Genomic DNA, 144,179 nt, shown 5'->3' on the forward strand with positions numbered 1-144,179 from the left:
TCCTGTGAATAGATCACTATGTATTGTTCCTTTTTTTCTAAATTTCAACGGAATGAAGAATATTTTTTCATATTTTATCATACTGTTTTTAATATATAAATTAAATACATAAATCAGTTATATTTATATTATATATGTTACAGGGACGTGCAGTCAGGGGAGGCAGGGGAGTCAGTGCCTCCCCTGTCATAATGATTAAAATAAAAGAAGATATTTATAGCACAGATTCTGTGATAAATATCTTCTTTTATTATTCTAATCATTTCCCCCCTGTGTGTGTGGCTGCGTGTGAGGGTGGGAGGCAGTGGTAGAGGTGCCTCCTGCTGCTAACACTAAAAGTTCGGGCAGCAGGGGGCGGGCAGGGGGCAGGGCGAAGCAATGGTCTGTGAAAGCCCATTGAAAAAGCATGGGGAAGCAGCACCTATACTGGTGCCTCAATGACAGGAACGTGCATTCAGCCACAACGAATGCACGCCCCTGTCAGTCCCCCAGATGTGATTGGCCGAGTGGATCCAGTGCTGGATCCGCTGTCCAATCACCCACAGGCGACGCTGGAGGTGGAAGTGGCGGCTCCTGTGTGCCTTAGTGCGGTGGCCGGGTAGGAATTCCCCCCCCCCCCTCGTTCCTCCTCCGGCGCGGTGCCTGTGTGCCTGAGTACGGTGGCCGGATAGGCCTGTGTGCCTGAGTACAGTGGCCGGGTAGGAATCCCCCTTCCCCTCGATCCTCCTCCGGCGCGGCGCCTGTGTGCCTGAGTACGGTGGACGGATAGGAATCCCCCCCCCTCGTTCCTCCTCTGGTGCGACGCTTGTGTGCCTGAGTACAGTGGCCAGGTAGGAATCCCCCTTCCCCTCGTTCCTCCTCCGGCGCGGCGCCTGTGTGCCTGAGTGCGGTGGCCGGGTAGGAATCCCCCCCTCATTTCTCCTCCGGCGCAGTGCCTGTGCGCCTGAGTGCGGTGGCCAGGTAGGAATTCCCCCCCCCCCCTTCGTTCCTCCTCCGGCGCCAGCTCCGTCCTCCCAGCCAGCAGCATCACTCTCCCCTGTCTGTGCTCCTCCCTCCTCCCGCTCCCAGCCATCTCTCTCTCTCTCTCTCTCTCTCTCTCTCTCTCTCTCTCTCTCTCTCTCTCTCTCTCTCTCTCTCTCCCCCCCTCCTGTGGATTACTTTGTTTGTAAGTATAATTTTCATTTTCACACGTACCCCTATTGGATTCTACATGGACAAGTGGACGTGATCGGCGTGGGATGTAGGTAAGTAATCTTTATCTAATTTTTACAGGTACCCCTATTGGATTCTACATGCACAAGTGGACGTGATAGGCGTGGGATGTTGGAAAGTATGTGTAAGTGTGTTTTAATACATTTTTACTTTCAAGGTGTGTGCGTTGTGTTTTTATTTGGGTATTTTTTGTTGTTGTAGAACTACAGGTACCAGCGGGCCTGCTATTTCCCCGCATGCTGGTACTTGAGGTTCTCCAAGTACCAGCAAGCGGGGGAGGCTTGCTGGGCCTTGTAGTTCCACAACAAAAAATAATATTCTTTTTTTTACACGCTTATGTCTATCAGCCCGTCACCCATCGTCCAGGGGTGCTGGGGACAGCCTCGGGCTTCACCCCTGGCCCTTGGGTGCCTGGAGGGTGGGACCCCTTGATTTAAGGGGTCCCCACTCCTCCAGGGAACCCCGGCCAGGGGTGAGTAGTTGGGAGGTAATGCCGCGGCCGCAAGGACCTATATAAATGTGTCCCCCGGCTGTGGCATTATGTCCCTGGCTAGTGGAGCCCGATGCTGGTTTTAAAAATACGGGGGACCCCTACATCTTTTGTCCGCCGTAATTTTGGAACCAGGACCGGACTAAGAGCCCGGTGCTGGTTGTCTAAATACGGGGAACCCCTGTCCAATTTTTTCCCCAGTATTTAAACAACCAGGATCGGCTCAAAGAGCCCGAGGCTGGTTATACTTAGGAGGGGGGACCTCACACTTTTTTTTTTTTACGTTTTAACCCATTCAGCCCCTTCTCCATTAAGTTAATGGAAGCCCTGGACAACAAAATTGCATTCCTGTCCTCCTCCCACTCCCTTCCCAGTCCCAAACACTAATTTTTATTTATTTTTTCTATACAAATGTACAATATATCACAAGTATGATGAGCAGGCAGGCAGCGGGCATTGGCAGCATCGGACTAATATGCAAATTAGTGGCAGAGGGCTGGGTCAGTTGATGGTGGGCGAGTTTGTAAGCCATTGGCAGTGGCAGCGGGCAGTGGCTCAGAGGCAGTAGCGGGCATTGTCTCGGTGGCGGTATGTGTCATCGTCAGGATTCGGCGGACATTATGGCTGTAGTGCCTCACCAGCCACTGACCTCACCACATGCCACTGATATGTTAAGTGCAAATGGTTCAGAATTTGCAGCCAACTAAACCTTCCACTGAATGGTGTGCCAGGTGCCTAGCAAACGCTGTTTTCATGCAGGGAAAATACTGCAGCCAGCTTTAATTTGACATTGTAATTTAGAGTTCAGGCTAGGCTACACCCCGCTTGCAACTCAAATCAGATTGTGTATTTTATACATACGTGTCTACTTTTTGGACTTGCCACTCTGAGAGGTAGAGTAGGGAAAATGTGGTTAGTCATGATGATGCAAATCACTACATTAAGCCCTACACAGGTGCAGCGGATAGGATATAGGGTAACTTAAATCCGGGAATCTGAAATGCAACAGTCTACTAAACATTCCAGGAGAGTAGACAAGTATGATTTTAAATTTTCTGCCCTGCAACACAAAATATTTTTTTCCAGGTGTAAATTTTACTCCCAGGTGATCTTATCCCTAAATCAGCCCTCTTCTTAAAGTTTATTATCTGTATCAAGATTGGGGGCCAGATGCATCATCGTTTGGAAAGTGATAAAATGGAGAGTGAAAACGTAGCAGCCAATCAGGTCCTAACTGCCATTTCACAGGCTGTGTTTAAAAAATGGTAGTTAGGAGCTGATTGGCTGGTACTTTTCACTCTCCATTTTATCACTTTCCAAGCGATGATGCATCTGTCCCATTGTCAAGTAAATACTTTGTAATGCTGTCATCTGGGAATCTATATTACTATAAATGGATATTATTTTAGTATTGCCAGTTATGTTCAGCACTTGTATATTTTGAAAAAGCTAGTGTTTCTAGGCTCTAGATAAAGTCTATATATAAGGTCAGTGTCTGACTGGAGCATGAAGGGTCCACCGGGGGTATGCAGTGGTAGGGGCCCATGAAAAGGTGTGGCCAGCCTCCAAAGGAGGTGTGGCCAGCCACCACAGAGGTTTGGCTAACCATTATAGAGTACCTGGTCTGGACTCCTTGATAATTTATATAGTAATTAATGCTAGTGCATGCATGATAATGTGCCAGATTAATGACAGCAATGTACTGTAGAGAATACATCATAATCCTGTACAGTATAAGGTAACATATTGTCAAAGTCAGAAAAATATCTCTATGCACACTACCATATTTGCACCTCACACAGGTCCGTGCTGCGCATGCGTACGCTCTCCCGTACGTGCGCATACTCACAGTCGCGGGCACCCGCAGGCGCACGGTATGCGTATTTACGGTAGAGTTTATGTGGTTGTAGCGTGCGACTCAATCGTTACATATTTTCAGTAATAATGTATTTTGTAGATCATGGTCCCTTTGATAGATTCTGAAAGTTTGGTTAATATAGAATGTTCATGAACAGAGAAATCCCTCTTTGTTTGATACAAAGGGTCAGACAGGAGTAATACAGTGGTGTTTAGTATCCATCGGAAGAATATTTAATTAGAAATATTCCGGTGTTGGTTTGAAACAGATCAATCGCTCGTGCGAATAGTTATGGACATAAGAAGTTTATGAACATTTACTTTATTTGCACTTTATTACCCATGCGGCGGGAAACCCAGTTTCCCTCCCACCTGAGCAGTTGGAAATAGTCACAGCCCACCTGTATGAATCAACCTATGACCTTTTGTTATAATGCGAAGCCGAATTCCTGTGTCCAATGAACAATGAGATTGTAGGGACCATTGAAATGTATTGTGTGTGGGGCATAAATAGGCAGGCCGACCATATCCAACTTCACTCTCTTCAACGGTTCTCATTGCTGATAATCGGGAGCTGGATATCGAGGCGCATGCGATCGTTTCCCCTTGTGCGTAAGTTTTCTCCGTAATCATATTGTCTTACTGTGAGCCATCTCTCTCTCTCTCTCTGTCTCTCTATCTCTCTCGTATTTTCCTTTAATTATATTGTATTGTATTTCCTGTCTAGTTTATCTGGTTAGTTGGTTTATGTTATATTGTAGTGTATCATTTGTACTGTGATTCCTTTTGCAAGTATAATAGTTATAATACATATAATAGGTTTTGGACCCTAAGCCCAGGTATCTGTGTATTTCTTAAAGGGTTAAGTATTCTCTGAGCGTCGGTGACGCTCAAGCAGCTTTGTAGTTAATCAGGTTACATCAGGTTGCACTTACACTCTGTCTCCACACTAAGGTATACTGTGTATCTCATCGTTAAAGGTATAGATATAAAGGTTAAACGTTGTAAGCGTCTGCACCGCTGGTGATCTCCTCGTGGTCCCGAGCGTACGTTACGCTATAGCGAATCATCACGTTAGTCGGCAGCCAATAGCGTCCCTGCCTGTGATCACTGGGCCGTAAGCGAACGTGACGCTTGAGCGTCTCGACTACGGTTGAGCGATCGCTACACAACTTGCGTACCCTTACGGTACTTCTTACGTAGATAGCGTACAGTGTTCTTAGACCTCTTAAAGTGTTTTATATACGATAAATACTCAGCTTTATCAATATGTATAATATATAACTCAAGTGCACAGTCTAGAACCTGATCCCTAGAGGAGGAGGGCCCCCCAGGCAGTGGGGCCTACCGGTGGTTTCCCCTGTACCCCTGTGGGCCAGTCCGAGCCTGTATAAGGGGAATTGCAATGTGTACACCTGGATACCAGAGGGTTCAGGGTTTATAATTTTACATGCCTGCTTTAATAAAACATTAATAGTAATATTAAACTCCTGATGTATATTTTCCTACACAATCACTTTCATCTGGTGGATGTGAGTGCACAAAGAATTGTGCTAATTTGTCCTTTTGTAGTAACTATCGCTCCCAGGCCGAGATCCCATCCGGCCAGGGCTGCCATCAGAAATTGTGGGGCCTGGGACTGACAAAATAGACAGGGCCCCTCCCTCCCCAAAAAATGATTCTGTCGCACTGCTCCACCCCTATGTAATGTCATACATTGGGATGTTACATATAGGTGGAATGTTGCGTTCCTACAGGAACGGTTTACAGGGAGTTGATGCGCAGATAAAGCTTGTTTTAAGAAGTCCTCCCTGCGCATCAGCTCACTGTTGTTTCACAGACTGGTGCATCTCTACAGGTATTGGCGGTAGGATCAAGGGGTGGGCCCCCCTTTCTGCAAGGGCCCGGGACCCAGTCCCCACAGTCCCCCCCTGATGGCTGCCCTTTATCCGGCGGTCAGTTGACTGCCTCCCGCTCCCAATCATGTCTACAGTTTATGCACTAATTTGGGGGGTTGTACTGCCTTGTATTTCTCTGTCCTAACAGGACGGAACACAAAGCGAATTGTTGTGAATGATTGGCCTGACCTCCAGAATCTATTCAAATATTAGGTATCGGCATGGTGTTTGCTTAGGTAGTTTTCCCAGTGCCATAGGTGACATTTATTCATAGGGCGGCATTTCCACAATAGTAGGCAAATCATAAACTATTCTAGCCGCACCTGGCCACAGTGACAGCACTATTCTGTGACTCTTGTTAACTACATGAATTCCACTAGGGAACATAACCTTATGCATAGTGCATCTGACTTCAGCCCCCAGGATGCCCATGACAGTGTCATCCTGTAGAAGGCTCTCTGTAAATCACTGTAGCCTAGCCATTTGCTCCAGGCTTCTGGCTCCATCACAGAGCCTGCATGATGTTGCAGTGCGCACAAGAGGCCTGATTCAGAGTTGTCTGCAAGCCCAATGGTTTACATACAAATCCAGTGGTCTGGGGTCTGCGGATGTACAGAGCAGGTCCTACGTGATCGCTTCCAGTTCCCCCTTAGCTGCAGCATGATTAACATGATAAGGTGTTTGGGGGGGTAGAGCAAAGGTGGCGACCCGGACCAGTCTGAGTACTGAATGAGGGCTGCGACCATTGCAATGTGACTTCGGACACAACACTTGTATCGTAGATGCTGGGGAGGTAGAACAAAGGCGGTGACCAGAACCGTTCTACAAAACGGGGGTATGTCAAAAACATGAGAATTTCTCTGCATTCATGCCACCAGGTATCACACACATTTTCTACACAAACTGCTTTTTTCATGGGTTGAGTCAGTGGCGGATCTAGACTTAACTTTTAGGGGGGGGGCAGTTTAAGAATGATGACTCCTCCCCCTAATCATAGCCCCTCCCACTTAGTAATGCCCTTCCCGTTCGCTTCTAAAATTTCCTATTGTTGCCATTTCTAATAAAATGTTGCCAGTTAGTGGAGAGAACCCTGCGCACTGGTGATACAGACTGGCGAATCGCCATTCCTTCCATCAGGGGTGGTAGAGGCTAAGACAGTAGGGCAATTTAAACATGCATGGGATAGACATAAGGATCTCCTTACAAAGAAATAAGGATCAAATAAGGTTAGAGATAAAAATAATGTAAAAAAAAAGGGGCAGACTAGATGGGCCAAGTGGTTCTTATCTGCCGACAAATTCTATGTTTCTATAGCACACAGAATGAGCCTAAATTCACATTATAGCACACTGGATGAGCCGAAATTCACATTATAGCACACTGTATTAGCCGAAATTCACATAATAGCACACTGAATGAGCTGAAATTCATAATTGTAGCACACTGAATGAGCCGAAATTCACATTATAGCAAACTGAGCCTAAATTCACATTATAGCACACTGTATGAGCCAAAATTCACATTATAGCACACTGTATGAGCTGAAATTCACATTATAGCACACTGTATGAGCTGAAATTCACATTGTAGCACACTGAATGAGCCGAAATTCACATTATAGCACACTGTATAAGCCGAAATTCACATTATAGCACACTGTATGAGCCGAAATTCACATTATAGCAAACTGAATGAGCCTAAATTCACATTATAGCACACTGTATGAGCCGAAATTCACATTATAGCACACTGTATGAGCTGAAATTCACATTATAGCACACTGTATGAGCTGAAATTCACATTGTAGCACACTGAATGAGCTGAAATTCACATTGTAGCACACTGAATGAGCCGAAATTCACATTATAGCACACTGTATAAGCCGAAATTCACATTATAGCACACTGTATGAGCCGAAATTCACATTATAGCAAACTGAATGAGCCTAAATTCACATTATAGCACACTGTATGAGCCGAAATTCACATTATAGCACACTGTATGAGCTGAAATTCACATTATAGCACACTGTATGAGCTGAAATTCACATTGTAGCACACTGAATGAGCCGAAATTCACATTATAGCACACTGTATAAGCCGAAATTCACATTATAGCACACTGTATGAGCCGAAATTCACATTATAGCACACTGAATGAGCCGAAATTCACATTGTAGCACACTGTATGAGCCAAAATTCACATTGTAGCACAATGAATGAGCCGAAATTCACATTATAGCACACCGAATGAGCCGACATTCACATTGTAGCACACTGAATGAGCCGAAATTCACATTATAGCACACTGAATGAGCCGAAATTCACATTATAGCACACTGAATGAGCCGAAATTCACATTATAGCACACTGAATGAGCCGAAATTCAAATTACAGTACACTGAATGAGCCAAAATAATGCAGGCACTGGGGGCAAGGGGGAATCCTACCCCATATTAACTTACACTGGGGCAGCGAGGAAAAAAAACACAGGGGGGAGACGTGGCACACACTTTAGCTAGGAGGGGGGACATATCATACACTTTAGTTAGGAGAAGAGGGGGGAGAAATGGCACACAGACACTTTAGCTAGGAGGGGAGGGGGGAGACATGCAACACAGACGCTTTAGTTAGGAGGGGAGACATGGCACACACACTTTAGCTAGCAAGCTAGGAGGAGAAGGGGGGGTGGATGACACACACACACACACACACACTTTAGCTTGGAGGGGAGGAGACATGGCATACACTGACACCTACTCATATTTTGTCCGCAGCAGCATGAGGAGTCGGGATGGAGGCCGGGTCCCGCCGCGGTGTTGGGAACGGGGTGGAGAGCGGTGCAGCGCGGCGGGGGAAGGAGAGAGAGAGAGAGAGAAAATCCTGACGCGCGTACAGGGAGGAGGGGGCGTGGTCAAAACGGACGGCAGAGGCAGCAGTGTATACAATCACTGTAGCCTGTCCCCGCCGGCCTCTGTTCTGACCATGCCCCCTCCTCCCTGTACGCGCGTCAGGACGCTCTCTCGCTGCACCGCTCTCCACCCCGTTCCCAACACCGCGGCGGGACCCGGCCTCTATCCCGGTGCCGGTATGTGTAGGGGGGGCGTTTGCCCTAATCGCCCCCTGCTAAATCCACCACTGGGTTGAGTTCTGTTAGCTCATAAGCTTAATGAGACAGAATCTCCCCCAAGCATGCCATGGGGGGGGGGGGGGGGGGGTCAAGAGAAAATGTGGCCACAACATTTTGTTGTACACATTAGGGTTTAATTCACGGGGTTTGATCTGTGGTGCCTGAGGTATATAACAACCACACCAGTTAAATATAAATAATCATGCATGCTCTCTACGTGTGTGTGTGTGTGTGTGTGTGTGTGTGTGTGTGTGTGTGTATATATATATATATATATATATATATATATAATTTACAGCTTCTTATATAGCGCCGCATATTCTGTTGCGCTTTACAATTGGAATCAACAGTGATAAGACAAATTGGGTAATAACAGATATAGAGGTAGGATGGTCCTGCTCGAAAGCTTACAATCTATTCTGATTCTATAGGGAAATAGGGAGGATACACAAGGATAGGCTCTAGCATATATATTGTAGAGATGAGCGGGTTCGGTTCCTCGGAATCCGAACCCGCCCGAACTTCAGGTTTTTTTACACGGGGCCGAGCGACTCGGATCTTCCCGCCTTGCTCGGTTAACCCGAGCGCGCCCGAACGTCATCATCCCGCTGTCGGATTCTCGCGAGGCTCGTATTCTATCGCGAGACTCGGATTCTATATAAGGAGCCGCGCGTCGCCGCCATTTTCACACGTGCATTGAGATTGATAGGGAGAGGACGTGGCTGGCGTCCTCTCCGTTTAGACTAGAGTACTAGAGAGAGACACAAATTTTGGGGAGCATATTATTAGGAGGAGTACTACTTGCTGCTGATAGTGTGACCAGTGACCACCAGTTTAATTAATCCGTTCTCTGCCTGAAAAAAAACGATACACAGTGTGACAGTCACATACCATATCTGTGCTCAGCCCAGTGTGCTGCATCATATGTAATACTGCATATCATTATCTGACTGTGCTGAGTGCTCACTGCTCACACAGCTTAATTGTGGGGGAGACTGGGGAGCAGTTATAGCAGGAGTACATATTTTAAGTACAGTGCACACTTTTGCTGCCAGAGTGCCACTGCCAGTGTGACTGACCAGTGACCACTGACCACCAGTATTGTGATTATCTGCTGACCACCAGTATAATTGTGATTGTCTGCCTGAAAAAGTTAAACACTCGTCGTGTGGTGTTTTTATAAACGCATTCTGCAGACAGTGTCCAGCAGGTCCGTCATTACATAATATATACCTGTCCGGCTGCAGTACTAGTGTGATATATATATATATTTTAATTTTATCTCATTATCATCCAGTCTATATTAGCAGCAGACACAGTACGGTAGTCCACGGCTGTAGCTACCTCTGTGTCGGCAGTCGCTCGTCCATCCATAATTGTATACCACCTACCCGTGGGTTTTTTTTTTTTTCTATCTTCTTGATACTAGTAGCTTACTTTAGGAGTCTGCAGTGCTGACAGACAGTGTCCAGCAGGTCCGTCATTACATAATATATACCTGTCCGGCTGCAGTACTAGTGTGATATATATATATTTTAATTTTATCTCATTATCATCCAGTCTATATTAGCAGCAGACACAGTACGGTAGTCCACGGCTGTAGCTACCTCTGTGTCGGCAGTCGCTCGTCCATCCATAATTGTATACCACCTACCCGTGGTTTTTTTATTTTTCTATCTTCTTGATACTAGTAGCTTACTTTAGGAGTCTGCAGTGCTGACAGACAGTGTCCAGCAGGTCCGTCATTACATAATATATACCTGTCCGGCTGCAGTACTAGTGTGATATATATATATATATATTAATTTTATCTCATTATCATCCAGTCTATATTAGCAGCAGACACAGTACGGTAGTCCACGGCTGTAGCTACCTCTGTGTCGGCAGTCGCTCGTCATCCATTATTATTATTTATTTATTTATTAGCAGTTTCTTATATAGCGCAGCATATTCCGTTGCGCTTTACAATTAGAACAACAATTATAGAACAAAACTGGGCAAAGACAGACAGACAGACAGAGGTAGGAAGGCCCTGCTCGCAAGCTTACAATCTATAGGGAAATAGGCATTGATACACAAGGATAGATGCTACCTGTCACATAATGGTTCCCCAGGTTGCTAGGTTCTTATATGATATGATCACCCAGCAATGTTGGAAGACAAAATGTGAGTTTATGTGGACTGTACAGAGGGGATGTAACTTGATAGGGAAGCTGTGAAGGTTATGTGTGTGGGTCTGAAATTTGGTAGGCTTGTCTGAAGAGATGAGTTTTCAGAGAACGTTTAAAGGTTTGGAGACTAGAGGAGAGTCTTATTGTGCGTGGGAGTGCATTCCACAGAGTGGGTGAAGCCCGGGTAAAGTCCTGTAATTTTGAGTGGGAACAGGTAATGCATGTGGATGAGAGACGCAGATCTTGTGCAGAGCGGAGAGGTCTGGTAGGGAGATATTTTGAGATGAGTGAGGAGATGTATGATGGTGCAGTTTGGTTAATAGCCTTGTATGTAAGTAAAAGTATTTTATATTTGACACGGTAGAATACCGGTAACCAATGGAGGGACTGACAGAGCGGATCAGCAGATGAAGAACGTCTGGCGAGGAAGATTAGCCTCGCAGCTGCATTTAAAATGGATTGAAGTGGTGATAGCCTATGTTTGGGAAGACCAGTAAGGAGACTATTACAATAATCAATGCGGGAGATGATGAGTGCATGGATTAGAGTTTTTGCAGTGTCTTGTGTAAGATAAGGGCGTATTTTGGATATGTTTTTAAGGTGCATGTAACATGATTTAGAGACAGATTGAATGTGTGGAACAAAGGACAGTTCAGAGTCAAGGGTGACACCCAGGCAACGAGCTTGTGGGGTGGGGTGGATAGTTGCATTGTCAACAGTTATAGAGATATCAGGTTGGTAACTACTCTTAGCTGGTGGGAAAATAATTAATTCGGTTTTGGAAATGTTGAGTGTGAGGTGGCGAGATGACATCCAAGATGAAATGGCAGACAGGCATCCAGTGACACGAGCCAATACTGGTGGTGACAAATCTGGGGAGGATAGGTAGATTTGAGTATCATCACTAGTATCCATCCATCTCCATTGTTTACCTGAGGTGCCTTTTAGTTGTGCCTATTAAAATATGCGTCATGTGCTGTTTGGGGAGTATTTTTTTGAAGGGCCATCCTGCGTGACACTGCAGTGCCACTCCTAGATGGGCCAGGTGTTTGTGTCGGCCACTAGGGTCGCTTAGCTTACTCACACAGCTACCTCATTGCGCCTCTTTTTTTCTTTGCGTCATGTGCTGTTTGGGGAGTGTTTTTTGGAAGGGCCATCCTGCGTGACACTGCAGTGCCACTCCTAGATGGGCCAGGTGTTTGTGTCGGCCACTAGGGTCGCTTATCTTACTCACACAGCTACCTCATTGCGCCTCTTTTTTTCTTTGCGTCATGTGCTGTTTGGGGAGTGTTTTTTAGAAGGGCCATCCTGCGTGACACTGCAGTGCCACTCCTAGATGGGCCAGGTGTTTGTGTCGGCCACTAGGGTCGCTTAGCTTAGTCATCCAGCGACCTCGGTGCAAATTTTAGGACTAAAAATAATATTGTGAGGTGTGAGGTGTTCAGAATAGACTGAAAATGAGTGGAAATTATGGTTTTTGAGGTTAATAATACTTTGGGATCAAAATGACCCCCAAATTCTATGATTTAAGCTGTTTTTTAGTGTTTTTTGAAAAAAACACCCGAATCCAAAACACACCCGAATCCGACAAAAAAAATTCGGTGAGGTTTTGCCAAAACGCGGTTGAACCCAAAAAACGGCCGTGGAACCGAACCCAAAACCAAAACACAAAACCCGAAAAATTTCAAGTGCACATCTCTATTGTATGGTTTGGGTTCAGCAGTTAGGAGATTGCCGGCCACCATATGGGATCCCGGCTGTTAGATGGCCGGGGGAGGGGGGTGAGCGCAAGAAGCCCCTTGGGGCTCACTGTGCTCGCCACGCAGCGGACTCAATGGCTCGTTGCGGTCGCCACAGGTTCTTTTCCCACTCTATGGGTGTTGTGGACACCCAGGAGTGGGAATAGTCCCTTTTGGTCGGCATGGGATCAGTATTCAGGATCCCGGCGTTGATATTCTGACTGGTGGTTTCCCGACCGCCGGTCACATAAACTGCGTCCCAATCATCCTATCTATCTATCTATCTATCTATCTATCTATCTATCTATCTATCTAGAGCGCACATTCTCTATATAGCTTTTAAAAGAAGAATAAAGTTTGCTTGCTAATAAAAGTTACAAGTGATCTTCTACGGCAGGTAGCCGTGGTGGTGCTTGTGGTACTGTACTTGGTGAATGTCTGTGGATTCCTTATAGGACAGTAACAAGACCAGAAGCAGAATGCAGCCTCAGCCCGTGGTACAGTGAGTAATACTGTAAATGAGTGACATGCAGATCAGGAGCCTGTAGCTGGAGAGTGGGAGGGACAGGCAGGGAACTCAGCCTAATCTCTGATCCTGCCTCAGGATCCTCACCTTAGTACACTACAGCGCTACAGCCCAGCAGCAGCACTCAGCCCGTGCACACGTCTTACCAGGAACCAGGACAGAGACTGGGGAGCCACAGGTTGTTCCCTTGAGAAGGATACATCCAGCGAGGACAGATATATACATTTACAGGCGTGACACTTGCATTCGGTGCACAATAGTACTCTGTACTGTGCTGACAGCATAGATCTCTCTCTGGTCTGGAGCTGCTCCTGGATATAAGACACCTGACACATTGCAGAATGGGAATCTCTCAGCGGGGAAATACACTGTAACAACCATACCAGGGAAGTGAGCTCCTGTGTGCTATGTGCTGGCTGTGTGTGTACCCTCACATCCCACATGCTGTGGACTGGCTGGCCCATGGGGGAAGAAGGAGCCAGTGAGTGACTGTCTCTGTAACTCCGTCGGAAGAAGGTGTGACGGTGTGTCAGCCAGTCTCTGCCTGCACTCACCCCGGGAACTCTGCGCGGAGGGACCTGCCTGCTGCCAGGCTCTGCCACCGGCTGCCCAGGAGAATGTCACCTGCAGGCTACACTATGTTGCTCATCTTAGGTATGTCTGGCCGCATCTTATATGGTATGGAGGCTTGATGAAATGTCCTTGTTGAGATCACTGAACAGCGGCATCCCTTTTCAATGGTGTGTGACATTTATTGTGGTAGGGATTGCTGCTGCTGCTGCCTGCAAATATTGCAAGTAAAAAAATAAAATTGCATTCATTACACAGGTGGCAGCAAGCCAGAGATCAGTAAGAAATTACATCTACTGTAGATACAATTTACTTTGTAACTTTTAAAAAAAATGAGATCTATTTATTTATTTTGGAAGGTACAACAGTGCCCATTGTATCCCTTTGTATTGTCAAATTACCATAATTGTCTGAGAAGAGCAACAGATGTTTTTCAATACTATATGAATAACAGAGGTGAGCCTTGGTGTAGAGCAGTGGTTCTTAAACTGTGTGGCCGTGGCACCCTGGGGTGCCTTAGGACACTTGCAGGGGTGCCTTGGACTGGTGGTCCAGGACCAATTCAAATTATGTATGGTCAATGTTATGTAATAGGCAAAACCAATGCTGTTACGTGACAGTCATAAAATATGTGGAGAAACAAGCAAATCTTGTCCCTCACCACACACCCGAACCTAAGGATGACATATAAACACAATTTACTTCATTTCATATTTCTTTCTAAATTTCTCAGTAAGAAACTTTTGGCCTATGGGTGTTGTAAAAACAATTCTGATACTCTAGTGTGCCATGATTTTAGTATGAGAACCACTGGTCTAGGGGATTTGTGAGCAGAGGGCTTTATCCCAGGGGATGCAGTCAATATACCGGCTGTCAGTATCCCGGCGTACAGGGGACCGACGCCGGAATTATCCCAGTCATACTGGTCCATGTGCTGGATAGAACATGAGAAATATAGGACTCAGACAACTAGTTGAATTTAATGATGGATTAAACTAGATGAGTAACGTTTATACTATGATAATCCTCTGAGCAATGTTATAATCATTGAGCAGTGATGTAATCAGTTATATATATATATATATATATATATATATATATATATATATATACATACACCACCTTTGTACAACATGCCCCTCATTTTGTGCAAGTTGTAGGCACTCTTACGTCTCCAGCTGGTGTTAAACTGTAAGTCCCGGCATGCCCTGCCAGCCTTTACCCACAAGTTGCTTACCTTTGTTCTACAGTATTCCGTAACGTATGAAATGCAGACATTTTTACATCAATTCAAGATGACAGCATGTTCTGGGACTTATAGTTCCACACCAGATGGAGAGCAACAAATAGTTTTCTTGTGCTGTGTAGTAAGGAATGCATTCATTGGATGCAAGCACTTTTTACATGTTCAGCATATTTGGGTAGATGGTAATCAGAACTCAACAGGTGAAAGCCTAGAATGAATTGACCGCAATTGTAGGACTTAGTGCTGGTGCCTACTGTTACCCCCAACTATGGGGTACATTTACTAACGCTTCTAAAAATAAAAAGTGGTGATGTTGCCCCTAGCAACTAACAGATTTTGGAGTAGATATATTAAGCCTGGAGAAGTGATAAAGCAGTGATAAGTGGAAGGTGATGATGCACCAGCCAATCTGCTCCTGCCAATTTACATATTGGAGCTGATTGGCTGGTGCGTTATCACCTTGCACTTATCACTGCTTTATCACTTCTCCATTCTTAATACATCTGCCCCTCTGTCTATTATTTTCTAGGAGACAATAGAGAATTGATAGACAGAATCTGATTGGTTGCTATGGGCAACAGCATCACTTTTAATTTTTTTAAGCTTTAGTAAATTTACCCCTGTTTGTCTAGAGCTAATTTAGCCTTTGTAATACCCTTTGATAAGTACAAAACCCTGTGGTGAAGTGCAACAGAATATGCTGGTGCTATATAAGCAAATGTTATTATAATAATAATGGCAGATGACGGGTGAATTCATACATAGAGAGCAGACACTGTAGGCTGAACAGGAGTGTATAATATCCCTTTCACACCTAAATCCTGAGTCCGATCTGGGTAAAGAGAACACAGTTACAAGTCGTGTCACAGCTGCTCAAACCCCCGTTGCACCCAGGTTATTCCCGGGTCGTCACCTTCACACTGCACCCGTGTCTGCCCTGCATGTCACTCCCTTAAGGCAGGCCTCTGCATACACAGCCAATCGTCAGCTTTTAAACATAACCCTGGGCAAATAACTAGGCTTGTTGCCTTTCACATTGCATCTCGTCCGGGTTAGTCCCGGTAATAACCCTGGTCTCAAGGGTTGAATTCCAGGGGCACCGAACCCAGCTTGACTTTTTTTACAGCAAGCCAGGCAATATCCTGTGGGAGAGACTCAGTGTAAAAGGGGTATTATACCGATTTCACGTCGCGTAAAGCGGGTCACACCCGGGACTTGTGCACGGGTCCTTTCCAGGTGCGACACGCTTGAGACCCTCAGACTGGCGGCACCATATTGCCAGGTTGGTGACGTGTGCGGAGGCGGTGCCTTAAGGTCAGATCATCTCCAAGCGCTGCCTCTCCCCCTGTAGTGTGGACATATCCCAGGTCACATCGACCCGGCAACCCCTTCGTGCTGCACTTCGACCTGGGAATAATCCTGTTTTATTTCTGGGTTGAAATACTGGTTCAGTCGACCTGGGAAATTGTAACATACCCCTTTCACACCGCACCTCGACCCGTGGCGACCCGGCAATATACCGGGTTATTATGGCAGTGTGAAAGGAGTATCAGATAAGGGCACTGGGTGTCACCTTTTCCCTACTTGCTGTAAAACTGTTTGATCCTTGGGGGTAATTCCAAGTTGATCGCAGCAGGATTTTTTTTAGCAGTTGGGCAAAACCATGTGCACTGCAGGGGAGGCAGATTTAACATGTGCAGAGAGAGTTAGATTTGGGTGGGGTGTGTTCAATCTGCAATCTAATTTGCAGTGTAAAAATAAAGCAGCCAGTATTTACCCTGCACAGAGATAAAATAACCCACTCAAATCTAACTCTATCTGCACATGTTATACCTGCCTCCCCTGCAGTGCACATGGTTTTGCCCAACTGCTAAAAACAATCCTGCTGCGATTAACTTGGAATTACGCCCCTTGTCCTCATGTAATCAGGACAGGTCTAACCCTGCTATAGCAATTCTAAATGGCTTCCACATTCTGCCCCTCTCTAGTACACCTACTGTATATTATCTAACGTCCATTGCATAAATTGCAATTCCTCATATTTAACCATTGCTAACCCCTTCCTGCATTACCTCATCCTTTCTTTTCTGAAGACTGCTGCCTTTACATTTGCCAAGATGGCTTTCTCAGATAACTCAGTGTTGTCTTAGCCTCTGGACTAGCATTTCTGTGACACAGGGAACTGCAGGTATATATTGGGGTAGATTTGTTAACTGCGGAAACCGCTGGAATGGGTCCCGGCAGCTTCTGGTTGCTAACTTTAGGAGGATAGCTCACAGCCTATGGAGGTGACAGCTGGATCTGTCTGCCGAAATAGGCAGATAAATGCGTCTGCAGTTTGCGGCTAATTGAACCCACAACAAATTGGTGGTGTTGTAGTATCAATGACTCCCAGTCATGCCAAGCAGTGATAGGGAATGCTGAGCTTTGTTTTCAAATAACCATCTACGGCTGTCTGAATTCCTATGGCTGTGTGTTTATTGCTAATATTATATAAAAATAATTTTTAATTAGCTTAACTTTTATTTACATTTACCTATTATCATGATATACTGTATATGTGTGTGTGTGTGTGTGTGTGTGTGTGTGTGTGTGTGTGTGTATATATACACACATATACACACATACACACACACACACACACACACACACACACACACACACACACACACACACACACACATAGCTAATATCCATAAGCATTTACTACAATACATCTCTGTATTGATGACTACTCTAAAGGCAGTACTATCTTAGTACTACAGAAGTGGTACCCCGATCACTAGGTTTGCAGCAATGTAGCAATGTACTGTATTACTGAGTATGCATGTATGCTATAAATAGCAATGCCTACTCCACTTTGGACTTAAAACCAACTCCTATTACTCCTCCCAAACTACTGTATTCCAATTAGCCCTCCCAATAACTCCACCCTACCTGTTCTGTACATATATTTCTATTCTCAGTGCTCTCCTAAATGTTCCTGAACAGTAGCTGCTTTATGCCTCCACTAACGTCTAAACTTGGCTTGATAATAACCAGTGCCATTTTGAACAGATTTGGCTTTTGGACACAAGGATAATATTCTAATAGCCGAGTATAGCCAGTGACCAGGCGATTACAGTAATAGTGGTAGGAATGGATGAGGTCTTCCTTTAATAACAGCTAGTTCCATATTACTTGTCAATAATTGCTGGTGTAATAGCTTGTAATAACAGCTTACTTCACTAACTGTCCTATCGTGCTCCTTCTTTAAATGGATAATGAAACTCCACCTGAAAATCCAATAATTTGTTTTTAAATGATTATAAAGTGAGTGATGTTTTTTGTACTTCCCAGATGAGTAAAGATAAACATATCATGTGTATATGGTCATAGAACACACCTCACACCCTACATCTGTGTGGCCTCATAGTCCCAACCACTCAGAATGTTAGTGCACTGTATGAAGGAGACCCCTTTTCCTGGGCTTTTCCATTCCACTGTTTCTCTTTGCAGGGAATTATTACAACTGTAATTCCTTGGTCCCTTCTTCGTGTGACTCAGAGAAAGGATGACACGAGAGGTGTGGCAGGTTTTCTCTTGTTTGTTTTATAATTTGGCGATATTAAAACCAGCAATCATTCAGGACTTAAGGACAGACGAAAATTAACTTCTTACCTTTTGCAGCTACCAAAGACACCACTGAACTTGGGGCAAAGAAGGGGTAATAAACTATTTAAAACAATACAGTATATGGAGTGCTCACCTCATTGAGTTTTCAGTTGTTCTGCATTCTCATGATAAGGATAGCAAGGCTTGGGCAGACAGCATCTGTAGCACTCATTATGTATGTGCCAAGTTTTTGTGTGAAACTTTTGGTTGCAAGGCTTGACACATCAGGTCACATAAAATACATATGTTGAATATTGCATACGTGTGATGTTTGAGCTGGTATGAATCCAAGGTCGGATTGAGGGTGACTAGGCAAATACACTCATAGGGGTAAATTTACTAAGATGGGAGTTCTATTTAAGATGGGATGTTGCATAGCAACCAATCAGATTCTACTTCTCATTTATCTAGCACCTTCTAGAAGATAATACCTGGAATCTGATTGGTTGCTATTGGCAACATCCCATCTGAAATAGAACTGCCATGTTAGTAAATTTCCCCCCTAGTCCCCATTCTGTATTTATGTTCTTATTCACACACCTGTAAACTTCAGTAGCCATTGTTGCAATGTGTTTGGAGCAATCAATGCAAATCACCACCTCAAGCTAATAGATTTCAATATAATACAAAGATCATTACAGTGACCACCATACAATACGGAGAACATCTCATTGACTGCCATATAATACAGAGAGTTCCCTTAATGCAATACAGAGTGTGTCCCAGTGACTGTCATATGGAACAGAATGCATTCCAGTGACTGCCATATAATAGAGAACATCACAATTACTTCCATACAATACAGAGAGCATCCCAGTCACCATCATACAATAGAGAGAGCACCCCAGTGATCACGATATATAATACTGGAATCATCAACACTGACACAACCGAACAATGCAGAGAACTTCCCAGTGGATACTGTACCTTACAGTGAGTATATTAATGCCTGGAATACAATGTAGAGAGCATCCAAATTACCATATAGAATATCTGTATCATGTATTAGATGAAGATAAGCAAACATATTTAGCAATCAATAGATATCACAAGTCACTGATCCCTATATCAAAAGACCATCTAATGCTCCACCTAGGTTTAAACACTTATGAAATGGACTGCCAGAAATACAAAACAATTTCCCAGCCCGCTGCTATCACCAAAACTTCTAATAGATGCTGACTATATGAACATGTAATCTAAAAGGTGTTGACTGGGAGCATAAATCCTGAAAACATGTTCAAATAAATAAATAAACAAACCCAAAACTCTATAAATAATAGTCACTATTGCAACTAAAATATTGTGTGTGCATCTACCCTTACAGACTGTCCGGTGCACCAGCTGAAACCTTCACACTTGTTTCCATGCATTATATGTTACCATGAAGCAACATCCCCTGATGATGGTGGCAACATCTTATATAAGTTTCTTCATAGGCGTGCAATCTGTCTGCAGCATGTCTACACCATCCTGGTATACTAATGGAAAGGTCTCTGGGTGAAGCAGTGTAGGGAACACTTTATGTGGTGAGCAGTAGCGTCCATTGCTGGATATATCAGCAGTACAGTATATTAACCTGGCCAAACTGATGTTATGACAGATATTCCACACTAGAGTAATGAGCAATGAATGTATTCATGTAGATTAGACTCTCATGGTTTTCTTGCTATATGGTGCTTGGTTGATGAATTATGTGCCGTTGCCTGTGCAAGTTTATTTTCTTGAGTATAGAAAATCCCAGTGGGATATTGACTTATGATAACAATTCTACATATATGGTGGCAAAAACAGTAAATTTTAATGGGACTGTCATATTCTTAAAGCAGCTTGATGTGTGACTGCCTGCCACCTATATTTTGTATTACAGCTGTATAGTTTACAGTACATTTGTATATAAACTTTCCAGATAAATCAAACGGGGCCAGTATGAAAGGTTGCAAATGGGTTTTGTGTTGGGCAAATATACTCCCCAGCACCATGGTGTGGCTAAGTATAACAGCATGGGCCTATTGTGAGAAGTATAGAAGCTGTGACCAGTGCTGGGTGGGTGTGGCCAGTGCCATGTGGGAGTGTCCACCCCTACACTATCAGCACCGAGGTCACCCTAATGGTGTGTACACATGGTGAGATTTTTTTCTTTCAATTTTGACTATATAGTCAAAATCTCAAGAAAAGTTAGTGCAAATCGCAAGGTGTTATACCACTTTCGATCCCGATTGGATCCCGATGCGCGATCCCGCCAGGTCGGTATCGCAAGAAAAGATAGACTGTGCAGTCAAGTCAATCCTTGCTAGATCGGTGTACTATCTAGTTCATCTCACATGTCAATGACATCTCACATAAGCCAAAATCGTAAGCACACATAGGCCCTTATTCCGAGTTGTTCGCTCTGTAATTTTCTTCGCATCGCAGCGATTTTCCACTAATTGCGCATGCGCAATGTTCGCAGTGCGACTGTGCCAAGTAAATTTGCTAAGAAGTTTGGTAATTTACTCACGGCATTACGAGGTTTTTTCTTCGTTCTGGTGATCGTAATGTGATTGACAGGAAGTGGGTGTTTCTGGGCGGAAACTGGCCGTTTTATGGGAGTGTGTGAAAAAACGCTGCCGTTTCTGGGAAAAACGCGGGAGTGGCTGGAGAATTGGGGGAGTGTCTGGGCGAACGCTGGGTGTGTTTGTGACGTCAAACCAGGAACGAAACTGACTGAACTGATCGCAGTGGCAGAGTAAGTCCCGAGCTACTCAGAAACTGCTAAGAAATTTCTATTCGCAATTATGAAAATCTTTCGTTCGCAATTTTGCTAAGATAAGATTCACTCCCAGTAGGCGGCGGCTTAGCATGTGCAATGCTGCTAAAAGCAGCTTGCGAGCGAACAACTCGGAATGAGGGCCATGGTCCATATCTCAAGAAAAGTTATAGGTCCTACACACTGGGCGATAATACTCAAAGATATGAACGATCTCGTTCATTAATGAACGAGATACCGTTCATATCTTAGAGTGTGGAGGCACCAGCGATGAACGATGCGCGTCCCTGCGCTCGTTCATCGCTGGTGCCCCGTCGCCTGTGCATGCAGGCCAATATGGACGATCTCGTCCATATTTGCCTGCACTTCTGTAGAGCCGGGTGACGGGGGGAGTGATGAAACTTCACTCCCCCCGTCACTGCTTCCCCGCCGCCGGGTCGCCAATCGGCCATATCCGCCGTTGGGCAGTTCGGCGGCGGATCGCTCAAAGTGTAGGGCCCTTTAGTCAAAATCGGTGGTGCTGGTCTCCGGGGTTCAGGGGAAATCGCAAAGTTCAGGGGAAATTGCAAAGTGAAAATCTGGCATAGCAAGGATCTCACCGTGTGTACACACCATAAGGGGGAGATGAATCAATCCTTTGAGAGTGATAAAATGGAGATTGTGCTAGATAAATGACAGAAGCTGAATGATTGGTTGCTTTCTCTATGTGCTGGTCCTATTTTTAAATAGAGGTCTGAAGCTTTAGCTCCATCCACCCCATTGTTTATCTGGCCCTGTACAGATTGGAACAGTATACTTTATACATCAAAGTAACTTCTATCCATTACCATCCCAACACCCCAGAATCAATTTACAAGTAATAGTATTATTGCCAATTTAAATTAGTAGGGTTCTGTCCACTTCTTAACGCTATACGAGATTGTTTGTGGTCCCAGTGGCTCCTCCCACAGCTCCTCTGCGCACTGTGAGAGCGTTACGCGTTATTAGTAGACGTCCACGATCCTGAAGAGTGCCAGGAGCATCTGTGCTGCTCCTTATTGCTGTTTCAGAATAGGGTAGAAGGTTGGGGATGCTATCGGCACCTTTTCTACTTCCCTGTCTCATTTCACTAATTTTGGTCTCCAAAAAGAAGTCTCGTTTCTGCACTGCTTTTCAGAATTTGGAGCATCGCTCACCTCTACCCTTGCTAATTTCATCGGGTATGATATACGTGACCAACAGTTGGGAGGCCGGTGGTCACATGATAGACCGCAGCATCCCGACTTTTAGAATGCTGACAGGGGATGTGGTAACTAATTTACCCCTGCCCTGCCCCCTACACTAACCCTAACCCGCATGGGGTGGCGGCTAGAGCTAAAGACACAGGGGGTGGCAGCTACGGCTAATCCCAGGGGATGGTGGCTAGGGTTAAGGACACGGGGTGGCGGCTATGGTTAACCCCCCCTCTGGTGCCTAACCCAAACCTAGCAGGATGCAGTCAATTTACCGACAATCAAAATCCAGACGGTCGAAATCCCGACAGCAATTAACCGAAGGAAAAAAAATCCTGACATTTAAAATACCGACAAGGTCAAAATACCGACATGTAAAATGACGACAGGTCGAAATGCCAACATGAGTTTTTCATGATTTTTTCATTGAAACCGGCTTGTTCATACTTTACCATCCCAGTGGACCTGGAGGGGGAATATAATAGTGTGCCGAGTGCATGGAGGGACCGTGCCCGAAACATGGCGAGCGCAGCGAACCATGCGAGGGGACGCGGTACACTTATATGGTGTCCATGTCGACCTATGTAGACGTACACACCAATTTTTTTAAATAGAAAATCTCATGTCTGTATTTTGACCTGTCGGTATTTTGACCTTGTCGATATTTTAAATGTCGGTATTTTGTCCATGTTGGGATTTTGACATTGTCAGGATTTTGACCGTCGGTCAATTACTGCCGGGATTTCGACCGCCGGGATTTTGATTGTAGGCATTTCATACCGATCCTAACCTAGCAACCCTTGCCCTAACCCTTACCCCAATACTTACCCTCGGAATGCCGTCGCTCTGGGTTCCGGCTACAGGATTTTGGCGATGGCCAGCTGACTGCCAGCATCCACGGAGCTGGGTTGGTGACCGCATCCCCCTTCATCTTGGTCTGTGCAGTTTAGCATAAATCCAGTTGCATTTATGCAAATCAAGATGAACAATGGGGTAAATTTACTAAGCTCCCGATTTTGACCGAGATGCCGTTTTTTCATCAAAGTGTCATCTCGGTAATTTACTAAGCAATAATCACGGCAGTGATGAGGGCATTCGTAATATTTTGAAGTCCTAGGAAAAAAATCACGAATGAATACACCATCGGTCAAAACGCGGCTGTTTAAGTATGAATCTCGGTCATTTACTAAGAAGTGCAAAGCAAAAAAAAAACAAACACTGCCGTGAAAAATTACAACTCGTAAAAAAGTGCTAAAAAAAACCAGACCTTTTTTTTTTATTCGTGATTGGATAGGCATGCACGGATCCATGAGATCCGTGCATGTATATCAGTGGGAAGGGGTGGGAAAGTGCTTATTTTTCCAAAAAAAATTGCGTGGGGTCCCCCCTCCTAAGCATAACCAGCCTCGGGCTCTTTGAGCCGATCCTGGTTGCAGAAATATGGTGAAAAAATTGACAGGGGTTCCCCCATATTTAAGCAACCAGCATCGGGCTCTGCGCCTGGTCCTGGTTCCAAAAATACGGGGGACAAAAAGAGTAGGGGTCCCCCGTATTTTTAAAACCAGCACCGGGCTCCACTAGCTGGACAGATAATGCCACAGCCGGGGGTCACTTTTATATAGTGCCCTGCGGCCGTGGCATCAAAAATCCAACTAGTCACCCTTGGCCGGGGTACCCTGGGGGAGTGGGGACCCCTTCAATCAAGGGGTCCCCCCCCCCAGCCACCCAAGGGCCAGGGGTGAAGCCCGAGGCTGTCCCCCCCCCATCCAATGGGCTGCGGATGGGGGGGCTGATAGCCTTTGTTGTAAAAGAAAAGATATTGTTTTTAGTAGCAGTACTACAAGTCCCAGCAAGCCTCCCCCGCATGCTGGTACTTGGAGAACCACAAGTACCAGCATGCGGCGGAAAAACAGGCCCGCTGGTACCTGTAGTACTACTACTAAAAAAATACCCAAAAAAACACAAGACACACACACCGTGAAAGTATAATTTTATTACATACATACACACATACATACATACTTACCTTATGTTCCCACGCAGGTCGGTCCTCTTCTCCAGTAGAATCCAAGGGGTACCTGTTGAAGAAATTATACTCACGAGATCCAGGGGTCCAGGGTCCTCGGGGAATCCAGGTGTAATCCACGTACTTGAAAAAAATAACAAAACGGACACCCGAGCCACGCACTAAAAGGGGACCCATGTTTGCACATGGATCCCCTTTTCCCGACTGCCAGAAACCCACTCTGACTGATGTCTAAGTGGGTTTCTTCAGCCAATCAGGGAGTGCCACGTTGTAGCACTCTCCTGATCGGCTGTGTGCTCCTGTACTGAGTGACAGGCGGCACACGGCAGTGTTACAATGTAGCGCCTATGCGCTCCATTGTAACCAATGCTGGGAACTTTCTGCCCTGCGGTTGACCTAAAGTGACGTCACCGCTGAGCAGAAAGTTCCCAGCATTGGTTACAATGGAGCGCATAGGCGCAACATTGTAACACTGCCGTGTGCCGCCTGTCACTCAGTACAGGAGCACACAGCCGATCAGGAGAGTGCTACAACGTGGCACTCCCTGATTGGCTGAAGAAACCCACTTAGACATCAGTCAGAGTGGGTTTCTGGCAGTCGGGAAAAGGGGATCCATGTGCAAACATGGGTCCCCTTTTAGTGCGTGGCTCGGGTGTCCGTTTTGTTATTTTTTTCAAGTACGTGGATTACACCTGGATTCCCCGAGGACCCTGGACCCCTGGATCTCGTGAGTATAATTTCTTCAACAGGTACCCCTTGGATTCTACTGGAGAAGAGGACCGACCTGCGTGGGGACATAAGGTAAGTATGTGTGTATGTATGTAATAAAATTATACTTTCACGGTGTGTGTGTGTCTTGTGTTTTTTTGGGTATTTTTTTAGTAGTAGTACTACAGGTACCAGCGGGCCCGTTTTTCCGCCGCATGCTGGTACTTGTGGTTCTCCAAGTACCAGCATGCGGGGGAGGCTTGCTGGGACTTGTAGTACTGCTACTAAAAACAATATCTTTTCTTTTACAACAAAGGCTATCAGCCCCCCCATCCGCAGCCCATTGGATGGGGGGGACAGCCTCGGGCTTCACCCCTGGCCCTTGGGTGGCTGGGGGGGGGGACCCCTTGATTGAAGGGGTCCCCACTCCCCCAGGGTACCCCGGCCAGGGGTAACTAGTTGGATTTTTGATGCCACGGCCGCAGGGCACTATATAAAAGTGACCCCCGGCTGTGGCATTATCTGTCCAGCTAGTGGAGCCCGGTGCTGGTTTTAAAAATACGGGGGACCCCTACTCTTTTTGTCCCCCGTATTTTTGGAACCAGGACCAGGCGCAGAGCCCGATGCTGGTTGCTTAAATATGGGGGAACCCCTGTCAATTTTTTCACCATATTTCTGCAACCAGGATCGGCTCAAAGAGCCCGAGGCTGGTTATGCTTAGGAGGGGGGACCCCACGCAATTTTTTTTAAAATATTTGACAGTGTTTAATTTAAAAAAAAACAAAAAAAATGAACCCCAGCACGGATCACACAGATCCGGCCGAGATTCATTGTAAAAAAGTCGGCAGTGTTTTGCTAATCACTGCCGTAAAAATAGAAAAAAAACCACGAATGACATCGACATCGGAACAAAAGAAAAACCCGAATACGACAGCTTAGTAAATTAGTCGTAATCAATTCAAAAAGTTGCAGTTTTACACTTTCGATGTCATTCGTGATTGAACTTTGACCTGAAACGGGAAAATACGAATCTTAGTAAATTTACCCCAATGTGTCCAAAGCTGGTTTTGCATGGTACTTTCTACATTGCCTCCTGTATTCACATAAGAGGCAAATCTAATCAATTGTATAGAACATGTGATTTATAGCAATTAGTACATATTTCATTTGTAATCCTTTGTTTTAATTGATAATCTCTTGTGTGGGATTCATCTTTCCAGCATTTCACTTACTAATGTGCAGAGCTGCATAAAACGTATTTACCACATTTAACCCAGAAGGTAAAAAGCAGCTTACAGAGGTCTAGGCACAAGCCCTGGTCATTTTAAACTGATCTGGACTGGGAAAAAAAAAAATTAGCTTTTTCATTCCTCTCTATCTGTTAAAGACGCCTCATGATACTTGATAGATAGGGTCTTAGAAGGGGCTGTAGTTAATATCCCGGCGGTCGGAATCTCGCCGGTCAGAATCCCGACTGCCGAAAATGCCATCAGCTGCGCCAGGACTATTCCCACTCCTGGGTGACACCCATAAAATGGGAATAAAACCTGTGGTGAGCCACCGAACCTGCAGTGTGGCAAGCACAGCAAGCCCGCAAGGGGCTTTCTAGCACTCGCCCGGATTACGGCATTCTGGCAGCCGGGATACCGGCCGCCGGGATTCCATACCCTACCCCTTAGAAGTCTATACTGGCAAGTCCAGGGTTATGGTATGTTTGGAGGGGTTATCAATGGTAGTAACTCTACTGATGAATATTTAGACATTCATGATTTTACAGCTTCTGGAGGCTTACATGTTGCGGCATGGACATACAATTGTGTCCTTATACTCGATACATCATATGGCACAAAACACCCAGTGCAACTGAGCCATACCGAGCGGTATAGCGTAGCAGCTTTGGCCCTCATTCCGAGTTGATCGCTCGCTAGCTACTTTTTGCAGCCATGAAAACTCATAGTCGCCGCCCACAGGGGTGTGTATTTTTGCTAAAAATGTTTTTGCAGTTTCTGAGTAGCTCTGGACTTACTCAGCCCTTGCGATCACTTCAGTCTTTTTGGTCCCAGAATTGCCGTCAGACACCCGCCCTGCAAACGCCTGGACACGCCTGCGTTTTTACAAACACACCCAGAAAACGGTCAGTTGACACCTACAAACGCCCTCTTCCTGCCAATCTCCTTGTGTTCAGGCTGTGCAAATGGATTTTTCGTTAAATCCATCGCCCAGCTACGTACGACGCGCGTGTGTATTGCGGTGCATGCGCAGTAGTAACCTGATCGCTGCGCTGCAAAAACCGGCAGCTAGCGATCAAGTCGGAATGAGCCCCTCTTTCTTTACATTTTGGAACTTATTCCCATTGCAGACGCAGCAAAACACTGTCCAAAGTGTACTAGAGACTCCGGGCTGAGACTTTAATCGCACTCATTCGCATACAGATGTACAAATGTACATCAGTTTAATCAGTGCCGGCATGGTGAGCTGTTTTGTCACTTCCAGTTCTTTTAGTTGTGCAAATAAGAGGCACATTTTGAGCAATTAAGTCGCTCAGCGCAGCTAAGTCGCCCAAGACATGGAACGTAGAGAGTGGCTGTTTGGCGTTCCACAGGGTAGGGATCACAAGCGTAACATTTCCCTCACGTGCGTGTTAAATCTGTAGCAGCACTTATAGGGTTATAAACAAGATGACTGTTTAAAGTTTATGGGAGAATCTTTTTGTTTTTGTTAAAAGTATGCATAAAGTATGTGACGTACTCATGCAGAAGGCAGGGTTTTATGAGACAGGTGCAGTAAAATCTGAAAGAGCCTGTAATGTGTAGAGATAATATGTAAGCACGGAACAACTCCTCCCAAGGTATAGCAAACTAATGATATTGGCATGTATATTAAATTCAAGTGACTGAAAACTGTAAAAGAAGAATTACATTATATAGATAACTAATAGATTTTAAGACACTGTATACATGGGCGTTAAACAACAACGCCTGGTAATAACAAAGACAAATCTCTTTCCTTTCTCCTCAATTCTAACAGTGTTCAGTGTGTGTCCTTATTGTCCCCCTCCAGCGTGGTGTACTGAGTACTGCGCTATCGCAGAACACAACATTGGAATTAAGGCAAAGTGCACTCTTGTCAGAGAGTGTGTGTACAGCGCCATTTATTGATTTTTTTTGCCATTAGCTGTAAAGTGAATTTAACACACTATAAGAACATCCGTTTTCAGCGTCTATTTATACGTGGCCTTACACTACTAAAATATCACAGCTTTTGTGGTATATATACACCGTTGTAACATTTTTTATAGGCCCCTTACAATGCAGCAATTGCCTTCAGCCATACACACAGTGCAAGCAGCTGGTTTATGAGATGAGTCAATATTTACAACAGTGCCATCTAGGGGGCAAATTCATCATCACTTAGGGGGTCATTCAGATCTGATCGCTGCTATGAGTTTTTTTGCCCAGCGGGCGATCAGGTCATAACAGCGCATGTGTATGCACCGCACTGCGTACGCGCGTCGGACAACAACAACGGGGATCGCCGGTCAGCGACGCGATGGTGCAATAAATCCGATTGCACGGGCATTTGCAAGGTGATTGACAGGAAGAGGCCATTTGTGGGTGACAACTGAGCATTTACAAGAAGTGTCGGGAAAAATGCAGGTGTGTCCAAGCGTTTTCAGTGAGGGTGTGTGACGTCAGCTCCGGCCCTGATCAGCCTGTTCTCATCGCACTGGAGGAGTAAGTCCTGGTCTGCACACACACTGCACAAAAATAATTTTAGCAGCTTGGCGTACACATGGGATCGCACACTTGCACGGCGAAAATACACTCCCCCTGTAGGTGGCGACTATCTGAACGCAGTACAGCAAAAAATCACAGCCCAGCGATCATATCTGAATTAGGTCCTTAATTTCTACAAAAGTATGTGATTTTTGTAAAAATTAAGCTTTGGGCCATTCATCATGAAGGTGACAAAGGAGATATCAAAGATATCTCCTGCTTACTTGTCTCTCCTCATTCATCAAGCTCCAAAAATACAGTATTTTCTGATCTTGACTACGGTAGCCTTCTCCATCTTCAGATGGCGTTTGCTCTCACCCCCCCCCCCTTCCCGCTACTTACCTATGAGAAGCAGTCCCAGCTTATGAAGAGGGGATCCTTCTGTATCCATCCGACCCCCTGTCCAGCTCCTTCCGCCTGTCATCAGGGCTTTGTGCACCTGCATGAACTAGCGCACGAAAGTAGCAGTGAAAAGAATTTGTGGAGACAGCTGATTTTCGGGTCAGCTGTCTCCGCGCCGGAGCAATTATGAATTCCTCCAGCGCTCGTGGCGAGTTAGAATGTTAATAATTAACATGATGAATATGCCCCTAATAAATATGCAAGCCCTTGTTATACCGTTTCCAGCTCAAACTCTTTAAAGTAATGTAGACTCTTGAAGCATTCAGCTGAACGGGTTGGGTATGCATGACCGACGGTGGTATCCCAGCAGTGGAATGCCGGCAGGGGCGAGCGCAACAAGACCCTTGCGGGCTCGCTGCGCTCGCCATGCTGCAGACTCGTGGCGACCTGTGGTCGCCACAGGTTCTATTCCCACTCTATGAGAGTCGTGGACACCCACGAGTGGGAATAGTCCCTGCTAGACTGTCGGGATTCTCAGGGGGCGGGATGTAGGGGGAGGTGTTGTGACCGCCGGTCACATAACTACATCCCAGCAGTACATGATAAGTGGTAATAATGTTGGAGCATGACTGACGTAGTGGTTACCATTGCTACCTCACAGAATTGAGGTCATGAGTTCAGTTCTTGATCGAGGTGCTAACCCCACACAGATGCGCCATGACAGAAATTGTACCCATGCTAACCACCTCACCGTGTATGCTTTCCAGGTGATAGGGAATATAGATTTCAAGATCCACAGGCCCAAGAACTTATATGAATGACTTAAATATTCTCTGTAAAGCACTGCGTAATATATATAGATATATAGATATATATACACACATGAACACACACTCATTCGCTATTAGCTGTTGGCTCACTCTAGCATGCCGTGCTGGATGAGAAATCTCACCTATCACTCCACATTCCTATGATAGCAGCACAGTTTCTCCTTGCTGCACGTGGCTGGGAGGCGGTAGCGGAGACAATGATTAGTGACAACTCCCCTCTTTGGGAATGGGAGCAGGAGGAGGTGTATCTGGGCTGAGTCACAGGTGGCCGTGGTCTGTCTGTTATTTCATATCCAGGCTCCACACCTTACAGCACATTCATCATATGGAGGTGTCCTTAGAGGTGTTATACAAAGTCAGCTCTTTAGGAGTGAGCGTAGCAGGTGACGAAAAGTCAGCCTGGCCAGCCATAGAAGTGGTCTAGTGTCAGTTTAATGTCAGGACACTGTGTTTACCAAGGAACCGTGGTTGAATTTGACCTTTATGCTGGTGTGTTTGCTAAGTGTTGTGCATCAGTTTTCTTCCAGTCTGCGGCGTTTAGGTTTCTACCACAGACCGTGCACTCAGCATGTGGCTATTTTAGGGGCGGCAGAAGATCTGACACTATGAACCAACCTCTGTGATTTACGTCAGGGAGCCAATCATAAATGAGTTACTGTTTAATCCGATAAAAAAAAAAAAAAATCATAGCTGGCAACACTTTTAAATATTTCCAGGGGAACTTTGAGTTGATGCATCTAAACTGTCCTGGTGGACTTCGGAGCACTACAATGTTCATTTTGTCTTGTTTAGATTGGATGGCACAGTGGTTAGCATTGCCATGTACTACTAGTATGCCACTTTGCAGAGAATGCCTCTGATTGGTAATCTTACAGTTATTTATTACCTACTGTTTATTTCTCCCCCCCCCCCCCCCCCCTGGAGAGTTCCTGGATGGGAGATACAGGTGGATGGCCACTATATAGGAAGTGGATATATTGAATAGGAAGTGGATGGGATGGTGGAGTCTCCTGGACATTCCAGAAGTGTAAGCACCTATGGTACAGTCGGGGTCGGACTGCCCCACAGGGGTACAGGGGGGACCCCCAGTGGGACCCACTGCCTGGGGGCCTTCCACAACCTGTAGGGATCAGGTTTTAGACTGTGCACTAATTATACATTATACATATGTTATTTTATACTGGCCTGGACTATGGTGTATTTTCTAATTTCTACAGTGCATTGCTGTTATTAATCTGGTACATTATCATACATGTGCTAGCAGTAATTACTGTGTATATCTATCAAGGGGCCCAGACCATGAACTCACTAATGGTTAGCCAAGCCTCTGTGGTGAGTGACCACACCCCCTCTGGAGACTGACCACTCCCCTAAATACGGACCCCCTACAACTGCATTCCCCCGGTGGGCCCTTCATGCCCCAGGCCGACACTAGGTACAGTGGATTTAAATTGGTTTAGCAATGGAACCCATTGTATATAATGTAGTCAGCCTATTCACACCTCTACTTGTATTGCAGTTTTCCACGTGTCTTACTACATACAATGCATGTAATGTAACTTAAACACAGTGGGCACAGTGGCGTGATGTCCACTGAGCTAGTTACCAGCCAACAAATGTTTGAGATGCAGTATCACTTGACTTTGACATTGTGTTTTATCATGCTTATATCATGCCAATGGATACATACAGTACATAAAGACATTGGCCCTCATTCCGAGTTGTTCGCTCGCAAGCTGCTTTTAGCAGCATTGCACACGCTAAGCCGCCGCCTACTGGGAGTGAATCTTAGCATAGTAAAATTGCGAACGAAAGATTAGCAGAATTGCGAATAGACACTTCTTAGCAGTTTCTGAGTAGCTCCACACTTACTCTGCCACTGCGATCAGTTCAGTCAGTTTCGTTCCTGGTTTGACGTCACAAACACTCCCAGCGTTCGCCCAGACACTCCCCCGTTTCTTCAGACACTCCCGCGTTTTTCCCAGAAACGGCAGCATTTTTTCACACACACCCATAAAACGGCCAGTTTCCTCCCAGAAACACCCACTTCCTGTCAATCACATTACGATCACCAGAACGAAGAAAAAACGTCGTAATGCCGTGAGTAAAATTCCTAACTGCATAGCAAATTTACTTGGCGCAGTCGCAGTGCGAACATTGCGCATGCGCAATTAGCGGAAATTCGCTGCGATGCGAAGAAAATTACCGAGCGAACAACTCGGAATGACCACCATAGTGTAACTATGGGTCACAGATCTCTTTTGCATGTCCCATATATGTACAAAGTGAACACAAGTAGTCTTAAAACATATCAGTCTACTGTTAGGTATAGGAAAGTGAACAGCAGAACCAGTTGAATGGGAAGCCATTCCTACATTATCCTTCCTTGATTTGCTCTCCCAGTCTCTGTCATGACATCATCTAACTGGTGTTAAAAGAATGCATGTGTTATGTAAGTGGTTGATTTTTGCTTGTGTACATCAGACGTTTTCTTTTAGACAGCAGTTCTGATCTCACGGATGATTGTGTTGATCTGCATGTGAGAATTGCCAAATAATTGCTACCTTCGATGGGGATCTGAATTGAGTCTCTGGAATGTAATCTATCAGGCTGGTTGGGCAGACATGTTTTTATATATGCAAATGATTAGCCAGTTTCGTTGTCACTCACCTTCCAAATGTCTGCACAGGAATGCAATGGGAATATCTTCTTGTCTGGAACTTCCCAGTTCTTGTTGCAGGTGATCAGGGCTGGGTAGTGTCCAGAGTAAAAGAGATGGGGGTAGAGGATTATAGGCTGTGCCCAGTGGCACATGTGCTTCGCTTGGTTGGCATATCCAATAATGACAAAAAGGGGACGTATTTGTTGTTGACACTGTGCACTACATATTTTTCCTTTATTTGAGAATTGTGTCGTATTAGGTGACAGTGACAGGAGTATGCCGAGGCCACTTCATGGCACAGAACAGCTTGTTATACTAACGCTATCACCCACAAGTGACTGTCATATTGGGGTTCAACTATGAGATAAGATTTAAGAGAGGTCATGAAGGAAGCGAGTGGTTGGAGCTTACAGGACAGGAGGGAAAATGTATATAAAAAAGCGAGAAGCCTAATGGATAGAGGGGAGGCTAAAGGGGAATCTTTTTTTGTCTTTTGGATTAACAGTTATAATACATGCTCCCATAAATTGTCGCTAACATGGGTTTAATACTATGGAAACTTTGGTTTGTAAACTGCGATTAGGAAAGAGTTTGACAGGGATCTTCTCTGTCATGTGATTCTGGCAAGCTGGCATTCAGGGGCAGATGTAATAAGCCTGGAGAAGTGATAAAGCAGTGATAAGTGCAAGGTGATAACGCACCAGCCAATCAGCTCCAATAAGTAAATTGACAGGAGATGATTGGCTGCTGTGTTATCACCGTCCTTTTATCACTGCTTTATCACTTCTTCAGCCTTAATACATCTGCCCCTCAACAGTGCTGCACAGGTTAATGTCAAATTTGCATAAATTAAATTAGGAGGGAGATTCATCAAATCTTGAAGAGATTGCAACCAATGAGCTTCTAAAGGTGTGTACACACGGTGAGATCCTTGCCATGCCCGATTTTGACAATGCGATTTCCCTTGAACTCCCCCAGAGCCCAGATAGCACAGATAGGACAGATTTTGACTATCTGTGCTTGAGATTTTGTCTATGTACGATTTTGACGAAGTGCCAATTTTGACTATACTTTGTACTAGATAGTACACTAGATGGTCGAGATTGACTTGCCTGCGCAGTCTATCTAGCCTTGCGATACCAGCCCCACGGGAGCGCGCATCGGGATCGAATCTGTATCGTAAGCTGGCTAATACCTTGAGATGTGTACCAACTTTCCTTAAGATTCTGGGGGTCATTCCGAGTTGATCGTAGCTGTGTTAAATTTAGCACAGCTCCAATCATGTTCCCAGACATGCGGGGGGACGCCCAGCACAGGACTAGTCCGCCCCGCATGTCAGTCCACCCCCCCCCCCCCGCACAAGTAGAAAAGCATCGCACAGCGGCGATGCTTTTGTAGTTGTGGAGTAACTCCCGGCCAGCGCAGCTCCTGCGGCTGGCCGGGAGTTGAACGGCGCTGCCTCTGGCCGCAGCGGCTGCATATGACATCACGCCCCCACCCCCGCACGGTCCGGCCACGCCTGCGTTGGCCGGACCGCGCCCCCATAATGGCGGACAAACGCCGCCGTGCCGCTCCCTCCCGCCCAGCGACCGCCTCTGCCTGTCAATCATGCAGAGATGATTGCTAGGGAACGACGGCCTGATTGACTGCGGCGCCGGTGCATGCGTAGTTCCGACCCGATCGCTGCGCTGCGATAAACCGCAGCGAGCAATCGGGTCGGAATGACCCCCTTTGATTATATAGTCAAAATCCTACAGATTTATCTCACTGTGTGTACACACATTTACTGTCATTTTTCTAGCACAGCAGGTAAAATGACATTTATAGGATGGTTATTGGTGGGTATTTTATGTCCCTCTACTTTATCTCTCTCCAAGATTTGATACACCTCCCCCTGTCAAACCAATGACACATATGTATTGATTAAAATTCCCCTGTGAATGATACTCCATATGAATAATGGGTAAATATTTCCACATTACTGTATAAATAACATGCGTGTGTAATGCAATCTATTCAAGGATGGGGAGGTTCTTATTCACTAAACCAATGTGAGTGATAACTCTCTGAAAACTAAAGTGTTAAAAGTAGCCTTACTTTTAGCAGTCAACTAATGACTTATTATTAACCTATAAAGCTGCTCACTCACCGGACGCTAATTGGAAAAGGTTGTTCCTTCCCAGGAAAAGAGTAAAATAATGACACCTAAATATTAGCTGACACTTCTCATAAACTGAATGTTACCTAGCCACAGCGCAGAGCTTGCACTCGAAACACAACTGGCAGGAAGACACGTCGCTTAGTAACTTGGCACAAGCCAGGCGCAACCACTTCAAAGGTGGAGACAGAAGCCCCAAGTGACTTCTCCAGCAGTTACATATAGCCCAAGCAAACCAGGACCTTTCTCCTCTTCTTGTTTGGCTTGGCTAGTCGTGGCTGTGTAATTAGCTGAAGGAGACGGTGGAAGAAAAATGATCACTGCATGGAGCAAGTTTTACCTGAATAAAAAAAATCAACACATTAAGCCTCATGTTCACTTTGAAGGATACATTTGGCAAAACTATTAAATGGTTTACTAGACTAACTCTCCGTCTTCTGTGTATTTATATAGTCTGTGAAGGAAAGTTTGTGAGGAGAAAAAAATGATTAGACTGCAGAGTTTGTACAGTAAATGTCCCTCAGTGTGATCTCTGCCATTATGTTACAGCGCCCGGTTTGCTGCTGCTTTTCCAGTAGGCAATAGATGTATAATTGTCAGGGGTTCTCAAAGAGCCTCTAAGATAAATTAACATCTTCCTGTATAATGTGAAAACAAGAGAAGAGCGTCAAAATCCATACAGTAGCAAATACAATATCCATATTTATCCATGGCTTCTTCTTTTACTTGAGTCATCTACTTCTTTCTCAATAATAGTTTTCTTCTTGTTATGTCTGAAATTATTTTTGTAGAGCCTGCAATGTAATTTCTAGATGTATTTAGCATAAATATTACTATACTTGTAACTTGGTTGCAGTCAACAGGGTTATAGGGTTAAATCAGGGTTAAAAATGGATGTAAGTTGCTCGCTGGGAATTTTCCTCACCTTAAGGGGAAACATTCAAATAAATTTCTTGGAGAGAGATCAAACTGCTGCCGTTTAGTGTCTGTGTGTCTTGTATCAAGACTTACGTTTATATTGTCCTTAGCTGACTTCCCCCCTAAGACAGCAGTGCTTATAATATTATAAGGGGACTTCTACACATTTGCCTGCATAAACGTGAATAGATAGTTTTTTGTTTACATTTATGGATACATTACATTTTAGTGACATGATTATTGACCTAATGTAGGCCATACATCTACCAGGCAATTCCCCAATGCCAATCGGCGGACTCCAATGATCTGCTATTTTATAGGGGTATCACCAAAATCCTACATGATAACAATCCAATCATTTTTGTGTCAAATTCAGACAATCGAGGATTTCCAACATGTTGGATTTTACCAATGACCCGACCCAGTCACTGGCAAAACGAAGAATTGGTGCAATTGGTGGTAGTTATATGTGCCACATAAGCTTGTAGCACTATGAACAATTTCCAAAGATAAAATCAAACCTTTACCAGGATTATGGTATATATTACAGTTAGTTCTGTCCATTAAACAAAATTGACCAATCATTGTACAGCATATGTACTTGACCATGGGTCTGTCAATTATTTGTCAAACCCAAGAATTATACAGAAGCTGTTTCTTCCTGAGGATATTTGATACTTGGGTCACAACAGTTTTTAGCCTTCATCTCTTTTCGTGTCTGCATAATGCCAGTTTTAGTGTGAGTGGCGATAGTACAAATGGTAGCCAATGGGATCAGTGGAATGTTCGCGGCAATGCAGACTAATGGGGGGAGGAGGTTAGATCAGCCCGATGCATGTGATGTGTCATTATGGAATGGCAAATGTTATCCATCTACATCGCAAGTATTGTCTTGAACCACACTGAGGAGCGTGGGAAAGCTTGCAGCGCTGGCAGTACTGTAACTGGTTGATATGTGCGCAGTCAGGCGCCGTGGTGATTACTTGCGGCACATCGACAGCAAGTTTGAGTAATTTCAGTAATGGTGATCTTGTCGGCACCAGGATAGGGCTGCATGTAACTGGGGAATTGTCTTCATGTGAGAAGATACATGGTGGGAATCAGGAGTTGGGTAGTGATAGGAGCAAGGTCACCCAACAGCAGAGAACAGTGATGTGAAATTGCTATCACTCTAGTCCCAGAAGATTGTTGTGTCAAGCAAACCTCTGCATATATAACACAAAATTCAGACATCAAACTTGTTAATGTCAGACAGCTGTATGGTGCCATTTCTTTACGTAATGCCTAATATTGTCTTCACTGTTTTAATAAGGAAGATCTGATGGGGAGAGCATTTTGTCAATTGTATGCAACTACAGTATCTACCATTTGGGATATAAGGTCAAAGTTGACAGTATTTTAGCACAATTTACAATGTCTTTTTATTTCTACCAGATTTGGTCTCCAATCCTCTTGAACTCCTTTTTTCCCCCAAAAATGACTGTTTAGCTCAGAATTTATAATGGAGCTTTCACCCATTCCCCTCCCATTTACATATCTGACCTTATCTCCCTTTACACTCCCACATGCCCTCTTCGCTCTAGAAATGCATACCGCCTCTCCTGCCAACTGATCACTTCCTCCCATTCTTGCCTCCAAGATTTTGAGGCTCCCTACCTCAGAAATTCTCTGCTTCTCCCTATCAGACTTTCCACCTCTCTATAAAACTTCAACCAGGCTTTCAAGACCCGCTTCTTCATCAATCCAGCCATCTCTCATCCTAACCCTCTGTTCCATACTCACTGTCTACCCCATTTGTGTCACACATGTCTGTCTGCCACTTCGCTTCAGAATGTAAGCTTTCACGAGCAGGGCCCTTTCCCATCATGTGCTTATCCTTCTCTTACTTAGACTATCGTCTACTCCATACAACCTACAACGGCACCTAACCCTCAGTTTCTGACACCCTGATACTTATCTTAGTGTCATGTCCCTTGATACAGCAATGTTTAAATACCATGTACTTGGCCTACATTGTCTTGTACAGTTAAGGCCCATTTAGATGGGCCGATGTGGGAGAGATGTGTGCTGAGCGAACCGCTCAGCACACATCTCTCCCCCCGCTCAGCTCAGCGCGATCTGTGCTGAGTGTGCGGGGGTGACGGGGGGGGGGGGGGGGGCGCTCACTGGGTGCAGTGAGCGACCCGCTAGATTGGCCTGCATGCAGGCCAATCTAGCACCAGCGATAGCGATGCGCGGGGCTGCGCATCGCTATCACTGTAGGGGGTACATACGGAGCGATAATGCTTAAATGCTAAGCAATCTAGTCAGATTGCTTAGAATATCGCTCTGTGAGTACCCCCCTTAAGTCATTGTCTTCTTGTTTTGCTCATATGTTTATGTGCTTTGTTAGGCGCTGCGGATCCCTTGTGGTGCCATATGAATAATGGATATTATTATTATTATTATTAATAATAATAATAATAATAATAATAGTAATATTAATAGCATCAGAAGTTTCTATCAGTCCTGGGCTCATGCCACTGAACATTGACCTCCAGTTTACACTTTGGAGAGAGTTTCCTTTATCTGGCATGACAATAAAATATTCATTCATAAATTACAATGAAAAAGCAGTTTTACATTTATCACTGCGATAAGTGTCATTTTAATAAATTGGCGCCTGTGTTTTTTTTATAACAAATCAAGATGGCAGGTGCTAAGTGGCAGACCTAATACTATAATAGATCAAGTATTTCTTCTAGTGGGATTAGCTAATAATCAGAATTGCACTCACTCTATTGTCTGATGAAGAGGCTCTCCTTGAATTGAGGAGACTGTTGCTCAATTGGTCTAGTCTCTCCCTGCTGTGTAGGGGGAGCAGCCGTTATACTGTAGCTCCTAGCTCAGGCCTGGCCAACCTGTGGCTCTCCAGATGTTGTGAAACTACACATCCCAGCATGCCCTGCCACAGTTTTAGCATTCCTTAATAGCCCTAGCTCATGATACATGGATTTAATAATGTACAGTGTATCAAACTCTAATGTTCTAACATCACTTGATCTTTTTGGATATTTGATTTTACTTCTGAGCATCAATCCTTATAGCGAGAGTTCTGGAAACAATTGTCTGGCAGCACTGAGAGGCCAGAGAGAATCCCGTTTATAATGCTTGTGTTTCTTCTATAAAAAAGTGAGGGCAGCTTTAATCTAATCCCTCTATAAACAGCAGTTGATCTATTTGGGATTGCCTCTCTATCCCATGCAGCGCCTCCCAGCTTGAATTGTTTTTTTTCTAATTATCTATCGCTGGTATTACTGACAGTTACCATCTAAACACTGTATATTACATTGAAGCACATTACTACTTCTCGCTCACATTATATTATACTGTAGCATTCTCTCTCTCTCTCTCTCTCTCTCTCTCTCTCTATATATATATATATATATATATATATATATATATTCCCCTTTCACATCAGATAGCATAGAGTTGTGCTTATTGTATTAAGTGTTTCTTGGTGAGTGTATTTAGCCATTCCAAATGATGGGAGGTGTATTTATGTATGGTGCAGACATGGTAGACATAGGACATGTCAAATGAGTTATGATCTGAGTTCCCATTTAATATCCTATTGGGAGGTTGGAATGTCTTGTGAATTGGTGGCCATTGTGGAGTACAAAGTGGGCCAACAGGACACACATGACAATCTAAATTGCACCCAGCATACAGAGCAATGGCCCATGTTGTGTGCATTTTGAGTTTGGCAATGGGAAAGGACCGGCAGTGCTCCCTGCCTGTGACACCAATGCAGCTAATGTTTCCTTGTGACTCATAGGAAATCTCTGTTTGCTTTAGTAACAATTGTGAATGTGTGGCGGCAGCAGCAGCATAGAGTACACCTTATTTCTCTATCCCTGATAAAGTGCACGCAGTGTGGCAGCAGCAGCAGCATAGAGTACACCTTATTTCTCTAACCCTGATAGAGTGCACGCAGTGTGGCGGCAGCAGCAGCACAGAGTACACGTTATTTCTCTAACCCTGATAGAGTGCACGCAGTGTGGCGGCAGCAGCAGCACAGAGTACACGTTATTTCTCTATCCCTGATAAAGTGCACGCAGTGTGGCAGCAGCAGCAGCACAGAGTACACGTTATTTCTCTATCCCTGATAGAGTGCACGCAGTGTGGCAGCAGCAGCAGCACAGAGTACACGTTATTTCTCTATCCCTGATAGAGTGCACGCAGTGTGGCGGCAGCAGCAGCACAGAGTACACCTTATTTCTCTAACCCTGATAGAGTGCACGCAGTGTGGCGGCAGCAGCAGCACAGAGTACACGTTATTTCTCTATCCCTGATAGAGTGCACGCAGTGTGGCGGCAGCAGCAGCACAGAGTACACGTTATTTCTCTAACCCTGATAGAGTGCACGCAGTGTGGTGGCAGCAGCAGCATAGAGTACACGTTATTTCTCTAACCCTGATAGAGTGCACGCAGTGTGGCGGCAGCAGCACAGAGTACACGTTATTTCTCTAACCCTGATAGAGTGCACGCAGTGTGGCGGCAGCAGCAGCACAGAGTACACGTTATTTCTCTAACCCTGATAGAGTGCACGCAGTGTGGTGGCAGCAGCAGCATAGAGTACACCTTATTTCTCTATCCCTGATAGAGTGCACGCAGTGTGGCAGCAGCAGCAGCATAGAGTACACCTTATTTCTCTAACCCTGATAGAGTGCACGCAGTGTGGCGGCAGCAGCAGCACAGAGTACACGTTATTTCTCTAACCCTGATAGAGTGCACGCAGTGTGGCGGCAGCAGCAGCATAGAGTACACGTTATTTCTCTAACCCTGATAGAGTGCACGCAGTGTGGCAGCAGCAGCAGCACAGAGTACACGTTATTTCTCTATCCCTGATAGAGTGCACGCAGTGTGGCGGCAGCAGCAGCACAGAGTACACGTTATTTCTCTAACCCTGATAGAGTGCACGCAGTGTGGCGGCAGCAGCAGCACAGAGTACACGTTATTTCTCTAACCCTGATAGAGTGCACGCAGTGTGGCGGCAGCAGCAGCATAGAGTACACGTTATTTCTCTATCCCTGATAAAGTGCACGCAGTGTGGCGGCAGCAGCAGCACAGAGTACACGTTATTTCTCTAACCCTGATAGAGTGCACGCAGTGTGGCAGCAGCAGCAGCACAGAGTACACGTTATTTCTCTATCCCTGATAGAGTGCACGCAGTGTGGCGGCAGCAGCAGCACAGAGTACACGTTATTTCTCTAACCCTGATAGAGTGCACGCAGTGTGGCGGCAGCAGCAGCACAGAGTACACGTTATTTCTCTAACCCTGATAGAGTGCACGCAGTGTGGCGGCAGCAGCAGCACAGAGTACACGTTATTTCTCTATCCCTGATAAAGTGCACGCAGTGTGGCAGCAGCAGCAGCACAGAGTACACGTTATTTCTCTATCCCTGATAGAGTGCACGCAGTGTGGCAGCAGCAGCAGCACAGAGTACACGTTATTTCTCTATCCCTGATAGAGTGCACGCAGTGTGGCGGCAGCAGCAGCACAGAGTACACCTTATTTCTCTAACCCTGATAGAGTGCACGCAGTGTGGCGGCAGCAGCAGCACAGAGTACACGTTATTTCTCTATCCCTGATAGAGTGCACGCAGTGTGGCGGCAGCAGCAGCACAGAGTACACGTTATTTCTCTAACCCTGATAGAGTGCACGCAGTGTGGTGGCAGCAGCAGCATAGAGTACACGTTATTTCTCTAACCCTGATAGAGTGCACGCAGTGTGGCGGCAGCAGCACAGAGTACACGTTATTTCTCTAACCCTGATAGAGTGCACGCAGTGTGGCGGCAGCAGCAGCACAGAGTACACGTTATTTCTCTAACCCTGATAGAGTGCACGCAGTGTGGTGGCAGCAGCAGCATAGAGTACACCTTATTTCTCTATCCCTGATAGAGTGCACGCAGTGTGGCAGCAGCAGCAGCATAGAGTACACCTTATTTCTCTAACCCTGATAGAGTGCACGCAGTGTGGCGGCAGCAGCAGCACAGAGTACACGTTATTTCTCTAACCCTGATAGAGTGCACGCAGTGTGGCGGCAGCAGCAGCATAGAGTACACGTTATTTCTCTAACCCTGATAGAGTGCACGCAGTGTGGCAGCAGCAGCAGCACAGAGTACACGTTATTTCTCTATCCCTGATAGAGTGCACGCAGTGTGGCGGCAGCAGCAGCACAGAGTACACGTTATTTCTCTAACCCTGATAGAGTGCACGCAGTGTGGCGGCAGCAGCAGCACAGAGTACACGTTATTTCTCTAACCCTGATAGAGTGCACGCAGTGTGGCGGCAGCAGCAGCATAGAGTACACGTTATTTCTCTATCCCTGATAAAGTGCACGCAGTGTGGCGGCAGCAGCAGCACAGAGTACACGTTATTTCTCTAACCCTGATAGAGTGCACGCAGTGTGGCAGCAGCAGCAGCACAGAGTACACGTTATTTCTCTATCCCTGATAGAGTGCACGCAGTGTGGCGGCAGCAGCAGCACAGAGTACACGTTATTTCTCTAACCCTGATAGAGTGCACGCAGTGTGGCGGCAGCAGCAGCACAGAGTACACGTTATTTCTCTAACCCTGATAGAGTGCACGCAGTGTGGCGGCAGCAGCAGCACAGAGTACACGTTATTTCTCTAACCCTGATAGAGTGCACGCAGTGTGGCAGCAGCAGCAGCACAGAGTACACGTTATTTCTCTAACCCTGATAGAGTGCACGCAGTGTGGCGGCAGCAGCAGCACAGAGTACACGTTATTTCTCTAACCCTGATAGAGTGCACGCAGTGTGGCGGCAGCAGCAGCACAGAGTACACGTTATTTCTCTATCCCTGATAGAGTGCACGCAGTGTGGCGGCAGCAGCAGCACAGAGTACACGTTATTTCTCTAACCCTGATAGAGTGCACGCAGTGTGGCGGCAGCAGCAGCACAGAGTACACGTTATTTCTCTAACCCTGATAGAGTGCACGCAGTGTGGCGGCAGCAGCAGCACAGAGTACACCTTATTTCTCTATCCCTGATAGAGTGCACGCAGTGTGGCGGCAGCAGCAGCACAGAGTACACGTTATTTCTCTAACCCTGATAGAGTGCACGCAGTAATTAATGTTTTGACAGTTCATTTGAAGAATTCTTGTCTGTGTATTATATAGATATTTTGATGCTAATACATGGTTTTGTTTTATGTTATAGGGTTATTATTTGCTGCTTGCCATGCATTGGAAAATACAACAACAGCGCTGAGTGGTAAGTAACTTTTGGAATATATAGTGTCATTCATAGTTTATTAGTGCAAACATAGGGCCTGTATTCAGAGATGGATGCAGTTCACGTCACTTTGGACTCACGTTTTCTGGGGGTGCCTTGGAAGACCCAGACCCTGACCTAGGCAGTCCCAGAAAATTTCTCTGTTTTCCGGAACTGAGGCCCACTCCGCCCCTGCCTCCAAATGGACTGATTGGCAGGCTGCGGCTCAGGGGGCACTGCGTGCAACGATGCTGGACCCATTGTGCACATGCGCAGGCGCCCCACCCTCGGAGATGTACGTAACCCATTGGGTTTGTGTCCATCTCTGAATCAGGCCCATAGTGAGCTTCAGGTAAGGCGCACCTTGTATATTCCAACACACTTAAGCACCGTACACATGGGAGAGATGTGTACTGAGCAATCAAGCACAGACCACTCAGTACACATCTCTCCACCCGCTCAGCACTGGAAGCGATGCGAGGGGGAGGGGGGGCATCTCACTAGATTTGGAATACATGCATGCCAAATCTAGAGCCGGCGATAGCAACGTGCGAGACCGCGCATTGCTATCGCCGGCACCCTACACACGGAGAGATCCGTGCTTAATTTCTAAGCAGTCTTGCTTAGAATTTAAGCACGGATCTCTCCGTGTGTACTCCCCTTTAAGGGAAAGCTATTGGTATTTCAAAGCATGAACCTTGTGTATATTACAGTCCTTTAGACAAGAGGCTTGGGGCCAAATACTTTAGCCTGTAAGATTTTGGCAAAATCACCAAAAGCTAGGCACTTTCCACAAGTCACAGGACATTACATTTGGCCCTTAATGTGTTTTCTAATGAAACTTGAAATGAAAGAACGTTGTGTGGTGTGTTATGATGTTTCAGTGGGCTATCTGTTCCCATAATGCTTGTTATCTGCATTTACACAGTAATACAACTAACAATCTGTACTACTTTGTGGTTCAGCTTGCTGAGTACTGACATTGGAGACAACCATTACTTGTACTATCAGTTCAGTGATCTGAATTAGACAGTTTATTATCACTCAATGGTGGGGTTTCTTGATTTCCAGCTGTAAAAAGTGTTTGTACATTGCAGGACACAAGAGGTCTTTGTGCATAGCACTGCCCTCTTCAGGTTACCTGCAGATCTGCTGTACAGGAACCATCGCATCATATACATTATCCAACCTCAAAGCTCGGAGTGTTCACATGTCTTTCACCCAGCACCCATGCAGCAGGAGGTGTCTATATGAAATAGACACCTCCTGCATTTTATTTGCGATAAGAGTGCTTCTTCAGATCACCGATGATTGCAGTTTTGGCCAGGCTACGTAAGCTGACCGGTTTCTGGCAGCCTGCGAGGCCAGAAAGTAAGCATACAGCCACGCAGACCTGGTCTCATCCCTCCCGCAAAATTGGGGCAACACACTCTCATTTCCGTGAATGCTGGCCCCACTTCGACTCCCAAACACTGCAGCTTCTCAATCAAGCTGCGGCTGGAAGACGCTGCAAGCGGACTCGTAGATGGAGGGCTGCACACGTGCAGAACACAACCTGCGCATGTGCACTCCTCCCACCATCGGGAATATGCGCTAACCATCGGGTTAGCGTACATCTCTGAATCAGGCCCATAGTTACAAGGTGTGCAGGTGTAATGGTGCCATTACTTTCCTCCCCCTTGTTACAGATGTAACGTACAGCTCCTCTTTAGGCTGTGGACCACATGTGCGATGATAGAGATATATTTTATTTTATTTTGTACTACTACAGCTGCAGAACTCTGTCCCCGACTGCTGGGATAACACCTGTCTACTATTATGTTATTAAAGAAGAGTTTTGAATAGAGACTGCAGAATTTTGTCACATGTATTGTATCTAGAACACTAGGAATGTATATACTGCATACTTTACACAAACGCCATAAATTCACTGTGAATGTGTTGCAGTAGAGGTCAGAACAGAGTTATGGTGGCTTTTCATGAACTATCATGATGCTCGTACTTCATAGCAGGATATGAGGTCGGTTTGGCCTCTGCTGCCCAACTTGAGTAGATGCAACTATTCTGTGCTCAGGCCAATTGACTGTATATATCTTCCAGCTTCATAGCAGCAGCTTAGGGCCGGATTCAATTAGGCTCGAGAAAAAGGGCTTGTACTGTAGCCTTGGATTTTTAGGTTCGGAGCTATTTAATTACAAGCCCTTTTCCTCACACAGTAAAACCATGGCTAACGGGCATTAACCCGTAGATTCTGGGATAAGTGCCTGGAGTTATCGGTCAATGTGTTTGCGGCTTCTGTGGACAGGGCAGAAACCCTACTTACTACGAATTTCATTTTGAGACCTAGGAGGAGGTGAACAGAAAACTGCGCTTAGTGTAGCCTGTGGGCTTAATGCAGGCTTCTGGGGGCTGCAATTGAACAGCCCTGGCCACTGCTTTGAGGCTAATTGAAGCTTCAAGGTTAATTGAATCCAAATCATTATGGGCCTAATTCAGACCTGATCACTCCTCTGTGAATTTGCAGAGGTTTGCGATCGATAAGTCGCCGCCCAGACTGAGTGAAATTCCGCCCTGTGCAAGTCTGCGTACGCCGTGCGCAAATCTCTGTGTACGCCAGTTAGCTACAAATCCGTTCGCAACTTACTCACCATCTAATGTTTTTTTCCAGTCTGTGCAGTCTGTGCGTAGCCCAGGACCTACTCCTACAGTGTGAAAGAAACAGGCTGATCGGGCCGGAGCTGACATTGCAGACCCTCCCTAAAAACGCTTGGGAACACCTGCGTTTTTCCTGACACTCCCAGAAAATGGACAGTTACCACCCCTAAACGTCCACTTCCCGTCAATCAACTTGCGTTCGCCTAGCGATAAAAAAAGACGTTGATTTCTTTTGCAGTTTGGCCTCGCACATGCACATTACGATCCGCATACGCAGTTGATCGATAATACACCGCCTTGCGAATTCACACAACAGCGATCAGGTCTGAATTAGGCCCAATGTGTGGAACCAATCAACTTCTAGCTATCATCTATTTAGTGCCTTATTTAAAATGATAGCTAAAAGCTTATTGGTTGCTATGGGCAACTTATCATCTGTCCTCTTTAAAGGTTTGATAAATCTTCTGCGTAATAGTCTGTTTTGCTGTTTGCAACTAAATCTTCTGCCCTTTCCCTAATAACTAAACAGCTTTAGTGCAGTGTTCATCCCCGAGAGGGTTAACGGTGTTGCTGCCACCTGTGAATTTACAGAGCAAATACTGACAGCTCACTTGAGAGGCGCGTTCTCATGTGAGCTCCTTTACCTGTGTGTAACTAAGCAGGTCTCCAGCCCTTCCCCAGGCACAAGATTATGAGGTGTTTTCTCTCTGCTGTATTTTGCCCTTCCCCACGTAGTAGCCATGCTGTTCCTTAAACGGGGTACACACTAAACGACATGCAAACTATACCATATCGCTCACAATTTCTATGGAACTCCCAGACAAGCGCTTTTACAAACAAACAATAAAGTACGAGTCATCCGATACTACCAAATTGTTGGGTTTCAGCCTAATTTAAATTAGTTGTTCATTGTTGGTAGCGTACACACTGCACTATATGGTCCTAGTCGTTAACAACATTTTCTAAATTGAGCTACATGTACAGATGACAGAGGATGTTGCTAGCGACCCACGGGAGCGTGCATTGCTAGCGATATTGGTGGTCATTCCGAGTTGTTCACTAGCTGCATTCGTTCGCTGTGCAGCGATGATGCAAAAAAAGGGCCTTCTGCACATGCGTATGCGGCGCAATGCGCACACGTGATGTACTATTACAAAGAACGATGTCGTTTCACACAGGGTCTAGCGAAGCTTTTCAGTCGCACTGCTGGCCGCAGAGTGATTGACAGAAAGAGGGCGTTTCTGGGTGTCAACTGACCATTTTCAGGGAGTGTTCGAAAAAACGCAGGCGTGCCAGGAAAAACGCAGGCGTGGCTGGGCGAACGCAGGGCATGTTTGTGACGTCAAAACAGGAACTGGACAGTATGAAGTGATCGCAAGCGCTGAAACTCTGAAACTGCACAAAAATACTTTGTAGCCGCTCTGCGATCCTTTCGCTCGCACTTCTGCTAAGCTAAAATACACTCCCAGTGGGCGGCGGCAAAGCGTTTGCACGGCTGCTAAAAACTGCTAGCTAGCGAACTCGGAATGACCACCATAGTGCGTACACACTGGACGATAACATAAATTTTTTGTAAGGAATGGACGTGATCAGTAAATTTGTTTAAAATGTCGTCTAGTGTGTACCCGTCTTTGCAGTCTAAGCAGCTGATCCTTCCATGTACATGGTGAGCATCTCTCCTTCTCTCTGCGAGAATTTAAATAAATAGATTCATTGAACAAAGAGGGCTTAAAGTGCTTATTTTTCATACTCTCCATGTAACAGACAAAAGGCCTAATTCAGACCTGATCGCTAGGGTGCGTTTTTTGCATCCCTTCGATCAGGTAGTCGCCGCCTACAGGAGGAGGGGGTAAACGCTGTGCAGGGGTACGATCGCATGTGCAGAGAGCTGCACAAACAGAAGATTGTGCAGTCTCTGCACAGCTCAGGACTTACTCTTCCAGTGCGATGATCCGGCCAGGAGCTGACGTCAGGAACCCTCCCTTTAAACGTTTTTTCCGGATACTCCCTGGAAACGGTCAGGTGACACCCAGAAACGACCTCTTCCTGTCAATCTTCTTGCGATCGCCGGTGTGATCCCTTTCTTTGTGATCGCCGGTGCAGTCGCTTTCTTTCTTCTCGTCGCTGTCCGGCGTTACCCATCGCTGGGGGGGGGGGTCTCGCTACTTCACATTGCGGTGCATACGCATGCACAGTTCAGACCCGATCACTGCTGAGCAAAAACGCACAGCAGCGATCGGGTCTGAATTACCCCAAAAGTTTTAGACCTAATTTGTGTCCAACTCTAGCATGTGTGGGCAAATAAAGCCAGACCATTGTGTCATTCAAATGGTGATCATGACTGGCCTAATATGCAATCTAACAAATACAGGCATTACGCCCGGTATACAATCTAATTGTGCCAGATTATATTGAAAAAAAGACAATAGCTTCTCAATGTACTAACATACAAGAGCGGGCAAATTGGATATGGATCCATTCACAAGGACCCTTTCATGGCCACCTTTAAGGCTAGGGGCATACATAGCGGCCAAGCAGGTCCCGTTCTTGGCCGGGAGGGGGGTTTTGTGTGCACACGAATCATGTTCTGCGAGATGCCTCGGAACAGGATCCGGCCAGTGACACACAGGATTTCGCAGCACTTTGTGAACACATACATTGAAATGTATGTGTTCACATTGAAATCCCGCCATCCTGGCATCCGGCTCAACCGCAGCATGCTGCTTGGATCCGGTGGCGCGGGACTGCCGCCCATGTGCAGTCTCTATGTGCAATTTTTCATTTTATAAGGTGCGTTGAATTGGGATCAAACCACCAATTTGTTGCCAGTCTTCTATTACGTCACATCTCCAGTCTTACAATGGGAAGAGAACAGCCTGTATCCAATCAGACCATTAAAATGATCACAGCAGCAGAGTATTTCAGGAGATGAGTGATTGGTTTGTTGGAGGACTAGGGCAATGTCACAGTGTAAGGAGGGGAGTTTGAACAAAAGCACAGAGCAGTGATTTGAGTCTTTTATCAAACTGGTGAGGAAGATTGTGGTGTCTGAACGGAGGCGGCCATTTTGTTGGCTGAGCCAATACATAGCCTATCGATTCACAAGGAACTAGTGATGACATTGAGACATGAAGTGCAGCTTCAAGGAAGTATATCTTTATTAATCTACAGAAAAACACTTATGACATGTTTACTTGATTTTTGCCCTTTTAATCATTTACAAGTTAAGGAATTTCTACCTTAGTCTGTGGGCATTGGAGCAGTTTCTTAGTAGTGAATTAGCTTTTTCATTCTAATTATAGTTTCCTCTGTAATATGAATGTGCCTGTTTCTTTTGTTCTTCTTGCAGTCTTTCTTATCCCTGATAATCCTCTGGCTAAACTGATTGGGATAGCAACGTGCAATACTTTCAGGGAAAATTATGTCTGAGGATTTAAGAGACACTGGAGTGGGTAGTGGGTTGTAGATGACGGGGATTTCCAGTGCTCTGTATAAAACTGTTGGCATAAAGTATGTGGGGGATTTATATACATATATTCTTCTATCAAACTATCTGGTAGCAGAATTGCTCGTTCTCCAGCCTGTGGCCCGAGCTCCATTCTTTTCCCTAATAGTTTATCATTTACTCTGCTGCATTATAGTCATCCTATATCCTGTTTTCACAAACCACAGCCTAGTAATTATGTGTTCACCTTCTGCTGATGGTAGCCCTGGAAGGTGACTCTGTGCTGGTCACACATACAATTACCGGTACTTATGTCACCCAATTTGGTAGTTTTTGTCCATAATGGCTTTGATGTCGATGCATATCCGTTAATACAGTAAGATCAAATCATATCTTTTGTGCAGAATGGAAAATATATTTGGGTGATGATCCTACTATGCTACCATGCCCCAGCTACTGCAATCCTATATCTAGGGCAGTATGGATGGTTAGCATTACTGCCTCACGGCACTGAGGTCATGGGTTCGATTCCCACCATGGCCCTAACTGTGTGGAGTTTGTATATTCTCCCCAGTGCTTGCATGGGTTTCCTTCGGATGCTCCGGTTTCCTCCCACAATCCAAAAATATACTGGTAGTTTAATTGGCTCCCAACAACAATTAACCCTAGTGTTAATGTGTACATGTGGTAGGGAATATAGAATGTAAGCTCCACTAAGGCAGAGTCTGATGTGAATGGCCAAATATTCTCTGTAAAGCGCTGCGGAATATGTGTGCGCTTTATAAAAAAAAATAAAAAAATAAAAATATAAAAAAAATATATATATATATACACTGCTCAAAAAAATAAAGGGAACACTTAAACAACACAATGTAACTCCAAGTCAATCACACTTCTATGAAATCAAACTGTCCACTTAGGAAGCAACACTGATTGACAATCAATTTCACATGCTGTTGTGCAAATGGAATAGACAACAGGTGGAAATTATAGGCAATTAGCAAGACACCCCCAATAAAGGAGTTGTTCTGCAGGTGGTGACCACAGACCACTTCTCAGCTCCTATGCTTTCTGGCTGATGTTTTGGTCACTTTTGAAAGCTGGCGGTGCTTTCATTCTAGTGGTAGCATGAGACTGAGTCTACAACCCACACAAGTGGCTCAGGTAGTGCAGCTCATCCAGGATGGCACATCAATGCAAGCTGTGGCAAGAAGTTTTGCTGTGTCTGTCAGCGTAGTGTCCAGAGCATGGAGGTGCTACTAGGAGACAGGCCAGTACATCAGGAGACGTGGAGGAGGCCGTAGGAGGGCAACAACCCAGCAGCAGGACCGCTACCTCCGCCTTTGTGCAAGGAGGAACAGGAGGAGCACTGCCAGAGCCCTGCAAAATGACCTTCAGCAAGCCACAAATGTGCATGTGTCTACTCAAACGATCAGGAACAGACTCCATGAGGGTGGTATGAGGGCCCGACGTCCACAGGTGGGGGTTGTGCTTACAGCCCAACACCATGCAGGACGTTTGGCATTTGCCAGAGAACACCAAGATTGGCAAATTCGCCACTGGCGCCCTGTGCTCTTCACAGATGAAAGCAGGTTCTCACTGAGCACATGTGACAGATGTGATAGAGTCTGGAGACGCCAAGGAGAATGTTCTGCTGCCTGCAACATCCTCCAGCATGACCGGTTTGGCAGTGGGTCAGTAATGGTGTGGGGTGGCATTTCTTTGGGGGGTCGCACAGCCCTCCATGTGCTGCTCACCAGAGGTAGCCTGACTGCCATTAGGTACCGAGATGAGATCCTCAGACCCCTTGTGAGACCATATGCTGGTGCGGTTGGCCCTGGGTTCCTCCTAATGCAAGACAATGCTAGACCTCATGTGGCTGGAGTGTGTCAGCAGTTCCTGTAAGATGAAGGCATTGATGCTATGGACTGGCCCGCCCATTCCCCAGACCTGAATCCAATTGAGCACATGCGGGACATCATGTCTCGCTCCATCCACCAACGCCACGTTGCCCCACAGACTGTCCAGGAGTTGGCGGATGCTTTAGTCCAGGTCTGGGAGGTGATCCCTCAGGAGACCATCCGCCACCTCATCAGGAGCATGCCCAGGCATTGTAGGGAGGTCATACAGGCACGTGGAGGCCACACACACTACTGAGCCTCATTTTGACTTGTTATAAGGACATTACATCAAAGTTGGATCAGCCTGTAGTGTGTTTTTCCACTTTAATTTTGAGTGTGACTCCAAATCCAGACCTCCATGGGTTAATAAATTTGATTTCCATTGATAATTTTTGTGTGATTTTGTTGTCAGCACATTCAACTATGTAAAGAACAAAGTATTTAATAAGAATATTTCATTCATTCAGATCTAGGATGTGCTATTTTAGTGTTCCCTTTATTTTTTTGAGCAGTGTATATATATATATATATAGTAATAATAATGCTGGTTGCAGATCGTCTTGTGTGCTCAACAACAGGCAGAAAATCTAATGAGTAAGGAAAGTCTTCAGCCAGACTTTTCTTTTATTCTTTTTATGTCCTTTACTTACCCTTACTGATACTTTTACATATATCGTTCTGCAAGTTTTCATTGTATAAAGAAATGTCAGGTTTGCCAACATTTAAATAGAATTTGCATGGAAACGGGACAGGAACATTATATACACATTATGTACACAGCACGCTGCACAGACATAGGACATTTTGCCCACAACACGTCCTATTAAAAGAATTGCATTGTATTGTAAACACTTCCCTTCAAAACTGATAATTTATAGAGAATAGGGAGCGGGAGCTGCATACAGGATACAGGACAAGTGAAATGTTATGTATTACATCAGTCTCACAGTGATATTGAATGAGAAATCTTTGGAATGGCCCTGGAAGTAAGGCGCGGGTGGTAAATATGTAGTGGTCTTTTCATTATTGATTTCTTTTATTGTAACAGATGTTGGTCTGCAGGACTGGCTTGCAAAGGGCTTATCTAACCATGACTTTTGATACATTAGAAGCTATTGCCTCATGAACACTAAACTTAGATCATTTTGCTCTCCATTGCATCATTACATACAGTATGTACTTTGACTTTATTTGGCATAGATATGGTATACTATGCAGGTGTATGTATTAGAGATGAGCGGGTTCGGTTCCTCGGAATCCGAACCCCCCCAAACTTCAGTCTTTTTACACGGGTCCGAGGCAGGTTCGAACCTTCCCGCCTTGCTCGGCTAACCCGAGCGCGCCCGAACGTCATCATCCCGCTGTCGGATTCTCGCGAGGCTCGAATTCTATCGCGAGACTCGGATTCTATATAAGGAGCCGCGCGTCGCCGCCATTTTCACACGTGCATTGAGATTGATAGGGAGAGGACGTGGCTGGTGTCCTCTCCGTTTATAGTTACTGTTAGTAGTTAGTTGATCTGATTGCTGCTTAGCTTATTGTGGGGAGGATTGGGGAGAGCTGTTAGGAGGAGTACAGTCAGTGCAGAGTTTTGCTAGTTTTTTTTAATCCGTTCTCTGCCTGAAAAAAAACGCTCCATACCATATCTGTGCTCAGCCTCAGTGTGCTGCATGATATATCTATGTATATCTGACTGTGCTGAGTGCTCACTGCTCACACAGCTGAATTGTGGGGGAGACTGGGGTGCAGTTATAGCAGGAGTACAGTGCACACTTATGCTGCCAGTGTGACTGACCAGTGACCACCAGTATATTGTCTGCCTGAAAAAGTTAAACACTCCTGTGGTGTTTTTTTTTTTTTATTCTATAAACGCATTCTGCTGACAGTGTCCAGCAGGTCCGTCATTCATTATATTATATAAATATTTACCTGCAGTAGTGTTATATTTTTTTTGTTCATCTCTATCATCTCTATATTAGCAGACGCAGTACAGTAGTCCACGGCTGTGGCTACCTCTGTGTCGTCAGTGCTCGGTTATAATTGTATACCTACCTGTGGTGGGGGTTTTTTTTCTATCTTCTTCATACTAGTAGTTTAGGAGTCTGCTGACCGTGTCCAGCAGGTCCGTCATTATATTATATATACCTGCAGTAGTGATATATATATATTTTTTATATCATTATCATCTCTATACTAGCAGACGCAGTACGGTAGTCCACGGCTGTAGCTACCTCTGTGTTGTCAGTGCTCGTCCATAATTGTATACCTACCTGTGGTGGTTTTTTTTTTCTATCTTCTTCATACTAGTAGTTTAGGAGTCTGCTGACAGTGTCCAGCAGGTCCGTCATTATATTATATATACCTGCAGTAGTGATATATACAGGTTGAGTATCCCTTATCCAAATATTCCGAAATACGGAATATTCCGAAATACGGACTTTTTTGAGTGAGAGTGAGATAGTGAACCTTTGTTTTTTGATTGCTCAATGTACACAAACTTTGTTTAATACACAAAGTTATTAAAAATATTGTATTAAATGACCTTCAGGCTGTGTGTATAAGGTGTATATGAAACATAAATGAATTGTGTGAATGTAGACACACTTTGTTTAATGCACAAAGTTATAAAAAATATTGGCTAAAATGACCTTCAGGCTGTGTATATAAGGTGTATATGAAACATAAATGCATTCTGTGCTTAGATTTAGGTCCCATCACCATGATATCTCATTATGGTATGCAATTATTCCAAAATACGGAAAAATCCGATATCCAAAATACCTCTGGTCCCAAGCATTTTGGATAAGGGATACTCAACCTGTATATATTTTTTATATCATTATCATCTCTATACTAGCAGACGCAGTACGGTAGTCCACGGCTGTAGCTACCTCTGTGTCGTCAGTCACTCGTCATCCATAAGTATACTAGTATCCATCCATCTCCATTGTTTACCTGAGGTGCCTTTTAGTTGTGCCTATTAAAATATGGAGAACAAAAATGTTGAGGTTCCAAAAATAGGGAAAGATCAAGATCCACTTCCACCTCGTGCTGAAGCTGCTGCCACTAGTCATGGCCGAGACGATGAAATTCCATCAACGTCGTCTGCCAAGGCCGATGCCCAATGTCATAGTACAGAGCATGTAAAATCCAAAACACAAAATATCAGTAAAAAAAGGACTCAAAAATCTAAAATAAAATCGTCGGAGGAGAAGCGTAAACTTGCCAATATGCCATTTACCACACGGAGTGGCAAGGAACGGCTGAGGCCCTGGCCTATGTTCATGGCTAGTGGTTCAGCTTCACATGAGGATGGAAGCACTCAGCCTCTCGCTAGAAAAATGAAAAGACTTAAGCTGGCAAAAGCACAGCAAAGAACTGTGCGTTCTTCGAAATCACAAATCCACAAGGAGAGTCCAATTGTGTCGGTTGCGATGCCTGACCTTCCCAACACTGGACGTGAAGAGCATGCGCCTTCCACCATTTGCACGCCCCCAGCAAGTGCTGGAAGGAGCACCCGCAGTCCAGTTCCTGATAGTCAGATTGAGGATGTCAGTGTTGAAGTACACCAGGATGAGGAGGATATGGGTGTTGCTGGCGCTGGGGAGGAAATTGACAAGGAGGATTCTGATGGTGAGGTGGTTTGTTTAAGTCAGGCACCCGGGGAGACACCTGTTGTCCGTGGGAGGAATATGGCCATTGACATGCCTGGTGAAAATACCAAAAAAATCAGCTCTTCGGTGTGGAAGTATTTCAACAGAAATGCGGACAACATTTGTCAAGCCGTGTGTTGCCTTTGTCAAGCTGTAATAAGTAGGGGTAAGGACGTTAACCACCTCGGAACATCCTCCCTTATACGTCACCTGCAGCGCATTCATCATAAGTCAGTGACAAGTTCAAAAACTTTGGGCGACAGCGGAAGCAGTCCACTGACCAGTAAATCCCTTCCTCTTGTAGCCAAGCTCACGCAAACCACCCCACCAACTCCCTCAGTGTCAATTTCCTCCTTCCCCAGGAATGCCAATAGTCCTGCAGGCCATGTCACTGGCAATTCTGATGAGTCCTCTCCTGCCTGGAATTCCTCCGATGCATCCTTGCGTGTAACGCCTACTGCTGCTGGCGCTGCTGTTGTTGCTGCTGGGAGTCGATGGTCATCCCAGAGGGGAAGTCGTAAGACCACTTTTACTACTTCCACCAAGCAATTGACTGTCCAACAGTCCTTTGCGAGGAAGATGAAATATCACAGCAGTCATCCTGCTGCAAAGCGGATAACTGAGGCCTTGGCATCCTGGGCGGTGAGAAACGTGGTTCCGGTATCCATCATTACTGCAGAGCCAACTATAGACTTGTTTGAGGTACTGTGTCCCCGGTACCAAATACCATCTATGTTCCATTTCTCTAGGCAGGCGATACCGAAAATGTACACAGACCTCAGAAAAAGACTCACCAGTGTCCTAAAAAATGCAGTTGTACCCAATGTCCACTTAACCACGGACATGTGGACAAGTGGAGCAGGGCAGACTCAGGACTATATGACTGTGACAGCCCACTGGGTAGATGTATTGACTCCCGCCGCAAGAACAGCAGCGGCGGCACCAGTAGCAGCATCTCGCAAACGCCAACTCTTTCCTAGGCAGGCTACGCTTTGTATCACCGCTTTCCAGAATACGCACACAGCTAAAAACCTCTTACGGCAACTGAGGAAGATCATCGCAGAATGGCTTACCCCAATTGGACTCTCCTGTGGATTTGTGGCATCGGACAACGCCAGCAATATTGTGTGTGCATTAAATATGGGCAAATTCCAGCACGTCCCATGTTTTGCACATACCTTGAATTTGGTGGTGCAGAATTCTTTAAAAAACGAGAGGGGCGTGCAAGAGATGCTGTCGGTGGCCAGAAGAATTGCGGGACACTTTCGGCGTACAGGCACCACGTACAGAAGACTGGAGCAACACCAAAAACGCCTGAACCTGCCCTGCCATCATCTGAAGCAAGAAGTGGTAACGAGGTGGAATTCAACCCTCTATATGCTTCAGAGGTTGGAGGAGCAGCAAAAGGCCATTCAAGCCTATACAACTGACCACGATATAGGAGGTGGAATGCACCTGTCTCAAGCGCAGTGGAGAATGATTTCAACGTTGTGCAAGGTTCTGCAACCTTTTGAACTTGCCACACGTGAAGTCAGTTCAGACACTGCCAGCCTGAGTCAGGTCATTCCCCTCATCAGGCTTTTGCAGAAGAAGCTGGAGACATTGAAGGAGGAGCTAACACTGAGCGATTCCGCTAGGCATGTGGGACTTGTGGATGGAGCCCTTAATTCGCTTAACAAGGATTCACGGGTGGTCAATCTGTTGAAATCAGAGCACTACATTTTGGCCACCGTGCTCGATCCTAGATTTAAAACCTACGTTGTATCTCTCTTTCCGGCAGACACAAGTCTGCAGGGGTCAAAGAACTGCTGGTGAGAAAATTGTCAAGTCAAGCGGAACGCGACCTGTCAACATCTCCTCCTTCACATTCTCCCGCAACTGGGGGTGCGAGGAAAAGGCTCAGAATTCCGAGCCCACCCGCTGGCGGTGATGCAGGGCAGTCTGGAGCGACTGCTGATGCTGACATCTGGTCCGGACTGAAGGACCTGACAACCATTACGGACATGTCGTCTACTGTCACTGCATATGATTCTCTCCCCATTGAAAGAATGGTGGAGGATTATATGAGTGACCGCATCCAAGTAGGCACGTCAGACAGTCCGTACGTATACTGGCAGGAAAAAGAAGCAATTTGGAGGCCCTTGCACAAACTGGCTTTATTCTACCTAAGTTGCCCTCCCACAAGTGTGTACTCCGAAAGAGTGTTTAGTGCCGCCGCTCACCTTGTCAGCAATCGGCGTACGAGGTTACTTCCAGAAAATGTGGAGAAGATGATGTTCATTAAAATGAATTATAATCAATTCCTCCATGGAGACATTCACCAGCAGCAATTGCCTCCACAAAGTACACAGGGAGCTGTGATGGTGGATTCCAGTGGGGACGAATTGATAATCTGTGAGGAGGGGGATGTACACGGTGATGAATCTGTAGAGCCAGTTTGTGCAAGGAGAGATTAATTGCTTCTTTTTTGGTGGGGGTCCAAACCAACCCGTCATTTCAGTCACAGTCGTGTGGCAGACCCTGTCACTGAAATGATGGGTTGGTTAAAGTGTGCATGTCCTGTTTATACAACATAAGGGTGGGTGGGAGGGCCCAAGGACAATTCCATCTTGCACCTCTTTTTTCTTTCATTTTTCTTTGCGTCATGTGCTGTTTGGGGAGTGTTTTTTGGAAGGGCCATCCTGCGTGACACTGCAGTGCCACTCCTAGATGGGCCAGGTGTTTGTGTCGGCCACTAGGGTCGCTTAGCTTACTCACACAGCTACCTCATTGCACCTCTTTTTTTCTTTGCGTCATGTGCTGTTTGGGGAGTGTTTTTTGGAAGGGCCATCCTGCGTGACACTGCAGTGCCACTCCTAGATGGACCAGGTGTTTGTGTCGGCCACTAGGGTCGCTGAGCTTAGTCACACAGCTACCTCATTGCGCCTCTTTTTTTCTTTGCGTCATGTGCTGTTTGGGGAGTGTTTTTTGGAAGGGCCATCCTGCGTGACACTGCAGTGCCACTCTTAGATGGGCCAGGTGTTTGTGTCGGCCACTTGGGTCGCTGAGCTTAGTCATCCAGCGACCTCGGTGCAAATTTTAGGACTAAAAATAATATTGTGAGGTGTGAGGTGTTCAGAATAGACTGAAAATGAGTGGAAATTATGGTTATTGAGGTTAATAATACTTTGGGATCAAAATGACCCCCAAATTCTATGATTTAAGCTGTTTTTTAGGGTTTTTTGAAAAAAACACCCGAATCCAAAACACACCCGAATCCGACAAAAAAAATTCGGTGAGGTTTTGCCAAAACGCGTTCGAACCCAAAACACGGCCACGGAACCGAACCCAAAACCCGAAAAATTTCCGGTGCACATCTCTAGTATGTATGGGTTACTGGGAAGGAGATGTATCAATCCTTGGAGAGAAATAAAATGGAGAAGTTGCCCATAGTAACCATTCAGCTTGTAACTGCCATTTCAACCTGGAGAAGTGATAGAGCAGTGATAAGTGTAAGGTGATAACGCACCAACCAATCAGCTCCTAACTGTCATTTTTCAAACCGTAATGACTGGCTGGTGTGGTATCACCTTGCCCTTATCACTGCTTTATCAAGACTTTGGGCCTAATTCATATCTGATCGCAGCAGCAAATTTGTTAGCTAATGGGTAAAACCATGTGCACTGCAGGGGGGGCAGATATAACGTACAGAGAGAGTTAAGGTGTGTACATACAGTGAGATAAATCTGTAAGATTTTGTCTATACAGTATAGTCAAAGGGGCCTATGTATCAAAAATGTGATACGTTTTGACAATTTTTTCGTCACTTATCGTGTGTTTTTCGTGACTTTTTTTATTTTTTTCTTCGAAGTATGTATCATTTTTTTTTATCGAAAATGTGACTGTGATAAAAGCCCAAAAATGCAATAATTATCGCTCTACGTTTCGGTTGTTTTATATTGTTTTTTACTGCATTTCGAAAAAATGAAATTAAATGCACATGCTCTATTTCAGAGCTGGACATACACAGCGAGTTCCTTGGTGGCGTTCAGCACATACCTGACCTACGGCAGTAAGGAATAGCTAGTTTACTATGGGACACTTATTAGAAAACTGAAAGGGGAGGGAACTTTTACAAAGGTTATTATAATGACTGTTATAAACATGTTACTAAAATGAAATTCAACTGGCCTTTAGTAGTGTGTGCTGTTTACTTCCAACAGAACTATTGTCTCACAAACAAAACATCTATATATATATATATATATATATATACACACACACACACACACACACACACACACACACACACACACATATATATATATATATATATATATATATATATATATAGTTATATATATAGTTATATATATATATATAGTATGAGAGAATTTTTATGTGTGTATATATATATATATATATATAGTATGAGAGAATTTTTATATGTATATAATATACATCTCAAACAAACAACATTTAGAAAATATTAGCACATTTTTAGACTAGTTCAATATATAAGTATAATTTAGATAAAGAGAGATATTTTTAGCATATTCTTTTAGTATAAAAAGTAAATTTAGAGGTGGAACTACAAAAACAATCATGGCCTATTGCTAAACTAACCAGTAAAAGCTGGTGAAAAAAAGATATGAAAAGTTTCAGACAATTTTCACGATAATACAATGATACATAAGGTTCCCATTCATTTTCAATAGAGTTTGGAAAAGTTCGAAAATAAAATGCGAAAAGTAGATTTTGCAAAAAAACCTGATAAATAAAATCGAAAAACTTACATACATACAGACGATACTTAAAACATGCGAAAAGTATCAAAAATCAAAATGTATCTAATTTTTTAATGAAAAAAACTGTTAGATAGGCCCTAAAATCTTATGAAAAGTTAGTGCATATCTAGACAGCTTGCGATACAGACAGGGCCGGTTCCGGGGCTTCTTGCGCCCCGGGCGGCATTAGGGGGTGTGGCTTCATACAGGGGGCGTGGTCAGTTACGCCCCCTGTACTGTAGTAGGCTGTGCGGTGCGCGATGACGTCATCGCGCACCGCACAGCAAAGGTCCTCTCCATGAAGGAAAACTAGACGCTAAGCGTCTAGTTCCCTTCGTGGAGAGGACCTTCGCTGTGCGGTGCGCGATGACGTCAACGCGCACAGCACATCATTACAGTTAAGGTCCTCTCCAGGAAGGGAAGCTAGACGCGTAGCGTCTAGTTTCCCTTCACAGGGCAGCGGCTGCGGGGGGCACCACAGCAGCAGCGGATCTTGCCATGGTAAAGCACCCTCCGGATGGCGCCAGCGCCCCGGGCAAAAGTCCTGCTTGCCCGTGGCAAGATCCGCTACTGGATACAGATTCCATCCTGATGAGCACTCCTGCGGGGTCGGTATCGTAAGGCTAGATAGACTGTGCAGGCAAGTCAATATTGACTATCCAGTGTACTATCTAGTACAGGGGTGGGCAATTATTTCAGCTGGGGGGCCGCTTAACACTTCCAGCGAATATTCGAGGGCCATACACAAAATACACAAAACAAAATCCCCTTTTTACACATTACAGCAGACAGCGCCCCCCTTTTTACACATTACGGCAGACAGCGTCCCCTTTTTACACATTATGGCAGACAGCGTCCCCCTTTTTACACATTATGGCAGACAGCGTCCCCTTTTTACACATTACGGCAGACAGCGTCCCTTTTTTACACATTACGGCAGACAGCGTCCCCCTTTTTACACATTACGGCAGACAGCGTGCCCTTTTTTACACGTTACGGCAGACAGCGTGCCCTTTTTTACACATTACGGCAGACAGCGTGCCCTTTTTTACACATTACGGCAGACAGCGTGCCCTTTTTTACACATTACGGCAGACAGCGTGCCCTTTTTACACATTACAGCAGACAGCGCCCCCGTTTTTACACATTACGGCAAACAGGAAAGAAAGAAAGAGAAAGAAAGAAAGAAAGAGAATTATACTTACTCTCTCCGCTGGCTCAGGCTCCTCGGTGCAGCTTCTGCAGAGATCCCGGGCAAGGAGGGAAGGGAAGGAGGGAGCCGCAGCAGCGCTGTGTAATTGGTGGAGGCGCTGCTGCTGCTGTCCCTCTGCTTCACCATAGGCTGTTCTCCGCCGCTGCGAATGCTGGGATGCGCTTCCCAGCATTCACAGCGGCGGAGGGTAGCCTATGGTAAAGCAGAGGGACAGCAGCAGCAGCGCCTCTACCAATTACACAGTGCTGCTGCGGCTCACTCCTCCCCCTCCCTCCTCCTTCTCCCCCGTGCGCTCTTCTCCTCAGTCACTGACCGCCGCCAGGGCTGGCAACAGAAATATTGGGTCCCGATACACTGATATCTCTGGGGGCCCCCCTTGTCATACCCCCCCTTAGCCTTGACCCCCAACCTTAGCGGTAAGCACACCCCACCATCACACACAGCAGCCGTCCTACACAACCCCCGTCTTCCAAACTCACAGCAGTGGCCAACATTACCTCCCCCTCCAGTACAGAGCAGTGGCTGGAGTCAGAATCACAATACACCCCCCTTCCTCTCCCCCACAGCACACAACAGGCAGCATCCAGCACCCCAATCCATCATCCCTCCAGTACATAACAGTGGCCAAAGAGATACCCCCTTTCAGTATAGCTGCAGCCAGAGAGACCCCCCCCACCCACTGCATTTGACAGCCCCCTCTCCCACTCCACATACAACAGCCAGCATCCGACATTCCCTCCCCCACTCCACACACAGCAGCCGGCATCCAACACCCCCTCCACACACTGACCTGAGGCTGAGCTCTCAGCTGGGGGAAGTGAGGGGCGACCACGGGCCTGCAGATACTACTAAATGCTTTCAATTACACAGCGGGCGGTTCGCGGCTGGCGCAATGCCGTGACCTATACAATTATTTAAATCTATGCCATGCTGCTGGACTTTGGGGCTTGGGGCCTGGCCGCCGCTCCTGCTCACTGCCTGTTCCCCCGTGCCGCCCAGCGCATAACAGAGGAAATCCCAGTCAGCTGACCCTGTGACGTGACCGGGAATTCCTCAGCGGCCCCGCGTCTGGGAGCAGGGTAGCGCAATGACAAGCGGCTCAGCCTGTCGGGCCGCATGTCATTGCACTCTGATGGGGCACAGCGGGCCAGGCAGGATCGGTCCGCGGGCGATGGGCCTGTTGTCGTGCGATTGAGATGAATTGCTGAGACGGATTGCATGAAAAGTGTCTCATGCATGTCCTTTCCGTGCGATCGCAATGCGAGGCGTGCTCCCCTGTGTCTCCCATCGCAATCGCAGATCACACGTGCTGCACGTTATATTTATCTCAATCACACAGAAATAGGTTTAATAACGTTTGATTGCATGAGATAAATCACATGGAAAATATACACTCAAGTAGCACATCGCAATTGCAGGGCTCCCGGGAAGTTCCCAGCCAGATTGCAGGAAAAATAGATCCAACTCATTGCTGAGATAAAACTCCCTAGTGGATGGGGGCCTTTAGAAAATAGCAGGAAAAATGTCTCTGTTGGATTTTCCTCTGAATGTTTCAGTGGCCTTTCTGCTCTATCAGTGATCACATGGAAATACAATCAGGATGAACACAGAATGGCTGTGTGTGTAATACCCCTTTCACACCGCACAAATAACCCGGTATCGACCCGGCATATTGCTGGGTCGACACGGGTTGGCGTGCGGTGTGAAAGCGGTATAGCGAATCCCGGGTTGAATACCAGGTCAATGGCAGAGTAAACGGGCTCCCGGGTCGATGCGACCCCGGGACCCGTTCACTACACCAGGGAGATGCGGCGCGGAGATGATCTCATCTCCCAGCTCCGCCTCCACCCCCGCTGCCGGCTCTACCCCCCACCGCTATGGCAACCCGCCCGGCATATTGCTGGGTCAGGGAAGCCAGCGGCAGCGTCCAGTGCCGGATGCCACCCGGGAAGGACCAGTTTCCAGTTCCCGGGTGGGATCCGGCATTGGCGGTGTGAAAGGGGTATAACCAATCACTTTCTACACGTCAGCTTCTTGGCTCAGTTTGCTGAACTTGCTATGGTTGTACAGAAAATAAAAGTGATACTGTGCAATATTCAGCAGAGGCACATTGTCATAGGCAAATGATGTACTCTCTCTGTACTATCTAGAAGGTAACAGTAGATGAGTTACTATATCACATACTGTGCACATATGTACACTCAGCTTAGATCATATTGCTCTCCATTGAAGTAATGTAGCAGCTCAGAGACACGGTGTGCTATTCATATGATTAATGACCCTGGTCCTTATTGATGTGGCCGCATGCAGAAAACTGTGATGTCATTGTCTTACATCAAAGTAAAGAAGTCTGTCTTAAGTAAGAACAAAGTGAACGAATGGGGCATATAGTGTAAATATTATACCTGGGTGTATAATAACAAGCAGTACAAACAAAAGCTCGCTTAAATATTGCTGTACAGACTAAGGCAAAAACGACAACTTATTATTATAAAATGTATTAAACAAATAATCTAGTGTAGACACCCGCAATTTAATGTTTTCAGAGTTGTATCTCTGACCAAGAGTGATTGGTTTGTGGTGTGAAGCGGTGCTCTGCCTGTTACTAGGAAATACAGAATTGTTATCATGGGTTCTTACTATTATTAGATCGGCCTAGAAATGGCTCCTCCCACTATTTGCTGCTGCTGATTATACATGTTGAAGTCTCACTTTAACCAGAGCTATTTCACACAAAGAAGGTAATTAACAAAGGCACAACACATCTGGCTGGTAAATTTCATGATGATCTCATTAAACAGCCCTTATGGAGCACTTAGTTTGACATAGAAAACTGTGGGAATGATTCGGAACAGCGTGCAAACAAATCAGATACTCAATACTGAGTGATCGCTCGCAGTCCTCCCTTAACTGCAGCATGATCAACATGCTGCAGCATTTGAGGGGGGGGGGGTGTAGAGCGGGGCAGCAGCAAGACCATTCTACCGAACTGAACTTTGTAGTTGTACGGTGTTGCTTTCTTCCGGATGTGCATTTCTGTACAAATCTGAATCAGGCGCTGTGTAAGTGTTTGCGTCTAAATATAGAAAACATAATGGAATATAAACTCTAATGGAAGGACCTGGGCTGGGGGATAGGTGTCCCTTACTGCCATTGACTAGGTCCAAGATACACACAAAGAACAACAAGCCATGGAGGTGACATATATTGGAAGGTGCCATGCAGAAAATAAGACAAAAGCAGGTGCACACTTCAAGCACTAAGAATGCTAATAATCAGAACAATTATAATACTCTACAATTTTAACATAGAGCAATAATAAGGTTTCTTAGTACATGATTGGTCAAAAATTTAAGTCCACCTACCACAGCAAGGTGAACCTTTTATCAGGTGGGTCCCTAACATCCCTAATACTGACATATTATATACATTTATCTAGGACTTGCCTTTCATAGTGTTATTCTAATGTGCCGACTGCTATGCAATGACCATGCACTAATTAAAATCTCCTAAGAGTAGGAGAGTGGCGTGCTAGTCCAGACAGAAGGAGTCTCACCTTCAAGTTTACAATATATACACAAATACAGAGGGAAGAAAGGGAGGGTGGGCTGGATGGCACACCCCAATTTCAAACATAATAAGAGGTGCTACTATGCTGAGACTTATAGTGCCGCGCACGGAAAAAAAGACAAAAGCAGGTATACACTTCAAGCACTAAGAATGGAAGGTGTGCTGGATGGAATGTCGCAGTGGATGACCCACCCTCAAGTGGGCTTATAATCATCATCGAAAGCTCATCTAAGACTTGATTTTAGCCAGTAAAGAGAAACTGTCCAAAGTAATACACAATGTGCAGGTGTAGGCACAAGTTCATCAATACACTGTATTATCCAAAAGTGTATATATCTGACACACAATAGTTGTGTGTCCTCCTCAGGCTTTGTTCGTTTGCCGGTAAACAAATAAATAAAATAATAAATAATGCACAGTCCAAGTCACTCACAGTCCAAGTGTACAGCACTTAGGGTAATTTCTGTAGACGTTATACAGGACTGTGAGTGAATTGTCTCTGGATAGCAATAAAGGGAAGTGAGCCGCACAGCTTTGAAGCCCAGGGAGGATGTCTTGTACAGTGTCAACAGAAGGTGCTTCAATGAGCTTTGGCACCACTCTTTATCTTCCCTTTCCTGATTCAGTAGCAGTGACTCAAAGTTGCTGTCAGTAGGACATATTGTGGCCTGTCCAGAGTATTTTATTTATTTATTTATTACCAGTAATTTATAGCGCTCACATATTCTGCAGTGCTTTACAGAGAATATTTGGCCATTCATCATCACTCCATTCACCATTTGGCCATTCACCATCACTGTCCCAGTGGCGCTTATAATCTATATTAACTACCACATGTACACCACACTCATTCGTGCTAGGGTTAATTTTTGCTGGGGGCCAATTAACCTACCAGTATATTTTTGGATTTCGGAAACCACGCAAGCACATGGAGTATATACAAACTCCACAGAAAGTGGTGGGATGGTGGGATTCGAACCCATGGCCTCAGTCCTGTAAGGCAGCTGTGCTAAGCGTTACACCATCTGTGCTGCCCTCTTACTACTGTTCCTTACCAATTTCTCTAGTACATATATATTTATTGTCAATTGCAGGAAGAACCTCTTGAGATTTCCAGGTCTGTCGGAACATATATACCACGTATATAGGCTATGCTGGAATGCAGGGAAAATGGTTCCCATGATCTAAACTGTATACCTGCTCCAATTCAAACAAAAGAGGCAATTGCTGGCATATGTGCCTACTGTACACGTTACCATACATGCTATATTCCATAGTGCATTATAGTGTGTCTGGGCATTCATTCTGAGTCACATGCAATGTGGCTGTAGTTTCGGGCAGAACTAGAAGCCAGATTTATTATGCTAATGCAACAATCAATTCAACTAATGCGGAGGATCGTGCATCTGCAAGCAGAAATCTGTGCGATTTTATGCCACAACAGTGTCATCATTAGTATCTGTTCTTGCCCCAGCCTCATGCTGAAGCCGCATATACATGGTGTGACATAACTACCGATGTGGACTATATAGTCCATATCTGTAGAAAACATTGTGCCTATTCCACCGTGTGTATACAGCTTGTGATGCCGATGCGCACTCCCGCAGGGTCGGTATCGCAAGAAAAAAATAGATTGCAGGCAGGTCAATTTTGACTAGAAAGATGTACAGTCTGGTACATAGTATAGTCAAAATTGGCCATAGTCAAAATCTCACCGTGTGTATATTCAATATCAGTGGTTCTGGGCTCCAGGGAGTTCAAGGGAAATCGCATAGTGCAAATCGGCCACATAGGCAGAATCGCACCATGTGTAGGCCCCTTTAGTGCAAGAGATCCACCAGAGATCCACCAGAAACAGGCTTCCTTCGCCATGAACATGGCCCAGGATCACACAGAGCTTTACATACACGCCCAGTTACCACCCAGAAACGCCCACTTTCATGGAAAGAGAGTTCCGGTCCAGTTCCAGCCGACTCAGAATTGCATGCACCGTGTGCCAAAACTCGCCGTTTACGTCGGTGCACAGAGATCCATCTGACAGAATCAGGTCCCCCAGCCTACATATAGGATTATAGTACATGACAGTAGGTGAGCAGCGCTGTAACAAGAATAAAAGTGGAACGATACAATTAATTATTATGGAAAAGCGGTAACTAGAGATAATATTGGAGAGAGATCAAGTACTAATCAGTCAGCTCTAACTGTCACTTTACAGGCTGTGTTTGAAAAATATCAATCCAGTTGATACTTTATCTCTCTCCAAGGTTCAGGGTCATATTAACCCATGACCAGGCTTTCGGGTATTTTGGGCCCCCTCTGGCATTTCAGTCTTTTACCCCACTACGGCTGACGTCTGGAAAGCAGAGCTTAGTATTACACGGACACCGAAACCCATTAAAAATAAAGTCTGCTGAGCTATTTTCTGACAGCACAATCTTTCCTTCTTTTCTTTTCGCTTTTTCGCTTTTAAAATAGTGCTAGTGTGCTATTGGTCCACTGCCTCCCCCCGACTATGAGTGTGCCTTGCTACGATGCAGAGTACAGAGGGGGTCATTCCGAGCTGTTCGCTCGCTAGCAGTATTTAGCAGCTGTGCAAACGCATAGTCGCCGCCCACGGGGGAGTGTATTTTCGCTTTGCAGGAGTGCGAATGCCTGTGCAGCAGAGCGGCTGCAAACACATTTTGTGCAAAACAAGACCAGCCCTGTAGTTACTTATCCTGTGCAATGATTGCTGCAACGAGTGACACGGTAATGACGTCAGATACCCGCCCAGCAAACGCCCGGTCACGCCTGCGTTTTTTCCAAACACTCCCAGTTGACACCCAGAAACGCCCTCTTCCTGTCAATCTCCTTGCGATCGGCTGTGCGACTGAAAGCTTCGCTAGAACCTGTGCAAAACCACAATGCTCTTTGTACCCGTATGTCGGGCGTACGCATTGCGGTGCATACGCATGCGCAGATTAGCCGTTTTTTCCTTGATCGCTACGCAGCAAACAACGGCAGCTAGCTATCAACTCGGAATGACCCCCAAAGTGCCTATAACAGAGGTTCTCAAACGCAGTCCTCAAGGCACCCCAACGATCCAGGTTTTAAGTATAACCATGCTTGGCCACAGGTGACTTAATTAGCACCTCAGTCAATTTGATTTATCCATCTGTGCTGAGCCATTTATATACCTAAAACCTGGACCGTTGGGGTGCCTTGAGGGCCGCCTTTGAGAACATCTGGCCTATAACCTTTGGAGCCCTAGGCTGTAGGTAAAAGAATTAATGGGCCCCTAGTCAGCCTGATGGATAATACTGCCCTGCCAAGGTTTCATACATTTCCACCATCTGTGTGTAACCCCAATTAGCAGGAACTGACATACCCAGCAAATCACAAAGGGTGCTATATGTCTTAGGCAAAGCACACCTGACACAAGTACAGAAGCACACAGCACACGTGTGCCCGCCCCTCCCACCGTGTGACCCCGTATAACCTGCTCTCAACTTGAAAACTGTTATTATTTATTTACTATGCATATCCTGTACTTTTGCGATTTACAGCATTAATGGCAATTTATTCCTACTATAATAAATCATTGGTTCCCTTGCCATTATGTATCTAATCCCAAAGTAGCAGCATCCCCCGGTGTCATTAGCAGTTTACAAAGGGACACAATGATAAACAGAGTGTTTATTTTATATTGCTCATCTCTTCCAGCACATCTGACCTCTATGAGACCACACGGTGCCCCAGCTTCTGTTGGCGGTTCTCTCATCCACACCCGCCTGACCTCTCAGCTTCTGCTCATACCTTTTATGTGTGTGTTATTTGACATACAGTATGCTGGGATATTGCTGCCAAGGCTCTGGCAGGGAAAATATTACGCTAGTGTGATCATCTAGGTCTGCAGCCAGGGGCATTAGCAATCTAGTGGAATAAATAATGTATTCTATCATTTTTCACTGTGCCGTATAATCACAGGTGACATGCCCTCACACATACATACTACTATCACAGACTTCATTCATAAAGCCCGTCAGTAGCTGTAACCTGAAACTCCCAACCGTCCTATGTTTCCGATTACATGGCGCCTGCTTAAAAAGTTTTTTTTCCTTCTTACATTCTTCCGCTTTAATAAATATGCACCTACAAAAAAATAAAAACTGCATAAACCTCTTTCTTCGTGCCGCAGCTTCCCTAGAGAGGGTGGGGGGGGTGCTATAAATGCGAAATTTCCTGCCCTTTCTCAGTCCCTGCATTAAGGTGAAACAAGGGAGGCGTGTATTCTTGTTTGTAGCTGAATTCTTTTCCAGAGGGTTCAAAGAGCGTTTCATGAACAGCGCAGCTTGTTTGCTCAGCGTGATGTTGTAAATTAGGTTGTGTCTTTTGGAAGATTCCTCTGCAAATATGTCTGCTGGCAGGGCAATAAATAGGTCTTTTTGAGGTTTGGGGGCATTCTGTGCTGCAGAGTAACCTCTGAAAGGGCAGTCCTGGAACTTAAAGGCTTTAATGATAAACAAGCAGCACTTTTTTTGTGGACGTTGATTTTTGATCCTAAAGATATTGTATGGAATAGATACGATGGAACCGTTACAGGATATCATCTCCCATCCCCCCAGTAAGCAATCAGAACATTTCCAGTGTTGTAAAAATTAGGACTGTTCTGTTAAAACCAGGAGGTGTCTGAAGTGTATGGATATCGCTGTGGCAGTGCAAAGGGTTAAGTCCATTCTTGTATATTGATCAAGGCGGTTATTGAGTAAAGAGGGAAGACTTCAAAGAGACAGACATCTATGATAAAGTTCAAAGCAGTTGTAAACAGGTGGTCACAGAGAGTTCAGGGTTGGCGCATTGTTGGAATATGAAGGTGAGGAGAGAAGAGGTAGGGAGACAATACACTTGGTAGGTGGCCTAGTCAGCAGGCCAGGACCTCCTTGTTACAACACACGGCAAAGAGGAAGAGATAAAAGTGCAATTACTTGGCTAAAAGGAACAATACATCTAACCATGTCCTATTTATTTATTTATTTATTTATTGCTTTCCAAAGTAGGCACACATTTTGATATAAAAGTTAACTGACATTGTTAAATCCTGCTAAATAGAAACATGTACTCAAACACAGGTGTAGGCTAATAGGCCCTGCACATTTAAAGATCAGCCACCGAGCTGCCCGACGGCGGATACGGGTGACCCGGCGGCAGGGGGCAGTGACGGGGGGAGTGAAGTTACTTCACTCCCCCCGTCACACGGCTCCATAGAACTGCAGGCAATTATGGACGAGATCGTCCATATCGGCCTGCATGCACAGCCGACAGGGCACCAGCGATGAACGAGCGCGGAGCCGCGCATCGTTCATCGCTGGTGACTCCACACTCAAACATATGAACGATATCTCGTTCATTAATGAACAAAATCGTTCATATATTGCAGTCAAATCACCCAGTGTGTAGGGCCTATTAGATCTGGACAAATTTGAGGGGGAACTAATCTCCTCAATTTGCCCTGTATTGTTTAGATTACACCTGTAAAGAATCTGAGAGACTGTTCTGAAACCGTTTTCAAATCAGAAAGTTTGCTAGATGGACAAGTAAAATGACTGCCGGTGATTACAGAGGGGCAGATGTATTAAGCCTGGAGAAATGATAAAGCAGTGATAAATGCGAGGTGATAACACACTAGCCAATCAGCTCCAATATGTAAATTGACAGTTAGGAGCTGACTGGCTGGTGCGTTATCACCTTGCACTTATCACTTTTCCAGGCTTTATACATCTGCCCCAGTAGTGCCTTATTCACAGTGAAGGCAGCCATCTTATGTGCTGAGACAATGGACCCGATGGTTTACCTCAAATCCGATGGTGTGGGGTCTGTGCAGGCGCAAGACCCGTTCTGATTGACTTGCTACGGTGTTTGGGGGGCGGAGCATGGGGTTGGCACTCAGCACTGTTTTGCGGGCAAGACGGGCCCAGGGTATGCGTATTGGATCTGACTGCTAGAATTGAACAAGCTTCAGCTTACCCAGGCTGACCAGTGCCTAAAAACATTGCGAATCGTAACCGATGGTCACGATGGTTGTGATGGTGACCCTCAGATTGAGCACTCAGAACCTTGCTAATGCAACCAGCAGGCATCCATCTCCTAACAGACACCTCCTGCTGCATTAGAATTTTAATTACATGGACCTGCACAGCCACTTCCTTGCTACTGTGCAGCTCCATACAAACATGAATTAGGTCCAGTGTAGGACTAGTGCTGCTGTGATGTCAGTGGCTCCTAGTAAATTGATATGCTGACAGAGTGGCTGCTTCCACTGTCTTCAGGCTACAGGATAAAGATAGAGGGGTCTGATTCAGAGGTGAAGGCAGTTGCACGCGTAGTTTCAGTGCCGCTCGCTCAGCGGCGTCTCACATCTGCCGCTCACGCACATGAGCAGGAACATTGCTTACATCATTGGACCTCTGACCAACCCCAGGCTCTCAGACAGAGCGTCTCACCTAAGACTCTAGGCCTCCCCAGCTGCCAACAAATTTGCAATGGCTGTCTATGGAATGCCCAGAAAATGAACCAACATGCCTTCATTTTTATAGCCACCCCTAATACCTCCCCCAAACGCTGGCTGCTTGTCACTTACATTACGAATAAATCCTTTGTGCATGCGCTATAGCTAATCAATTGCAGCACCTGCGTAGTGCATCACAACCAATAGTGTTTAATTGGTTCAATACTACACCATGTGTACATCTCGTTAATTACAGCAGTGCCCGATAATTATCTAATTAAAATCATTAGGCTAAATAAGGCATGTTGATAATTGTAGTAAGCGGATGGTTAGGTATAACGGTAAACGTAGTCAGAAGATAACCTCTGACCTGCAGCCATCTTATCCACTTTAGCCACTACATGTCTGGCCCAGTTGGACATCAGCGCTACCGCCTGTCCTTCTCTCTGGGAACCCCACAGCGTTTGCCCATGTCTGGTTCCAATCACTGGGCTACATTATTTTCATAGGCAGATAAACATTCTTCTGTGTGAACCTTTTGTATGTCTTATCAGTTTGAGTGCCCAGTGCTGAAGATTCTTTGGTGCTCTATATATAAACAATGATGATGATGGATAAATTAGATATGAATGTATCACCATATGATTAGCCGTGTTTAACCAGTGAGCAATAAATAGCTCAACCATACTGATCACCTGAGACTATAACACAACACTGCATGGATTATTTTCTGGGTGCATTTGTGCATACTTTATGCTTCACTGATTTGTTGTTTGATCCTTGTAGCTTTTCTTTTCATAAATCACTTTGACCAGAGGCAAACGCAGGGTTTCTGGAGAGGGGTTTCCAAGTGTTTGATTTTAGAGCTTTTGCCGTCAGCCCATGAAGGACCAGGCTATAGTCTGCCCCACACAAAGTGCAGGTCATGTAATACAGTACTTCAGACGGGTTCAGTATGTATTACAGGCGGATACATACTGAATATCCCAACAGCAGCATCCCACCCACCAGAATGCTGGCAGCGGGGCAATCGCAAAGAGTCCACTTGCGGGCTCACTGTGCTCACCACGCTGTGGGCTCGGTGGCTTGCTGCGCTCACCACAGGATCTATTCCCACTCTATGGGTGTCGTGGGCACCCACGAGTGGGAATAGTCCTCTTACGCTTGGATTCCAGTGGCGGCATTGTCGGCTGTCGGGATTCCGGCGTCGGTATACTGACCATCGGCATCCCGACAGCAGGCAAACTCAACGCATCCGCTTCAGACATATGCAGGCCCAATGATCAATATAACCCACTTACCATATTCTCTCTCTGGTGCGATGATTGAGCACTCAGATCCACAGACACACACACAGCAGACTTGGTAGGAAATTCTGCTGCCACTGGGCACATGCAGCAGCTCCATTCCACCCTTTATGCTGCATTTGGTGGCTGATGGCCAGGCTGTGGATTAAGGGGGTTTCCGGGCAACTAAAAACCCTGCTGTGTTTTCAGTCATTTATGACAGTGCAAATCTACAGCATGAAGCCTTTATCTGCCATCATGCACCAACTGCATAATTGCGCAACGGGCGTCTACAGGACTGCAAGCTTTTGCACTGCGCTGTGGGTACAGATTGAGGCCTGATTTGCTAAGTGGGCATTAGGCTCACAAACACACCTACTGTTGTTTTTAAATGAGTAAAAAAAGTGCATGTAGTCAAAGGTCTCTTAATTTTGGCAGTATTTGTGCCAAGCAGTTCTGCTGACTGATTCTATCTGCTCCTGAGATACCTATTTCCTTTAGTATCGCTGCGTCTGTTTGTGCCGTTTTTCATATTCCATGAGAACCTGGGCATGTTATTTTGAGAAAACAACACACGTCTTTGTATAATGGCCCGGCTGCTCCCTGCGCGTATAAAACGATTACTTATCAGCTCCCCTTAGCCCAGGGAATTTTTAAGCTGTTTAACAAATTCCAATATAACCACAAAGTCATGGCCAGGATCACCTCAGGCAGGGCAAGTTAATCCGTCAAATTACAGATATTGTGGCAAGCATCTCCACCTATTATCTGCAGGTTATTTACTAGCCATCTTCCATATTTTCGTTTTCACTTCATTTGTGGGATGCTAGAGAAATGTGCCCCCAAGAGTTCAGGCTTGTTCTAATGAAACATTGCATGCTGATAGCTAGACCAGGCAACAGGTACTCATTGATTGCAGATGATTATAAGTGAGTGGTGATTACAGCTCCAAGCGGGAGATGTACTAAGCAGTGAAAAGAGTGGAGAAATGAGCCAGTGGAGAAGTTGCCCATGGCAACCAATCAGCATTGAAGTAACATTTACATACCTCCCAACATGACCAATTCCAGGAGGGACACAATGTTCTCTACCTGGACTTCCCTCTTAATATATGATTGGTGTCACCTGTGTTTAACTATTTCCTTGATAACAAAGGTGTTTCAACGCAGGTGATTGCAAGCATAACTTATGAAGGAAGTCCAGGTAGAGCGCATTTTGTCCCTCTTGGAATCGGTCATGTTGGAAGGTATGCATTTATAATTTGCATATTTTAAAATTATTCAGAGCAGCTGATTGGTTGCGAAGAGCAACTTCTCCACTGACTCACTTCTCCACTATTTTCACTGCTTAGTACATCTCCCCCAGAGTGTTAATGGCATATTTTTTTATTATTATTATTATTATTATATTTTATTTATGAGGCACCACAAGAGTTTTGCAGCGGCATACATACGACACACATTAGAACAATACAGGGTATACAGCATTCCTCCCAACATGACCGTCTCCAGGAGGGACAGAATGCTCTGCTTCTGGAATTCCCTGTTAATGTATGATTGCCATCGGGATGCGGTCAAGATCCCGCCGGACAGAATCCCGGCGGTCGAAATACCGACACGGGGATCCCGACCGGCACAATCCCAACATATTCTCCCTCTGTGGGTGTCCACGACACCCTTAGAGGGAGAATAAATTAGTGTGCCGAGCGTAGCGAGGCACCGTGGCCGCAGCGTGGATAGCGCAGCGAGCCCGCAAGGGGCTGCGTTGCGCTCGCCCCCTGTCGGGATTGTGCCAGTCGGGATCCCGGTGTCGGTATTCCGACCGCCGGGATCCCATCCGGCGGTATTTCGTACTGATCCCTTGCCATCATCTGTGCTGAAACACCTTTCTTATCCATTTACCTGTTCAAAACAGGTGCTGGCAATGATACAATAAGAGAAAAGTCCAGGAGCAGAGAGCATTGTGTCCCTCCTGGAGAGGGTCATGTTGGGAGGTATGTACAGAACTTAATATTACAGACATAGGCGTGCACAGCACATTTTATTAGGGGGTGCACCGTCGGAGGGGTGTGTCTAGCACCGCCTTTTGGGTGTGTCTAGCACCATCTATTGACGTCAACGCAATATAAAATATCCACCCTTGTGCCAAGCCTAATAAAGCAGATACATTGTCAGAAGTTGTGGTGTGTACCAAACAAACACCCCTGATGGCACTCACTGCAATTACAAAGCTCCTCCTCAGCCTGGTCTGGCTGCCCCTCTCTTTCCCCTGCAAGCTGCAGCAGCTTACTTACAAGTCAGCCACTCACTGACACTGACAGTCGCAGACTAGTACTGCTGCTGCTGGAAAAATTAGTGACGTGTCAATGCTGCTGCCGGCCGCCTGCCAGTATTGAATTTCTCTTCCTAAGAGGAACGCTGGCTGCATGCTGATCCTCATCAGTGTCTGGAGTTGGCATAGCATAGAAGGAGAGAGGTGGGCATGTGGCGGGTGTGATAGGTGGGCGGTGGCATCCTTGATTAACCCAGGCGTCTGGTCAGTAATGCAGTCCTGACAGGGTGCAGCATAGAGGGGACAGTAATCAGCCTGCTCGGCGATCGTTGCATCAGGCATGGGAGATCGAGGTGCCAGACATTAGGGGGTGCCTGTGCGCACCAGGCACCCCCCCTGCGCACACCTATGATTACAGAACACTAAAACAGGGCACACTAACAATTAGCAGCACAGTTCTCAGTGCACAATACAGCTGAGATGTAAGGAAGGAAAGAAGTAGAAGTAATCGGCGTACTACTGGGGGCAGGCAGCTGTTGGAAGAGATGAACAGTCACGAGAGAGAGGAAATGCAGGTATAGACAGTCACTGAGTAGTAGAGATCTGTAATTGAAGTGCAGGAGAAGAGGGCTGTGAGCACAGGAGAGAAGAGGGCCCTGCTCCACGGAGCTTACAATCTAGTAAAATACACAAGAAGCACCATGTACTGTATACATTGTGAAGGAAAGCTTTCTTCTCCCTAATGCTTCCCTGATGTGTAAAATGAAATAAGAATGTTGCAATTTATTCCACTAGACAAAAAAAAAATTGTTTATTATCTTTAATTATATTTAAAGCAATGTGCTCCATCAGATAACTTTAGTTAATTTATGTATAGTATATGCACTCCTGTGCAAATTGTACTAAATACATAAAAGGTAAATTGTTTGCTTTACAGTCATGTCTTTATATAACTAGGCAGAGTTGTTTATTTTCATTGCTCTTTGAAGAGACAGAACTCTGATGTCTGAGTAAAATGTATGTAGTGCAGACGGCTCAGTGGATCTGTGATGTAACCCACTGCCATGGAAATAAACAACTGTCTAATGATATAAACACAGTGCTGAAAAGCATAGTAAAGTTAAAATTACAAATCTCATATGATTGTGCAGAAGTGTATATAGAAAAGCTAAATATTAGTGGAAATAGTTAACCTAAATTGAAATAAATAATTAGATGTGCAAAGATGCGCTAAATCCAGAGAATATAATATCACAGTAATAGGCCCTACACATTGGCCGATCCGCCGCTGAGCTACCCGACAGCGGATACGGCCGACGGGCGACCCGGCGGCGGGGGGGCAGTGACGGGGGGAGTGAAGTTACTTCACTCCCCCCGTCACACGGCTCCATAGACCTGCAGACAAATATGGACGAGATCGTCCATATTGGCCTGCATGCACAGCCGACAGGGTACCAGCGATGAACGAGCGCGGGGCCGCGCTTCGTTCATCGCTGGTGCCTCCACACTGCACGATATGAACGTTATCTCGTTCATTAATGAACGAGATCGTTCATATCGTGCAGTGATGTCGGCCAGTGTGTAGGGCCTATAAGTTAAATGCAATACAAACTACACCTGGCCAGTGATACAATTAAAAGCACAAACTCTCATATAAAACAATTATATAATAATTAGGACAATGCATTTGCTGAATATTATTAATAGCCTGTCCATATGTAGAAAAGCAATGGCTAGTATAATGCAGAAATATTAGGATGTAAATTTTCCCAGCTCACAATGAATCCAAATCTGTATTAGTATGACTTGTTAGTATTCTATATATAAATGAGTGTGTATTGATCTGTAGTTCAGATTATATTTTATATGAAATGGTTATCTGGGTTCAGCGTTTCCTCACATATCTAATTATATATTTTTCTACTGATGGTTCCAGTAATCCCTCCTACTGTAGCAGTATCTCCCAGATAAATTGTTTTAAACTGAGGCCAGTACCCGGCTTTTTTGTTGATTTGTTGTTTTTTAAAAATGAAAATAAATGTACTTATCAGTGCAAGTTTTAGCAAATGACCAGGTCCGCTGATGGGCGTAATGGTCCAGATAGGAAGGTATTCCCTCCTGCTTCAGTTGGCCTTGTTCAGGGTTGTCAAAGCCCCTCCTCTGCTTCACATATACGTCTACTCTACGGAGGACCGCAGTTGTGGTCATGGATTTAGCTTTGGGTGGACTCAGGGGCCCATAATATTTGCGGTTATTTCCCCTAAAACACCCGCTTCGGGGGTTAGCCGCAAATATTAAGTATCCCTGGTTACTAAAGGAGAGACCGCAGTAGATATCTTCGGTACCAGATTCGATACATACATTTCCTCAGCAGCCACATCCCCCATGGGTTTTTATGGTGAATGCGATGCTGCCAGATGTATCAGTATCCGGAATTATTATTGTTATCCTTTATTTATATAGCGTCACGAGGGTTCCGCAGCATCCATTACAGAGGTCAAAATCAAATAAGCAAGACAATAAACAGTGACTTTGGGGTATATTCAATACCTGTCTGATCCTATCCGACGGAAACCTTTTACATTGATTCAGAATCCAGACATTACCCTCCGCGATATCACCCACTCTATCCGTTACATTTGCAGAGTCAGGTCCTCTGGGGATCTGGGCGCGGCTGTGGCTGGAAGGCACTTCTGTGACATCACGCGCAGAGGAGGCTCCGGGGCTCAGAGAGTATGCGGCGCAGGGAGGGCTATGAAAGCCTTCCGCTGCGCAGCTTTCATACACATCTATGCCAGTGGCCGCAGCAGCTTTTGTTCTACCTGCACCGCGGCTAGGGAGTGGGGATTGTTGATACCAGAAGGGGCAGGCGGACTGGCAGCAGGACATAGAATGCTGCAGTAAAAGGATTTTTTGTTTTTCCCTATCTACAACGCAGAGACTTGCTGCAGATGCAGTGGCATACCCTCCAGCTGTACCTGTTTGGCAGGTACAGTACCTTTCTTTTATGGTCTGTACCAATTTTTGGGTCTCCAAACTTCCATTGAAAGTATAGGAAAAGGGGCATGGCCACAACACTGTACCCGTGGCCACGCCCCCTTTTCGAATTTGTCCCGATTTCTATGTGTAAATTGTTGAAGGGTATGTTGCATACCCTCCAACATTGTACACGTAAAAACCGGTACAAACAAGGAAAGGGGGCGTGGCTGCGGGTAAAGGGGGGCGTGGCCACGCCCCCTTTCCTATACTTTCAATGGAGATGCAGTGAGTAAAAAATCGATACAAAGCCCTTTTTGGCCGGTAATGACCTTAAAAAAACGGTACTGTACCGGCCAAAAAGGTACAGTTGGAGGGTATGATGTTGCTGCAGATGCAGTGGGCCTATTTTGGGGTGTGGAGCTGGAGCTGCAGCGCCATCAGCCCCAGAGCCGGCCCTAACCAATATGATGCCCTAGGCAAGATTTTGGCTGGTGCCCCCTAGCACCACCGCTGGTTCTGCCTCTGACCTTGCACCTCTTTCCCAGCACCATCACCCCTCACCCATAGCAGTCCTTGTACCCCCTATATATATATATTTTTTTTTTATGATAAACTTTGCAGTCAGATTTACTAGAACCATTACGGAAACAAGGTACAGTTACCCCCTATATTTTAAATAGGAACAGTTCGCACATTTGACGCACAGCCCAAAAAGGGGCATCTTCTTGCTGGCAAGGGGCATGGCCACACAATAGTAACCCCAATTCCAATTACGCCACACAGTGCTGCAACTTTATTCACATTTGATCTTGCGATAGTATCCATAAATCAGATTACATCACACAGTAGTATCACTTTACCTTATAAACGTTACTCCTCACAGTAGAGCCCCTTATTCACATTACATCACACTGAATTGCTCCTTATTCACATTACACCACACCTTATTGCTCTTTATTCACATTAGACGACACAGTAGTGCCCTTTCTATTTGCAACGCCACATAGTAGAGCACCTTATACACATAATGCCACACATTAGTAATGCATTTATACACAATTCCACACAGTAATGCCCCTTACACATATGAGACACATTAATGTCCTTATAAACATAATGCACCTCACACATTATGACAACCTTTATTAATGCCCTTTTACACATAATGTCCCTTACACATATGCCGCACATTATTAATGCCCTTGGAGGTCATTCCGAGTTGTTCGCTCGCAAGGCGATTTTAGCAGAGTTGCTCATGCTAAGCCGCCGCCTACTGGGAGTGAATCTTAGCATCTTAAAATTGCGAACGAAGTATTCGCAATATTGCGATTACACACCTCGTAGCAGTTTCTGAGTAGCTTCAGACTTACTCGGCATCTGCGATCAGTTCAGTGCTTGTCGTTCCTTGTTTGACGTCACAAACACTCCCAGCGTTCGCCCAGACACTCCTCCGTTTCTCCGGCCACTCCTGCGTTTTTTCCGGAAACGGTAGCGTTTTCTCTGACGTCCTAGTGGATGCTGGGAACTCCGTAAGGACCATGGGGGATAGCGGCTCCGCAGGAGACAGGGCACATCTAAAGAAAGCTTTAGGATCACCTGGTGTGCACTGGCTCCTCCCCCTATGACCCTCCTCCAAGCCTCAGTTAGATTTTCTGTGCCCGACGAGAAGGGTGCACACTAGGGGCTCTCCTGAGCTCTTTGTGAAAGTTTTAGTTTAGGTTTATTATTTTCAGTGAGACCTGCTGGCAACAGGCTCACTGCATCGAGGGACTAAGGGGAGAAGAAGCGAACTCACCTGCGTGCAGAGTGGATTGGGCTTCTTAGGCTACTGGACATTAGCTCCAGAGGGACGATCACAGGTTCAGCCTGGATGGGTCACCGGAGCCGCGCCGCCGGCCCCCTTACAGAGCCAGAAGAGCGAAGAGGTCCGGAAAAATCGGCGGCAGAAGACTTTCCTGTCTTCAGATAAAGGTAGGCGCACAGCACCGCAGCTGTGCGCCATTGCTCTCAGCACACTTCACACTCCGGTCACTGAGGGTGCAGGGCGCTGGGGGGGCAGCGCCCTGAGACGCAATAAATCGATAGAAAACCTTTTATGGCTAAAATAAATGCATCACATATAACTCCTGGGCTATATGGATGCATTTAACCCCTGCCAAAACATACAAGAAAACGGATGATAAGGACGCCGAGAAAGGGGCGGAGCCTATCTCCTCAGCACACTGGCGCCATTTTCCCTCACAGCTCAGTTGGAGGGAAGCTCCCTGGCTCTCCCCTGCAGTCACTACACTACAGAAAGGGGTTAAAAAAGAGAGGGGGGCACAAATTAGGCGCAGTATAAACAATACAGCAGCTATAAAGGGAAAAACACTTATATAAGGTTATCCCTGTATATATATAGCGCTCTGGTGTGTGCTGGCAAACTCTCCCTCTGTCTCCCCAAAGGGCTAGTGGGGTCCTGTCCTCTATCAGAGCATTCCCTGTGTGTGTGCTGTGTGTCGGTACGTTTGTGTCGACATGTATGAGGAGAAAAATGATGAGGAGACGGAGTAGAGTGTCTGTAATAGTGTTGTCACCCCCTGGGGGGTCGACACCTGAGTGGATGTACTGTTGAAATTGCGTGACAGTGTCAGCTTTGTATAAAAGACAGTGGTTGACATGAGACAGCCGGCTACTCAGCTTGTGCAGGTCCAGACGTCTCATACAGGGGCTCTAAAGCGCCCGTTACCTCAGATACAGACGCCGACACGGATACTGACTCCTGTGTCGACGGTGAAGAGACAACCGTGATTTCCAATAGGGCCACACATTGCATGATTGAGGCAATGGAAAAAGTTTACACTCTTCTGATAATATAAATACCACCAAAAAAAGGGGTATTATGTTTGGTGAGGAAAAACTTCCTGTAGTTTTCCTGAATCTGAGAAATAAAATGAGGTGTGTGATGATGCGTGGGTTTTCCCCCCGATAACAATTGATAATTTCTAAAAAGTTATTGGCAGTATACCTTTTCCCGCCAGAGGTTAGGGTGCGTTGGGAAACACCCCCTAGGGGGGATAAGGCGCTCACACGCTTGTACAAGGGCTCTACCCTCTCTGGAGATGGCCGCCCTTAAGGATCCTGCTGATAGAAAGCAGGAGGGTATCCTAAAATGTATTTACACACATACTGGTGTTATACTGCGACCAGCAATCGCCTCAGCCTGGATGTGCAGTGCTGGGTTGGCGTGGTCGGATTCCCTGACTGGAAATATGATATCCTAGATAAGGACAGTATATTATTGCCTATAGAGCAATTAAAAGATGCATTTCTATATATGCATGATGCACAGCGGAATATTTGCCGACTGGCATCAAGTATAAGTGCGTTGTCCAATTATACCAGTAAAGTGGTCAGGTGATGCGGATTCCAAACGGCATTTGGAAGTATTGCCTTAAAAGAGGGGATGTACCCCAGGTCGCCTCTCAAAATAAGACGCCGTATTATCAGGCGCAGGCCTGGTTGGCAAGCGGACAAAAGGGTTCCTCTTTTCTGCTCGTGACAGAGGGAGAGGAAAATGGCTGCAGAGATCAGCCAGTTCCAAGGAACAGAAACTCTTTTCCGCCTCTGCCAAGCCCTCAGTATGACGCTAGGGCTTTACAAGTTCAGGCACGGTGGGGTCCCGTTCTCAATGAATTTCAGTGCGCAGTGGGCTCACTCGCAAGTAGACCCCTGGATCCTTCTGGTAATATTTCAGGGGTACAAATTGGAATTCGAGACGTATCCCCCTCGCCGTTTCCAAAGGTCTGTTTTACCGACGTCTCCCGCTGACAGGGAGGCAAGTTTGGAAACCATTCACAAGCTGTATTTCCAGCAGGTGATAATCAAGGTACCCCTCCTGCAACAGGGAACGGGGTATTATTCCACACTATTGTGGTACCGAAGCCAGACGGCTCGGGGAGACTGATTTTAAAATCTAAAATCTAAAATCTTTGAACACTTGCATACAGAGGTTCAAATTCAAAATTGAGTCACTCAGAGCAGTGATTGCAAACCTGGAAGAAGGGGACTACATGATGTCTCGGGACATCAAGGATGCTTACCTTCAGGTCAAAATTTACCCTTCTCACCAAGGGTATTTCAGGTTATGGTACAGAACTGTCACTATCAGTTCGGACGCTGCCGTAGGGATGGTCCACGGCACCCCGGGTCTTTACTGAAGTAATGACCGTAATGATGATATTCCTTCGAAGGAAGGGAATTTTAGTTATCCGTTACTTGGACGATTCCCTGATAAGGGTAAGATCCAGGGAACAGTTGGAGATTGGTGTAACACTATATCAGGTAGTGTTGCGGCAGCACGATTGGATTCTCAATATTCCAAAATCGCAGCTGGTTCCGACGTCTTGTCTTCTGTTCCTAGGGATGATCCTGGACACAGTCCAGAAAGAAGGTGTTTCTCCCGGAGGAGAAAGCCAGGGAGTTATCCGAGCTAGTCAGGAACCTCCTAAAACCGAACCAAGTCTCAGTGCATCAATGCACAAGGGTTCTGGGTAAAAATGGTGGCTTCCTACGAAGCAATCCCATTCGGCAGATTCCACGCAAGACTTTCCAGTGGAACCTACTGGACAAATGGTCCGGGTCGCATCTTCAGATGCTTCAGCGGATAACCCTGTCACCGGGGACAAGGGTATCCCTCCTGTGGTGGTTGCAGAGTGCTCATCTTCTAGAGGGCCGCAGATTCGGCATTCGGGACTGGGTCCTGGTGGCCACGGATGCCAGCCTGCGAGGCTGGGGAGCAGTCACACAGGGAAGGAATTTCCAGGGCTTATGGTCAAGCCTGGAGACATCTCTTCATATAAACATTCTGGAACTAAGGGCCATTTACAATGCCCTAAGTCAAGCGAAACCCCTGCTTCAGGGTCAGGCGGTATTGATCCAATCGGACAACATCACGTCAGTCGCCCACGTAAACAGACAGGGCGGCACGGGAAGCAGGGGGACAATGGCAGAAGCTGCAAGGATTCTTCGCTGGGCGGAAAATCATGTGATAGCACTGTCAGCAGTGTTCATTCCGGGAGTGGACAACTGGGAAGCAGACTTCCTCAGCAGACACGACCTTCACCCGGGAGAGTGGGGACTTCACCCAGAAGTCTTCCACCTGATTGTAAACCGTTGGGAAAAACCAAAGGTGGACATAATGGCGTCCCGTCTAAACAAAAAACTAGACAGATATTGCGCCAGGTCAGGGGACCCTCAGGCAATAGCGGTGGACGCTCTGGTAACACCGTGGGTGTACCAGTCAGTGTATGTGTTCCCTCCTCTGCCTCTCATACCAAAAGTACTGAGAATCATAAGAAGGAGAGGAGTAAGAACTATACTCGTGGTTCCGGATTGGCCAAGAAGGACTTGGTATCCGGAACTTCAAGAGATGCTCACGGACGAACCGTGGCCTCTACCTCTAAGAAAGGACCTGCTCCAGCAGGGGCCTTGTCTGTTCCAAGACTTACCGCGGCTGCGTTTGACGGCTTGGCGGTTGAACGCCGGATCCTGAAGGAAAAAGGCATTCCAGATGAAGTCATCCCTACCCTGGTCAAGGCCAGGAAGGACGTAACCGCAAAACATTATCACCGCATTTGGCGAAAATATGTTGCGTGGTGGGAGGCCAAGAAGGCCCCTACAGAGGAATTTCAACTGGGTCGTTTCCTCCATTTCCTGCAAACAGGACTGTCTATGGGCCTAAGAATAGGGCCCATTAAGGTTCAAATTTCGGCCCTGTCGATTTTCTTCCAAAAGGAACTGGCTTCAGTGCCTGAAGTTCAGACATTTGTAAAAGGGGTACTGCATATACAGCCTCCTTTTGTGCCTCCAGTGGCACCTTGGGATCTCAATGTTGTGTTGAGTTTCCTAAAGTCACATTGGTTTGAACTACTCACCACTGTGGACTTAAAATATCTCACATGGAAGGTGACGATGCTGTTAGCCCTGGCTTCAGCCAGGCGTGTGTCAGAACTGGCGGCTTTATCATATAAAAGCCCTTATTTAATATTTCATTCTGACAGGGCAGAATTGAGGACTTGTCCTCAATTTCTACCTAAGGTGGTTTCTGCATTCCACATGAAGCAACCTATTGTGGTACCTGCGGCTACTAAGGACTTGGAGGATTCCAAGTTGCTTGACGTGGTCAGGGCCCTGAAAATATATGTTTCCAGGACGGCTGGAGTCAGAAAATCTGACTCGCTGTTTATCCTGTATGCACCCAACAAACTGGGTGCTCCTGCTTCTAAGCAGACGATTGCTCGTTGGATTTGTAGTACAATTCAGCTTGCACGTTCTGTGGCAGGCCTGCCACAGCCAAAAATCTTAAAATGCCCACTCCACAAGGAAGGTGGGCTCATCTTGGGCAGCTGCCCGAGGGGTTTCGGCTTTACAACTTTGCCGAGCAGTTACTTCGTCAGGAGCAAATACGTTTGTAAACTTCTACAAATTTGATACCCTGGCTGAGGAGGACCTGGAGTTCTCTCATTCGGTGCTGCAGAGTCATCCGCACTCTCCCGCCCGTTTGGGAGCTTTGGTATAATCCCCATGGTCCTTACGGAGTTCCCAGCATCCCAGCATCCACTAGGACGTCAGAGAAAATAAGAATTTACTTACCGATAATTCTATTTCTCGTAGTCCGTAGTGGATGCTGGGCGCCCATCCCAAGTGCGGATTGTCTGCAATACTGGTACATAATTATTGTTACCAAAAAATTCGGGTTATTGTTGTAGTGAGCCATCTTTTATAGAGGTTTCTCTATTATCATGCTGTTAACTGGGTTCAGATCACAAGTTCTACAGTGTGATTGGTGTGGCTGGTATGAGTCTTACCCGGGATTCAAAATCCTTCCTTATTGTGTACGCTCGTCCGGGCACAGTATCCTAACTGAGGCTTGGAGGAGGGTCATAGGGGGAGGAGCCAGTGCACACCAGGTGATCCTAAAGCTTTCTTTAGATGTGCCCTGTCTCCTGCGGAGCCGCTATCCCCCATGGTCCTTACGGAGTTCCCAGCATCCACTACGGACTACGAGAAATAGAATTATCGGTAAGTAAATTCTTATTTTTTCCCACACGCCCATAAAACGGCCTGTTTCCGCCCAGTAACACCCATTTCCTGTCAATCACATTACGATCGCCAGACCGATGAAAAAGCCGTGAGTAAAATTACTAAGTGCATAGCAAATTTACTTGGCGCAGTCGCAGTGCGGACATTGCGCATGCGCATTAAGCGGAAAATCGCTGCGATGCGAAGATTTTTACCGAGCGAACAACTCGGAATGAGGGCCCTTATACACATAATGACACACATAGTGCCCCTACACATTTGCTGCACATTATTAGTGCCCTATACACATAATGACACACATACAGTAGTACCCTGTTACACATATGCCGCACATTATTAATGCCCTTATACACATAATGACACACATAGTGGCCCTTTACACATATGTTGCACATTATTAATGCATTTTTACATGACACACATAATGCTCCTTACACATATTCCGAACACTACTGCACAACCAACCCACTCACATGCACACAGCACTCACACTACCACTAACACTGTGACCTCTGCCTCTGCTTGGATACAGATGTGTCCTCATAAATCTTGCATCAATGCTAACGTTGGGCACTTTTTTTTAAAGAAAATGCCTCTTATTTGCATTGGTATGTGGCTAGGATGCACAAGCAGCTTCTGCTGATTAAAATGATATGCAGCATGCCTATATACTGTGTGAGACTGTGGCTGTATCTGCACATAAAATGCTACATACAGAATATAGGCATGCCGCATATCATTTTAATCAGCAGAAGCTGCTGATGCCCCTAGGCATATCAAATGCCCTAGGCAATTGCCTAGTTTGCCTATGCCTATGGCCGGCTCTGATCAGCCCCATTGTTAATCCTGCTCTGGATTGGATGTAACCTGTGTGGGAGGGTGTTTCTCGCCCAATCAGCTGTGGACTTGGTGTGATAGACCTGCTGCTATCCCAATGAGAGCTCCTAGCTACGCCCAGCGTTATCCACACAGCCACAGAGTGACAGATCTGGGCTATTATATAGGAGATAAGGGCCAGTGAGGCTGGAGAAGACCTAACATCCATCTATTACAATCGGCAGTGCATTATCTCATATATAGTGACTAGAGCACTATAATCAGTAGATCCTTTTCTAAGTGTAATCTTTCTATTTGCAGATCCTCCAGTTGCAGCTGCAGTAAGATCTCACTTTCTAGACTGCCCAGACGCTCACAGCGATTACTGCTTCCATGGGACGTGCAGGTTTCTGGTGCAGGAGGCAGAACCAGCCTGTGTGTAAGTTACCTACATCTTCTCATTCTGTATTACTACCATTATAGTAATCACTTTTGGTGATTGATAACATTGTATGTGTAGGATCTCTTGGGTCAATCATAGGGGCCAATTCAAAGCAGCTCGCTAAGGGGCATTCTTCACTCGCACGACAATACAGCACCTATTCCAGACCCAAGGATCTGCTTACCTCACTTTATGTATTTAGTGGTACTGGCTGCATGTCTGACACGCAGGAAAGTTGAGTGAATCAGGCACCATGTGGCACCCGGGATTCAGCATATGTTTGTGCTGAGCGGATCCCCCTTGCACTATATGGTCGGTGCTGCAGCCGCCGCAGGTTAGATTTTTATAGTAACTCGAATTGATACTTTTTCAGTGTTCTTCTTGCTATTTCAGCAGGAAGTTATTAGTTGATGGAGGAAGGGGGTTTGTTTTATTTTTTTACAGTTCTAACTATGCATTATACTTTAATATGGTTTAATATAAAGCTACACTGGAAAGTCCTTGTTATACCCCTTTTACAGAACCAGCATCTAACACGGGTTATTGCACATGAGTGTGCATAACAAGTGTTGCTGTGCGGTGTAAATGGGCCCAGTTGGAATAATTTATTTATTTATTATTCAGGGTCTAGTGACCCGGTATTCCAACTCGGGTAGCTTGCAGGGTTGAACACGGGTTCAACTCGGCAAGCTGTGCCGTGTAAACGGGAAGCTGGGTCGCATCGACCCGGCTCCCGTTCACAGTGTATGTATGGGCGGCGCTTGGAGATCATCTGATCTCCAAGTGCCACCCCTACCGCATCAGTGTGCCGGGTTGGAATCTACGGTGGGAAAGGGGTCTGAGGTGGGTTGTGCCCGGGAAGCCCACAGGTCAGGCTCCCAGGTGCGGCCCGCCTCAGTTGGTATAAAAGATGTAATGGTGATAAAATATGTAATGGTGCTGAAAGACAGGAAAAGTATTTAGGCAAGAGGTGCAGATATTTCTAAAGATTCAGTTCCTGGTAAAGAAAATTATTTTGCAATATCAATAGGTGATGCGTAACATTCCCCTTAAAGCTACAGTACACTATAATCACTGAGGCAGGAGTGCAACACTGCTCATCTCCCATATCAGCGCTTGGCTGGTCTTCTCAGCGGAATAGCTCAGTACAGCACACACAGGTGGTCATTCCGAGTTGTTCGCTAGCTGTTTTCGGTCGCAGCGCAGCGATTAGGTAAAAAAGTGGCACTTCTGCGCATGTGTATGCGGCGCAATGCGCACGCGCAACGTACTTTCACAACAGCCGATGCAGTTTCACACAAGGTCTAGCGACGCTTTTCAATCGCACTGCTGGCCGCAGAGTGATTGACAGGAAGTGGGTGTTTCTGGGAGGTAACTGACCGTTTTCGGGGAGTGTGTGTAAAAACGCAGGCGTGTCAGATAAAAACGCAGGCGTGCCTGGGGAAACGCGGGCGTGGCTGGCCGAACGCAGGGCGTGTTCGTGACGTCAAAACGGGAACTAAATAGTCTGAAGTGATCGCAAGCTAGGAGTAGGTCTGGAGCTGCTCAGAAACGGCACAATCTTTTTTTGTACTCGCTCTGCGATCCTTTCGTTCGCACTTCTGGTAAGATATACTACCAGAGGGCGGCGAATTAGCGTTTGCACGGCTGCTAAAAGCAGCTAGCGAGCGAACAACTCGGAATGAGGGCCACATTCCGAGTTCTTGCTGTTAATTGCATGTGTTTTATTCTGTCTCCACAGATGTCTTCAAGGCTACGTTGGTACACGCTGTGAGCATGCTGACCTCCTAGCTGTTGTTGCCGCAAATCAGAAGAAGCAAACCATCACTGCACTGGTGGCGGTGTCAGTGGCAGCCACAGCTCTGCTCATTGTGGTCTGCATATTAATGCAGTAAGTAAGAAGGCTGCGTTACCCTCAAGCTCTGTTATCCTATAATGCAGTGAGACTACAGTCTGAGCACAAAGTCTACTTGCAATGTGCAGATATTCACACTTACTATTGGGAACTCTGATATATATATATATATATATATATATATATACTGTATGTATGCATGTATATATATATATTGTGTCTGCCGGCCCAGCAGTTGGATAGATTCATCAGTCAATAACTGGAACATGTTATACATTGACCAGATAGTTGTGTATACAGTACCTTGCGGTTTCATTTAATGATGACATTGTAAATGTAAGGTATAATATACTGACATCAAAATTTCAGCACGCAAGAGAAATAAAATAAAATCCAAGTGCAAATATGTGTCTGCACATCTTACATTTCCATATATTTGACATTACACATATCTAACACATAGATGTAGCGCTGCAACAGGACGCAGTACACCATGTGCAGGCTTCACCCCTAAACCCGCGATGCCAAGATGTCACACCTAGGGGGGTGAGGCTTCCCAGTCTGGTATGTAAAACACTGCCTGGATCATCCGGGCAGCTCCACAGGCTGCAGGGTGCCTACCCAGAGCATCCGTTGTAGTAGCACTATCGCCTATCTCAGGCACCCTGCAAGCCCCATACACTTGCCTTAGGGCAGCAACGGTGCCAGCCCCAGGACCCTGTGTCCTGTGCGACTGAACTGCTCACGTACCCCTAGTTACGGCCCCGGATGTGTCTGGTCCAAAAATGCTTCAGCTATCATCAGTAAATAATAACAAGCATCCATCTTTGGTAAGCAATTTTTGTTAAAGATATGTGTAGCCCAAATGAAGCATTTTAAAGGGGCGCACATAACTCCTGCCTGTACGCTCTGCTATACTACATTTACCATGTACGCCCTTGATCTGCCACTCTTAGCGTAGGGGGCTGCAAGTGAGAGACATGGCAAACTCAAAACCCACATGGCATGGATGTCCACATTGCCACTGACCAGACACATTTTCATGCAGCTCAAATACACTTGCACCCAACTCTAATCCCCACTTCTGTATAGACCATATACCAGCTACTACTAGCACTGTACTTATTAATCTGGCTGTAGCTGTGGGCTTCATAGTGACCCTCTGTTCATAAGTGTCTCTTCTTTTTTGCAGCTGCTGCAGATGGCGAAAACAGTGTGAGTGGTGTCGGGGAGCTCTATGCTGGCATGAAAAGCCGGGCGGCCTCTTCAAAGGGGGAGCTTCCTGCTGCAAGACAGAGACAGGTAACTAGGGGGCAAGGTGCCATATTGCTTTTCACATTTACCCATATGTTTTACATAGGAAGTAAAATACAGTTGTGAGCTAATTGGATATTAACATCCTCGGCCTATCGGTTATCACCAATCATTATGTACATCAGGGACAGGCAGTAGTCCTTAATTATTACACACTGTGCAGGAATATCCTGAAGCATCATAAAGAACCTCAACATACTTGTTAGTTTCATGGGTTTCTCAACTACCCGCTACTGTTTGCCAAGCTGTTTTTCCCGCCTGTGCTCGTTTTATAGAGCACCAGCAGTACATCCGTCCCAGGTCATAAAGTGGAAACAGCATGTTCTATAGGATGAAGCTTGGAAACCAGGGAGGTCCAGGGTTTTCGGGGGTGAAAAGGGCAAACCAAGGCCATAAATCTGTGGCCGCCCGCCAGATATAGTTTAAAATCAGTGAACAGCCGCTCTGAAAGGTTCCAGTATCCATTAGAGGAACGTTTAACTGCCGTCATGAAAAGAACGCAGCCATTGTGAGGCTGGGACGTGCACAGAGTCACTTTGTGTCTTACAGAAAGATGTGGAAGGAGCCCTATCCCGTCTGAGGTTCTGCTGTATGCTCAAATCATCAGAGCTCAAATGTTTTTCTCTGCTCAGCCAAGTCACACCTGCTGTTTTCCAATGTTAAAAGTGTGGATGAATGGAAGAAATACAAATTAGCTCCTAATTCGCAGGTCTTCTACCATAAATGGTTGCTGGATCAAAAGAACTAAAATGTAAAAAAAATAGGTATAACACATGAAAGTTATTCCAGATATATCTACAGTCATTTATAAAAACTGATGTATGGAAAAAAGATGATATATCACATACCAGCCAATCAGACGTCTAAACTATCATAGAGAAATGACATGTTATTCTGCTGCCTTATGTATCAGGTGTTGCGTTGCCTCTTAAGGTGGGAACACATGGCACGGTTCCCTGAATGACACGTCGTGCCCGGTGGGGTGCCGGTATCGGCAAGTGCATACACACTTGCCGATGCCAGCAGCAATAAACGGTGGTGGGAGGGGAGGGGGGGACAGACAACCCCAGAACTTCTTGCATGTTCAAAAGATCTGGGATGGTCGCTAGCATCCCACAGGTGCGCGCGTCGCCATCAATATCGTACATACACACAGAACGATGTACATGTGACATTCCATTTGATCAGGAACGCCCGCATCGTGGCTGTAATCATTCCATGTGTACCCACCTTTAGGGGTAAATTTACTAAAGGTTCTTTAAAATGAAAAGATTCTGTCTATCATTTTTTAGGATGCAATAGAGATATGAAACACAGAATCATTTTTCATTTTTAGAACCTTTAGTGAATTTTCCCCTTAGAGTGTAAGCTCCTTTGGACAAGACCATCTTTAACTTCTGTTTCAAGTCATTATATTTTATTCACGATCCCCACAATATCCACCCCTATGAAAGTTAAGGAAAGAGAAATGCTTTGTAAATAAGGCCTATAATAATACAATATGATGGTGTTTGTTATTAGAATAGAATGGTGAGGAACACTGACAATTGCATTTTTGTTAGTTGTCACTGTAACAGGTGACACCCAAAATGCCAGGCTATAATTGTTTGCCTGGTCCCACAAATTGGGCACAGAAATCTGTAAAGCATCCCTTGGGGTGAATCAATGAGAAATTATATTCTGTGTTCATTTTAAATGAAAGACAGTGAAAAGATAGATGATGCTTGGGATATGTAGACATTGTCACACTTTGCCGATGCCTTAGCAGAGACGGATAGAAATCAGGCCATTTTTGAGCATCAGAGAAAAAGTGTGTGTAAATATTTGCAGTTCTGTCTCTCCCTCTCTCCAAACATACATTTATGTACACGTGTATATCTTTCTATCTAGTATTACTTATCCTTCTGCATGTCGGTACTGTGTGTGAGCACTAAGTACAGGAGAAACTGGAGGGAAATATTAAATACAAAAATGTCACCTCCATCCTTCAGGTAGAGCAGGCACAAAGGCAGCGCTGTCCAGCTGAAAACCCCCCGGACTGATTGCAGCCTTCCTTCCATGAGCACCAACATAGACTGCTCTGTACTATGGGCCTGAGACTGAGATGGACGCAGATTACACAGCAGCTGGGGCTTTGGACTATACTAATGCTGCAGGAGGCATCTCCTGCATATGCTTCTCTGATCCGCTGCTGTGTCTTGACACAGCATCGGATCATCTGTTTTAGAATTGGTCATCTGACTAACCCTCAGGATACTTAGGATGGCCGTTGGTTTCATGCTTCCGGGGCCAGTGAATCTGCATAAGGCGCATACAGCTCGAAAACATGGCCGGCATGCCCCTGTTTTTGAGAACACTTTCCGTCGCTGAGGCCACCCCCCCTCCCAACGGCTGCAATCTGTGAAGGCTTTTGCTGCATCCAGTGACCTGATCTGCACATACATAGTACAGGTCCTGTGCAATTAAGCAAACATCGGAGGTGTGAGGACACCATTGGCTTGTGTACATCTCTGAATTAGCCCCAATATATATATTATATCTGTATCCAGCCTATACGCACAGTTATCACATAAATGCACCCTCCTCCTATAGTGGACAGCACTATAAATATTTATATGGTTGAGGTGATTTGGTTACAAGGAATGTAGCAATATTCCTTACTTCGATCACATGGTACAAGTGAATGACTGAGAGCCAGCTACATTGGGGTCACCTGCCTTATTAGCAGATTCACAGAAATGAGAAGACTTGTTAAGAAATACTCCTGGATAAAGTAGATCAGTTTCTCCTGTCTACACATACTGTAGTACTTATTTTGCGGAGTGAACCAATATGTATGCAGCCAATCAGTTTATCTAGTATAACTTAGTATTCATGAATATTGCACTTTATAGACTTCCACTAATGGTCTACCTGTAGTATAACAAGAAATACAGTTTACTGTTGCTATCAATGTGTATAATCAATATACTGTAAAGTCCCATTAACATACATTAGTCAAAGTATTTACTGTATTATTATTACTGCTTATTTATGTAATGACCAAAACCCATGACCCTAGTGTTCTGAAACAGCAGTTCTAACCACTGTGCCATCGTGCTACCCACTATAATGCTTGTCTCTTTGAGCACTGACTTTATTCATCTATTTTATAAGTAACAGTTGACAAGTTATCCAGAGATTCTCTGTTATACAGGGAGCTACCATAGTGTTTGTAACAGTAAGGTTCTCAGCCATGCTAATTAAATATATTAAGCAATTCTATTGATAAAACAGGTAAACAAATGTATGCTGCTTAATTGTCATTTTTATCTACATTTATTTTTCTAATTCTGTCCTTTGCTTTATAGTGGTCTGAGGAAGCTGCAGTCAGTGGGAGCATTTTCTCAGCTACAGAGCAACCTTTCTAACACATCCTGCTCAACTCACACCTCGGCCTACAAAAGCTGGGAAGGACATTCTTAATAGGACACACTTTGGGGTCCATCATCCTTCCCTGAGACATGGGAACCCCACACAGCATGTCCTGCACAATGTGAAGCAGTGAAGAAATGAGAAGGGCATGACTTCACACTGGAACTTCAGATATATTATGATTCTGACTGAGTACTCTGCACGGATCACTAAGAGAATCCAGCATAGGAAGAACTGACCCTACAAGTGTTGGATTTTGTTACTGGAGCATCTGCCTTGGTCCAGATTGATTGGGTGTTTTTTTAACACCACTGTCAGATGGGTCTTCAGCAAGTAAGTCAATGCATTGCAGGCCCATCTGCCGGTAAGATGGTTAATATATACTTTTATATTATTTGAAGCACTCAGTAGTGTTGCGCTTGTAATGGACCATTCTATTAATTACTTTGCTGCTGGCATTTCAGAAAATATACATAGATTTATATCTAGGGACTGATGATATCCACAGGAGTAGAAGTTGATTCGTTGGTACGTCCGACCTTGAAGAAGAGAAAGCTATTTTTTATGTTTAAGATGCAAATTACCTATACAGTGCATTAGTATTAACCTCATGTAGTCATTTTTCTTTGTTCTGAGGTTCTAGCTAAACTCGTGGGAAGGCTTTCAGAAATACACAAACTTTGTGGTTTTTCATTTAGCTTATTTTCAGCCTGGTTCAAGCTGCCGGTTGTGTCCCTCTATTTTCATCCAAAACATCCCTTGAAGCCTGTATGCATTGACCAATTGGAATCCTTCTTTCAACATATCTATTCACGAGTCACCAGCGGTACAGCTCACTCATAATCTATGATTGGTGCACCTTGAACGGCCTGGATTACAGGCGTGCCTTCAATGGACTTGTCCCACTTCATGTTTTTGTGACGTTTTATCACTCTTTTCTTGCATTCAGAATCTCAGTAGACTAGCAGGGAGCAATGACTTTGTGTCTCCGTTACTGGGCTGCATTGTACATAGATGAGAACTTGGGTCATGAGGAGACACTCCAGCGTCTGCAAATGAGAAACCGCTGTACACGGTCTACATTCCTTCATTCAGTTCTTACCTGAGGTTGTCTTTCCTTCCATTCCAGAGAGATGATATGACGCTGAAGTCATACTCATTGCAGTGAAGCAGGTTTAAGCATGCTCTGTAATACTGGTGTTTGTTAGACAAATGGTGAGCGTACACCTCCTGCAGCTGAACTTATGCAGGTACTGGATGGGATGGAGAGCTCACAGAAAGAGAAAATATTTGGCTCTAGAAGTCAGTCATTTTGTTCAAAGTAGTTTCTCAGTGTTACATCAAGTATCCCTAATGTGTCATATTTTATGGATTTCGCTCATTAAGGTAAATTAATCTAATTTGTTCGTAATTATCACATACTCAGGGGTTATTAATGAACATTCCACAAAGGTGAAAATCTGCACTTACATCGTTACAACATTGTCACTTACACATTTTCTTTTATTTTCTGAACGACACTAGACGAGAACAGATCGCAGATGGCTTGCTATGGTTTAGTGTGGATTTGCACCTTTTGGGAAAATAAAGGTTCATTACTAACACTGCTGAAGCTGAAATCTTCCGAATGTAACCCGCTAGAGATACTTGTGGAGAAAGTTGGGGAAGAGAGTTCTGTGCATCGTACAGTAGATGTGTCGGCCACCGGTCATGTGCTTTATTGTGTGAAGGCTGCAGGTTAGCGTGAAGGTGTAAGTGCCTCTGTATAAAGTAGCAAAGGCAAAAGGAAGTAATGGCAGAAGTGACAATAATATAGCTCTCCAACCGTAACTGAAATTATATTCTAACATCCTTCCTCATCCTCGCCACTCCCAGCAAGCAATACAAGAGTACCTAGTGTATGACAACCCTACAGTGCAGAGAGCACTGAGAGGACGGACTATCTCCCAAATAGTCAAGTTCCAGACACCAAACCACCATCTTTCTGTTTGCCGGGGGATAGGGTGTAGCCTTTTAATTTTAGATCCCAGTGAAAATGCTCTTTTAAAATTATCCCTCATATGAAAAGAAATATAATGTGCTTGACGGTAAATATTTTTATTTACTTCATCTTACAGCAGATAATGCACAATTCTATAAGTGTGGTTCAACAAGTAAGGTAACGAGCTCTCACGTGTGTAATGTCTCTATTTCAGTCTAATTTCCCACCAGAGCAGGTAGACCACTGATTCCCCTCGTGGCCATTAGACTGTGCCTCATATCAGTCATACTGTCCCAACATCAGCTGTAAGATGACGGGGCTGGCAGAAACATAGTCAAACATTGAGGTGCACAGTGTGATCAGATTTATGCATCAGCAGCTGAAATTCATCACCAACTTGTTGAGGTGTACGGTGATAACGTCATGTCAGGGAAACAGGTTTGGGTATGGTGCACTGCCCTTGGTAACGGCAGGACATATAAGCAGCGATCCGGCCAGCCAAGCACGTCCACCACAGGCAGTGCACCAATCCCAAACCTGTTTCCAAGACATGATGTTATCACCGTACACCTCAACAAGTTGGTGATGAATTTCAGCTGCTGATGTGTCCTTTAGACGCAGAAATCTGATCACACTACACACCTCAATGGGTTGGCCATGTTTCCTTCAGCCCCACCATCTTACATCAGATGTAGACTCTGCCTTATATCGGATAGACTGTCTCATGGCCGTGAGGGGAAGCAGTGCTCTTACCTGTTCTGGTCTGGCGGGAAATTAGAACTATAAAATATTACACATAAGAGGTCTTGTTAACGTGCTTATTGAACCACCCTCATATTTTAAACATCACACATCACCTAGTTTGGCTTTGTATCTATAAATGTAAAAACAAAATGAACATTGGGTTCTTCAGTGCTTAGAAATAAGAATTTATTTGATTTAAAAATAAATAAAAAATATCAGTGCAAAACATGCAGCTTCCAATATCACCCAATAACCAGTTCTCCTACTAATGTTCCAATTCCATTAAAAATTTCAAAATAAATGAAGTACAAATATTTTCTATATTACTCCATTCAGTTGTCTGTAATTGGGGGAATAGAACAATAAGTGGGAGCTGGTCTTTGCGTCTGCATGTTTTGAAACATGGATGTGAAGCTATCAATACCCAGGGACTGACCGAGCAATGGTTTTTGCCCACCAATCTTACATAATTTCCCCACAGTAAAAAGAGCCAATTTGTGGTCCAAACCTATATTCAGCCTAGTTCCTAGTGAATTGATTAGCTTAGCCTAAAACACCCATCATTCACTCAGAAACCCGACGCCGGAATCCCAAGAGTCAACCTACCGAATGTATGGGATCATTCTGCCCTGAGGAAGAGTTGAGAACTCGAAACGCGTTGGCGGCATCCAGTGATCCTCTACCTGTACTTAGAACCAGAGGGGAGCCCTACCAGGTCCAGCGGTCAGCAGATTGCGTGAAGGGAGGAGGGAGGAATTCCGGGACCTTTCGATTACACTTTCTTCATTGCTCCATGCTGGGAGCTTGACACGGTACGGTTCCAATTTTATCAGAGAGTGGAGTTGTCACTTTTAATTGGATATATATATATTTTATGCCTTGTGTCATTTAATAAACTCAAAAAAAAATTTTGCTTAAATTACTACACTATATACTCCATTTTTTTCTTTTTTTATGAACTACATCGTCATACAAGAAAATTGTTTATTCGAAGAGGAATGAACTTTTAGAAGAAGGAACAATTCAAGCGAAGCGAGTGATCCTATTTGGGACTATTTATTAAGAACATTACATGATTTTTAGAAAGTGGTAGCGCCTAAAGGTGTATTCAATATTTGTTGTTGTTTATTAGTCTTTCCGGTGATTGGGAGTCACCAGAATATACCTTGGGCTGCTTTGTTTCCATTAAGCGCTATTTTCTATTCCATTCATACATATCTCCTGTAGCTGATGGGTCCACTTAACATGTTTCCAAAGATCTGATGATCCATTCAGATATATATATATATATATATATATATATATAACTGGCAAAATTTGATTTACTGTAATAGGATGAGGACAAAATGCATTTGTTTGGTCACTTATAATTGAAACATTTTGGCCATAAATAATATAAAGAGTAATTACAATGAAGCACCATAGAAAGAGGTTCTATATTCGGATGGCAAAAAATATAATTTCACGGCCGTGTCGGTTCTATAGTTCAAATTTTATTTATTTATAGGGATCTTTAGCAAGTCAGTCTGGAATTTGGGTCATTAAATGGCTAATGCAATTAACTTAAAGAGTATATATATATATATATATATATATATATATATTATTTTATTTTTTACCTGTGCCTCAGACACTTCCCAGCTCCAATCCCAAGTGGTTAGTTCTGTGCACCGGTCTATTCCAGCAGCGAAGCTAGCATGGTAAAATGTATGGAATATTCAAATGATTAAATGCTACTTTGATATACCTTCCAACATGACCAATTTCACTTGGTACGAAATGTCCAACTTCTATTTTCCTGTTTGCTGAAGAATGAAAGGAAGGCACTTGTAATAGGTCATGTTGGAAGACCACTGTAATAGGTCATGTTGGAAGGTATCCTCAGTCCTGTAGTTGCTGAGTAAACATCTAGAGCAGGCATTCCCAACCATGGTCCTCGAGGCACACTAACAGTGCAGGTTTTAGTGATATCCAGGCTTCCACACAGGTGACTTAATTAGTAGCTCAGTTATTTTGATTTAACCATCTGTGCTGCAGCCTGGATATCGCTAAAACCTGCACTGTTATGGGCCCTACACACTGCGCGATGCATCGTTCATCGCTTGTGCCTCCACACTCAAAGATAATGAACGGTATCTCGTTCATTAATGAACGAGAGCGTTCATATCTTTCAGTATTATCTGGCAGTGTGTAGAGCCCATAAGTGTGCCTTGAGGACCGTGGTTGGGAATGACTGATCTAGAGGGATTATTCAAACCTACTTACATCTCTTCTTTGTAAATTTCATGGGTTGCTAAGTCAGCCATTTAAAAATAGACACATAAGAGATGCACGTGTTGCCTGGTTCAGACCCATGTTCAATCAGATAGCATGAGTTTTTTATACAATATGGGTAAGATTTTTGAAGGTAGTCCAGTAGCTTCCTAAGTTATTTTGTGAAGCCGCCCAATTAAATGAGATGTCCACACAATTTTCTCTTTCATATCAGTCCATCAGCCCATGGCCCTGATTTAAATGCTTACACTCTTCTCTCCTACCCCCTAGTGCCTATGTCATGGCTAATACTCCTGTGCCACATGCAACAAGAATTACTTATATCAGTGACAGATAGATTGAAAAGTATCAAGCCATTTAAAGAGGAGAGGTGGAAGTGTTGCCCATAGCAACCAATCAGATCCTAGTTATCATTTATCTACTACACAGGTTCTCAAACTCGGTCCTCAGGACCCCACACAGTGCATGTTTTGCAAGTCACCCAGCAGGTGCACAGGTGTATTAATTGCTCACTGACACATTTTAAAAGGTCCACCAGTGGAGCTAATTGTTTCACTTGTGATTCTGTGAGGAGACCTGCAAAACATGCACCGTGTGGGGTCCTGAGGATCGAGTTTGAGAACCTGTGATCTACATTTTATAAAATGCTAGCTAGAATCTGATTGATTGATTGATTGATTGATTGATTGTTGGCTTAATACACCTCCCCATTAGTGTAGAGGGCACTGACTGATTAATGCTCATGATGTATTGCAAATACAACCAGTCTTATGGGAATATGAGACCCTCCTATTAGTGTACTAGAGAGCAATTCATTTCAGCTACCTGCCACCTGCAGCCTGATAATTAGCTATGAACCAGGCGTTGTCTGGAGGAAGGGTTTAAGTATCTCAATTAGCTCAGCAGTCACTGTCATCTAAACCTATGCTGTTCTTATATTAAGAGAGGATCCAATAGCAAACATTGTATTTGGGTGAAAATTTCCTTTAAAAATCTTTAGTGTTTACTTGTGTACAAGTATATGTCTTCATCGGGAATGTAGCAACTACAGCATTGCAGTACAATATTAATCATTTGCATACAATTTTGCTATTGCTACATGCTATTTTTGTGGTGTGAAACAACAATGGTTAAGTTGCATAATAAAGTACACAAATAAACCACACCAGTGGTTGCAACCTTGCTCAGTTTTGTATATCTTGTTTCCTTAATGTGTACCAGTCCACCCAGTGAAGGCGGCCATTTTGTTATGTGTCAAATATTCAGCCTCTCTGTCCTCTGGGGACTAGTCTCATTACTGGCATGCTCAGTGGTGTCACTAGCTCCTAGGAAATTGAAGTGACTTTCGTGAATACATTCTCAGCTTTCAATGTCTGTAATTAGTCTGGCTGTAGACTCAATGATTTTTCAAATGTAAAATGAATTGGCTGTATATAGTTATGTTACATTTCCATCTGTGGCACACATTGCAATTTAGTTTTTAAAGACCATATTTCTGAAAAACAATCATACATTAAATTATTAAATACACAAACTTCAAGTCAGCCACTTCGAGTTACAACTTTCCATCACTTCCAGTCATATTATCAATGGATTCTTCATCTGATTGTGTTCAATTCATTATCTCCTATTGAGTTTCTTTTTAGGAACATGTAAGAACCAGATTTTTTTTTTTCTGCAAGAACTAATACAGGGGTACATAAAGTCCTGTGACGAGCCATAATTCTGGTCAAATAAAGGACTACTCATGTTTTATTTATTTAGCTGTAGCCCACAATCTATGTTTCACAAATTCTTCTGTCCCCGTTAATACCAACAAAATACTAAATGTATTCAAATCTGTTTTGTACTTTTACCAACCGGTCACTTTGTGGAAATGGTAACTGTAATGTATATCTTGCACTGAAAGAAAAAAAAGGTAATATTTAAAATTTAATTTATTTGTATTCTAAATTAATTACAGTTTTGTGTCAGTGTGATTGGCTGAATATTAGTTATTTAAAAAACCATTGGATATTAAACAGATTTCTTTTTTACTCATCTGTGTTTGACTTTTCTATCTCTGAATTTATTTAATTTGACATTTTCTCATATTTTGTATATTTGGTACCCCTTATGTGTAATAAGAAACATAGCTCTGGGCTATAGTAAACACCTGTTACCTAAATGTGTTGTTATGCTGATGTTTATTACAACAGTTTCCAGTAGTGGTATTATTAACACACCACAGAACATATGCCCCATCAGTGCGTTTCATCCATCAGCAGAGAGCGCTTCCAAAGGGAAGCCACACCCCTTGCTATTATGGCAGACCTACACAGCATCTATGGGCTGCAGCCAATACAGGGGTAGATGCTTGATCCTCCATTATGTGCCTCATACGCGCACGTTACTGTATGTGCTGCAGATAACGCTTTTCTCTATGTGCTAATGTCAATGGATGCACAGCACTGTCTCTGGCTGTCTGCTCCGACGGCTAGAGAGCGTGGAAACAATAATATATTTTTTCTTACAAAAAGCGGGGATGATGCCAGGGGATTAATGACCGGTGCATGCGCACAATCCATGCAGCGCTGGTCTCGGACAGCAGCTGCAACCGACAGAGGGAGAGTGCGCTTCGCCAAAGAGGTGAGTTAATACTCTCCCTCTTCGGCAAAAGTACTATTAATAGATGCCGCCGGTGTCTGGACCTGCTTTACCACACTAAGGGGCAGATTTATTAAGCCTGGTGAAGTGATAAAGTGGAAGGTGATAACGCACCAGCCAGTCAGCTCCTAACTGTCATTTTTCAAATCCAGCCCTGTAATATGACAGTGCACCAGCCAAACTATCACCTTCCACTTTATCACTTCACCAGACTTTATAAATCTGCCCCTAAATGAGCATAGCAAGTCCATATAACGGAAGAAACTCCAGCAATCGTACAGTACATCTCCCCTCAGTCCCTAGAATCTGGCTCATTGTTTTGTGCAAGGAATTGCCCATGCAAACACAGCAGTGCAGTCCCTCTGCAAGAAGAATGCAGGAGCCATCGCTGCACACCGTACTTATCTACTCTCTCAAAACGTCCGGGAAGCTCCTGAATTTCATGGAATTCCCGAGACAGTAGACCAGCGTCCTGGATCCACTTACTTTCCCAGTGGCTTCATGAAGTGATTTGTGGTGAATCGCATTATCGTGCCACTGCCATCTGATGCTGCTAATTGCAGAGGGTATGGCTATCATGATGTGAAACATGCCCCTACAGTATACAGCCCACATTTTTTAAAATTATATCAACTAGGGTATAAAGGTTACATGAATACCCTGACTAGAAGGAGCTTCATTAATTGAATCTATTTTCTTTTCCCAAAATGCTTCTTGACCAGGCCTATATATGTTTTAAATCAGTGGTTCTCAAACTCGGTCCTCAAGACCACACATGGTTCACGTTTACCATGTCACCCGGCAGCTGCACTGCGTATCACCAACTGTCACATTTAAAAAATCTACAGATGACCTGGAAAACATGGACCATGTGGGGTCCTGAGGACCGAGTTTGAGAACCTGTGTTTTAAATAAATCGTAAGAATAAAGCGTTATTGGACAGTCTCTGTTCCATGTGTCACTATGGTACACGTTTTATTGTAATGGTAAAAAGGCACATTTCAATGTAAAATGCACCTAGGAGGAGCAAAAGGGTAATCAATGCAGTGTAGGCTGTAGACTTTTGGCGGAGAGAAAAACACTCTCCATCTATTAGCAGAAAGTATTCTTACAACTATTCGAACAATGATTCTCAATCTGCAAATGAAAATGTTCAGTCTATATACTGTATTATTCCTTGAAAAGTGTCCTATGAAGTTTGCATGATTTTATTAGCACAAATTCACATTTAGGAGGTAATTCAGACTCCATCGCTGCAGCGGCAGTAATCGCAGTCTGAATAACTATGCGCAGTGCACACGCGCAGCAGGCGCACTGCACATGTGCAGCTAGCGAGATGCGAAAGCATCTCACTGGTGCGATCGCCTCTGCCTGATTGACAGGCAGAGGCGGTCGCACTGCAGGAGGGGGCACGGTCCGGACTATGGAGGCGTGCCCGGACCATTGGGAGAGGGGGTGGGGGGGCGGGCCGTGGCAGCTGTGTGACGTCAAATGCAGCCGTTGCGACCCAGGACGCGGCGGTTAGCCTCCTGCCAGCGTGCAGGAGATGTGCTGGCAGGGAGCTACTTGTCAGGTACAAAAGCTTCGCTGCCATGCAATGCTTTTGTACCTTTGCGGGGGGGGGGGGGGGGGGGCGCCTGACATGCGGTGTGGACTAGCCCTGTGCTGGGCATCCCCCTGCATGTCAGAGAAACTGATCGTAGATGTGCTAAATTTAACACATCTACGATCAGGTCTGAATTACCCCCTAAGTTTTGTAAGTTGTGGTCTCCTAATCAAGTATACCATGTAGTCTTCATCTTGTATGAAGCCTCCCGATGTGAATAACTAATTTCATCGTTGAGAGTCAACGACATGACCCTGGTCTTGTACCAAGGCTGTCTTGTATGTAAGTGAAACAAAGGCATGAAACATTTTGTAATTGGGTTTATGAGGAAATAAATCATCCTTCTCGAAGGGATAATCTGTGTCTGCCTTAGTAACTTTTACATGGTTATGTACTGTTTATGGGTTGTCTGGAGATGGGGGAGGAGTTAATATCTTTATCTTCCTAGCCAGACAGGAAATGGTACCTACAACACTTTCTGCACTACAAATGTAGATAGATCACTGTCTTTAGAATTGGTGTGCCGCAACACACATTAATTTCTTCTGTATAAATTGGTGGTTATAAAATAGAGCAGTACTTATTTGGAAAAAGAGTGCCCAGTCTCCAAAGAGTTTGAACCCATATAATGAAAAAAATGTTGATTTTGACTATTAAGTCCTAATGGTTCTGTATTCACGTTAGAATTTGCCCTGTGTCCATTAGAGTGTGGTCTGTTTACACTTTAAATTCTGTCTGAGTAGTGTCCTGTCACATTGGGATGAAGAACAGGACATTGGGGGTCATTCCGAGTTGTTCGCTCGTTATTTTTTTCTCGCAACGGAGCGATTAGTCGCTAATGCGCATGCGCAATGTCCGCAGTGCGACTGCGCCAAGTAAATTTGCTATGCAGTTAGGTATTTTACACACGGCATTACAAGGTTTTTTCTTCGTTCTGGTGATCGTAATGTGATTGACAGGAAGTGGGTGTTTCTGGGCGGAAACTGGCCGTTTTATGGGTGTGTGCGAAAAAACGCTACCGTTTCTGGGAAAAACGCGGGAGTGGCTGGAGATACGGAGGAGTGTCTGGGCGAACGCTGGGTGTGTTTGTGACGTCAAACCAGGAACGAAACTGACTGAACTGATCGCAGATGCCGAGTAAGTGTGGAGCTACTCAGAAACTGCTAAGAAGTGTCTATTCGCAATTTTGCTAATCTTTCGTTCGCAATTTTGATAAGCTAAGATTCACTCCCAGTAGGCGGCGGCTTAGCGTGTGCAAAGCTGCTAAAAGCAGCTTGCGAGCGAACAACTCGGAATGAGGGCCATTGAACCGATATCATGGGTAATCAATCTGATATATAATGAGAACATAGATCCCATTCGAGAGTGTCAGAGTGACATTGCCTGTGGTCACAATTCACAAAACCAGAATCAATGGACTTGCACAACGTGGATTACATCCATATACTACATTGCTGAGTACAAATGTTTTTGAAAAGTGGAGTCACACACAGTTATTTCCTAATATTGCTTTTAGGTTCAAACCTACAATAAAACCTTATATAACCAATCAGTAAGTACGATAGATAGATAGATAGATAGATAGATAGATAGATAGATAGATAGATAGATAGATAGATAGATAGATAGATAGATAGATAGATAGATAAAGAAATGGGTAAATACTGGCACCGGCTGTTACTTCAAATAATAAAGGACAGTTTCACCAATACTTTTAAAATGTAAACAAGCAATTTATTACGCGTTCATAAAAAAATAGTTTTTTATACTCATTTGATAAAACAAAGAAATTGCTGAAAAGGCATATATTATCATGGATATAAAATACCACTGGTTGTCCCTTCTATAATGCAATGTCCACAGAATCTAACTAGGACTCAATTCCACATATGCTCACAAGTTCAGTTGATGAATTAATTGTTTACCAGACTTTTCCGGAACAGTCCCCTAGGTATCTCATTTGAAATGGAGATCCAAATTGCAAACAGGGATGAGTCCGGGTCCGTGAATACTTGTGTTGGAAATTATCCAGTGGATGCAAAAGAGTCCATGAATGTCGCCAGAAGTGTGGATGGAAGGGTACAGCGCTTGTGGTCCTGCAAGGTGGAGCTCAACGCATTTCGCTGGTCTAATGACTGCCAGCTTCCTCAGGAGCATAGATCCAATATCCAACTGATAGGCTATATATACCCTTATAATTAAGGGACAATCAGGAACATCTGTTGTTCCAGCTCAGATAAGTTATATCATGTTACCTTATATATAACTGGTACAGGCCCGGCAACAGGGGGGGTCAAAGGGGACACATGTACTGCGCCCCGCTATTGTAAGGGGCCCCAAGGTTCTGGGGTAAGCATGGCTGCTGGCTGTAGCAGTGTGGAGGCTGCATGGATGTGGAGGCAGTGCAGCACAATTCATGTATTAAAATTCATATGGCTGCTGTAGTTGATAGCTATGAGCTTGTACCCGTCCGAGTCCCACTTCGGTAACCCCAGGGCCATTTCCAGTGTCAGGCGAGTGACCCTCGGCTGTGGAGAAAAGCTGTCAATCAACACCTCAGGGCCCTCCGCCATGCCCCCGCCATCACATGCAGCTCCTGATTGGTGGACACCAGCCTCTAAGACGAGGCTTGGTCCGCAAAACCACCAGCTTGGCTCGCCGGCCGAAACAGATAATTGATCCTCTGTCTTCATTCACCTCTCTCCTCCCAGGTGACAGCCGCGGCTTCCTGGATTGTTTGTCTGCTGTTTGGCAGGGGGTTGTCGCGTTGTCCTTGATCTACTGGCTGCTGCTCCCCGCCGCTGGTTTGTGACTCCAGACCTGGAGCCCGTGTCACATCACCGGAGCATTCTCCTCTGCTTGGACCTGGTCATACAGCTGCACCAGCTCCCTCATGCTGTCTGCCTGGAACTGCCTTCACACTGCAGTACTCTGCCTGCGCGGTTCTAGGGTGCCCCAGCCACCTCTCCAGGGACCCTTCAGTCTTCCTGGCCAGCTGGAAAGCGGCAATGGAGACATCACATGGACACTGCAGCCTCAGTGACCCCCAGGTGAGTCCTACTGTTATATTTGGGTATTACTTCCCCTACTCCTTGATGGTCTGTGTCGCTCTTTAGCACACAGTAAAAGGATTTCTGCCAACTACATTACCTGTGCCCACAGCTCACCCTTACTGTCCTCCATGAAAGTCATTTTATTACCAGTTATTTGTATAGCGCACACATATTCCGCAGCGCTTTACAGAGAATATTTGGCCATTCACCTCAGTCCCTGCCCCAGTGGAGCTTACAATCTATATTCCCTATGTACACACACACACACACACATCCGCGCAAGGGTTAATTTTGTTGGGAGACAGTTAATATATCAGTATATTTTGGGGTTGTGGGAGGAAACCGGAGGTCCCAGAGGAAACCCATATACAAACTCCACACAGTTAGTGCCATTGTGGGAATCGAACCCATGACCTCAGTGCTGTAAGGCAGTAATGCTGACCATTATACCATCCGTACTCAAAGCCTTATTTGGCTACACCACTTGGACCTTTTTGCGGCATGACCTCACAGGCCCCAGCCCCTGTTTATCTGTTTGGATATCCCGGTGTGTTGGAATGACGTGTAGGACACTGCACCCTCCCCTCTTCCCCACTATGTCTCTGCAGTGCAGTGGCGACAGTCCGGGTCTCCACCTAGGAGTAGCAGGACTGAGAGCAATTGCCCAAGTGCAGAAGAAAATACACTGCACTACTGCTGAGCACATGGCTAACACTATCTGCACTTTGAATATAACTTCTCTACCTGGTAGTGACATTAGTGGTAGTGACTGTAGTGGCTCAGAGGGGGTGGCTGAGGGGGGGGGGGGGCCCGCGGAGATATAAAAGTGTACCGAGCCCCAAGATTTCTGTTGCCGGCCCTGGAATGGTATAAGTTTAACAATGAAAGCAATTGTGTGACTGGGTGCTATGGATTTGTTTGCACATCACGTTATTAATATCTCTGTATAATGAACTTATAAATTATATTTACATAAAAGGCAGTTTAAACATGTCCCAGGAGCTGTTAAGACTAAGAGCCAGAACAACGCACTAGTCAGGAGTTACATACATTTAGTACATATTAGTTTGCAAATAATACCAACATTAACGTGGTATTTTTGCTATATGACTTTTATCTTTGAATGACCCATAATGGGCCTAATTCAGTAAGGATTGCAAATTCTGCTAATTAGCAGAATTTGCAATTCTTTGGATCGCATGCTGGGTGCCGCCCATCGCTGGGCAAGGCTGCCCAGCATATTGACCGGCATCCCCCAGTTCAACAAGCAGAAACTGCGAATGCATTGCAAATTCTGCTTGTTAGCAGAAACTGAAGATGGCTCCTGCAGGCGCAGCTTAGCTGCGCCCGCTGGAGTCCCGCCGCCATGTTCTCGATCGCGGTGGCTGCGTGTAATGTCAGGCAGCCACCGTGATGACGCAACCGTTTGGCCACCTCTGCCCCCCATTTGCGCCGCACCACCCCCGCAACGCTCCGTCTCTGCCCCGGAAACGGAACGTTGGCCCCCCACGACCGCCTCTGCTTGATTGACAGGCAGAGGCAATCGCATTATCTGCAGGACACCAGCAGAAAGTGTGGGCGCATGCGCAGGATGGGGCGATTGTACTTATTCCGCTTGGAACGCGCTTTGCAATCCAATCTGAATTAGCCCCAATGTTAGTAACTTTTCTATTTGCAATTATTTTTTATTCGCTAATTTCAGAACCGACATGTTTAAGTTTTTTTTTTTTATTGTTCACAGTTGAGCATCACAGAAGGAAGACATCATTATCAAGACTTGTTGGGGGGATATGTACCAAGCAGTGAAAACAATGGAGAAGTGAGCCAGTGGAGAAGTTGCCCATGGCAACCAATCAGTATTGACATAACATTTATAATTTGCATACTGTAAAAGTATACAAAGCACTGATTGGTTGCCATGGGCAACTTCTCCACTGGCTCACTTCTCCATTTTTATCACTGCTTAGTACATCTCACCAAAATTATGTGACTGGGTGGGCTTACTGTGTCAACCAGCTGACTGATTCCTCTTGCTGCTCCTATGGGTTTGCTTTGCCACCCATGGGGTATAAGGATTCCCTTTCATAGTCCGTAACCACCTTTCTCTTATGTCCTAGAGGATACTAGGGTCCACATTAGTACCATGGGGTATAGACGGGTCCACTAGGACCCATGGGCACTTTAAGAAATTGATAGTGTGGGCTGGCTCCTCCCACTATGCCCCTCCTACCAGACTCAGTTTAGAAAATGTGCCCAGAGGAGCCGGTCACGCTTGGGAAGCTCCTGAAGTGTTTTCTGCATTTATTTCTGTGTGGGTTAAATGTGTTTTACCCTATGTGTGTGTGTGTGTGTGTGTGTGTGTGTGTGTGTGTGTGTGTGTGTGTGTGTGTGTGTGTGTGTGTTTTCTTTTACATTTACTATGTCAAAGGAGTGTGTATCATGCACAGCAGAGTGTTTTTCTCAATCTGGGGGATCACTGCCATGTACTCAGGATAGTACACATTCTCAGGCTAGTGGATCTGAACCAGTATGGTTAGATTCATTAAAAGGGATGATTTCAAATATTTCAAATAAATTATCCCAAAATGAGAAGGAGATGCAATACTTAAGGCAATCTGTTGATGACCTGATGAATAGAGATTCAGTGGTTATTCCAGTTTCTCAGACCCCTGCTACTCGTCCACAGAAGCGTACTCTGTCCCAAATCATGCAGGCTGATACCGATGATGATGATGTATCAGATCCAGAGGAAGGTGAGGTGGACACGGGAGGGGGGGATGCAGCTTTGTCACAGGGAATACAGGCCCTGATAGAAGCTATTAGAGATGTCCTGCACATCCCTGACAAAGTGACAGAGGAAGACGAGGAATCTTATTTTAATGTAAAAAAGAAATCCTTAGCTACTTTCCCTGCAGGGGTTAAAGTGAGCCGGAACGGGCCGGAACTGCGTTCCGTCAGTTCCACCAGGAGACGGAACGCAGTTCCGCCTCCCCCGGCTCACCTAACCCGATGTCCCGGGCGGCGCTGCAGGGAGATGCCGGGCGCCCGCTGAGATCGCGTTACCAGCGGGCGCCCGTCTCCCTCTCCGCAGCGGCAGACGGAGGCAGGAGCTCAGTACTGAGCTCCGGCTTCCGGCTCTGTCAGTGCGCACTATGGGAGAGACGTCATGACGTCTCTCTCATAGTGCAGAGGAGCGGGCGGCGAGAGAGGACTGCGGCGGGAGCGGGGCTAGGTAAGTATAGTTCTTTCCCCCCCCCCCCTCCCTCCCTTCTAGATGTGTACCACAGGCGTTTCTACTGGGGGCCTTTACTACTGGGGCAAACTACAGAGGGGCAAACTACTGGGGGGATCTAGTACTGGGGGCAAACTACTGGGGGGCTTTACTGCTGGGGCAAACTACTGGGGGCATTACTACAAGGGGCAAGCTACAAAGGGGCAAACTACTGGCAGCATTACTACTGGGGGCTAAACTACAAGGGGGCATAATTACAGGAGCTAAACTACTGGGGGTATAACTACAAGGGGGCAAACTACTGGGGACATTACTAACTTTGGCAAACTACATGGGGGCTAAACTACAGGGGCTAAACAACTGGGGGCAAAACTGCAGGGGGCATTACCACTGGGGGCTAAACTACATGGTGCAAACTACATGAGGGCAAAACTACTGGGGGCTTTACCACTCAGAGGCTAAACTAGAGGGGGGGGGGGAGTAAATTGCTGGAGTCATAACTGCAGGGGCATTACCAGTATGGGCATGACTACTGGGGCTAAACTACAGGGGCTAAACGACTAGGGGCAATACTACACAGGGGCATTACCATTAAGGGCATTACTGATGGGGTGCACAGCTAATGAGGGCATTGTAAAGGGGGCACTTCATAAGGGGCACTACTGTTGGGGGCATTGCATAAGGGGCACTACTACTGTGGGCATTGTATAAGGGATGCTACTGCTGGGGGCATTACTGTATGGGCCGACAAAGAAGCTGCGTTCCCGGTCCGCCCTCCGTCGCTCCGCCCCTACCATCGCCGCCGCACTGGAAGCCCAGGTTCCAGACTCCCAGCTGCAGCGGATCTGGGACCAGGCCGGCTTTATTATCCCTGCCGCTGCATCGAGCTTCTGTGACCGCGGCACTACTAGTTCAAATCTGTCGCTGATTGGCTGCCGGTCCGCAGCAGTTTTGAAATATTAGCGCCGTGGTCACAGGAGCTCGATGCGGCGGCAGGGATAATAAAGCCAGCCTGGTTCCAGATCCATTGCAGCCGCCCTCAGCCTCTTCTGCCGCCCCGCCCTCGAACCTCTGCGCACCCACAGCCTCCTCCTCCGCGCTATCTCCGAGGCCCACAGCATCCTCCACGTCACGCCTACCACAGCCTACTCATCCACAGCACCGCAGACCACCGCCGCTGCTAAACAGGTAATCTAACCTGCTGCCTTTCTCTCTCCCTAGTCCCTACTGTATTCCCCTGCTGTCACTTTCCATGTCCCTGCTGTCACTTTCCATGTCCCTGCTGTCACTCTCCCTGTCACTCCGTCACTCTATAATGTGAATTTCGGCTCATTCTCTGTGCTATAATGTGAATTTTGGCTCATTCTGTGTGCTATAATGTGAATTTCGGCTCATACTGTGTGGTGTAATGTGAATTTCGGCTCATACTGTGTGGTGTAATGTGAATTTCGGCTCATACCGTGTGGTGTAATGTGAATTTGGCTCATACTGTGTGGTGTAATGTGAATTTGGCTCATACTGTGTGGTGTAATATGAATGTGGCTCATACTGTGTGGTATAAATGTGAATTTCGGCTCATACTGCGAGCTATAATGTGAAAGGGGTCCTACTATTGTGGTGCATAATGTGTATAAGGGGTATATGGTGTGGTAAACTACACTGAAGGGCACGCCCCCTTTTGCGTGGCCATGCCCCCTTGTCAGGAGTGCGCGCGCCTTCGGCGCGCACAGAGTTGCACCCTTCACTTTTCCATACCTCCACTTCAAAATTTCCACTTGGGTACTACTACTGTGGACATTATTACTATTGTGTGACCACGCCCCTTTCTTTTTGAGACCACACCCCCTTTTTGCTGCGCGCGCCTACGGCGCGCGCAATACCTTTATTTCATGGGCGCCGTGGGGAGGGGGGTGAGTTCCACCACCTCTCTAGGACCACTTTAAGCACTGTTTCCCTGCATCTAAGGAATTAAATTCCCTATTTGAAGCAACTTGGGTAAATCCTGACAAGAAGTTTCAGGTCCCAAAATAGTTACTCACCTCCTTCCTGTTCCCTCAGGATGATAGAAAAAATGGGAAAACACACCAATAGTTGACGCATCGGTTTCTAGGCTTTCACGTAAGATAGTTTTACCTGTTCCTGGGGCAGCTTCCTTGAAGAATGCTGCAGACCGCAAGATTGAGACCACTCTCAATTCTCTGTACACAGCTGCGAGGGTGGCCCAGAGACCCACTATAGCTTGTGCATGGATCTCTAGGGCCATTGCTAAATGGTCGGGTAATCTAATTGACGGGTTAGATTCCTTATCCAGGGGGAGATAATTTTACTCCTACAGCATATACAGGATTCTGCTAACTTTATGGTGGAGGCCATAAAGGAAATTGGTTTACACAATGCACGCACCACTGTCATGGCAGTGTCAACACGCAGGGGCTTGTGGCTATGCCAGTGGACTGCGGATGCGGAATCCAGGAAAGGCGTGGAAAGCCTACCTTTTACAGGTAAAGCCCTCTTTGGAGATGAACTGGATATGTGGATATCCAAGGCTACGACGGGTAAGTCTACATACCTTCTTTCCGCAGCTCCCCCGGCTAGAAAATCCTACACTGCTCCAACTCTGCAGTCCTTTCGAACAGCAAAGTTTAAAAACAAAACCAAAGGTTCTTCTACGGCCTTCAAAGGCAATAGAGGTAAACCCAGAAAACCAGCAACTGCTGGTTCACAGAAACAGAACCCCGGTTCTGCTTCTTCTAAGCTTTCGGCATGACGGTGGACCGCGCTGCCTGGAAGACAGGCAGGTGGGAGCCCATTTGAGATTTTTCAGTCACATATGGGCAACGTCATGCCAGGATCCCTGGGTCAAAGATCTTATAGCCCAGGGCCACAGACTGGAGTTTCAGAAACTCCCACCTCACAGATTCTTCAAATCAGGCTTACCAGCTTCTCAAGAAGCAACTATGACTTTACAGGAAGCAATTCAGAAACTGGTACAGACTCAGGTCATTGTTCCAGTTTCACTTCAGCTGCAAAACCAGGGTTATTATTCCAACCTGTTTGTAGTTCCGAAACCGGACGGTTTGGTAAGGCCCATTTTAAATCTCAAGTCATTGAACCCGTACTTAACGGGTGTTCAAGTTCAAGATGGAGTCTCTGAGAGCGGTGATCTCAGGTCTGGAGGAGGGGGAATTCTAGGTGTCTCTGGATATCAAGGATGCGTACCTTCATATTCCGATTTGGCCGCCTCATCAGGCTTATCTAAGGTTTGCATTACAGGACCGTCACTACCAGTTTCAGGCCCTGACATTTGGCCTATCTACGGCACCAAGTGTGTTCACCAAGATAATGGCAGAGATGATGTTTCTCCTCCGCAAACAGGGAGTGAACATAATACCATACCTGGACGATCTGCTGATAAAAGCACCATTCAGGGAGAGGTTGTAAGTCAACATTGCCCTCTCAATCCCGAATACTCCAGGATCACAGGTGGATTTTGAACCTACCAAAATCTCATCTGGAACCAACCCGGAGGCTTCTTTTCCTGGGGATGATATTGGATACGGAGGAACAGAAAGTATCCCTTCCATTGGAAAAAGCATTGGTGATCCAGTCAATGGTGCGGGATGTTCTAAGACAAACCCGGACATCGGTGCATCTGTGCATTTGCCTTCTGGGGAAGATGGTAGCTGCTTACGAGGTGCTGCTGTGTGGAAGATTTCACGCAAGGTCCTTCTAGCTGGATCTGCTGGACAAATGGTCCGGATCGCATCACATGCACCAGAGGATACGTATGTCGCCAAAAGCCAGGATTTCTCTTCTGTGGTGTCTTCAAACAGACCTGACTGAGGGCCGAAGGTTCGGGATTCAAAATTGGATTCTGCTAACCACAGACGCAAGCCTCAGAGGTTGGGAAGCAGTCACCCAGGGGGAACAGTTCCAAGGAAATTGGTCAAGTCAGGAAGCCATTCTTCCAATCAACATTCTGGAACTTAGGGCCATATACAACGCCCTTCTACAGGCATCACATCTTCTTCAAGATCAAGCCATTCAGGTTCAGTCGGACAATGTGACGGCAGTAACGTACATAAACCGACAAGGCGGAATGAAGAGCAGGGCAGCAATGTCGGAGGTAACAAGGATTCTCCTCTGGGCAGAAAGACACGCTGTGGTTTTGCCTGCGATCTTCATTCCAGGAGTAGAAAACTGGGAAGCAGACTTCCTCAGCAGACACGACCTCCACCCAGGAGAGTGGGGCCTTCACTCAGAGGTGTTAGGGTGCTTGACACGTTGGTGGGGAATGCCACAAATCGACATGATGGCCTCTTGTCTCAATAAGAAGCTCAAATGGTATTGTTCCAGGTCGAGGGACCCACAAGCAGTGGCGGCGGATGCTTGGTGACTCCATGGGTCTACCAGGTGGTGTATGTGTTTCCACCACTCCCATTGATCCCAAAGATTCTCAAAAGAATAAAAAGGGAAAAGGTTTAAGCAATTCTCATTGCTCCGGACTGGCCAAGAAGGGCCTGGTATGCGGATCTACTGGGGATGTCCCTAGAAGAACCGTGGCCTCTACCTCTTTACAAGGACCTTCTCCAATAGGGGCCATTCGTCTATCAAGACTTACCATGGCTATGTTTGCCGGCATGGAGGTTGAGCGTCAAATTCTAGCCTGGAAAGGGATCCCGGATAGGGATCCAAGCCAGAAAGGGGGTAATGTCTAAACATTACCACCGTATTTGGAAAAAATACGTCTCTTGGTGTGAGTACAGGAAATTTCCTGCGGTGGAATTTCAACTGGGACATTTTCTCCCTTTTCTGCAGTCAGGTGTGGATGTGGGCCTACGTTTGTGCTCCATAAAAGTCCAGATTTCGGCCTTATTCATTTTCTTCCAGAAACTATTGGCTTCTCTCCCTGAGGTTCAGACATTTTTGAGGAGGTTCTGCACATCCAACCACCTTTTGTGTCTCCTACGGCACCTTGGGATCTCAAAGTGGTGTTGCAGTTCCTGCAAACGGAATGGTTTGAGCCTTTACAGGATGTTGACGTCAAGTTTCTTACGTGGAAGGCCGTCACGCTGTTGGCCTTGGCTTCTGCGAGGCGTGTGTCGGAGCTGGAGGCGTTGTCTCACAAAAGCCCCTATTTTATTTTTCATGAAGATAGGGCTGAACTCAGAACTCATCAGCAATTTCTTCCAAAGGTGGTATCTGCATTTCATATCAACCAGCCTATTGTGGTTCCGGAGGTTACCGACACCTCTGCTACATCAAAGTTCTTGGATGTTGTGAGGGCTTTGAAGATCTATGTGAAGCGGACAGCTTGTACAGAAAATCTGACTCGCTGTTTGTTCTCTATGATCCCAGTAAAATTGGGTGTCCTACTTCAAAGCAGACAATTGCACGCTGGATCAGGCCCACTCTACTAGATCGGTGGTTTCTTCCTGGGCGGCTGCCCGGGGTGTCTCGGCTTTACAGCTCTGCCGAGCAGCTACTTGGTAAGGTTCGAACACGTTTGCTAAGTTCTACAAGTTCGATACTTTGGCCTCTGAGGACCTTCAGTTTGGTCAATCAGTTCTGCAGGAACCTCAGCACTCTCCCACCCGGTTTGGGAGCTTTGGTACTAATGGTACTAATGTGGACCACAGTATCCTCTAGGACGTAAGAGAAAATAGGATTTTAATTACTTACCGGTAAATCCTTTTCCCGTAGTCCATAGAGCAGGGGTCTTCAACCTTTAAGACAGTGTGGGCCACATAAAAAAATGAAACGAAGCCGAGGGCCACTAAGCTATACTGCGGTATTTAGAATCTAAATTTTAATTTATGATTGTAATGAGACCTTTTCTAGACTCATAAGACCATAAAAAAGACTTCAAAAGATAATTATTGTAATTTAATGAATGAAACATGGTCTACTTTACCTTTGTTATTATAATAAGTTCATATCAGTGGGAAACTTGGCATTGTTTTTGCTTGGCCAGCTTGTCGATGTTGGCATCAATGTTAGAAGTCGCTATGCGCAGAGTATTCTCAAGATGTTGGTCTGTAAGCACTGAACTGGACTCATACGGCAGTATCACTGGACTGGTGGGTATAATGTGGGCATGCTTTCACAATATTGCTGCTGTCTGTCTGTGATGGGGGGAGGGAGGGTATGATAGCGCCTATGTCAAGACATAGGTGCTATCATACCCTCCCTCCTCCCCATCACAGACAGACAGCAGCATTGTCAAAGCATGCTCCCTGCCATCTCTGCTCTTAATACTTAATACACCCCCTGCTGGGTCCCCCGCCACGCCCCCTGCCCTCAATACTAATTTATTCACTGCCATGCTCAGGCTGCCGCACCCCCGTCCCCGCCGCTCCCGCACGCCGGGTTCCTGCACTGCCCCCTGCCCTCAACACTTATACACTTTTATTCTCCTGCCGCAGCCCCCCCCCCCCCCCCGCGCCGGGTCCCCGCCGCACACAGCCATGCTCAGGCTGCATACATGCTGCCGCACCCCCTCCGCTCCCGCCCGCCGGGTTCCCGCACTGCCCCCTGCTCTCAATGGTAACTTGCCGCACCCCCCCCAGCCGGGTCCCCGCCGCTCTCACCCACCTATTCAACACTGCAGGCGGAGGGAGACACAGGGAGGGAGACACAGTAAGGGTGACCAGACCACTGACCAGCCTAAGAGGAGCTACTCCCCTTCTTCACAGGCAACCAGTGACAGTGCGGGGGAGTCACATGACTCCGGGAAAGGGAAAAAAAAATGATTATTTTTTTTGTGTTCATATGTGCGCTGCGGGCGGGCGCGTCGGCGGGCCATGGAAACCATAGCAGCGGGCCACCTGTGGCCCGCGGGCCACGGGTTGAAGACCCCTGCCATAGAGGATACTGGGCGCCCGCCCAGTGCTTTGTTTCTTCCTGCACTGTTACTTGGTAAGTATTGGTGTTTCAGCGGTTGCTGTTCCTGGTTTATAGTTTGGTTAGCTTGGCTTTCCTCTAGTTTGTGTGTGCTGGTTCGGAATCTCACCACTATCCTTTTATATCCTTCTCTCAGAGTATGTCCATCTCCTCGAGCACAGTTTCCTGTAATGAGTCTGGTAGGAGGGGCATAGAGGGAGGAGCCAGCCCACACTATCAATTTCTTAAAGTGCCCGTGGCTCCTAGTGGACCCGTCTATACCCCATGGTACTAATGTGAACCCCAGTATCCTCTACGGACTATGAGAAAAGGATTTACCGGCAGGTAAATAAAATCCTATTTTTCCTAAATTCTCCCGCTGGATCATAAAAGGTAAAGGGAGATTTATCAAAGCTTGGAGAAAGATAACGTCACATTTTCAATATTTATCTCATTGTAAATTTAATGAAAATCTACTTTTCTGCAGTAGTCCAAATAGTCAAATGGAAATTACAAATAAATAATCCAAATAGACAGCTACAGCTTTATATTATATAGGGTGAAACACAAGTGAATGAAGTACTATTAGCTGAGGAGTCAATAAGCAACCAATCAGAAACACCTACATAATGCAAATACTGTCAGCATCATCATCACACAACTAGATTCTGATGCAGTTTGGGAAAAAGTGCGCTGTATAGGAATACTTACTCCACAACATTTGTCATATACGTCTGAGGCAATAAGCTGTTCAACTGAAATTAGTTTTATTTTATTATTTACTTAGGCCACCATTTGGGCTAGATTCTTAAGGAAACTGGCCGTAAGGATCAACAAATGTTTACCTGCAGGAACCCTACAGTATTTTATGAAGTCTTACTGTAGTTCATTCGTTTACTGTAGGACATTACCATCTTAGAAATTGAAGTTTTAAACATCTGGAATTCCTTTCCTGCAAATAATTAATTCTATAGTTATCACCCTTTTGGTTGCTAATACACAAAGTGGAACCCTATTCTGTTGCCTTGTATACAAAAAAACATAGCACCATTCTAGTGAAAAGTTTTCATGGTAGAACCCTAGTCTGGTGATCAGTACAAAATGCCAACACCTATTTTGGTCATCAGAACATAAAGTGCAGCCTTATTCTAGTCACAGACACAAAATATCCTCATTTTGGTGACCAATATAAAAGTACCACCTCATTTTGATGACCAGGATGCACAGCTGAGCCCCCATTTTGGTGACTACTATATAATATAGAGACCAGTTCTGGAGTCCAGTGTACACAGCTGAGCCCATTCTATTGAGAAGATTATAAAGCAGAGCACGTTTTGGTGACTAGTGCACAGTACAGGACTACAGTCCCATCCTACCATTTAAAAATTCCTGCCAACTTCTATGTGGCACAAGCATTTTACAATGCATTTTATATAACTCAGACTTCTCCATACTGAAGATTAGCCTCTAAAACCATATTTACACTCAAGTCAAGTGGGTTGGTGGGATGTTTCATGTGGCTAAATAAAATAACATATACCTTGAGAACAGTTGTTTTAGCCACAGGGAACAGTTATGGCATTGTCTGTCCCACTCCTGGGCTGGGAAAAACATCTGTACAAGGGGTGGTTTTCCTATGTGATTTAGGGGCAGAATTATCAAATGTTAGAGCGAGATAAAGTATCAGTGGTGGGCTGGTGATCTGGCACTTCTGGCAAATGCAAGAAGGGCTGATGGGCCATGCTGTCCTAAAAGACTGTTGCTCAGCTTCATGGCACACAGAGAGATGGGGCTGGCCTTGCAACTCTACTTGGTCACCCTGCATACAGAGAGATGGAGGCATGCCGTGAGGACAGGCCCCCGAGAGATTTGATCACACCCCCATGAGGCAAGGACACACCCCCATGTCGTGTGCACCTGCAGAGTAGAATGCCAGGGCTGTTTCAGAGTCCCAGTCCATCCTTGTAAAAGTACCAATCAGCTCCTGTCATTTGTCAAACAGCCTGTAAAATGACAGCTAGGAGCTGATTGGTTGTCACTTTATCTCTCTCCACTTTTTCTCTCTCCAAGCTATGATAACTCTGCCCCTCAAATCCACTAATTAAGGGGGTAATTCTGAGTTGATCGCAGCAGGAACTTTGTTAGCAGTTGGGCAAAACCATGTGCACTGCAGGGGAGGCAGATGTAACATGTGCAGAGAGAGTTAGATTTGGGTGGGTTATTTTGTTTCTCTGCAGGGTAAGTACTGGCTGCTTTATTTTTACACTGCAATTTAGATTGCAGATTGAACACACCACACCCAAATCTAACTCTCTCTGCACATGTTATATCTGCCTCCCCTGCAGTGCACATGGGCCCTCATTCCGAGTTGATCGCTCGGTATTTTTCATCGCATCGCAGTGAAATTCCGCTTAGTACGCATGCGCAATATTCGCACTGCGACTGCGCCAAGTAATTTTACAATGGAGATAGTATTTTTACTCACGGCTTTTTCATCGCTCCGGCGATCGTAATGTGATTGACAGGAAATGGGTGTTACTGGGCGGAAACAGGCCGTTTTATGGGCGTGCGGGGAAAAACGCTACCGTTTCCGGAAAAAACGCAGGAGTGGCCGGGGAAACGGGGGAGTGTCTGGGCGAACGCTGGGTGTGTTTGTGACGTCAAACCAGGAACGACAAGCACTGAACTGATCGCACAGGCAGAGTAAGTCTGAAGCTACTCTGAAACTGCTAAGTAGTTAGTAATCGCAATATTGCGAATACATCGGTCGCAATTTTAAGAAGCTAAGATTCACTCCCAGTAGGCGGCGGCTTAGCGTGTGTAACTCTGCTAAAATCGCCTTGCGAGCGATCAACTCGGAATGAGGGCCATGGTTTTGCCCAACTGCTAACAAAGTTCCTGATGCGATCAACTCAGAATTACCCCCTAAGTGTGAAATTTGCATTCACATCATTGACAAATACATCAGTAGTCTATACATTTTTCCTACATATTGGGGGTCATTCCGACCCGTTCGCAAGCAGCGGTTTATCGCTGCGGTGCGAACGGGTGCGGAATGCGCATGCGCGATGGCCGCAGTCTGCGCGCACAATTTTGCGTCTAAAGAAGGAAGCGGTCGCAGATCGGACCGCAAAAAAGATTGGCAGGAAGAAGGCGTACCTGGGCGGATCCGGAGCGTTGGAGTGGTGGGAGTGGTGAGCAAAACGCAGGCGTGTCCAGCAGAACGGAGGGCGGATGTCTGACGTCAGAGCCGGCTCCAGCATCGCAGGGTTTGTCGCACAGGATAAGTATGTCCAGGGCTAGTCTACTTCTGCTTAAAAATTTTTTTAGCTTAGCAGGTGCTGCACAAGCGATCGCAGCCCTGCTAAGCTAAAATACACTCCCCCATAAGCGTGTACTAGTTGATCGCAGCAGCAGCAAAAAGTTGTTGGGTGCGATCAACTCGGAATGACCACCATTAGCTGAGAGAGAAAATATGCAATGCAGCAAGTGGGTTCAAGTTCTAACATGGGTTGTCTTCAGTGATATGAAATATTACTAACAGCCCTGGGCTTGCATTTTATAACAACTAATGGCAATTCGTGGATAAATAGTTCATGTATCTGTCAGTTTTATAAGACTACAGACCTTATAGCATTAATAGAACATTATGTCAGGATACATTTTAAACCACTCCCACACACCTGAGGATAGATAGGTAGGGGATTCTGGTATGATGGCTTCAATACATCTTTTAAATTATTCCCTAATCCCATCTGTTTGTTTCCATTAGGGTGGCCAATCCCAGGCCATTTTTTCAATCCCGGGAATCGGGATTTAAAAATTATCAATCCCGGGTTTCCCGGGCCCGGATACCTGGGATTGGCTGCTTTTCAATGTGACCCACTTCCTGTGAGATCCGTCAGCCGGGGAGTGCAGGTTGGCTGGGATGTCTGGCAGGTGGGCGAGCGGCTGGCTGCGCAGCGTGACCTCTGCCTTCACGTCATGCTGCGCAGTGCGCCCATCTGGAGCCAGGGGGAAGTGAGCAGGGGGAGCCGGGCAGCGTCTGAGTGTCCTGAGGAAGCTCAACACTGCCCAGCATATAAAAATCTATGTTGCTGGCCAATCCCGAAATCCCTGGAATTGGAAGCTCCAATCCCGGGATTGAATCCCGGCCAATTTGAGGCCGGGATCCCACTGATCCCGATCCCAGGATTGGCCACCCTAGTTCCCAAACTTTGAAGTCCATGCTCTGAGACTCTTCCATTCCCTTACTGCATGTGTTGTTGCAGTTACCTACTACCTTCTAAGTTTAACATATCAATGCCTACAGTATATAATTTGCTATGATGTATGAACCCACAGTTTAAATCCTAAGAAATGCCCATTTTCATATTCATATATCCAATGTAATTGCTTCCAAACTAATTCTTCCAGTCATTTAGGTGGTAATTCTGTTGCTCTAGTATCGTTCTTCCTTGATTTGGTCCTAATTTTACTACCTAGTTCTCCCCACCTTTCCTCTGACAGATGACATATAAAATCTCTATGCCACCTGTTCCTCCTTCACCATAAAAAATAGCCCACAGTCACAGAAATCTGAAGTCCACCGCCCTAATGTAAATCCATTCTCAGAAACTCCAAAGCATCTAATCTTCCCCATCTTCCACCTAGAGTCCACTGCGCTTGAGACAGGTGCATTCCACCTCCTATATCGTGCTCAATTGTATAGGCTTGAATGGCCTTTTGCTGCTCCTCCAACCTCTGAAGCATATAGAGGGTTGAATTCCACCTCGTTACCACTTCTTGCTTCAGATGTTGGCAGGGCAGGTTCAGTAGTTTTTGGTGGTGCTCCAGTCTTCTGTACGTGGTGCCTGTACGCCGAAAGTGTCCCGCAATTCTTCTGGCCACCGACAGCATCTCTTGCACGCCCCTGTCGTTTTTTAAAAAATTCTGCACCACCAAATTCAAGGTATGTGCAAAACATGGGACGTGCTGGAATTTGCCCATATTTAATGCACACACAATATTGCTGGCGTTGTCCGATGCCACAAATCCACAGGAGAGTCCAATTGGGGTAAGCCATTCCGCGATGATCTTCCTCAGTTGCCGTAAGAGGTTTTCAGCTGTGTGCGTATTCTGGAAAGCGGTGATACAAAGCGTAGCCTGCCTAGGAAAGAGTTGGCGTTTGCGAGATGCTGCTACTGGTGCCGCCGCTGCTGTTCTTGCGGCGGGAGTCCATACATCTACCCAGTGGGCTGTCACAGTCATATAGTCCTGACCCTGCCCTGCTCCACTTGTCCACATGTCCGTGGTTAAGTGGACATTGGGTACAGCTGCATTTTTTAGGACACTGGTGAGTCTTTTTCTGAGGTCTGTGTACATTTTCGGTATCGCCTGCCTAGAGAAGTGGAACCTAGATGGTATTTGGTAACGGGGGCACACTACCTCAATAAATTGTCTAGTTCCCTGTGAACTAACAGCGGATACCGGACGCACGTCTAACACCAACATAGTTGTCAAGGCCTCAGTTATCCGCTTTGCAGCAGGATGACTGCTGTGATATTTCATCTTCCTCGCAAAGGACTGTTGGACAGTCAATTGCTTACTGGAAGTAGTACAAGTGGTCTTCCGATTTCCCCTCTGGGATGACCATCGACTCCCAGCAGCAACAACAGCAGCTCCAGCAGCAGTAGGCGTTACACGCAAGGATGCATCGGAGGAATTCCAGGCAGGAGAGGACTCGTCAGAATTGCCAGTGACATGGCCTGCAGGACTATTGGCATTCCTGGGGAAGGAGGAAATTGACACTGAGGGAGTTGGTGGGGTGGTTTGCGTGAGCTTGGTTACAAGAGGAAGGGATTTACTGGTCAGTGGACTGCTTCCGCTGTCACCCAAAGTTTTTGAACTTGTCACTGACTTATTATGAATGCGCTGCAGGTGACGTATAAGGGAGGATGTTCCGAGGTGGTTAACGTCCTTACCCCTACTTATTACAGCTTGACAAAGGCAACACATGGCTTGACACCTGTTGTCCGCATTTCTGTTGAAATACCTCCACACTGAAGAGCTGATTTTTTTGGTATTTTCACCAGGCATGTCAACGGCCATATTCCTCCCACGGACAACAGGTGTCTCCCCGGGTGCCTGACTTAAACAAACCACCTCACCATCAGAATCCTCCTGGTCAATTTCCTCCCCAGCGCCAGCAACACCCATATCCTCCTCATCCTGGTGTACTTCAACACTGACATCTTCAATCTGACTATCAGGAACTGGACTGCGGGTGCTCCTTCCAGCACTTGCAGGGGGCGTGCAAATGGTGGAAGGCGCATGCTCTTCACGTCCAGTGTTGGGAAGGTCAGGCATCGCAACCGACACAATTGGACTCTCCTTGTGGATTTGGGATTTCGAAGAACGCACAGTTCTTTGCGGTGCTTTTGCCAGCTTGAGTCTTTTCAGTTTTCTAGCGAGAGGCTGAGTGCTTCCATCCTCATGTGAAGCTGAACCACTAGCCATGAACATAGGCCAGGGCCTCAGCCGTTCCTTGCCACTCCGTGTGGTAAATGGCATATTGGCAAGTTTACGCTTCTCCTCCGACAATTTTATTTTAGGTTTTGGAGTCCTTTTTTTACTGATATTTGGTGTTTTGGATTTGACATGCTCTGTACTATGACATAGGGCATCGGCCTTGGCAGACGACGTTGCTGGCATTTCATCGTCTCGGCCATGACTAGTGGCAGCAGCTTCAGCACGAGGTGGAAGTGGATCTTGATCTTTCCCTAATTTTGGAACCTCAACATTTTTGTTCTCCATATTTTAATAGGCACAACTAAAAGGCACCTCAGGTAAACAATGGAGATGGATGGATACTAGTATACTTATGGATGGACTGCCGAGTGCCGACACAGAGGTAGCTACAGCCGTGGACTACCGTACTGTGTCTGCTGCTAATATAGACTGGATGATTGATAATGAGATGAAATCAATATATATATGTATGTATATATAATATCACTAGTACTGCAGCCGGACAGGTAGATAATATATTTATTAGGTAATGATGACTGATGATGGACCTGCTGGACACTGTCAGCTCAGCAGCACCGCAGACTGCTACAGTAAGCTACTATACTATAGTAGTATGTACAAAGAAGAAAGAAAAAAAAAACCACGGGTAGGTGGTATACAATTATGGATGGACTGCCGAGTGCCGACACAGAGGTAGCTACAGCCGTGGACTAACGTACTGTGTCTGCTGCTAATATAGACTGGATGATTGATAATGAGATGAAATCAATATATATATATGTATGTATATATAATATCACTAGTACTGCAGCCGGACAGGTAGATAATATATTTATTAGGTAATGATGACTGATGACGGACCTGCTGGACACTGTCAGCTCAGCAGCACCGCAGACTGCTACAGTAAGCTACTATACTATAGTAGTATGTACAAAGAAGAAAGAAAAAAAAAAACACGGGTAGGTGGTATACAATTATGGATGGACTGCCGAGTGCCGACACAGAGGTAGCTACAGCCGTGGACTAACGTACTGTGTCTGCTGCTAATATAGAGTCTAGACTGGATGATAAATTATTGATAATGAGATGAAATCAATATAATATCACTAGTACTGCAGCCGGACAGGTACTATATATATTTATTATGTAATGACTGATGACGGACCTGCTGGACACTGTCAGGTCAGCAGCACCGCAGACTGCTACAGTAAGCTACTATAGTAGTATGTATAAAGAAGAATTAAAAAAAAAAAAAACCACGGGTAGGTGGTATACAATATTATATATATATATTATATACAATTTTATATATATATATATATATATATATATATATTAAACTGGTGGTAATTGATTATTAAACTGGTGGTCAGGTCACTCACGTTGCAACTTGCAACTAGTACTCCGAGTCCTAAGCAGACAATCACAAAATATATTATTATACTGGTGGTCAGTGTGGTCACAAACAATGGCAGTGTGGCACTGACTCTGGCAGCAAAAGTGTGCACTGTACGTTATATGTACTCCTGAGTCCTGCTCTCAGACTCTAACTGCTCCCCACTGTCAGTGTCTCCCCCACAAGTCAGATAATACAATACAACACTTACAGTCACACTATCTAATCTATATCACTTCAGCAAGTAGTATAGTAGTATAGTAGTACTCCTCCTAATAATGCTCCCCAAAATTACTACTACTGTGTCTCTCTCGTCTCTACTGTGTCTCTCTCTTCTCTAAACGGAGAGGACACCAGCCACGTCCTCTCCCTATGACTCTCAATGCACGTGTGAAAATGGCGGCGACGCGCGGCTCCTTATATAGAATCCGAGTCTCGCAATAGAATCCGAGCCTCGCGAGAATCCGACAGCGGGATGATGACGTTCGGGCGCGCTCGGGTTAACCGAGCAAGGCGGGAAGATCCGAGTCGCTCGGACCCGTGAAAAAAAACATGAAGTTCGGGCGGGTTCGGATTCAGAGGAACCGAACCCGCTCATCTCTATCCAAAACCCTTTCCTTTCCACAAATCCTAAATGTCTTTTTAGTGCATTCAATGATTTCCTCAGTTCACCAGTAAAAGCTTTCAGACAAAATATCACCTGCTGCTTCAGGAACAAGCTAGAAACCATTAAACATGAGATAGTCCAGACTTTCTTTCCCGAACAATGGCTATACCTACATACATACTGCACTGTAGCACTCAGTCATCCTCCTCATACACTACTGCTTCCTTCCTTTACACCTATATTTCCATTCACTCTGTCCTTTGACTTACAATTTTCTTTCCATTCCACTGAAACTGTGGAACCATCTTCTACCCTTTCAGCATCCTAAGTTATTTTGTAACTTAGGGGAATTGTGAGGAACATAGCTAAACAAATGTGGTCCCCATACCAAAATCTGTGAGGTCCAGCAAAGTTGCTAGGAAGAGACCACTTTCCCTCAACCCCTTCTATCCCCTCACGTACATTGTTGTGGAGACCCCCAGATTCTGCATCTCTGTGAACCATTCTGTCCTCCCTACTCAGAAAATAGGCTAACATTAGGGGCATTACAATACTTGTTCACAATATAATAATGTATTTAAGCGTAAAATGCACGTCAGAGAATGGTACATTGATGGTTGCCTGACCTTTATTAAAAAGAGCGTGTTATTATCGCCTGAGGTTGCTCATGTGCCACAGTAATTGCAGTCTCATGTGCCACTTTATTGTCTTTGAAACAAGGTCACTGTGACACTAGCCAGTGAAAGTGAAGTGTAGCATCAAGTGTAAGGGTGGACCACAACCTCTCTATCTGTGCCATGGCTGGAAGCTAGAGGATGGAGGTTAACTGGGATGGAGGGCAGGGGTGATTGATGGGGTGGCGCACCAGGTGCAATGGAACTTTGCTATGCCACAGCTCGCAAGTCACCTCACACATACCCAAAATCAATTCTTAATCCTCAGTCTACCCCTAATCCCCCCCCCCCCCCCCCACAAATCATTTACCAACCACTCTAGGGATGGCCATTGGATAGTAATGGCAAGGCCACCATTGCAACAAGATCTAACCATCAATGTTTATTTGCTATGCACATCTAGGACTGAGTGCTGGATCCTATTCCCTCCAACCCATTTAATTTCTTCACCATTATCCTCATTTTCCCAGCACATCGATTTAATATCTCCCTCACCTTACCTCTCCTCTTCTGCAGCTAAAGTCAACGGAATCCTGAGGGCTGTTGACTGTGGGTGGTGAAGGGCAAGCACAAATACAAAATTATGCTGATGACAGTCACCAACAATAATGAACCACTTGTGATTGGCTGATTGCAAGTGTCTGATGTATTAGAGAAGAGATTTAAGTTGTATTCAGTATGAAAAGTGACTGAATATTTCACAACAAGTATGGTGGTGAGTGCGTGCAACACATGCATAGGCGTTTCTATAATGGGTTCAGTGTGTGTGGTGCACACGGGCCCCTGGGTCCAAGGGGTCCCACACCGCACACACTGCACCCATATATTATACTTACCCCTCCGGTGTCGGGCATTTCCGAGTGATTTGCACATGCGCATTGAATGTGTCCTCGGGAACAAGGTATTATGCCAGAATGTACTGCTGCTGGAGAGGAGGGGGCCCGCGACGAGGGCTGCATACGGGTCCCCGCCTCTCTTAAAACGCCCTGAAACAAAGGCCCCACCCACTGCACAAGAAAATACCGTGATTGGTCGGTATTTACATAGGAGTGGAGCTTCAATTTTGCGATTTGCATATAATCGCGTCATTAAGCCCCGTCCCCTCTGCCAGGCATGCGATTTTGCCCTATTTAGCTACCCATTCTGCCCACTTCCCTCGGAAGTGGGCAGAATGCGGGAGGGGTGCCCACTCTTCCGTGGCTGCGGGGGACTACCCGAGAAACTGGGTGTCTCCCGCAGAATCCGGGAAAGTAGGTAAGTATGCCTTGAGTGGGAATAGCCCTGGCGCAGCTGTCCTCATTCTCTGCGGCGGTCGGGATCCCAGCGTTGGTATTCTGACTGCCGGGATCCTGACCGCCGGGATAATAACTAAATCCCCTACAGACATTAGAACGTGTACATTTATAATGGGACTCATTGATGAATGAATACTGATGGGCCACCGGATTGCTTAATGCTCTATGATGGGAAGTTTTGTAAGAGTTTCTTCAGCTATAGGAAATGACTTAGCGGCAATATAAATAATGCCACCAGCATGAAGCTCTGTGTGCTGTCTAGACATGCTCAATAGAGCATTCAGAGATGGTAGCAGTTAATATATAGTAATTAAATATAAATAACTAATTGCAATTGATTAGTCTCTGCTGAATAGAGATCATAGAGATGAGGTATGATGATGTACGATAGCATTATGCCACATCATGCTGTCACATAAACAGAAATGTCACAGGATGAGGTTTTATGCACCTTCTGTGCAACGTGTTACATCAGTCAGCTTCCTGGTCTATATGCCCAGATATTGTGAGAATAATTTCCTGTGTCAAAATTGAGAAACGGAATCAGTTAGTGTTCTGTGCAATTCTATCGCCCATGGAATATTACATGCATTTCCAGCCTGTGGTCAGCAGCTTCACAGGACACGAGGGAGAGGGAGTCACTGTTATTGGCCATTAGTCTTGCTAGGCCCACTTATATGTCTAGAACGTACATTACCTATAACATGATAATCTGTGCCCTAGGCTTTCTGATACCTTATTTTGGTGGCTTGTTTTCAACGCACAGCTTAATCTAATGGCAACTATACAAACCGGAGCCTGGGGGGTAATTCCAAATTAATCGCAGCAGGATTTTTGTTAGCAATTGGGCAAAACCATGTGCACTGCAGGGGAGGCAGATATAACATGTGCAGAGAGAGTTAGATTTGGGTGTGGTGTATTCAATCTGCAATCTAATTTGCAGTGTAAAAATAAAGCAGCCAGTATTTACTCTGCACAAAATTAAAATAACCCACCCATATCTAACTCTTTCTGCACATGTTATATCTGCCTCCCCTGCAGTGCACATGGTTTTGCCCAATTGCTATCACAAATCCTGCTGCGATCAACTTGGAATTACCCCCCCTATTCTGTTTGCAGTAGGCAAAGTAGTTAATTCATGTACATACTATACCAAGCAAAGTGAATTCTGGTGGCTACAGCAAACTCTGAACAATTGTGATGAGTACATAGTAAAGACTTAAATTCTGGTGGATAATGTACAGCAGGCCTCCAACCTTTTCATGCAAAAAAATATTTACAATAAACATGTCCTGCCTCCTTTGCAAGTGTGCCAACCTGGGAGCATCTATTCCCAGTGCTGGATTTCTCCTAGGCATGTGAGGTATATGCCTACAGGCAGCACCCCGCATTAGAGGAGCGGCAAGGCACACAATGCTCCTTACACAATGCCCTGCGTGCGGATTCCACCTGCTGCAGCAGCACCCACTTCTATGTCCAGCATGGCCAACGTCGATCTGTCACACTGGAACGGTGAGAACATTATTAATAATGACAGTGCACAGAATGTCAATGTTATCCCAGGGATTGCTCAGAATGTTAGCAAAGCTATTGTGAAGTTTATGGGGGAAGCTAATAGCAATGCACTAGACTAGTGTTGGTTGGGCCACAGGATGATAGTTCATCAGAATCAGACAAAGATGAAGCATGCAAGGTATTAAAAGAACAGCTTAAGATAGCAAGGGCTTGCAGTAAAAAGAAGAAGGGTAGCATTTCAGGGGAAGATGCAGTCAGGAATCAGATGGGGCAAGTTCAACTAAAGAAGACAGGGGGATTCTTGCAAGAAGGAGTAATAGTGGGCTGTAATTTGGGGTCAGTGGCAAGACACTTTCCAAAACAAACCAGAAAGGAGATTGAGAAGCGGGCTTTTGTGGATATATGCTCGTTGACTGAGACAGGATTAAAGGATAAGGAAAGAGCTAATGCGAGGTACGGGAGCCACCCAGACAGCTATAAGACGATGGAGCACTGACTAAGCAGGATGTTTGCCTATACGCGCTGTTACATGGAGGAATATCCAGAGGTAGCTATGAGTATGCTGAAGTATACAGATTTCATATATTCCGTGTACAAGGAATATGGGGGATTTGTGTGGCGGATATATGATGAGGCTTTCAGAACAAAGGAAGAGGATAGAGAACTCATTGAGTTTGGAATCAAGGATTTAGATGTTTGGCTCAGAGCACAGGCCAGCGGTTTAGCGGAAATAGGTTTGGCAACACAAAGATTTGGCGGAGGGAGGCAGAGCACGCAGAAACAGAACCTTAAATGCTGGGCATGCTGCAACCGTCTGCAATGAAAATTCAGGCTCATGTGCACATTTTGCAATTCAAATTAGTCCGGCAAGGTTTCAGTAAGAAAAGGGTTACTCACTCACAAAAGCTACCCTTGGCAGCAGGGCCTAGCAAAAGCAAGTAGTCCAGTGAACTTAAGCAGGATACTGGAGTGGCTGGCTAGGTATTCCAAGCTTACGAAGCCAACCTGTCTGCGCAGCAGTTTCAGGGACAGGTTAAAAATTCCAATAATGAGAGAATTCCTCCCCACTGGAAGCAGCAGGAATCAAGATCCTTCAAGGAGCAACTGCTAGAAGTCGCAAAGAGGGTGCCCAGGAAGTTCCAGCTCATTCAGCACCTGTTCTACCCAGATTGGGCATCAGTCAACTCAGTGTTCAGTACAGTACCACATTTTTGACGGCCTGCCAACATGGTTAGAACACAGGGCAGGGGAGCATTTATGGCAAAGCTAGACATTGAGTCAGCTTTCGGATTGCTGCCCCTGCATCCAGATAGCTTCAGGCTCATTGGTTTCCGTTTTGACGGATACTTTTTCATAGATAAGTGCTTGCCCATGGGCTGCGTCATTTAATGCGCTTTCTTTGAGGCATTTAGCTCTTTCTTTCAATGGTGCTTGGAGGAACGAAAGGGATCAAGGGTTGTCATGCATTATCTAGATGACTTCATGGAGGCAGGATCACCAGGGTTGAATCAGTGCAGCAAGGCTGAGCATGAGCTGCAGATCATACTGAAGGAATTCAGTGTTCCTATCACACATTGAAACTGGTACAGGGAATCTTGGATGCAGGTTCCCCATGGAAAAGGTTGAGAAGCTAGGTGAAGAGATAAGCTACCGTGTTATGGTAAGGAAGGTCATGCTAGGGCAGATGCAATCATTGCTGGGGAGACTAAATTAGCATGCAGAGTGATTCCCATGGGCAGGATCTTTAAAAGTTGGTTGGAGCAAGCCACTGCGGGCCCTAAAAAAATACACAATTTTATAAGCATTTACAAGGAACTTAGGGCCTATTTCAGACCTGAACGCTCGCTAGCGTTTTTTTGCAGTCCTGCGATTAGATAGTCGATGCCTACAGGGGAGTATATTTTAGCTATGCAAGTGTGCGACCGCATGTGCAGCCGAGCGGTACAACTAAACTTTGTGTAGTTTCTGAGTTGCCCAGAACTTACTCAGCCACTGCGATCACTTCAGCCTGTCTGGGACCGGAATTGACATCAGACACCCGCCCTGCAAACGCTTGGACACGCCTGCGTTTATCCAAACACTCCCACAAAACGGTCAGTTGCCACCCACAAACGCCTTCTTCCTGTCAATCACCTTGTGATCGGCTGTGCGAATGGATTCTTCATAAAACCCGTCGCTCAGCAACGATCCGCTTTGTACCCGTGCGATGCGCCTGTGCATTGCGGTGCATACGCATGCACAGTTCTGACCTGATTGTAGTGCTGCAAAAAAGCCAGCATGCAATCAGGCCTGAATGACTCCCTTAAGGAGGACCTGTGGGTGTGGAGGGAATTCTTCCTGCATCATAATGGTGTGCGATTCTGGCCTAAGGCAGCGCTGCCCAATCATGACAGACAGACGCAACAGGGGCGACGGGCTTTGGAGCATACTTGTAGGGTGAATGGTGCGCCCAGTAATGGCTGAGCAGATGAGTTGTTCCCAATAATTTGGGCTGTAGACATCTGGGGCCACAGGCTAACGAACAGGCATATCCATTTTTGGTGCGATAACATGGGGGTGGTGCAGGCAGTATACAATCAGTGTGCATCATCCCTACCAGTTGTCAGGTTACTTAGAAGGTTAGTGATGACTTGCCTTCGCCACAACTTCACGTTCAAGGCAAAGCACATTCTAGGGGAGAAAAATGTAAAGGCGGATGCATTGTCCAGGCAGAACAGAGATGTGTTTAGGGCTGCAGCACCACAGGCAAACTCAGCAGACCTAACATGCCTCGCCCATCTCTGGCAGATAGTTTAGCCGATTTAGATGGCTTGGGTCTCTGGTGCCAAAAATGTGGGAAGCATACAAGGCCGCCTGGGAAAAGTGCTAGCAGTTCCAATCTATGGGAAGTTTGGCCCTGCAGCAGCAACTATTAGCTCTCTAGACCAAGCTTAGAAGAGAACAGGCATCCAGGACCAGGGCAAAGGCGGGCATCTCTTTTTTTACTAAGTTGGCAGGCGGGAGGGACAAAACAAAAGCTTGTGTACTACACACTATAATGAAGGCATGGGCAATGGCAGAGATAAAGAAGCCAGATGTTAGGGAACCAGTCACCTTAGAAAGGCTAAGGAAGCTGCTGGGCCGAGTGCCATCTATCTGTATTGGCACGGGCAAAGCAATCTTATTAAAAACTGCCTTTATCATGGCATTCAGCAGGGCATGCAGAGTTAGCGAGTTGGTAGCTGGATCCAAGCGATAACAGGGAACAGGCTTACAGCATACAAATGCGGCGGTAACGGAAGATACAGTATTGCACAAAATACAGCAATCCAAGACAGACCAGTTTAGCAAAGGGAAATGGATGCAGTTACAGAGGCATTCGGACACTTCTGTTGGCGTAGTGACAGCTATCAGGCAATTTTTAGAGGTGTGGCCAGGGGGCGGAACGAATTTTCTTAGACGAGTCGGCACTAACCAGGTTTCCGTTTTCAGCACTCTTTAATAAATGCATAATGTCTCTTGGTTGGTAGGCAGAAATATTTGGTACTCATTCATTTAGGATAGGCGTAGCAACATCAGCAGATAGCAAGGGGCGCACAGTGAGGATATTAAAGTGTTAGGCAGGTAGAGGTCTAATAGTTACAAAGCATACATCAGGCCCCTCACTGAAGGTGCGGTGAGTAACTAATTATCTATCTAATGCTCCCCCTCCATCCATGTTTCTCTTAGCCTGCCAATTCCCCTTTCTCTCTCAAACTCCCCATTCCTTTGTATCTTTCAGCCTCCCCATTCTGTAGTGTCTCTCAGCCTCCCCATTCCCTTGTGTCTCTCAGCTTACCCATTCTCATATGTCTTTGAGCCTTCCCATTCCTGTCTCTCAGCTCCCCATTCCTCTGTGTCTCAGCCTCAGTGCCATTTCTTGCGGCGAGCGAGCCGTGCAACTGCACGGGGCGCCCGCTGCGGCACTTCTGCTGCTCTCTGTTGCCTCCCTCTTCCCGAGTACCGAGCTCGGGGGGCGGAGTTTTGCGGACTGACGCGGATGCGTCGTGCGTCACAACGCAATCCCGTCATTCCGCGACACTCCGCCCCCCGAGTTGGGTACTCGGGAAGAGGAAGGAGGGGGAGCCAAGCTACAGGAAGGGCCGGTGCGATGAGGGAGAGGCGGGCCGAAGAGCAGGAAGAACTTCTGACACCTGTCTAATGAATAAAATGGGGACTCTTGCCTGCCTAATGTATTAAATGGGGACTCTTGCCTGCCGTATTGTGTAAAATGGGGTCTCTTGCCTGCCGTATTGTGTACAATGGGGACTCTTGCCTGCCGTATTGTGTAAAATGGGGACACTTGCCTGCCGTATTGTGTAAAATGGGGACACTTGCCTGCCGTATTGTGTAAAATGGGGACTCTTGCCTGCCGTAATGTGCAAAATGGGGACTCTTGCCTGCCGTAATGTGTAAAATGGGGACTCTTGCCTGCTGTAATGTGTAAAATGGGGACTCTTGCCTGCCGTATTGTGTAAAATGGGGACTCTTGCCAGCCGTAATGTGTAAAATGGGGACTCTTGCCTGCCGTAATGTGTAAAATGGGGACTCTTGCCTGCCGTATTGTGTAAAATGGGGACTCTTGCCTGCCGTATCGTGTAAAATGGGGACTCTTGCCTGCCGTATTGTGTAAAATGGGGACACTTGCCTGCTGTATTGTGTAAAATGGGGACACTTGCCTGCCGTATTGTATAAAATGGGGACACGTGCATGCGTAATGTGTAAAATGGGGACTCTTGCCTGCCGTAATGTGTAAAATGGGGACACTCTCCTGCCATAATGTGTAAAATGGTGATTTAATGTATCAAGGGCATTGCGGTGTATGGCATAATATAATTTTTTTTCTTTTTTTTCTTTTCTTGTGGTCGCCGTGACCTGTCTGCGCAAGGTAAAAAACTGGGGTGTAAGGTAGTCTTTTCAGACGAGGCCATGCCCATTTTAATGAGACCACGTCCACTTTATTAAGGCCACGCCCCCTTGCCGGGAGCGCACGCGCCGTAGGGGTGCGCATACTTTTTCTTTCTATATCTATATGGGGGGGGGGAGGGGCACATTTTTTTAATGTCAATGAGAGGGGAGGGGGCGCCTTTTTAAATCTTGCACTGGGAACCAAATTGGCTAAAAACAGCCCTGCTCAGCCTCCCCATTCCCGTGTCTCTCATCCTTCCCATTACCCTCTGTCTCTCAGTCTCCCATGCCCCTGTGTCTCTCAGCCTCTCTCTCTCCTTATAGGCTTGCCTTCCCATTGTATCTTTTAGCATCCCTCTTCTCTTGTACCTATGCCTTCCCCTGTGTCTCTCAGCCTTCCCCTCTCATCGTGGCTCAGCCTTCCTCTGTGTCTCTCAGCAACCCCCCATCCCGTGTGTCTTTAGGGCTCTTTTTCTCCTCCTGTGGCTCAGCCTTCTATGTGTCTCTCAGCCTCCCCCTGTGTCTTCACCACCCAATCCATCTCCCCAGCCCACGCATACCTCCTACTGCAGGCATTGCTGAAACTGCAGCTCCATCTTCACAGCCGGCTCAGCTCCTCTGTTGTCCAGTGGCACAGCGTCATGACGTCAAACATGCTGACTCTGCACAAAATAAACTTAATTATGTCAGCTACTGACGGCCATCCAGCCGGGCTCCCGGCCCCCTGCTTCTTCATTATCTCTTTTGATGAGATGACTACAGCATGGTACAGTCAAGTTGGACACAAGAACTGGACTCCCGAGGTCCAGGGCCTCTCAGAATCTCAGGGCCCCTCAGAATCTCAGGCCAATCACAAGTGTCCCCCTTTGTCCCCTCTGTCGCTGGGCCTGGATATGAGGGCGGACCTGGAATAGGTAAAAGAGCATTGGTATGCGGGTGAAATTATAGAGTCCGGAAATGAGTGAACACAACTGTAGGAAAGTGTGTCACTGCCCTGGGTGAAGGGCCATACTGCACAAAAACATCAGCAAAAATAGGGTATGTACAGCAGGGAAGGGGTGAATTTGTCATATATTGGCATTGGCATATTTAACAACAATCTGCAGGAGGTGCTGGAAGGCTGAGAGGTATAGTAGGTTGCTGTGTGTGGACTTCAGTACTCAGGCTCGCCTGAGAACCTTGGTTGGTAGGAAAAAGGCATGGTGAATAGGGGGAGCCAGCAGTTTGCAGATTCACCCTCAGTGAATGGCCACACACGTGGGGCAGATGTATTAAGCATGGATAAGTGATAAAGCAGTGATAAGTGCAAGGTGATAAGACACCAGCCAATCAGCTCCTAACTGTCATTTTTAAAATCCGTAATGATTGGATGGTGCATTATCACCTTCCACTTATCACTGCTCTATCACTTCTTTATCCCTTCTCCAGGCTTAATACATCTGCCCCCTGATTCTAGCTTTGAACGGTTGAGCCCATTGGGCTGCGTACCAGGTGAGCGTGATATGCACCAGGGGGTTGGTTCCACAGTGGGCATTGTTGCAGTGCCTACTGGGTGGGTAATGAAATGGGTTGATAACATACTTTGCCTTGCCCACCACTTCTGTCCATGCTCTGCAACCTTATAATGCAGTATATTAAAACTGTGGGCAGTAATTTTTGATCCAAACTTTGCTGCCGAGTCTAAATTACTTTCAGGTTAAGGAGCCAATTACGAGGACACCGGTAGGTCGACCGCTCCACGTTAAAGGAGAGAGAGGCCAGGGGGGAATGTAATAGCCCACAAGAGACAGGTAATGGCAAACTTTCGATGAGTTTGCCCATTTTTTTTAAAGTGCCAATCATTTAAAAGTCAAAACCAACCTGGTTTTGTCTTTTCAACTATTGCCGCTTTAAAAAAACAAAACAAAAAAAAACCAGACAGCACACTTATCATGGCAGTATCCTGATAGCAGCCCCCTTGGATTGTAAGCTGGTAGGGCTGAGTACCTGAAGTTGCCCTTTCATCCTGTTTGAGGGCTTTATATTCATATACAGCAATAGCTGTGATTGTTCTGAGTTTAACATACTGATTTCCTTCCTGTTTTGTAATGCTTCAGGCAATGGAAGTGCTGAGACAAAATGTAATTACCCCTGGTAACCCTCCCCTCTGAGTCATTAGTCAGTGGATGATTCTCAGTGAGGCAGGTATGAGAACTTCACGATGGCTCCACATTAGTACATGTTAGTGAGCTACCAATCGTTATCTATTTGGCAAACACATTATGTAACAGGGCCCAGCCTCGGGAAGGAATGTGAGACAGAGAGTTCTGTGTATTGAGGTTATATACAGGTATATATACAGGTAAGCGCAGTAACTATACTAATGAGGGTCTGCCAGACATAGCGAGATAGGTCAGCCAAACATCAGACATTAGAAAGACATAAAAATGCAGAAACGTCTGAGAAATGTTTTGCTTAAATTTAAATTTCTCCATGTGTTATATTGGTCATTGTTTCTCGCTACTCATCAGCTAGTGACGTAGGACAAGTATGAGGGGAGACAGGGAAGGACACGAGCCAGTGGCGAATTTCCCATTAGGCACGTGAGGCACGTGCCTAGGGGCAGCACTTGTTTAGGGGCGGCACTGTTGATACTGTCAGCCCAAAAAGTACCAGTAACTGCAAAATACAGTATTAACACTGTACTGTACCACAGGCCATCTTGAATGGAGTGGAAACAGGTAGGACATGCACAGACTGCCCCAATAAGCTATCCTACTTAGTAAATATATACACATAGTTAAAAATAAATTGTCATAGTTAGTGGCTTTTTTATTATTCTATTAAATTAGTTACCATCAAATGAGGGCTTATAACCAATCAATAAAAATAATAAAATTAGGTAGGCGGAGGGAGGCCATTACTGTTGTGCCTAGGTGCGCCCTCAACCCTAAATTCACCCCTGACAAGAGCCGCACACACATTCCACTGAACAATATGACCCCAAGTGAATAGCTGGTGTATATAGCAGGTGTGATCTTTTGCAGATGGTAGGTGTGATTATTGTGTCTCCATAGGCATGCGCAGGGGGGGTGCCTGGTGCGCACAGGCACCCCCTAATGTTTGTCACCCCCTCACACACCTGCTGCTGCAGTATCGGCGATCGCCGAGTGTGCTCATTTCTGTCCTCCCGCCCACTGCGCCCGCCTCCCCCTCCGCGCAGTCTGGCTGTCATTCATTTGTATGGTGCAGCATCACTGACGTAATCCTACTCCCAGTTCCTCTAACCTGTGGGATGTGTCGCGATTATGTCATGCCGCTCATGCTCCCACCCACGCTCTCTCTCTCCTCATCATGTGCCAACGCTACAGAATACAGCGTTCCTCTTGGAGGAGGACAAGTTCAAATTCAATATCAATATATATTTCGAGAGATTAGGATATAATCAATGGTAATAAAATATACAAATTTAACATATATTAACAGATTTTATATATATATATAGATAGATAGATAGATAGATAGATAGATAGATAGATAGATAGATAGATAGATAGATAGATAGATATCTGTGCATCAATTCTCTATATTATTTAGTTTGCATTGAGTGCCAATATGTGGTGGTAGACACGCCCATTAGGTGGTGTTAGACCTGCCCGATAGGTTGTGCTAAACACGCCCTTCTAATCGCGCACCCCCTAATAAAATGTCCTGCGCACGCCTATGTGTGTCTCTGATGGCTGCTGTACAGCACATGATGGGGAATGTAAAGGACAACTTGTTCCATGCACTGGAGCTCAGGGGTCTGTCCCCTGCTTGTTAACTCCAATCAGGAGTGGAAGGCGGAGTTACCATCCAGTGTGTGTGCTCTGAGGTAACAGCGTGGAGAATGATGCTGCGCTGAGGTGATCTGAAGAGACAGCACGGAGTAACGCATTACGCTGAGGAGAGGGCGGTCAGTCCAGCGTGCGCAGCAGTGTGAGAGAGCCCACTTATGAAAGAGAGCACCGCGGAGAGGAATCATTGCGCTCACCTGACAGAGCATCCCTGCAGACACCGGAGGACGGTGAGGAGTGAGAGCTGTGGATAACAAGACAGTGAATTTGAACGAAGGGGCAACGTGTAAACTGTGTCCACCGGTCAGCGTGAGTAGTAAAATACCTGACTTGGGGCATTGCAGACAGTCAGTCACTGGGAGAGTACGTGAGAGAACTAAGGGGGACATGTACTAAGCAGTGATAAAAGTAGAGATGTGAGCCAGTGGAGAAGTTACCCATGGCAACCAATCAGCTGCTCTGTGTACTTCTATAGTATGCAAATTATAAATGTTACGTCAATGCTGATTGGTTGCCATGGGCAACTTCTCCACTGGCTCACTTCTCCACTTTTATCACTGCTCAGTACATGTCCCCCTAAGTACCAGAGAACTAAGATGTGAGAAAGGTACTTATACAGTCAGTAACAACCAGGGCATGTAATAGCTAGCTTGAGTTACTCTTATCAATCAGCTAAACACAGGTTTCCAGTCAGAAAGAGACTTTATCAGTCAATCCACTCAGCACCCAGAGGAGAGATACTGAGTTATATGCAAATTCAGAGTGCCACAGAGGGACTTAGGAGTGTTACTGAGGTGCCAGCAGCAGCTCCATGTTTATCTCTGTCAGGAGTAAAGGGAGAAGGTAGAAACTGTATAGCTCTCTTTTCCTACCTTACTAATCGGAAGCTGAACTGATGTGCTTATAGTAACCCACTGTATTTTGTTAGCTTATCTCCATTCCTGCTTTCTGTCACTGAACTGGGTGACTTGCATAACTGTCCAGCAATTATACTGTATAATTTATTGGTAACTACTACTAAAGGATCAGATATACAGCCTAGTGGACAAAAAGACTTCGCAAGAAGGAACATTTGCTTGTTTTTTTAAGTGGTATTGTAGGCTCACTCTGCCACCGTCAGTACAACAAAGACATTATAGCGCTTTTGCCTCTAAAAAGTGTTTCAGTTTATTAAGGCTTCAGCTGCCATTTTATGGACAGTAGTGGCTACTGCTGCCCAATGCGCCTTTACTGACTAACACTTGAACTGCCACCTAGTGAACACAAGAAATATTGCTAAGGTTTATTCACATGATACTATGGGGCATGTAAGAGAAGGGAATTATATTTGAAAAAGTGTTTAACAATGAAGTACAATATAATTTTATGGAGTAATCTGAAAGTTACTGTGACAATTAGGAATTTCATGTGTTTGCCTATTCAGTGTATGCATAAAACTACCATTTTAACCCAGTTAATTTGCAGCGTTGACCAGTCCTATCCAGTTAAATAAACAAATAGTCACCGTCCTAACATGTGGTGATCTTTTGTGGATCCTCTATCTTTCTGCCCAGGTTACAGTGGTGTAGGCCATGAGGGACTGCATCAACACAGAGATCCATGTTGCTGCAGACTCAGGTATGTGTGACATCAGCACCGACACTCTACGACCACCTACTTACCTTCTAAGTGACGTATCACATTTGGCTTCCGTGAACAGGAACGAAGCAAGATGTCGGAACCCCAGACTCCACCACCAACTTCAGGTCGAAGAATGTTGCCCATGTCACCTAGGCCAGCAACCCCACCCCTGGTGACGGCATCGCCCATCAGCATGCCATATTATTACGGAGCCCCATAGCTGCCAACGTATGCCGGAAATGCACGTTTTTGGCTCAAGTACTTTTAAGGAATTCCGGGACAAAATGTACTCCATGTTCCGGCTCTACCCACTCAGCGAGGAGCGCAAAGTGGAAATCGTCATGGGGCAACTGAAAGGCCCTGCACTGTGTGAGGTAAAGGCATGGTCGGATGAAGAAAAAGAGACTGTAGAATTGATCTTTAAAAAGCTAGTGAGCACCTTTGACTCTAAGACTGTTTCTGAACTAAAAAGTTGCCTCTACGCCAGAAAACAGCGACCCAACGAATCACTGCGAGAGTTTGCTTTAGGCCTACAGGTAGCCATGAAGGCAGTTCAGCTCCTATATTCACGGGAAGTCCAACAGGCCGATGAGACCTTGATTAACTTGTTCATCGAGGGAGTACAAGGAGAGAAGATTCGGTCTCACGTGCGCATGTGGAAATGTCAGCAGCTGGATTGCTGTTTCTCAGAATTTAAGGAAGCAGTACTTCAGATTCTCTGGCTAAATCAAAGTGATGATACAGAGTGCGATACCTCATCTGAGAAGGGTGAAGAAGAGGCCTCCATTGAAGTCAAATCGCTTATAAAGGCAGGTGTGTCGGCACAACAAGGATAGTTCACCACAAGCACAAGCTCCTGTTATGCACACCAGTGCCACGAGGAAAGTACTGGTGTCAGAACTGTTATGCACTCCAGTGTCTGCAGGAATGTACTGGTGTTTGAACTGTTATGCAAAACAGATGGGCTCACAGACAAACTGGGGGATATGACATAACGTACACAGAAGGTGATAGGGTAACAAAATACACACAAAGTGAACAGAGAAGCCCAGAGGCTAAGGAACTGGGTATCTCCCTTGTATTAGAACTGCTAAGATGGAAAAAGCAAGATGTTGTGTTTTAATACGTAGAGTACCCGAAATGCTGTTGCTAAGGGCAACAGCAAAACCCTAAAGGGTTACCAACGGGTGTGGCAGTAAACTCCTTGGTCAGAGATGGAATGATAGACACAAGGAGAATCTCCACAATCCAAATTCTCACTTGCAGTGCACAGGTTTTAGCTTACTGCCACTAAACTGACCCCTGACACCTAGCACAGTGAGACAGGATTAGACAGGCAAGTCTTAGAATACAGCCGCAAACTTGCTAAGTTCACAGGGTAGTAACAGAACCCCAGCAAGCTAAACGACTGACTCCAGTCTTACTGCTAGGTCTGGATTGGCAGAGTGTAATACCAAATTCCCAGGCCTATTTGTAGTAAGCAACAAACAAATACAAAGCTACACAGTACTGGCTAACGTTCATGAACTGACTAACCAACAAAGATTCAGCAGCATCTGCTTACCCTGAAAAGAGGCCTTATAAAGCAGGTGCTGTCCACGCCCCACTCAGACCTCACAGACTGTGAGCACAAAAACCAGCACCGGATCCCCTGCCGTGCACAGAGCCTATAACCACTGCACAGCAAAAGACCCGAACCGGAGTATCAGCTGCGCTCAGGTTACTCCACTATCACTTGTCTCCCGGTTGCCATGACGACGTGGCAGCACAGGGCAGGAGACCCTAACAGTACCCCCCCTCTGACGAGGGGTCAAAGAACCCCTACCACCGGGTTTATCGGGGAACTGCGAGAAGAAAGAGCGTATCAGTCTGGGGGCATGAAGATCACAACTGCGCACCCACGACCGCTCCTCCGGGCCATACCCCTTCCAGTGCACCAAAAATGACAGCCGACCCCGAACCACCTTGGAGTCAAGAATCCTTTCAACAACAAACTCCCTCTGGCCACGTATCAGAAGAGGGGAAGGTCTTCCACTGGTAGAAGGATTACTAATCGCCCGTTTTAAAAGGGAACAATGAAATGTTTTATTGATACCCAAAGAACGGGGCAGATCTAACTGAAATGCCACCGGATTGATAACCCTGGTGATCTTATAAGGGCCGATGAACCGGGGCCCTAACTTATGAGATGGCTGTCTCAACTTCAAATTCTTGGTAGACAACCAGACGAAGTCTCCTAATTTGAAGCTGCAGGGTCTTTTCCGCTTATCAAAAACCCTTTTGGTCACTAATGACACAGACACAAGGGCTTTCTTCACTTTCCGCCAAATACCTCTAAGGACCGAAACCACAGAGGAACCACCAGGCGTGGAGTCCACGGGGTCAAAAGAATTGGCCTTAGGATGATGCCCATACACACAAAGGAAGGGAGAGATCCCTGTAGCAGAGTGAGCCGCGTTGTTATAGGCAAACTCCGCCATGGACAGATGAGCAACCCAGTCAGTCTGACACTTGGAGACATAACACCTGAGGAACTGCTCCAAGGACTGGTTCACCCTTTCAGTCTGCCCATTAGACTGCGGATGGTAGCCTGACGACAAGCTGACAGAAATCTGGAGATCGGAACAAAATGCCCTCCAGAATTTGGCCACAAACTGGGATCCGCGGTCAGAGACCACATCAAGTGGCAACCCGTGGAGACGCACAACATGCAGCATAAATAATTCAGACAGGCGTCTGGCTGATGGCAGCCCAACCAGTGGAACGAAGTGCGCCATCTTCGAAAACCTGTCAACGACAACCCAGATGGCTGTCATCCCCGAGGATTTGGGCAAGTCCACCACAAAATCCATTGAAATGTGGGTCCATGGCTTAGATGGGATAGAGAGTGGATGTAATGGGCCAACAGGAACCCCTCTAGGAGTCTTATTTCGGGCACAGATGTCACATGCCCGAACCCACTGATCCACATCCTTAGCCACCGAGGGCCACCACACCGCCCTAGATAGCAACTCCCGAGTTCTGGCAATACCCGGGTGACCTGCCGACTTCTTGGCATGGAATTCCAGGAACACTCGCTGTCTTAACCTAGGAGGCACAAACAAAAGACCTACCGGAAGGTCTGGAGGAGCCTGCTCCTGTGCTCTAAGGACTAATGATAAGAGGTCCTGGGTAATGCCCACTTTAATACATGATGGGGAAACAATGGGCAACGGCTCCTCGGTGGTCTCCTGGATTGGAGCAAAACTCAGCGAGAGCGCATCAGCCTTGATGTTTTTTGACCCAGGGCGATATGTTATCAAAAAATTAAAGCGAGCAAAAAACAAAGCCCATCGTGCCTGCCTGGCATTGAGACGCTTCGCTGACTCTAAATATGCCAGATTCTTATGGTCAGTGAGAATTGAGACCACAAACTTAGCCCCCTCAAGCCAGTGTCTCCACTCCTCGAGTGCATCCTTAATAGCCAACAATTCCCGGTTACCCACGTCATAATTCATCTCGGCAGGCGAAAATTTACGGGAAAAGTAAGCACAGGGATGAAGGCGATTATCAGACACTCCCATCTGAGAAAGCACTGCCCCAATACCCATCTCAGAGGCATCCACCTCCACCACAAAAGGACGCTCTGGATGTGGGTGTCGCAGCACCTTGGCCGAAACAAATGCCCTTTTGAGACGGGCAAAAGCCGCTTTAGCCTCACAAGACCAGTGAGCAACATCCGCCCCTTTCTTAGTGAGTGCCACCAAGGGCGCCACTATAGACGAAAATCCAGCGATAAATCGTCTATAAAAATTCGCAAAGCCCAGGAAACGCTGAAGCGCCTTCAAACTAGTGGGCTGCACCCAATCCAGGACTGCCTGTACCTTGGAACCCTCCATTTGGAAACCTTCTGGGGAGATAATATATCCTAGAAATGCGATTTGCTGAACTTCAAATTCGCACTTCTCCAGCTTTGCCCCAAGCCGGTGGTCTCTGAGTTTCTGGAGGACTAAGCGTACATGCTTCCGATGTTCCTCCAGGGAATGGGAGAAGATTAGGATGTCATCTAAGTATACAACTAAGAATCTATCCAAATATTCCCTGAGCACATCATTCATGAAATCCTGGAAGACTGCCGGGGCATTACAGAGCCCAAAAGGCATCACCAAATATTCATAATGCCCTGAGTGGGTATTAAAGGCAGTCTTCCATTCATCCCCCTCTCTTATTCGGATTAGATTGTACGCACCGCGTAGGTCAATCTTAGAAAAAATGGTGGCAGTACGAAGCTGGTCAAACAAGACCGAAATGAGAGGCAGTGGGTATGAGTTTTTAATCGTGATACGGTTCAATTCCCTGAAGTCGATGCAGGGTCGCAACGAACCGTCCTTTTTACCCACGAAGAAGAACCCCGACCCAACTGGAGACTGTGAAGGTCTGATAAATCCCTTAGCCAAGTTCTCCTGAATGTACTCTGCCATAGCCTGAGTCTCAGGACGTGACAGGGAGTACAACCTGCTCTTGGGAAGCTTAGCATTTGGCAACAAATCAATGGCACAGTCATAGGGGCGATGGGGAGGTAGTACCTCTGCAACTTTTTTGGAGAACACGTCCGCAAAATCTGCATAACACCCTGGCAATCCTGGCAAACTTAGCTGCGAGAGCCTGACTGGAAGGCTCAAGCAACTCCTGAAACAATCAGTACCCCAACTAAGAAGCTCCCCAGAGACCCAGTCAAATTGAGGATTGTGGGCCCTTAACCAGGGTAACCCCAACACCAATGGGGCAAAAGTACAGACAGTCACATAAAAGGACAATTTTTCAGAGTGTGTGGCTCCAATAAACAAAGAAATCTGGCTAGTGCAAGAGGTAATTTTACCTTGGAATAATGGTTCCCCGTTTAACCCACAAATCTCAATTTCCGATGCCAAGGGTACTAAGGGAACAGAGTGTTTCAGGGCGAATTGGCGGTCCATAAAAACCCCGTCGGCCCCACTGTCCACAAAGGCCTCAGTCTTGACAGTTTGACCGAGGATCTTCAAGGTCACCGGAATGATAAAAGTCTTCTTGGGAAATTCTGACTTCTGGCCTGACAGGATATTTCCCATCACCCTCAGGCCCTGAAGTTTTCCGGCTTTTCTGGGCATGATACTACCACATGACCTTTATTCCCACAGTACAAACACAACCCCTGCTGTCTCCTCCGCGTCTTCTCACGCGAGGAGAGGCGGGTAGCCCCAATCTGCATAGGCTCCTCAGAAAATTCCTCAGAGTCTGAGGTTCCCTTGGGAAGGAAGGAAATCTCAGTCTCCCTTTCAAGCCTACGCTCTCTCAGCCGTCTATCCACCCGGATGGATAACTGCATGAGCTGATCCAAGCTATCAGGCAAGGGATATTGTACCAGTTGGTCCTTTATCTGGTTAGAAAGACCTCTTCGGTACTGGTGTCTCAGGGCTGGGTCATTCCACTGGGTATCATGGGCCAACCTCCGAAACTCCGTACAGTAAACCTCAACTGGCCTGCGCCCTTGCTTAAGGATCGAAATCTGAGCCTCGGCTGAGGCCGTCTTGTCAGGGTCATCATACAACATGCCCAGTGCCGTAAAAAAAGCATCAACACTTTTAAGCGACGGACAGTCAGGCTGCAACCCATATGCCCAGACCTGTGGGTCTCCTTGTAGCAAGGAATCACTATGCCCACCCGCTGAATCTCCGACCCAGAAGACTGAGGCCTAAGCCGGAAGTATAGCTTGCAGCTCTCCTTGAAACAAAAGAACTGCGAGCGATCTCCAGAAAAACGATCCGGGAGATTTACTTTCGGCTCCTTAACCCCTGCAGGTGCTGCTGCTGCGGGAGCTCCGCCAGCAGCCTGGGAGGTGTGCATTTTAATGGACAAATCATTAAATTGTCGAGTCAGGACCTGCACCTGATCGACCACCTGTTGCAACGTATTTTGAGGGGTATGCTCCATATTCCCACAAAATTTCAACAGGAGTATTAGGCTGCTGAATATGTTATGCACACCAGTGCCAGCAGGAAAGTACTGGTGTCAGAACTGTTATGCACTCCAGTGTCTGCAGGAATGTACTGGTGTTTGAACTGTTATGCAAAACAGATGGGCTCACAGACAAACTGGGGGATATGACATAACGTACACAGAAGGTGATAGGGTAACAAAATACACACAAAGTGAACAGAGAAGCCCAGAGGCTAAGGAACTGGGTATCTCCCTTGTATTAGAACTGCTAAGATGGAAAAAGCAAGATGTTGTGTTTTAATACGTAGAGTACCCGAAATGCTGTTGCTAAGGGCAACAGCAAAACCCTAAAGGGTTACCAACGGGTGTGGCAGTAAACTCCTTGGTCAGAGATGGAATGATAGACACAAGGAGAATCTCCACAATCCAAATTCTCACTTGCAGTGCACAGGTTTTAGCTTACTGCCACTAAACTGACCCCTGACACCTAGCACAGTGAGACAGGATTAGACAGGCAAGTCTTAGAATACAGCCGCAAACTTGCTAAGTTCACAGGGTAGTAACAGAACCCCAGCAAGCTAAACGACTGACTCCAGTCTTACTGCTAGGTCTGGATTGGCAGAGTGTAATACCAAATTCCCAGGCCTATTTGCAGTAAGCAACAAACAAATACAAAGCTACACAGTACTGGCTAACGTTCATGAACTGACTAACCAACAAAGATTCAGCAGCATCTGCTTACCCTGAAAAGAGGCCTTATAAAGCAGGTGCTGTCCACGCCCCACTCAGACCTCACAGACTGTGAGCACAAAAACCAGCACCGGATCCCCTGCCGTGCACAGAGCCTATAACCACTGCACAGCAAAAGACCCGAACCGGAGTATCAGCTGCGCTCAGGTTACTCCACTATCACTTGTCTCCCGGTTGCCATGACGACGTGGCAGCACAGGGCAGGAGACCCTAACAGCTCCATCTGGGCAAGATCTGATCGAGACAATAAACAGTAAACTCACAGAGTTAACCTTGAATCTGTCACGGATGGGATAACGATTAGAGGAGCTCAGTCAAGGGCAAGGTGGGACTCAATGCAGAAAGTGGTGTCAGGGACTCAGTGGGACGAGTCAGCTCCGCTGGGATGTGCCAAGAGAGT

The 144,179-nt window shown here is 45.8% G+C and overlaps 1 protein-coding gene across 1 annotated transcript; it reads left to right on the forward strand.

Moving 5' to 3' along the window:
* Positions 1–13,104: 13,104 nt before the first annotated feature.
* Positions 13,105–99,278, forward strand: TGFA (transforming growth factor alpha). The gene is made up of 6 exons (XM_063932083.1): positions 13,105–13,676; positions 43,098–43,151; positions 85,595–85,712; positions 87,457–87,606; positions 88,763–88,872; positions 92,235–99,278. Exons 1-6 carry the CDS (start codon positions 13,640–13,642, stop codon positions 92,240–92,242), a joined length of 477 nt encoding a protein of 158 aa, XP_063788153.1. The 5' UTR covers positions 13,105–13,639; the 3' UTR covers positions 92,243–99,278.
* Positions 99,279–144,179: the final 44,901 nt, after the last annotated feature.

This window comes from Pseudophryne corroboree, chromosome 6 (genome assembly GCF_028390025.1).
Source record: "Pseudophryne corroboree isolate aPseCor3 chromosome 6, aPseCor3.hap2, whole genome shotgun sequence".
Classification (NCBI taxonomy): Eukaryota; Metazoa; Chordata; class Amphibia; order Anura; family Myobatrachidae; genus Pseudophryne; species Pseudophryne corroboree.

Bases quoted from the DNA above. Each gene is read 5' to 3' on its own strand.
- TGFA (XM_063932083.1), top strand. From the start codon at position 13,640: ATGTCACCTGCAGGCTACACTATGTTGCTCATCTTAG. The intron at 13,677-43,097 runs GTATGTCTGGCC...TTTATGTTATAG, and splicing joins CACTATGTTGCTCATCTTAG to GGTTATTATTTGCTGCTTGC. The intron at 87,607-88,762 runs GTAAGTAAGAAG...TCTTTTTTGCAG, and splicing joins GTGGTCTGCATATTAATGCA to CTGCTGCAGATGGCGAAAAC.